Source organism: Myxocyprinus asiaticus, chromosome 3 (genome assembly GCF_019703515.2).
Source record: "Myxocyprinus asiaticus isolate MX2 ecotype Aquarium Trade chromosome 3, UBuf_Myxa_2, whole genome shotgun sequence".
NCBI classification, from domain to species: Eukaryota; Metazoa; Chordata; class Actinopteri; order Cypriniformes; family Catostomidae; genus Myxocyprinus; species Myxocyprinus asiaticus.
The window spans coordinates 46,354,268-46,496,421 of NC_059346.1; the positions used below are offsets into that span (position 1 = coordinate 46,354,268).

A 142,154-nucleotide genomic window follows, 5' to 3' on the forward strand; every position below is an offset into this window, starting at 1 on the left:
AGACAAGACGATGAGGATGTGAAGAACCCAAGTGCAGTTTATTTACATAAGTGAAATCCAAAAACCGTAAATCCAAACGTGAACTCTTGGCTTGGGCTTGGGCTTGGGCTTGGGCTTGGGCTTGGGCTTGGGCTTGGGCTTGGGCTTGTCTATAACACGCCGTACACCAACAATGTTACATTAACAACACCTGACAAGACACAGTGGCAAACATGAGGGCTTAAATACACAGATATGGGTAACAAGTAAACAAGACAACCAATCACAAGACTGAACTAATAATAAGACAATGAACCAATGAAAACAAGACACATGAACATGGAGGGGAACAGGAAATCACATGACATGAAACCACATGAACTTTAAAATAAAAGACATGAAAACAAGAACAAAACACATAAACGTGATATATATATATATATATATATATATATATATATATATATATATATATATATATATATATATACGGTATATAAGTTTTTTTGAAACACATAAACGTGATATATATATATATATATATATTGTAAATTTATGTGTTTCAAAAAAACGTATATACCGTATATATATATATATATATATATATATATATATATATATATATATATATATATATTTACATTTTTTTGGAAACACATATACATTTACATTGAGGCTGTTCATCACAATATGTTGTCCAAAATTGACTATAGATCCTAAGAAACTGTTTCAACAGAAATAGACAGTTCCTGCTGTCTTCTTCCATGTGTCTTATTGATCAACTGCACCGAAAAATACAAATAAGTCTGCTCACAGGGCTGTTAACATTAGCATACATTTCGATCTATGCAAGAATAATTTCTTCTGTTTATTCCATTTCAGTAGCTTGAACTGAAGCTTAAGAAGCTGTAGTTTATATCATGAACAAGAAATGTAAATACAATTAATAATGAAGTGCTTGACTATTCACATAATTGGAATAAGATGACGTTTGAAAATTGCTTATGATGCACAAAACATTTAGGAAAAAAAGCATTAGTTTGACAGACAAGTAAGTTTATTATAGGGTACAATGGGGCTAAAGGCACACCTTAAGTAAAATTAGCTTTTTTTCTGGTTGCAATGTATCAAGTTTGAAAAAATACATTTGTTTTATTGAAAATTGATGGAGCAACATAATTTGTGTGAAAATAAATAATAAGAAAGATTTTTTTTTCTTTTTTTTGGTAAAAGGTGGCGAAGGAACTTTTTACTCCACTCTTGGGGTTAAAGGCCCCTAGGGGGATTACAGGGATATTGTGTAATAGGGACAATAGTTATAGGGCAAAATTTGTCAACTGATGAAAAATACTTTTGAGACAGCAATATGCTTTTTGAGTAACAAATTAAGATAATGCTTATTCAAAATAGCCACTTCAGAAAAGGATTAACCACTTCCTGTTAATTTCAATCACATTTTGCATTTCATAACATCTTGAGTAGTCTATAAAAAAATTAATCTCCACTACGATTGAATCAGTCAATATGAGCCCACTTTGAACATTCTGCGTTAATTGTAAGAGTGTCAGATCCAGCACTCCAGGCCAAGCTAGAGTCATATTCTCACTCAAGTGCATGTCCACCTTGATCCTGATGAAACATGCATCTGCATGTTTTTGTTTATTTATTTATTTATTTTTTTAAAGCAACACTGCAGGTTTAACATCTTAGACAGCAAAATTGGTTAGTGACTATCTGGACAATCTATGCCAAAGCAAAACCTGTTTTATCTTCATTTTACACTGAAAACGATTTTTTGGTGACGTAAATTTAGCAGGAAAGATTAAGAACTTTCTACACTTAATAAGTTATTTTAAGCGTGAACTTGAAAATATGAAGTAAATACTACATTTGTTTTTAATTAAAACATGTACAAACTAATGCTTTAGCTTAAAGTAAATATTATTTATGATTATTTGTTATTTTTACAATGTGTCATCATGTATCAGTCCTAAAGCAGAAAACCTTGTCATATTTATCTGCTGATTTGAGTAAATTTCAGTGGTATATAAAATAAGTAAATTTTACTTAACTTTTTCAAAGCTGCTGTTCCCAGCATGCACCGGGCTTAAATTTAAATGTAATTTAAGTTACATTTACTCTCCAACTTCAATCAATATTATGTCAAGAAATAATATTTCACTTCATTGTGTACCGTTAAAATTTACTTCGAAAAAATTAAGCAAATCTTACTCATCATTTTTCCAGTGTAGGTCAGAAAGTGATCATCAGGAAAATTATCAGCGGCATAACATATTTAGCAGAAATGTAAAACAACAACAACAACAACAAAACATTCACACAGCATTTTTGTTCATGTGTTTGTAGACTGTTACAAATGCAAACTATGAGGCTATGTGGTCTGTTTTTTTAGATGATGAAGTCTGCTATATAACTAATCTAAAATAATAAAATAAAATAGAATAAAGGGCAAAAATTTGCAGTAGATATTTTGTGTAATTAGAGAGTCTCAAATAACACAAAATATCTACTACAAATTTTAAAATACAAAATATTCAAATTGAGACATTTAAAACCAGTTAAGCATTCAACCTTTTAGGTTTTAACTACTACAATTTGTACTAAAAAAATATAAAATCAAAAAAATATATTAATACATGTTTAAAAACGATTTGCACACACACACACACACACACACACACACACACACACACACACACACACACACACACACACAAAACCTCTTCTTGTATACTCTTTAATGTGCTGGCAATGCCACAATAGTCTACTGTGAAAAAATGTCTGTCCTTAGATGATGGTCTTTAGATCGCTTGTGATTGACAGCTGAAATTTACACTCTGGCTGTCCCCAATCCGGAGCATTTCAAGTCATTCAAAAAATTATATGGACTTTTCTCTGTTCTCTTATTGTATGGCAATGGCACATGGCAATCATCAGGTCTTACAGTTAAGAGTTTGAGGGAATCGATCATTCTGGACCTGGTTTGATACAAGTGTGGCACAGCCTCCTTTCTCTGGACCTGTATGAACTGGGAGCGTTTGTTGACACAGGACTCCAAATCTCAGCAACTCATCATCACGCACAGAATGGTAAGTTGGAACAAATATACTTACAGTGTTCATTTATTTAATGTTAAGTCACATATCTGACCATGATCATTTTAGACGTTTGTACCCGAATAATTACATCAAACATCTTTAAAACAGGATAAGACTTTTAACGTTCACACCTTTTGAACAGGTAAATAAGATTCAACCTCATTGCGAAATTCGTTGTAACGTATTTTTATTTATTTATTTATTTATTTATTTATTTATTTATTTATTTATTTATCCAAAGTCAGTCTCGAACGCGCATTGTTGGAGTTTGAGGGATAATGGGCCTGTTGTGACATCAAGGTGTTCATCGGCATCATCTGCTCTATTCATGTGCGCGCGCTGCACGCGGGAAATTCTGGACCGACACCTGCTGAGGGTGCGTATATGGACCACTTAATGATGGCGAATTAGATAGCCTAATAGCGATAATAATATATATTGCATATCCATTTAATATTGTTATAATACAAATAAAACAAACAATAGTGTTGTTGAGTTGAAAGTGCGACGTTATTTCTATCATGTTTTTCCTCGCAGGTGAATGGCTTAACTTGGCATTTAAAATGTTTGCAGTGCTCTGTGTGTGCAGTGTCTTTGGATCAACACAACAGCTGCTTTATCAGAAATAAGGACATTTTCTGTAAAACAGATTATAACAGGTATTTTTTTTTTTTTTTTTTTTTTACATTTATCAAGTTTCCTCTATTCATAATTATGAATTTCAAGGTGAGATAACAGCCAGTGTGTGCTTTCTGCATCTATCACACATAGATTGGCTTAATGGGACTATACATTTGACCATTTATGGAAGGCCTAATTAGAAAACGTTTTAAAAAATGTGAACATATGATATGGTTAAATTTAACGGAGTGTCTTTTTACACTAAGTGCAAATAGCCCATCTTGTTGGCAGAGGCTGTTTACACTAACTCAGCCATGACAGATTTATTTAGGGTCAACTGCTGATCAAATGAAGGCATAATGAGGGCATATTTGAATTTTATCGGGATGGGGCAGAGACATTAAACTGGTTAAGGGGTTAGTCCTTTAGTGGATTAAGAGATTGGATAACTAAGTGACTGTTTGCGCTCCGTTAGTCTGGTGGAAACACAGGATTTTATGAGAAACTGCACCCCCATGTTCAGCTGTAGTAGCTCTGAGTGTAAGGACTGTATTTACATTTACATTTATGCATTTGGCAGACGCTTTTATCCAAAGCGACTTACAGTGTACTTATTACAGGGACAATCCCCCTGAAGCAACCTGGAGTTAAGTGCCTTGCTCAAGGACACAATGGTGGGGGCTGTGGGAATTGAACCAGCAACCTTCCGATTACCAGTTATGTGCTTTAGCCCACTATGCCACCACCACTCCATGTATGTGTTTGTGTTGTCACGCTGGAGATTCTGGTTCGAATCTCACCCCTTGATGGTCTTTTCCTCATGTCTTTACCTTTAATATTTCCTATAATACTACTTATAGTAATAGATAAAAGAGATTCATCGCAGTGATTTGGTTACAGTGAAGGTCGGGGAGTTGAGAGAAGGATTGGATCTGTATTAAATTAACCATGGTTTTACTGTAGTAATATTGTAGTAACCATGTGTTTAGGTGGAAACTATATAGTTCTGATGTACTAACCATGGTGTTACTACAGTAACATGTTGTTAATAGTAGTTAATAGTAACCATGTTTAATTTTGTGTTCACTATGATTTTACTAGAAAAATACCATGGTGATCCTATGGTTACTGTAGAAAAACCATGGTTAATTTTTGTAAGGTATGGTTAGGGTTAGGGGTTGGTGTAGGGTGTCTGTGAGACAGTGCAGTGATGCCCCTATACTCTATGTTAGTATACAAATGGGTGTACAAGTATCTGCTACTATTTGCATTTAGTGCAAAGAAGATGCTTTTTGTTGCTTTTTACACTTATTGAAAATACCATCTGGCATAAATTAAATAGGCATTTATGTATAGACTAACTTCACTAAAAAAAATGTTTTTGTGGTGAAGTAAATATAGCAGAAAAGATTAAGTACTTTCTACATTCAGTAAGTTAAAGAGTGAACTTGAAAATATTAAGTAAATTCTGCATTTGTACTCAATTCATGTACATATAGTCAGTATTATTTATATTTGTTATATTTTCACTGTAAATACTAATAGTAATTTCAAATTGTAAAAAAAATAGTTTACTCAAGTGTAAGTTTTTACTATTCTTACTGGTTTTAATTAAGTTACCTTTACTCTCTTAACCCTAAAGTTGTCATTTATAAAAACATTTCAGTGGTTCTAATTAAACAGTACTTGAAACATCACATTTTGTAATCATAACTCAAATATTTACATTCTTTAAACTTTGGCTTCAAGTACTACTAACTCAAAATGATTAAGTACAACATTTCAGCAGTGTGGAATGCACATAAGCCCTTGCGTTTGAATACATTATGAATGTCTGGTCAAAACAAGGGAACTTATGTGAAAAAGAATAATTCTTATTTGAAAATGTATTTAGTTTTAATTCTTATGACTGTTGTTGTTGTTGTTGTTTTGTTGTAGCTGGTTGGTAGTTGAGATTTTTGTGAAGTCACTATGAGGGTGATTAGTGTTACCTCTGGTGAACTTGGAGCCTGTTAAGTTTAAGCCATTCGTCTTCACTCAACTGAACTTTACAAAAGTGCAGATATATGCACTGTAAAAAAAATCCTGTTGTTTTTACAAAAATAATTTGGCAGCTGTGGTTGCCAGAATAATTATGTATAAAATACAGTAAAAATGTAAACAACTTTACAGAACAACCTGTACATTTTACAGTTTAAAACTGTTGTAATTTACATGACCACGATGGCAATGTAAAAAAAAAAAAAAAAAAAAAAACATTGTTAAATTTACAGTAAAAAAAACAAAAAAGTCATAAACTTGATATTAACCTACTGAAACTGTAAAAATCTACTTTTTACTTTATAAGGTATTTGTTGTAACTACAGAAGGGCACATGATGACATGAAGTTCACCAATAGTGGCTCTTTCAGGAGCAATGACCAATAAACATGTTGAGACAGTGCTCAGCTGCACTCACACAAACACAAACACCATCAGGGAAACACATGTGAAATTAAAATAATGTAATACACATTAACTAAACTACATCAGATATAACACAGTACACCCCGATGTACGTAACTGATATTAAAAATAAGAAGAAACATAACTATTACCATAAAATATAATGAAATGTAATGGGTCACGCAGGGAATTGTGGAAACGCCCGATTACTGCTTTATACTGTAATTTTAACAATAATTTGCTGTAAAAAGTAAATGTACTCTCTTGCTAAACATGTAATTTCTTTTTTTACCATTAATTATACAGGAAAATCATACTTTTTCAATCAAAAAAAAATTAATTTTTACAACATTTTATTGTAAAAACTACTTTATTGTCTTTTAAAATATATTTAAAAAAATGTACTGCATATTTTACAGTTAATACTCGTTAATCAATTAACGTTTTATTTCTATAGCATTTTTACAGTCTTTTACTGTTAAAATTACAGACATTTTTTACAGTGTGTGCACTAAGAAGTGCTGAGTATAATATGGATAACCCGGTCATAAATTCCCCCTTACTGTTAAATGTGGTAACTCTAAATATTTAAATATAAACAACGATACTTTAATCACAGATGAGTTAAGTTTGCTTGTAACTAGTTAATGTTACTTAAAAAAAAATAGTTCAGTGTACTTGAGCCAAATAAATACATTTACTTAGAAAAAAGTATGAAATATCTAAGATCAGCTCATTCAATTTTACAGTGTACAATGCGTCATCATGTATCAAGCCTAAAGTAGTAAACCTTGTAGTATGTATTCACTATAATTTGAGTAAATTTCACAGATAAATAAAATAAGTACATTTTACTTAACTTTTCAAAGCTTGTATTCCCAGCATGCACCAGGCTTCAATAATTAATGAGCTTGCATGGTTTCACTGTTTTCAAGTTTATTTAAACTTTTTATTGTTGATTTTGTTGTCGCATTTGGAAACTTCTTGTTTTGTGAAATCTGAAGTTCATTTTTACCTCAAAATTACCCATTCATGCTAAAAAAAAATATCTGTTGATTGTTACCATCATCGTATTTTTTGCACCAAGTGTTGAGGTCTATGTGTGTGGCATTGGTTTTGATACTTACATCAGTAATGCAAGGTGATGCTCTCTAATGGATAACATAACAAACACTAAGCATTAATTGTAGTGGAATGTTTCTGTATGTAAGGAAGTGAAAACGTGAAAAGTTTGCGTAGAATGTTCACTTAAATTTTGCTCAGCCTATTTAACTACATCACATCAGATTTGTAAAAGTTACTGTATTAACTGAAATGTTTAAGTTAATTTTACTCAATTTATTTAATATTATGTCATGAAGTTAGAAAGATTTTACCTAATTTTATACCATTAAAAGTTACTGTGTGCAAAAACCTGCAAAATGAAAAGTAAATCTTACTAGTAATTTTTTTGTCTATGTAGTCCATGGTTGTTGGTGATTTTTATTTAGACTGCTTTTTGGAATTCAGCAGTGATTTAATGATGATATGCATTTTTCTGAATAAGCTAATCGATATACAGTATAAGCTACTATTTATAAAAGTTAGAAAAACTATGATATTAAGTTACAGATCATTCACATCAGGAGTTTCACTGATATATGCCTCTGATAACTGTATGTTCTGGAAAATTATACCAGCAAGAAAATAAATCATTTTCTTTTCAGTGCCTTTGGCATAAAATGTGCTCGTTGTGGCCATCAAGTCAGTGCAAATGACTGGGTTCGGAGGGCAGGGAACAACATATACCATCTTGCCTGCTTTGCTTGCTTCTCTTGTCAAAGACAGCTGTCCACAGGGGAAGAGTTTGGCTTGGTGGAGAACCAAGTTCTCTGCCGCATTCACTATGACACAATGCTGGTAAACCTACAGCACATGTCAGGCACGTATATGTTGTTATGTTATTGCACTTACCTGTAACAGCTTTTATTTATTTAAAGATACCAACTGAAAAGAAAATTAAAAATATATTTGACATATTAACTTGTAACCATGATTACTTATGAATGCACTGGACACCGTTTGTGCCATTATAGAGGATGGAATACATTTGGAGGGAGCTTTACCCACCGAGTGCCTCCCAAAGACATCAAAAAGACCTCGTACCTCATTCACTTCAGAGCAGTTACAGGTACATTAATGGTCAAATTTGGCAAAAATAAATAAATAAATAAATAAATAAAACAAAAATAAAACAAATACACTTTTTTTTTTAAAATACTGTAGAATTGGCAACAAATCTTTGCACATGATGCATCAGGCTCACACATGTATTTAATTTACATAGATAATGCAAACCCAATTTAGCCAAGACAAGAACCCTGATGCAAAGACACTGCAGAGGCTGGCAAACGTGACTGGGCTAAGCAGAAGAGTTATACAGGTACAGAACAGCAAACTGATGCTTTATATTTTGTCTCTGATTTATTATTTATTTTGTGTTATTTAGACTTTTACAATGACTCTACACTGACTCATTCGATGTTACTAAATTTTCATATTCTTTCTGGTATGTTAATTAAGAGAAAGCTAAAGAATTTCATTTTAACCAGTATTGCATTCTTGTGTAGGTTTGGTTCCAAAACTGCAGAGCCAGACAGAAGAAGAACACATTTCATGACAACATTCCCACACAGGGCAGATACCAGACCTCTGGAATGCCCTTGCAGTCATGTTTTGCACTCAGGTAGACCTGAGACTCAGTTTATGTCCTTATGCAATTATTTTATTAGGGTATGATGCTGTCCACAAATGTGTTCACAGTGTCCTCTATTTCAACATTCATACTGTGTTTCTTTACAGTGAGATCTATATTTTGTCTTAAAGTAATTAAAGTGGGCAGTGTTTTATTTATCTGTTGGGAGTCGGGACATACTTCCTTACCGTACATCTATACAGAAACGGAAATAAAACTATGATTAATTCTTCTTTAATAATTCAAAAGGAGAATTTCTGTTCAGTTTAGTAGCTGTAGCAGGTGTATATTTTCAACTGTCAAAGTTAGGTGTAATGTTACCTGTCTCCTGAAGAAATGGGTGTCTATTTAAGAATTCTAAATAAATATGTAATAACATCTTCAATAGTCACTTTAGTAAATCCTTGAACTGATGCCAGTCTGGTTTGCCTCTTTATTTCCTACGAAGCTAATAAAAAATGAGAAAAGCAGAATAAACTATGAAATGTTTTTAAACTCATACTTTGTTGGGGTTAAACTCTGCCAATGGTCAAAGTTTATAGGTCTATTCTTTTCCTACTTATCTTGGATATTTCTTAGGTTATAATCACACAGAAAAATAATAATAATAATAATAATAATAATAAACCAGAAAGTTAGCTTGACCTCTGTTCCCTCTCTGACAATTTACTCCATCCTGAAATAAAAGTAGTCTAGTGATTTTTGTTTTGTTGCAGTCTAGCAATAAAAGTGAATTATCCTGTCACAGTTCATTTAATGATCCAATACATTAAAGTCCTCAGTCACTGTCCTTTATTTATCATGGTCATTGGTATGAAATAATTGTGGCAAAGTTTGAAGGTCTCCAATTTTGTCTGTATTTTTAATGGCAACCACAATTTATCAAATGTCCAATCAAATAATGACCATTATACTATTCATCCAGTGAGCAATTTAATGGTGACCATAACCAGGACTAAATACAGCATGATGCATTGATCCACTGCTCTGTCCATTCATGTCACCATTTCTTGAAATATTCTCAAAGTGTTCTATTGATTTGGACACACTTAAACTTGCTGCAACAATGTAGCTTTCCAATGAGTCACAATGGCAAAAACAGACCTTAAATGGCTTGTCCATCCCAGTCATTTCTGGATAATTTCTCTCCTGCTCCTATACTGTTTGGTCAATACAGGCCAAGTGATAAATTCTCAAAGCCTGTCTTCCACTCACCAAATCTCTCAGCTGAGGCTCACATAATCAAGTGTGCCTTGATGTCATGACCAGCTCTCATTTTAGAGCTGCAAGGACTTGCACTCTTCACATCATAAAAATACAGACTTTCTTCAACTACTTTTCTCTTCCTCCTAGCCCTAGTTTAAATTAATCAAGTTATGTTGCCTGCATGACTTGCAGATATCTGCACACATACCACGGGGCTTGAGGCCAAAGTACAGTGTATTCTCAGCGGACACTAACACAATTTTGTTACATAGTATATGGGTGTTTCTTCAACTTCGGGCAATTTCATGTCCCAGGGTAATTGTTATTAAATAAAACAGATTTCAACTCCTTTTTGTTATGAAGCTCACATTACAGCGGACTTAGAAACTTTTTACAATGCATTTATTTATTTTTGGTACTATTCAAATGAATAGATTTATAGATTTTACTGTTATAGCCATTATAAAAATACAAATTATTACATGTTAAAACTATGATAATCTAATCAAAGAAGACTGAAATAAACATAAACCATTTTAACATATATTGTGTGGAAATTATTTATATACATTTTTCAAAAGTTTACACCACACCAAAAAAATTTGCCCCTAAGTAAGTTTTCATTGAAAAGTTAGTGTAGCCTACTTGTTAAACAAGTCGATAAAAGTGTTAGTGAAGACCATGCTTCAGATGAAATATGAAACAAGTGATTTTTGAAGAAAACAAAGAAAAATCAAGGTAAATATCACTTGTGAGCAGAGCATTTTTTTATCTTACGTCATTTCCAATCAAGCTGTAATTTTTCCTATGCAAAAGAATATTAATTTATTGTGTGTATTTAGGATACATAAAATGTTAGCCATAAAATTAGCCAAGCAAGACAAAGGAGTTTACCGTTTTGCCAAAAAAACAAACAAACAAACAAACAAACAAACAAAAAATTTTTTATTTCCATTACAGTCAGTTTCACCACAGAATTTTTGAACATAGTACAGAATTTGAGACGTGTTACAAATTACACTGTAGTGGGCATTTTTATGACTTTTTTTTTAATAAAAAAACTTAAATCTTATCAGATTATTAGACAGATAATAAAAAACTAGTGAGAGTACAAATTATTTTAACAAGACTACTTTGTTGAGGTCCATAGTGCTAAAATTGCCCAAAAAAGAAGAAACACTCATAAATTTGGATATAGTTTGTCAGCTTATAGTCACCCTTACTTGTTCTCCAGGGTTAAATCATTTTCAGTTTCAGCTTGGATACACTGTAGCTGATTTATGTATGCTTATGGTCAGGCCAGCATTTTAATTGTATGGTGAGGAAGATCAGCAATGCAATTTCAGTTGCACCCACATGATGGTGCTGACTCTATATGTGTGTTGGGGTCTATAATTACTGTTGGATAATCTATAAATCTAAGTCTATATGACATATATTGATATGCATACAGTATATGCCATGCAATATACAGTACCAATATTTATAATGTTGTTACTTTTTTATTTCTCAGTTGATTACAATTTCTGCTTCCGTATGTTAATGTTAAGTGTAATGTCCATAGAGTATCTTCTGGGAATAAGTAAAAAAAAAAAGGATAAAACTATATACTCTCCATGTTGCACAAGTGAGACATCCCTTACAAAAAAGCACCATTATACAGTGATTTATACAATGGTGATGCCATGGTACTTTGATATACACCATGGTACAGAATGATTACCATATTCATCCAAAAGATTTAGATGAGTCCATGCAAAGTATTTATCCAAGTACTTCAATGACTTCCACTGCTTTAACATGGTACATGTCCAAAAAAAGTAAAAAAATAAAAAAAACACACACACACACACACACACAACAGGTTTGTTTCATGGATCCTTGCCCAGAAGCCATGGTACTTTGTGGTACTTTTTTGTTAGTTATACTGTGAACAACAAGCATCATGAAAGGTTTATTATCTCTGTGTTTAATAAGTGAGTAATCTTAATTGTGGACTCCACCCCCCCCCCCCCCCCCCTTTCCAAATAATAATAATACCATGAACATTAGATACAGATTTCAGAATCACACAAACAATGAGAGCCAGGATCAACCACAGTGTAAGGTAACTAGGTGATTAGGACAACCTCCTCCCCAAACAGGACAATTTCACAGGGGTTTTGCCTTTCTTGCTCTCTCTCGCTCTCTCTCTCTCTCTCTCTCTCTCTCTCTCTCTCTCAATCTCTGTCTCCTCATTGTTTGAGCTTCTTCAAGGCTAGAGAGTTATTTGGATGATGGTCTCCAGGTGAAGCACTCTCACGTTACAGATCATTATACCCTCACTGAATGGTGCCAGTGGACTTTTCCCCACCTCTAATGCAAATCAGGTTACTCACAATTCAGAAGAAAATGGGGTTATGGTTATTACAGTACACCCTGTTTAATGATGGATGTGTCATTTACACTGTAAATGGTAATTATCAATATTTTGGCTTAAAGTCCTTTGAAAGGACAAAAGGAGACATTAAGCAAAATGTCAGTCTCAGTTATTATTCATTTTTAGTGCATCTTTTTTCATATGACAGTGAAGGGTAATTGAGGCTAACACTGGGCTTAATATCTCCTTTTGAATTCCATGAAAGAAAAAAAAATCCTACAAGACTGGATCAATGTGAGGGTAACTAAATGATGACTGAATATAAATGTTTTGGTGAACTATCCCAATAAAGTTTCTGAAATATATAAGTGTAGCATATTGAGGAATCCATAAAATGTTCAACTTTTTTGTATTTTGTGTTTAAGAAAAAAAGTGCAATGTAATATGTGGATTGTGCCTTGGGAAAAATGCATTGTGTTTTATCGGTTTCAGTCAGGAAATTCCCTTTCACCAGAGGAGTGATGTGATTGGATGGTCATAGATTTCCATGGCCAACAGCTCTTCAGGAACTGTCCCAGCATTAATACTCTACCACACCTGAACAACTACATATACAAGCTACCAGTTCTTCACAGGACAAAATAATACACAGGCTCTACACTAAATTCAGAAACAATCTGTGTAAGTACTCTATTTCAAATGCACAATTTCTCTATTCTTCTTGATTTGAAAACAAATTACCAGTTTTTGTTAAATAATTATGGTTCATTTTGTCATGAAAATGCAATATTTTGATAATCATGTCAAGCTAAAACTTACAACAATACCAAGTTTATGGTTACTCTTTCTAAATCTAATTATTCAAGGCTTTATAATATTACAGGTTGTTAAATAGTTGTCTAGGCATATGCAAAATAATCACAGATATCCCATAATTGATACTTGGTAATGTATTGAGTTTATATTATCAGATTATTCTGGGTTTAAGTCATATAACTGCACAGACTTCACATTGCAGGGAATTATTTAGGTCTTTGCTTCTTGTCTGTGTAACTACTCTGCACTTTAAGTAACAAATTATGAACCTCTGTTAATATTTCTTCACCATCATTGCACATACAGAACCTCTCTGGTTCCGCGAGCACCATGACCTCCAGCTTCTCTACACATAGTTTCTCTCTGGGGCGGCAACCTTCTTTCTCCAGCATGTCCTTGCGTGATGGTGGGGTTCGGGGACTCTCTAAAGGCCTAGTGTCCCGCTCCTCAGCCAATAATTTGTCCCTATCTCGTTCCATCTCTTTGGGAAATGGCCTTAACATCCTTAGCAACCTATCACTGAATGGTTTGGGTGTTAGTGAGAAAGAGACCATGCAAGGTCTAAATGACCGATTGGCCAGCTACCTGGAAAAGGTGCGTTCTCTGGAGAAGTCCAACACTGACCTGGAGCTCAGGATTAAGCAGTTGATGATTGAGCGTGCACCCAAGGGTCATGACATCGATGGACTGATGGCTCAAGCACATGCAATTGGACAAGAGGTTTGTGATTTTTATCTGTATGTCAGGTGATCTAGTGCAATTAAGAATTTGTTTTCATTTCATTACATTAGAGCATTTAGCTTTAGTACACTTTTGACATCACAGTTCTGCTCACTAGGTGAGGAAAAAAACATTGGAGAATGCTCGTATAATGCTGGAGATTGACAATGCCAAGCTTGCAGCAGATGACTTTAGGATCAAGTGAGTTTTGCTCTTTTTGTTCCTTATTATAATCCTTTGGAAAGATCCATCATGAAATTCATTGTCATTTCAACTAATGTATAAGTACTGGTATATATAGATATATATATATTTTTTATAAACAGATGGGAGGCAGAGGCTACTCTTTGCCATTCGATTGAGAGAGATTGCCATGCTTTGAGAAGGGCTAAATCTGATCATGATCAGATCATTGCAACCCTCCGAGGAGACCTGGATAGTCTGAAAGAGGAGCTCTATTTCCTGAGAAAGAATCATGATGAGGTTAAATACATAACTGACACACACACACACACATACATATATATAAACTTATATTTATTTTACAGGAGATAGCATTCATTTGTCCCCTGTGATAGTAGGAAAAATCAAGTCTGATCTTAGAAATTATAGTCAACTAAGAAAATACAAATTATTAAATTTTCAGCAGAATTATCCTCATTCTTTCACCATCCACATTTTTTAAATACTTAGTACACAGTTTTCTAAATGTCTTTTTCAATTCCTGGGTGGTCGAAGAGGATACACTCTCCTTATCTCCCACAGTAGTCATTCTAACAGATGGAAAGCCTCTGTGTGCTTTAAAGAGGAACACCCATTTCAAACTACTTTCTTTAGATAGATATGTACTGTAGGATATGCGGTGTGTAAGAGCACACACTTATTACACACACTGACCTATAGTCTTGGTGAAGAAGTGTTTGGACTGACAGGTGTGTTTCTACAAAATGTTAAATTTAACCATAAACAAATTAATGACTTTACAATGAGCATCTGCAGAGCAGAACATTTGAAATTGACAGTAGTCAAGGGAGAGTAAGTAGACAAAAAAAGGTATGATATTCTATAGGAAAGTATGTTTTCCTGAAGAACAGAGCTGTAAGCCTTGATTTTCAATTTAATCAATGTGCTGTAACACAATATTTATGTGCTGCATACAGTAACTCCAAAAAAGTATTTGGACACTTAATTCCGGGTGCAATTCAAGTTAAGCTCAATCAATAGCAATTGTGGCCTAATATTGATTACCACAAAAATGTATTTTGACCTGCCCCTCCTCTAAAAAAAAAAGCAAAAATCTAAGTTACAGTGAGGCACAATGGAAGTCAATGGGGCCAATTTTTGAATGTTAAAATACTATATAAATAGAAGAACCACAAGATGTATATAATACATGTTAACATGATTTGATTGTGATAAAATCGCTTACTAAACTTTTCTGTGTGAAGTTATATGCAATTTTACAACTTCGGTGCCATGACGATGTAATGTCAACAACCCCTAAAATTACTGTAACAATTATGATTTAAACAACTTTATAGCCAAAAATAGTTTTAACAGAAGAATTAATGAAAGTGCTTTTATAAAAATATAAGTTTCACATTTCTGCCATTTAAACCCTCTAAAATTTGGCCACATTCATTTCCATTGTAAGTGCCTCACTGTAACTTTGATATTTGCTTTTTTTTTTTTTTTTTTAAGAAAAAGTACGGACGAGTCAAAATAAATTTTTGTGGTAATCAACATCATGCCACAAATGCTGTCGATTGAGCTTAACTTGTGTTGAACCCGGAATATTCCTTTAAGCTACACTTAAAACTGAATGTCACTGCATTAGACATCAAAAATATCTTCATTTTAAATTACTGTGATGGACAACACCCTTTGGTTTATTGGCTAGGACACCATGTGTGAACTTGAGGGGAACTGACTTCATACATCCACAAACAATGACCTTGACAAAAGTTGGTTAAAAGTAATTGCAAACATGGCAAATAATGTGAAGTTAGTTCTAAAAAGGGTCTATGATGGAACTTGGTCTAACATTTTGCATCTAATTAAATTCATACATTTCAAGTGTGGCTTAAGAATCTAAATACTTGGGGCCACTGTATTAAATCACTGATTCCCTCATCTCTGTCTCCATGAAGGAGATGAGCGCTCTAAAGAGCCGTCAAGCCAATGAGCAAGTGAATGTGGAGGTGGATGCAGCCCAGGGCCCAGACCTGGGAGTCATCATGGCTGAGCTAAGGACCCAGTATGAGGCAATTGCACGTAAGAACAAAGAGGATGCTGAGATGTGGTACCTGAAGAAGGTCAGTATAAAATCCAACATAGAATCCACAACCAGCACACCTGAATAATCTATTTTTAGATTCTTGATTTCACTGCAAACACAGGTGTGTTTGAATGAACATGTATTCTCTAACACAGTAAGCATGTCTGTGTGTGTGTGTGTATGTGACAGCTGGAGACCGTGCAGTCAGAGGTGAAGGAGAGTAATGAGGCTTTGCGTTGCACTCAGAGTGAGCTCAATGAAAGACGACGCTTCCTGCAGGCTTTAGAGGTGGAACTGGACAGTTTGCGCAAACAGGTGACATAAATGGCAGTTTATCCTCACTGCTAAATGAGCACTGCTAAATTGATGAAACGTTCTTTATCAGCAATACCTGGTATACTGTCCTATAATCTTTCACAACATCTCACAATTAAACCTGTGAACTATGCATAGTAACAGGAACATTGCTTACAGCATGGATTAAATGTCATGGTTATCAGCAGAGGCAGGGCCCAAACACAGAGTGAAAAAACAAAAGGTTTTATTAATCTAAAAATAAACACAGGCAAAACCTCAAACTACCCTGAAGGGGAAAAAACTATGCTCAGGGTGGTAAACACAAGGATGGGCTGGGCCGAATAAAGAGGGAAAACACAGGACCGACAGATGGGAACAAGACCGAAGAGCAAGACAAACTCACTAGACCACAGGACAAGATGAACTGGCACTGGACAGCACACACGAGGAGACTAAAATAGGGAGAGAAATCAAACAGGTTAATAGCAGGGCAGGTGAGGCAAATGAACTAATAATGGGCACACAAGGAGGTGTGGTATGACAGAGGACTGAGAGACACGAGGCAAAACAGAAACAAAACAAAACCACGTGCTCTCACAAGAAACAAACACCCGTATGGCACGAGCGCACATCGCCAAGACAATAAGGCAATATGTGCCCATGCCAACCGAATGCCATGCATACATGCCATGCCTGAGCGTACATTGTGAGGCAAACACCACGCGATGCACGCAACAGGATACGACACCTGTGCGACAGTTCGGCCACAAATAAACCCAACAGTTCAGACCGAAATGACCAAACCTCAGCACAACGTGAAGACAGATCGAGGCCCGGGCATGCAGTGCAAAGTGAGCGCAACGTAAAGTGCATACGCAGTCGCAAGAGACAGACACAAATGACTGATGCGAGTGCATGCCGCTAAGATGATATTAGCACAATGCACTCACACCAATAAAAGACAAGACAATGGAGCATGAGTGTCCAGACCCCGAAACAGAACCAGACAGTGAAGTCAGGATCCAGCCACCATGCCCCAATCATGAAACACAAGACCAACCGAAGAGCGCACGGCAGGGAAACCACAACCCGAAGCCGTGCGCTCACACAGGGACAAAAAAGGAAACACAATGTAGAAATAAAACAATGATGTCAGGATACTGTCCTACAAAAACCCAGACTGACAGAGTAACAGGGTCGTGACATTAAAGTCAGAATGACTAAAATAGAAGTGTATTGTTGAATGCAGTTAATTTGTACACAAGCAATACTTTAAATAACGAGGATGATTTAAGACACAACTTCTCAATGTTTGTACCTTTATATGACTTCTGCATGTTTTACATCCATCATCTAATGTAGCCCTCAGTCAATGCTCCAAAAAAATAAAATAAAAAATAAATACAATTATTTAAGTCGCTTTTTTGGTGGATACGAGTCTGGTAGATCGAATTCCTATTTTTGAGATCGAATTCCTATTTTTGAGTTTGTGTGCAGCCCACTGATATGTATATATATATATATATATATATATATATATATATATATATATATATATATATATATATATATACTGTATATAACTGGATCGCTGATGTAACGTTAAACTGCCAGCAGGAGGTGAAGCCACCGGAAGTGTTCGAGCGGCCATCTTAGTATGCCCAAACTGCCATAGACCGTCAATGACTGACAGGAGAAAACACCCCCATTTCACCGTCTCTGACCTGCAGATAAGACATTTGCATTTTGTTCTCTAGTGACAATCATGTTTACTGTTTAATTTGCTTGTTATGGATAACATTCGTTACGAGGGAGAAGATATATGCAGATCGTGATGACAGAGCATTCAGCTGCCCCGGTGTTCAGTCTATCAGTGCAGCACAACAATCAACAAAGGAAGCGGGAAAACTGTCCACAAGTTGTAATGTACGTAGAAAAAGCTTGTTTATAGTGACAACACGTCCTTACCCCCGAATGGGACTTTAAAAAAGTCAGACCGGGATTTCTAAATCGCCTTAAATGCCCGGGATTTGCTTGTTTTCATCCTGAAGTGCTCGCTGTTGTTATACATGGATACATGTCACAAGTACATGTTCGTTTGCCGTTTAAATCTAGCGTATCAGTTTAATTTTAACCAACTTTGCTTTGCATGTCTCCCTCAGGCGTTGCGTGTGTCATACTTTTATTCAAGTGACCATGAGTAAAAGGCACTTTTTGTTAAAAACATAAAACAAGTAACTCTGAACAAACACTTCGATGATCACAATAAATAAGTCTGAAAATGTTTGTTTGTATCTTACCTCAGTTTCTGTGAACTTGTTTACATTCAGCTGATCTGTTCACTGATAAAGTTAGTTAGAGGTGGATACTGTTTGATACAGATATACATAACTCGCTCTGGCTTTCAAGAAACAGGAAAAATTCCCGACTTTAAATAAATAGATAATTACATGTGTATGACTTTTGTGTTGTAGGGATGTACATGCAGATTTCAGATATAAAATTGGTGATTGAATGACTAATGTTTACTCGCTGAAATTAGATGATTTCCTATTAAGTCAATAGGGACATTAGAATGTTTGGGCATAGCAATATGGCAGCGCATTGGCTTCACTGATATGACATAATGAGCAATGCAGTTCTATATACTATATATCAGTGGTGCAGCCCCAGTTTCACATTCAGTCCACGATACCTGGCCAAGCACCACACGGCTACCATCTGTAACCATAGAAACAGCTGCACTAACCAGCCAGGAACAAGCACAAGAGTTTCACATTTAGGCTTACACCGAAAAACTCTTTTATATTATATATTTATATATTAGATATATAATATTTCTGCCACATGTGATTAAACCATACACAGTTTTTAACCATGGATTCTAATGGTTAAATTAACCATGACATTTTTAATCATGGTTAATAGTGAAACCTTATAATCATGACATCTATAATAGTGACCAAAGGTGGGTAGAGTAGCCAAACACTTTACTCAAGTAAAAGTACAATTACCTTTAAAAAATTATTATTACTCAAGTAGAAGTAAAAGTGCTAACATAAATTATTCCTTGAGTAAGGGTAAGAAAGTATCAAATTAAGAGTACTCAAGTAGTGAGTAACTCATTACTTTCACAAATGACATAATAGATGTTTACTCCCCTATATTCCATCACATAATACACATTTAACATGTAATACAAAATTATTATTATTATTATTAATGGAAATTCTGTCCAAACCCGTATGACTTTCTTTCTTCCATGCAACACAATATGGAGATTTTAGACAGAATGTTTGCCTGAGTCACTATTTACTTTCAGTGAATACGTTTTTTTCCTCCATACTTTGAAAGTGAATGGTGGCCGAGACTGTCAGTCTCTATCGGTCTGTCTAACATATTTTGTGTTCCACAGAATACAGAAGAATGATATATTGCTGCACTGATTTAATAATGTACACTTAAAAATGTATGTCTCAAGAGCCCATATTTACAGAATCACCCTGAAAATGACCATCACCATGTCACAGAAAAGCCCGTGTTATCATTAGAGCCACAACTTACCTCAGAGTGCTGCCTTAAGTTGAAGCTTCAATTTTAATCTTGAAATATCTTGGTGTTAAATGAAGGCATTGCATGACGAAACTATTATTTTTTTCACTGTGTAGAGCAAAGGAAGTGTTTCACTTTGTTTGAAGAGCATATTGCTGCAGCAGTGGACTCGGCTTGAGCGTCAGTCTGTGACAGCGCATGCAGCTGTGTGAACTTCCGCTGTAAAAGTCCCATTCAATAATCTCTCAAAAAATTACAGATTAATTAAAATTAAACACAGTAATATAATGACAGGAAAGCTGCCCATTGTAACGAAGAAAAAGTAAAAAAAATTCATTCGGAATTTACTTGAGTGAGAGTAAAAAGTATGAAGGTATTTTTGGAGCAAATCAACTGAGCGCCTGTGACAGTGGAATTTGTAGTTGTAGAGATTAGCCACACATGTGTATCAGTAAATTTGAAGTCACAGAGAAAAATGTTTTAAGAGTTGCAAACTTGTAGATTTTTTTCTCTCTCCCACAAACACAACACAACAGTTACACCTTCTCAAATTCTTCATTGCAGGTGCACAAATCCTATTCTATGAATCACAAATTAAGAAACTCATACGCTCTTAAAACATCTTTCTCTGTGACTTCAAATTTACTGATACACATGTGTGGCTAATCTCTACAACTACAAATCCCACTCTCACAGGTGCTCAGTTGATTTGCTCCAAAAAATATCTTCATAAAAAAGTACCCATTTTAAAAAAAATATTCAAAACAATTACTCAAGTAAATGTAAGGAGTAAATGTAGCATGTTACTACCCACCTCTGATAGTGACATACTTTAAAGCTTAAAAAAGGCATACAGTAAGTTTTGGTAAGAAACAAGCCGATGTCATTTTTCAGTAAAACTCTTGACGTCTGCTGCACGTTCATGAGCACTGTAAGAGCTCGTTCACAGTGGCAAAACTTGAATTGTTGATAGGGCAAAAAGCAATACAAGGTCTCACATGAACACGCTTGCCACTTTGAAATAGCTTCTCTCATAGCACTCATGAACACACAACACATTTTCATTTTTGGGTGACCTCTTCCTTTAAAGGCCACTGAGTATCCCAGTGAGCTGTTCGAGTCATCGTACTCTTCCAAAGTTTTTCTTTTGCGTTTTTTGCATTGCTTGGCGACGCAATGGTTTGGCTTCATTTGGAACTATTTTTATTAGAGGAGCAAACACAGACAAAATAACTGGCCAAAATGTTACATTTAAGCTCTCATATATTGCTTATACAGTATATTACATTTGCAAGCATGTATTCATTAGTTTGTTGACAAAATGGTCAGAGAACATGTCAAGGCTATCTCTTCAGTACAGGAAACCACAGTCCCCTTCATCTGCTGCTCTTTCTGAAGTAAACAAACACAATATTTCAACATGTTTATACCTGTATAATAAATCACTCTGTAATGGATGTGAAGCCACAAGTGATGACAGTCTAAAAACACATCAGAAGACATATACTTCCCATGGGCTGGACAGGTGATAAGGGCTTTTCAGCAGGCTTATTTGTTCACACATACCATTTTTAGAAAGCATTATACATGGAAATTTGATCTTGTTGGCACTCATGTCTAATGATCACAACCTAAAGCAATTAATTAATCATTTTGTGTTTGCACATTTTCTATCTCATTACTGACTGAACATTATGGCTTACCTCAGGTTGGTGTTCTTGAGGGGAACCTTGGAGAGACTAATCAAAAGTACACTATTGAGATCGAACGACTTCAGGGTACACTCACACAGTTGGAGGATGAACTCTCACATCTGCGTCTGGATATGCAAAGAATTAAAACTGATTATGAGCAGTTACTTCGCATCAAACAGAATCTGGAGCTGGAGATCGCCACATACAAAAGGCTGCTGGATGGAGAGGAAGTGTAAGAAGATTCATGTTTTTTTTTTGTTTTTTTTATAAAGCTGTAAAATGCTGTCTTCTAGTGACACATTACAGGCAATGCTGAGGGATGCTTGTTTCTTACATAAGTAATCATTTGTGTAATTTGTTTTATTTCTGTTTTTTAGGATAAAAGAAATACCTCCTCCTAAAAGTAAGTCCGTTCTTAAATGGACAGTTGTAATACTGTACTATAATACACAAGTTAATATAATATCAATGCTAAGATAACAGTACATTTTATTAAAGGGGTCATATTATGAGAAATTTTATTTTTCTTGACCTTTAGATATAAAAAATGTGTTCAATGAACTATGACCATCATTGTGTATTTTTTTATTTAAACCCTTCGCCACAATCCCAAATAATCACTTATCAAAACTAGCAGTAAAAACAGCTTGTAATGTTATAAGTGGACCACATGGGGAATAAAAAGATAAATAATGTATGATACGATCCCTTTAAGTTTAGTTGTACCGTAATTGTCTACGACTCTGCCACTGTGACTCTGCATGAAAGGTTAACAATACAGAGATGATTAGACAACATGAATTTCCTATTAAATAAAAGACTTTAAAAGTACTGTTTTTCTTGCCCTTGAAGAAGAGCCTGAAGTGAGAACCAGGAAGATTGTCAAGGTGGTCACCCAGACCATGGTAAATGGAAAGGTGGTGGATGAATCAAGTGAGGTGGAACAGATAGAAGAACGAAAAAAGTGAGTCTGGCTCACAAGTGACACTGATCCAAATCCATGTTCATCTACTTTGTAATCAGTGGTCAATTCATCATTGTTTGCCAGTAACTGAATAAACATTCCCATTATTAAAAAGTAAGTGATGTGTCAGTTGTCTTGATTTTTTTTACTATCAATTATTTTCCTTCAGGAAGTAAATGCAACATAAAAATGTAAAAAGGCTTTAGAAAATGAACATACTCTTTAATAAATGTCTTTATTCTTATACATTTCTTACTTTTACATTCACTATAGAACGTGTACATTCGTATGATATTCTTTTTTCACTTTTCTAGGTCTGATTCTATAAGGCGGGTCGCAATAGAGCAGGTCATTTAAGAACAGAACAAAGTCAGACAATGAAACAATATACATGCGAAACTAGCTGATATCCTGAATGAGGTACTAGTGGTAGAGACGGGTAGAAAAATGATATGTATAGCTGTGGATGGGGATTTAAACCTGTCTGGTCACAGTGGCTGTGCACAGTCCTGTGTGAGAAACTGAGCCAAAAGACGAAAACAAAAAAGTCTCAGAACAAGCTAACGAAAAAGCCCTGACACCAAAAATCTGTGGTTTCAAATATCATGCTTTTGTGAGGGTTTCTGAGTTAAGAAAATGTTAAGGCCATAAACATTGCTATTTGTTTCTTCTTCAGTAAATGCTACTGTGCCAAGTTTTATTTTCCATTTATGTATCTTAATGGACACAGGCCAGTTTCATATAACCATGACCTGAAAACTAGATTATTATTTTTTTGTTTTTGTTTTTGATGTTCAGTGATAACCAAAATACTGAATGAAGTGTCTATATTCATAATTTGAATTTGCAGTCTTAAAACAACATATATCTTGACTATTTGGGATAAACATTCATAGCTCATATGATGAAAAATGTAACAACTCTCAAAAACAAAAATATGGGGCAGATTCAGATTCTGATCTTTTATGGATATAGAGAGCACGTATGACAAACAAAGTTGTGTGAAATGTTCAGAGCCACAAGCTCAGCTCCTCTAACACCCTATGTGGTAAATCCCGTATGAATAAACATTGTACAGATGAAGAGTAAACATGATAATCTATCTAATACAAATTTTAGACTGATCAGCCAGTGTATAAGTGCATTCAGTGATTCTAAATGTATCGTTTGGTCTCTGTTGCCCCTGAGGGACTTATGAAACATTAGATCATTTTTGCTCTCTGAACCTGTAAAGTAGGTCTGCCTTACCATTGTTCGTGAACCATTGACGCTGTGATTGTAACAAATGCCATTACAAGGTACTACCTATTTGGGCTATATTAATGACAACAAAATTGTCACTGGTTAAAACTGCATCCAAAAATGTAAAATCTGTGCCTAATCAAGTGCCTTCGGCAAATAAAATGGGTTTCTTTTTGTACAGCTGCTATGTACTATGTTCCAATATTGTGATATGTGATGCTTCTATAAAGGGTATAGTTCACCCAAAAAAATTATTCTATAATCATTTACTCTCCCTCATGCCATCTCAAACTGGTATGCCATTTTTTTTTCCTGCTGCAGACCACAAGCAAAGATATTTTGAAGGATGTGTGATAAGTTTTTGTCCCTATAATGTAAATCAAAGGCCTCCAAAACTTTCAAGCTCCAAAAAGGCCATAAAGGCAGCATAAACATAATATGAGTATATAGTAATTTAATCAATGTCTTCTAAAGAGATTCGATCGCTTTCAGTGAGAAAAAGACAAAAAATTAAGCCCTTATTAACTAAAAATCTTGACATCTGGCCTCATTGGAACATAGTGCATGCTACAAAACTGTGTAATACTAGACTATAATGATTTAAATATTGATCTGTTTCTCACCCAAAGTGATTGTATAACTTCAGACACATTAAACAACTTGAGCCGTATAGATGACTTTTATGCTGCCTTTATGTCCATTTTGAAGCTTGAAAGTTTTGGACTCCTTTGACTTGCATTATATGGACAAAAACACATTATATATCCTTTAAAATATCTTTGCATATGAGTTTGAGATAGCATAAAAGTGAGTAAATGATGAGAGAATTAGCATATTTGGGTGAACTAAACCTTTAAGATTAAATCGCTCTCAAAATACTCAGTTTCACTTTCCACATACCCATTTTTCCTCCACAGGTGTCTAAATTCCTATTAATGATCATTTTAAGCACTGTTGTACTGTAAAATCTTATTAATTCCTTAAGAGCAAGTCATTACAATGCTATTACTGATTAATAAAACTGTGCGGAAGGATTAGGTGTAAATAGAACAGTTCCTCGCTCTCTCTTTATAACACTGCCACCTTAAGGTAAAGGCTCCAAACAACGACTAAAGAAGAGTAAATTCAACTTTCTTCTTTTTCTGTTTTAGCATGCAAGCACGCACGCACACACACAAGCTAATATTATCTTAGATATTATGCATATTAATAATATCTCATGATGACTCTCACGAAACCTTAAAATAAATAAATAAAAAAAATCTATTTTGCATTAATAAAATGAAGCACTTAGGACCATTAATGTTTTGCATTGTGTCATTGTTTTCAAGACACATTTTCCCCCCCAATTCTCAACAGTAAAGCGTCCAGACTTTATTTTTAGCTACTATTTCAGCTGTTGTTTTCGATGTTGATTCTTTTACCTTCACATGGTCATTTTTTAATGTATCACATAAAAAATACTGTTGTGCACGTTTAATTTAAATCAGTGAAAATTAAAGTCAGTACTGGGAAGTACTGCTATGATGCAGGCTTATAAATACTTTATAGTTTCAAAAATATTTTTTCTCGCATTGCAGTAATGACAATTAGTGAGGCGCTTTTGTCATGAAAATTATCTCACAATTTTTTTTTTTTTTTTTTTATGAATGGTACTTATATACTAATATATATAAGCCCTTTTTTTATCCCTCCGCCCCGTCGAGGTATGTGCAGCCACCTTGGTATTATGGAATTCGCAACATATATAAAACTACATCGAGTCACCTGTAATTGTGTACTGCCTCTTTAAATTTCGCCAACCAATCAGGAAGCTCTTCTGACTCTAGTACATCCTTTTCCGTCTCAAGCCACATTTTAAAAACACAGGCGTTTCATCTCCAGGAGGACAACGTATTTCAAAACGCCCAGACAGAGAAAAAACACTTGTCACAGGTATTTATATTATATATATATATATATATATATATATATATATATATATACCTCGGTCTTGCGATTGTTTCTTCGCAGTAAGTTTTCCGCCATTCATCCACTGTTTATAGTGTTTCCAGGCCTTTACTAACATCATCCTGACAACTCAATATCAGATAATATAAGCCAGCATCTTACTATTCATATTCAAATAACAAAACATTTACGTGTCTGATAGGTCGTTACGATAAATACGTGTGTTTAAAAACGCAAGAACTTAACGAGACACCGTAGGTTAGCGATTTGATGGAATAACCCTTCAGTTATAAGTGTGAAAATGTGTTATTTCTATTAAATTGTGCATTCCGCTTATTTGCAGTGTACAATGGCTCAGGACGGGGTGATCCTACAATTCAACTTTCCAACGTTTGGGGACTCCATGCTCCAAAAGATGGATGCTCTTCGTAGAGACCGACGCTTCTGCGATGTAATCGTCCGCATCAATGACTTAGAAGTGCCTGGACACAAAGTGGTATTTGCTGCTGGCTCCCCATTCCTTAGAGACCAGTTTTTCCTTCAGGACTCGCACGAAGTACAAATATCTACACAGCAGGACGCAGATGTTGGACAGAGACTTCTTCTCTCCTGCTACACTGGGACACTTGAGTTTCCTGAGCTGGAATTAGTACACTATTTAACTGTTGCTAGCTTCCTACAGATGGGACATATTGTAGAGCAGTGCACTGAAGCTCTAAATAAATTCATAAAACCTCATGAGGTCAAAGATGAGCGTGGATCATCTCGGCAGCTGTCGGATTTTAACGCACAGCATGCCCCACCTGTTGTGGAGACACTGTGTGATGAAGATGATGAGGTGGACAATGATGGGGAAGATGACTTGGAGGAGGATGATGATGATGATGATGTGATCATAGAGCCAAAATCTCCGCCAATGTTCAGAAACTGTCAGAACAGGAGCAGAGAAGACAGTCCCATTAGCATTGTTAAGGTGGAGTCAATAGATAACCGAATGCAAGGCATCACTGATAACTTCCAGACTCGCTCGACTCGTTCTCCAACACTCCGCTCACCAGAGCCGCAACACTCCCTGATAAACTCCACAGTGGAAACCCGCTCCACTGAGATTTCGGTTAACCCTGCGGCTGAATATTCTCTCCCCCCACCAGGGCCCAGTGGGTCTGGGAAGGGTAACCTTTGGGGATGCTCCAGGAATGTCGACAAAGGCATGCAGTGGTACCACCAGTGCCCAAAATGTGCCCGTGTGTTCCGTCAACTGGAAAACTACGCCAATCACTTGAAGATGCACAAGTTGTTTATGTGCCTCTTGTGTGGAAAGACGTTTACTCAGAAAGGAAACCTGCACCGGCACATGCGTGTGCATGCTGGCATCAAGCCCTTCCAATGTAAAATATGTGGAAAGACTTTCACTCAGAAGTGCTCACTGCTGGACCATTTGAACCTTCACAGTGGGGACAAACCACACCGTTGTAATTACTGTGACATGGTGTTTGCACATAAACCAGTTCTCCGCAAACACCTGAAGCAGATCCATGGCAAGAACAGTTTTGACAATGCTAACGAAGGGAGTTTGCTGGAAGGGCTATAAATTAATAGACAAATCTAAAACTATTATATTAATATACACAAGACACACGTTCGTCTTGGAGATACAGGCAATTCTGTGAATACATATTACTAGTAGGGTGGCACAATTATGACAAAAATCATAATTATGAATTATTTCCCTTGATATTGTAATTGCGATTAATTTTGATTAATACAATTTACATTAAAATACGTGGATCAACCGCATGCCATATTTTTTTGTGTAGGCTACAGTTCCAAAACAAGCCGAGAACTGTTTCTGAATTGCTTTTTAGCTGTTTTATCAGTAGGATGAAAAACTAATTGATTTTTAACAAATTTCAATTATACACAGAAAGCGAACAACAGACTTGTTTGTGACTGGTTAAAATGCTCTACTTCTTCAAAAACACACATTAAATAGAAAATTCAAAAAAACACATTAAATAGATGCAACATGAGTAGACCTACATAGAGTGCTTATATTGAAACTTCTCATGATTAACAGTTAATTGTGGCAGCTGTAATTGTAATCTCGATTAATTATTCGATTAATCATGCAGCCCTAATTACTAATAAGAGTATTCAAAATTGAACAAAATCACTTGTGTGCTAATTGTTCAGTATGTGTGGATTCAAAGTCAGGTTTATTGTCATTTTTTCACATTTCAGTCAAAGGGAGAAAAACAGTATGTAGTATTGAATGCTGTTGTGGCATTATTTCACCGGGTCATATCTTTTGTAAAGATTACAATGTACTGTTACAGTATATCTAACAGACCATATTTTGTTTTTGACCAAGTCAACAGTGTAATTCTAGCTATTTGAATGAGTGCTGATTATTACTTACTCATTTGGAAACACAAGCTATATTTGGACACTATGTGTAACTCTTTGTCTATACTGAATGTTTTCATACTTTCATCAGTGTAAACATGCGATAACTTCAAGAAGTTTTGTGACTTATTAATAAATAAAGTCAGATACTGAATGAAATGTGCATTCCTGTGGGTGTTGGAAACTAAATGATTATATTGCTATATGGATGAAAAAAGGAGGACAGCAAGCCAGTATTCATAGTATAATGCAGATTAAAGCATTCAAATGTCAAGATTGGGTGCAATGGTGTTTATTTCTTTGAGGCAGTCTATCTCAAGTGGTCCAAAAATGGTTGCTTGACCATTTTTAATTTTCCTATTTTTTTTTTTTTTTTTTGAGTGATTATGTCTATGTATTGGTATTGCAAAACCACCAGTTTTTTATTTTATTTTAATTGGTTTAACCCCGGGGGCCATCTTTGTGTCATGGGACATGACAAATTTCTGTTATTCAGCTGTTTACGGAAACCTCAATATCTCGGCTCAGGATGGAGCTAGCTCCTTGGAACAAAAACTGATCTCTAGAGTACATTACAAGATACATGTATAAACATTTTGCACATTCTTGTTTCTTAGACTTAGAACATAAGTCCTATTGTAATGTTCAAGATTGCTCAAAGTTCCACTTTTAGGGTCAATTTATAATGGGAAGTGTTCGAGTCTCAGTCTAAATTTTTTTAGGGGGTACCTAGGTAAGTATAGCGTGCATGCAGAACATTTCAGGTTTGAGATTTATTTATTTTATAGGGGCGAGAAAGTGCAATTTTATAAAATTCCCCTCACTTCAGGTTTAATATCTCTGGTGAGGGACCAGATAGGAACCTGAAATTTTCACAGAAATAAGTCCTCTATAGTAGCATTCTGCTGTAATGCATTGATTTGAGATTCCACTGGTTACAGAGCTAGGGCTAGTCGAAATCTGGGGAAAAGTCTACTTTATTCATGCATTTTGAGAAATGAACAGATGTAATATAAGCCTAACAAATAATAAAACAGTACTTTACAGTAATTATGTTTATGACTGACATACAATAGCTAATGCTTGTCAATTAGGTATAAAATGTTACTACTTTTGATATTGGCAACAGTGAAGCATGATCTATCACAGGGTTCTTCAAAAAGTTCACAAACAAAAGTGTTTAGTTTTAAGTAACCTTAATGAACTGCATGTGGAGTTTAAAAATCTGCACCCAGTTAAAAATAAGGAGATCAAAATTTTGTGTGCTGGCAGGAGCATCTGGAACCCACACTGTTTGTGTCTACACACAACATAAGAACATCAAGCTGATGGTTGAGTCAGCAAAGCTAAAAGTGGACTACAAGCACCTGCTGGAACTTGTAGTCTGTGACATAAACAGTTATGACTGCGTGCTCAACAAGTGTGACCAGTGTCCAGGTATAGAGGCCTTACTGCAGATGCTTTAAGAGTCAGACAAAGATGACACACTTCCTGATAACATCACCTTTAAGCAGTGTGTTATGACTGACAGAGAAGATATGATCACTGTCATTCTCCCTAGGGATGAATTCTCTGTTTCTCTGGCTGAGAAACTCAATGAGTTAAAGACACACCACTGGTTGAGGACATCAGCGTGGAAAACTGTGATGTTTTTGTAAAATTCTTCCACCCACCTGGACCAAGAACATCATTCAAAATGTCTACTGAGGACAAAGTGTGGATTCCCATGAACAATGTTCTCAGAAAACTGACACCTGCCGAATTGACTACTGTCACCGGACGCTCCCACAACATTTCAGAAAGACTGAGTGAGGAAATCTCACAGCTTCTAATAAAACATGTACATGTAAACATGTAAAATACTGTTCATTTTTGTTATGCTTATATTACATCTGTTCATTTCTCAAAATGCATGAATAAAGTAGGCTTTTCCCCAGATTTCGACTAGCCCTAACTCTGTAACCAGTGGAATCTCAAACTCAACAGAATGCTACTATAGAGGACTTATTTCTGTGAAAATTTCAGATTCCAATTTGGTCCCCCACCAGAGATATTCAAGCCAAAAGTGAGGGGAATTTTACAAAATTGCACTTTCTCGCCCCCATAAAATATAAATAAGAGAAGTCTCAAACCTGAAATGTTCTGCATGCATCCTATACTTACCTAGGTACCCCCCCAATAAAAATACGACTGAGACTCGAACACCTCCCATTATAAATTGACCCTAAAAGTGGAACTTTGAGCAATCTTGAGCATTACAATAGGACTTATGTTCTAAGTCTAAGAAACAAGAATGTGCAAAATGTTTATATATGTACATGTACCTTGTAATGTACTCTAGAGATCAGACCATCCTGAGCCAAGATATTAAGGTTTCCGTAAACCACTTTATAATCAAAATTTGTCGTGTGCCATGACACAAAGATGGCCATTGTGGTTAAATCAAGTAAAATAAAAAAAACTGGTGGTTTTGCAATACCAATACATAGAGGTAATCACTCAAAAACAAATAGGAAAATTAAAAATGGTCAAGCAACAAACTTTACAATTATTGGACCACTTGACTGGACTGACCCCTTTACTATTTATGACAACTGGGGCACGGTGGCAGAGCACTACCGTGGACACATAGCATGTCGACCTCCGTCCACTGGAAGGTTGACACCTGTTACAAAGGTTGCAGCATCAGATGCCAAGAAGGCAATAGCATGAGCTACTTCCTCAACTTCACCCGGTCTGCCGAGAGCATGAGTCACTTTGCACTTCTCAAGGAACTGAAGCAATGCAGAGAACACACAAAATGTTATTTTTGTGGTATGTCTTCTACTTTTAAACATGCATCATGGTGTAATAAAGAGTTAGACAAAAAATTATATATTCATTCAGTACCTGAGTATACTGGTCATCATCCAGTCCTGCACGCTTGTGAACTTCTGTAATAATTACCCCTGGACTGTAAAGACAAGTCATTTTAGGTAATTTCATGTCACATTAATAAGTAGCTGTAGGCTATGTAAAACAACATAACAAAAAGAAACTTACCATACCGAGTTGACACGTACTTGCTTTGACGCTAACTCTAAAATCAAAATGATGAGGAGAAGAAATGAATATCATCACATTTCTCAAGGCCAAGGGTCAGAATTTGTTCTTTCCATTAATTACAACTAGTAAAATAAAATCTAGATTCTTGAGATGTCACCTCACCAAGAGCAACACAGCATGTGAACTGGTCGATTGCGGATTTGGACATACAATAGGCAAGTACACCAGGAAACTATAACAGATAGAAAAATCATGTGTATGCAGATTAACCAAAGCCAACAACACAGAAACATTAAACATCTTGGTGACTCATGACGCCTGTCAAGAAAATGTCTTGCTCTGAGTTTACTCAGAAATCAAAAGAGATCATTACAGTAACTAATTATTTTTGCATAAAAGAAAATGAAATTTATTTAAATGACAATTAAGATTTGATACATCATGACAGTTACACACATTTTACCCCCAATTATTATTACCGCAATGCGAAAAAGATGGTCATTTCGATATTTCCATTTCCGCAACGTGAAAAAAGTATACATCATAGTAGTACTCCTTTGGTACTGCCTTTCATATTTGCAGATTTTAATTTTAAAAAGAATTGTACGACAGCAACTTTTTTTGTGTTATGTTAATGAAAATCATCATTGAAAATAATGGCAATATTAGATGTAAAACTGCTTTACGGTAATGAGAATTGGGAAGGGGGGGGTAAATGTCCCGTAGAGTCCTGAAAATAATGTAACAGTGCAAAAATCAAAAACAAATGTATGCTTTATTTTCTGTTAGCAAAACATAGTTTCATATTTTTGTATCGATATGGGGTTAAAAACTATCAGGACATTTTCTTGACAGGTTTCGTGAGAATCACTCGTCTATATTGGTCACTCTATATACAGTTTAGATGGTTCATGGCTCATTTGGTCCTCATGTAGAAACTGATGAAACTCACTGATCGTTGCCCGTTCACACTGGACACATTCACAATTGATCCTTTAGTTTTGATGAGATGTGGCACACATAGGTGAGTCAGATGATATACTGATCTGAAAAAATCAAATAAAAAATGTTGTCCTTAAAGATGAAGTATAAAACTTTTTCTGTTTAAAAATACTTTCTACTATCCAAACTTAATATGCAGAGACAGCTTTAAGTAAACAATTCTTAGGTAAATTTTCTTGAAATCTGTAAGCACTGTGTAACTGTAGCTATAAAAAATGTTTTTCTTTTTTTTTTTTTGAGCGACCTAAATCAACCAATGGCGTGAGTTGGGGGCGGGACTATCTTTTGTTTGACCAACAGCAGTACGGGGCGTATTCAAAAATGCTGTTTTTTTTTTTTTTTACCATTTGTTTGGTTGCGCAGAAACTACATCAGCTTTAAAGAGTGAAAGTAAGACCTAAACCTTTAAATAATTATCTACTGAACACAGGCCAAATAACACCCGAATAATTAAGCAGCTACCTGACATTAACTGCCATGACCTTATCATACTGGGCCATATCAGTTGTCTCTATGCTGCCCATAGCGAGGATTCCTGCACTGTTGATGAGGACATCCAGCTTTCCAAAGTGAGCAATGGTCTCTTCAACTGTCCTCTTCACCGTGTGCTCGTCTGTCAAGTCTCCTGGCACTAGTAAAGGCTAAAGAAATTGAAGAGGAGCCACAAGGAGGATACAGATGAGCGTTTTTTTCAGTAAGGAAAAGACTGTTTTGACATTTTGAACACTTTTTATATTTGCTTTACTTTAACTGCCCCACATTCTTCACACTCTTTTGCAACTTTGGTGAGATTCTCCACATCGCGTCCATTCAGTGCCAGCCGGGCACCCAGTTTAGCGAACAGAATCGCTGTGCCAGCTCCTATTCCCGAACTCGCGCCTGTGATCAGTGTGACTTTGTCCTTCAAAGAGCCGACCTAAAACGCCAAATCATCAGTTTGTTGTACCATTCAAAAGCAAACAGTGTATCAGGGTAAAGTGGCTGATTTACGGTTCCCCTGTGTACTTTTGAAGTATTTGTAACAACCTACTTTGAAAGCATCTGCAGTTGCCATTGCGAATCCGATGATATTCAATCAATGCTCCTCGTGTTTTCCTAACGGCGGCACATTTCCTCACGCTCACATGTGTAAGTCACGTCACTGCGTGCGCTTGGAAATGCAGTGTAAGTTGTGAGTCCAACCCACTGACTATATCGAAGAACACGATAATCAAATCAATTGCATTGTTCAAAGTTTTTCATGAATGAGTGTAAATATCTGCATCTTTATCCTGGAACAATACTGTATTTGGGAAAATATTTTGATTATACTTTTGTTTACCTGTATTTCCGGGACATTTGCATCAAAGAATTTCAAAATTGAAGTCCTCATTTATAGTCCTTTAAAATAGTAGTTCATACAAACTGTAGTTAAAGGCAGGTGACACTGAAACCACTTAATATTTAGAGAAAATATTTATTTTTCAAAGAACAAAATATTTTTTTGTAAAATATGTTTGGGCAATAAAAATAAAATAAAACCTTGTTTAAGAATATGTATGTGAGTGAGTGTGGGGGTCCTTTCTGCCATCAGGACAAACGGTTCTGAGCACGGTCAATAACGGCCCCAGTAGCATTTCCACTTGAGCAAGGTTCGGTACGATTACAAACTGTTCGCAACCCAAATTTTTCAGAATGGTTAGTGAACCATACGCAGAAAACTGTGCAAGATGGCTACTCACCATAAGGGAGTAAACTGTAAGCATGCCAAAGAGCCTAAAATCGGTACGGAATGTCACACAAGAACAGTCTGATGGTGGAAAAGCCGCTGTGGGTCCTCAAAACTGAGATTTGTGTGTAAAAATGTATGAAGTACCATGAAATGGCAAAATAACATCACAAAAATATATATGTACAGTAGAAGGCATTATGCGTCATTAATGTTACACAACAAAATCAGTTAGCCAGCAAATGGATTGGCATGGATGGTTGCGTCCTTAATATGGACATCATTTAAAGGACGAAATGTCTTTTCATTGACAGGGAGTTTCTCTAGTTCATCCAGAGTCTCTAGTCCATCTATAATCCTGTAACAGAGAAAGAGCTGGTAATTAATTGTATTTCATTTCAACATAACACAAAACAATTATAACAGTATTATTCAATTCATGACCAACTTTTAGGGTTATTCTTTTAAATTATCAATTACATAAAAAGCAAAACGACAAATAATGCACAAATTGGTCAAATATGACAAAATTCTTCAAGACCATTGATGGAAAGACTATGGATTGAAAGAAATCATACTGGACAGTTGGCATTAAGCACAGATCATAACTTACTTTCCAAAAACAGTGTACTTCATGTCCAGGTGAGGCTGTTTTGCATATGTGAAGAAGAACTGTGAAGCATTTGTGTTTGGTCCATTATTTGCCATGGAAACTACTCCCCGCACATTGTGCTACAGAAGACAAACATTAAAACGGTTGAATGGGAAGATTCAAGACAGTTGAAATGTTTTGCAGATAAAGTCATACTTGTACAGAAATGAGGATTTTGGGAATATTCTGCTTTTTGCACATGGTTAATAAGATGTTTTCAATTCCAGTATAGATTGCTTTGATTTTAACACACGTCATCAAACAGAGGCAGAAGCTATAGCTCAAATCAGTCTGTTTTTGAAGACAGTCAGTTCAAGTTATAAGTAACTTTCAAATTTGACCTTCAAGTAGTCTTATATTTGGAAGTCATTTAGCCCATTAGTAAAACTGTTAGTGAAAAAAAGCCTCAAGTTCATAAACCTTGTAAAAAAAACTGTTTAACTATAGCCTATACATCAATTAGGAATGTGCATGAGAAATCAAACCAACGGACAAGGACCTGCTTTTATGTTGGAAAGAAACTGTGAAGCGGTATGAGAAACTCGGAAGCTTATCAGTATGTGTATGTGCGTTAAATCTCTTAACACAGGCAGAGCGCATTTTATAAAAGCTAACTTTCACCACTTGTTTTTCTGAATAATAACGTGAAATTATAGAAGTTTTATTTTATATATGTGCATTACTATGATGACATCAGCATTGGTTTCTAAGTTTCTAAGCTCCAAGTGAGTGCAGATGTCTTTTACTTTTAAATCTTTTTATTATTATTATTATTAATGCTTATTGTTCATTTCATTTTTTTCCCAAAAGAAAAGCATAGTTTGTTGAAGTTACCTTATTTTGAAACCTTTCTTGGTAACGTTTGTGAATAAAAACAAAATATAAATTTCACACGTGTCTCATACTTGTTATTTTTACTTACATTTTAATTTATGAGAAGTCAATTACTAATTTTTTGTGGGTTAGAGTACTTGACTACAAAGTTACCTGAAAATGCCCATCCCTAACATCAATACATACTTTAAGATGTTCACTGAATTCATCTTCAAAATGTTTTCCCCAAATACTGGTCCCTCCTTTGCCTGTGCCTGGGGAAAACAACAGCATTTTTTTTGACCATGGAGAAAAAAAAGAAAAAGTTGTATGACTTTGAGTAGGAACAGCTAAAGTTCACTAACCTGTTGGGTCTCCAGCCTGAACCATAAATCCCTTTATGTTTCGATGAAAAATACATCCATTGTAAAACCCACTAGCACACAATGCAATAAAATTCTGGGGGGAAAACAAATCATAATGAATGTACGATTATATTGTATCGCTTATTTAAAAGACGACAACAACAGGTTGAAAACATGAGTATATTATGTATAGTTTAAAGAGTATAAACATAGAATAAATGATTTGCATGCAAACATTTGTAATACACGTCTTACTTCACAGCTTTTCGGGGTCTTCTCACAAAACAATTCTATTTTTAAATCACCAAGATCTGTATGCAGCGTGACAGCCTAAAAGAAAATAACAATTTCATAGTTTTGCAGACTATCCAAAAGACACCACAGAATTTCAAATGGCTATGTTGTGAGTGAGCGGTCTCTTCCATACGATATACAAGCTGTTCAATCGTTAAATGCTCACATTTCTTTAAGCTAAAACTGGAAGATAAATCACACATTGTTCAGCATTCACAGAGAAGCGAAAATAAATTCTTACCATGTTCTGGCGTGAACAGTTTAGGCAACAATTACATGCGTTCTAACCGCGTGTGTTTCACAGTCAAATGTCCGAAGAATATTGGACTCAAAGCATTGGTTCCCTTTGTCTCACCGTGGTCAATTCTTCTTCTCCTTCTCTTCGTTTTTTGGCGGATCGCACCCGTGCTAAATTATTACACAGTGCCACTTTTTTAAAAGTTTTTCCCGTAATATAAAAACAGCACTGTGCAACATTTTTAGGCAGGTGTGAAAAATAATGTACAGTGCAAATGTTTTACAAAATAATGCCATTATTTTTTTAAATGATCAAATAACGTCAAACAAGGTGCAATAAACAAACAAAAAAACTATGCCCACCCTATTCCTTTACAACAGCATTAATTCTCCTACAGTATCACACACACACACACACACACACACACACACAGCCTATATCAGGCACGTGCCGTGGGCTTTGAGACTGGGCAAGCATCATAGATTTTTATTACACATTATTAAACGCTGTGCCCAAAACACATTATAAGGGTGAGTGTAATGTCGCGGAAATGTTATTGACGTAAATTGTTGCCTTAGAACCCACCAGTCAATGGAAACAATTATATCACTGTGGCAAACTTCATGACCAATTTGTTTTAAATTCAGGACAGTAATATTGTTCATATCACACAAATTAAAGATTGTCATATATTAAGCCGAGCATATTTTTGTCCTTTAAATCATACAATGAACCATAGTGCCAGAAGAGCTTGTTTTGTCAAACAACAAAAATAAAAGATCGCCAGTTAATACAGTAGTTTCAACATCATTGGCCTCACATGTTAGTCTTCCCACAGTTTACAACCATTGGAAAGGACAGCAGCAATTAACTAATCTGACCACAAAAGACAACAATCTTAGCTTGAATGCACAAGACTTTTTTTTTCAAACAGACACTGCGCCCTAATGTTAGAACTGTAAAACTGACATAACACAAGAAGGACAAGATTGCCAGATCACCACTTCATAGCCTCAGATTAACCAGAAACAATGACCTAGTATCTATAGTCAGGGTTGGGGAGTAACGGAATACATGTAACGGGATTACATATTTAAAATACAAAATATAAGTAACTGTATTCCACTACAGTTACAATTTAAATCGTTGGTAATTAGAATACAGTTACATTCAAAAAGTATTTTGATTACTGAAGAGATTACTTTGCATTTTATTGTCATTTGTTTCATTTCATATTTAGTCCTTTCAGATGGAAAACATGTATACATATAAATGATGCGATCCAAAGTGTATTTGAACAGCGGTGAAACACTTTCTTATGATGTGTTACATTCATACGAGCAGACAGAGAAGTAAGTTTGAAGTAAGTTTGGAGCAGAAGAAATAGAAATAAACTTTGTGTAAATTGTCAGCTTTACACTAAGCTAAAATGCTATTTCTAGACATTTTACATGCACATGTTACCGGACACGATCATATTTTTTTTATCAAGAAAATTCACGTTGGATCATAATTTTTTTTTTTCTAGTAAGACCTTTGATATTAGGGCAAAAATCATATTCTTGATAATAATATTTGTATTGTTTTCCTGTAAAAATATCTAAAAATCCTTAAAACAAGATCAGTTTGATTGATCTTGTTTTAGAAACAACACTGCATAAGATATTTAGGTTTTTCAGAGAATGTATTTTTAACGTGTATTTTGTCTTACTGTACTGGCAGAGTTTTTATAGTCGAAACAAATGAAAAAATCTACCAGTGCTGAAGAAGTAATCCAAAGTATTTAGAATATGTTACTGACCTTGAGTAATCTAACGAAATACATTACAAATTACATTTGACAGCATGTATTCTGTAATCTGTAGTGGAATACATTTCAAAAGTAAACCTCCCAACATTGTCTATGACCTAGTATCAGTAACACAGATTTTTAGATGGGCTGGTTTGATTATTTCTGTAACTCCTGATCTCCTGGGACTTTCACACACAACAGTCTCTAGAGTTTACTCAGAATGGTGCCAAAAACAAAAAACATCCAGTGAGTGGCAGTTCTGCGGATGGAAACACCTTGTTGATGAGAGAGGTCAATGGAGAATGGCCAGACTGGTTCGAACTGACAAAGTCTACGGTAACTCAGATAACCGCTCTGTACAATTGTGGTGAGAAGATTATCATATCAGAATGCCATTCTGAGATGCGGGTCGGTGCTGTTTTGGCAGCATGAGGGGGACCTACACAATATTGGGCAGGTGGTTTTAATGTTGTGGCTGATCGGTGTGTGTGTACATAAACTCAGCAAAAAAAAAAAGAAACATCCTCTCACTTTCAGCTGCTTTTATTTTCAGCAAACTGACCATCACCCCTGGTGAGACAAAACCGTGACACGTCAGTGAAGAGTACTTTTTGCCAGTCCTGTCTGGTCCAGCGAAGGTGGGTTTGTGCTCATAGGTGACGTTGTTGCCGGTGATGTCTGGTAAGGAACTGCCATACAACAGGCCTACAAGCCCTCAGTCCAGCCTGTCTCAGCCTATTGTGGACAGTCTGAGCACTGATGGAGGGATTGTGTGTTCCAGGTGTGATATTCAGATGTACCGATCCTGTGCAGGTGTTGTTACATGTGGTCTGCCACTGCGAGGACGATCAGCTGTCCTTCCTGTCTCCCTGTAGCGCTGTCTTAGGCATCTCACAGTACAGACATTGCAATTTATTGCCCTGGCCACATCTGCAGTCCTCATGCCTCCATGCAGCATGCATAAGGCACGTTCACGCAGATGAGCAGGGACCCTGGGCATCTTTCTTTTGGTGTTTTTCAGAGTCAGTAGAAAGGTCTCTTTAGTGTCCTAAGTTTTTATAACTGTGACCTTAATTGCCTACTGTCTGTAAGCTGTTAGTGTTTTAACGACCGTTCCACAGGTGCATGTTCATTAATTGTTTATGGTTCATTGAACAAGCATGGAAAACATTGTTTAAACACTTTACAATAAAGATCTGTAAAGTTATTTGGATTTTTTACTAAATTATCTTTAAAATATAGTGTCCTGAAAAAGGGACGTTTCTTTTTATAACGTAAAACGTATAACGAGTTTATATATATTCTAGTTATTTGTTTCCTTTCCATGCATCTCTATATATGTATATTTACTGTATGCAAAAATTCCTTTGTAGCCTATTTATTCAATTGTGATTATTACTCTACTGGATGTCCATTTATTATAATTTTTTTTTATAATAATATATATCAAAATAATTTTCACAATAATAATAGGCTACAAGATGAAAAACTTCCTTAAAAAATCTTAACTCAAATAAAAATGTTCACCCAAAAGAAGCCAGAGTGTGAAGAATAATTCCTAACAAATCAGGCACATCAAGACAATAATTTTTTATTTTCTCTATTCTCTAAACAAGAATGCCTCTGGCTATCCTAAAAAATTAAAATCGAAAAACCCTGAAATGTTCTTTAAATACTTTCAAGTAGCTTGTTACTGCATGCTACACATGTACTGCAGCATTTATAACAGCCGATAAGGCTGAAAAAAAAAAAAAAAAGAAATCAATTCATTATTTAGTATTTAAAGGTATTCTTCATAAAAAGAATCAGAACAAATACTAAAAATACTTGTAGTGAATTTTATTAACACACTGGAGAAAACAGTGTTTATTCACTCTGTATGGCTTGATACAGTTGGTGGCATTTAATTCATATTTTACATAATACACTTATAAAAAAAAAAAAAAAAAGTGGATTTACAGAATACATATAATCCATCATCATCAACCATAAATATAACAAATGGTTAGATGGTAACACCAGAAGAATAAACATGGCAACATTTGTTTTAAGCACAATTTAAAAAAACAAATACCTTGACATTAAAAATGTTTGACTGAGCTGCAAGTGTACAAAGTTGAATGGCACTTACCTGAGTATTAATACGATCTGATATTGTATTAGCTTTAGCTTTCAATGTGTATATACTGAAAAATGTAATAAATCCTAAAATATTTAATACTTGAGGTAATAAACAATATGCAATACGTTCAATAACCTTTCAAAAGTAACACGTTTGTCAAATTGAATATGGCTATTATAATGGCAAGACAAAACAGCAAGGTTAATCTTACTAGATGCATACTGGCATACAGTATTAACCTGTATTCACAACTGAAAAAGAGTTACAATTCAGTCAATTTCTAACATACAAAACTGCATTGCACATACACAATGTTTCACGAAATACTGATTGTCTTCTTAACAGTGTGTTGTCATGCAATGTCTTGAGAATAACATGACATAAGAATAAGCTGGAAGAAGGTTTAGTGCAAAGTTGAGGGTACAATCCAAGTTTTTCCATGTTAAAGTTTACATGCCGGGCAACAGAATACAAATGGATAATCTACCATTACAACAAATGATAGAACTATTTGTTAGAAAATTCTTACTTGATAATTCAAGGCATTTCAAAGTGTGCAGTCTGGTGAAAATAAGGTGCTGTATTTGTAAAGTGTAACATAATCAAGGAGACTTGTTTACCTTCTTGAAAGGCAAACTTCTTGAAAAAAAAAAAAAAGCAAACAAAACATTTGTAATAGTAATATGCTTAATACAAATAAATCCATGTAGATGTCTGTAGCACACTATTTCAATGTTATCTTTCATTTTTGCATCAAGTAATAAATACTGCAAACATGCAAGCCCCATCAAAAACCATTCACGCAACCAAACATACTGTATTCAGTTAACACACATTACTGAACTTTCAATACAGGGATTAACAAGTCCTTTTTTTAAATAGAACAGTAGACAATAACAAACTCACAAAGATTAAGAGAAAGGGCCACTGAATACTGAATTATGTATTTCCCTAAACCTTTGACATTTAAGGAATAATACGATTCATGCAGCAGAGGTTACTTGCATTTTACATAGTAAGTGTGAGAAAAAGGCTGTACAGCATTTTAATGTGCAAGATAACTCGTAGTGCATGTATGAAAAACAGTAAGTAGTTACCAAGCATTCTCTGTGTTTTTAAAATATATTAACCCCAACAGATTAAGGTGGAGCAATTTGAACATCACCACCCAATCATTTCAAAGGAAGCTTAATAGATGTTACAGCAGAAAACAGTCAACTCTGATGGGGTTGAATGGGGAGTACTGATACATAGATTAACAAAAGGCAATCAATGAACGCATTTACATGCACGTTCTTACACCGATTATGCTTAATAAGCCGATGTGTGTGGTCTTGTAAATGCATTAAACGGCTTTCCTTTAACGGTGTAAGATCATAAATGGTGTAAGAATAAACCGATCGACACAGGTAGATTTTTGCCCATTACACCAATTTCACATTGCATGTAAACACCTTAACCGGCGTATTTACTGGCTTATCCAATGTGCGCACACGTTTTCAAGGTTTGACGTCAAAAGCAGAGAATAAAACGCTGATTTTTTGCTTTGTCAGATATTTTTTAAAAAGCTGCTTTTTTGGGAGTAATAAGTGCACTGGTATGTAAACGCGCTCAAACAGCATTTCAGACAACACTTACACAGACAAATTAAAAAATCCATTCAAAATGTTTAGGATAAAATGCAATATACATAAAATTGTGTTGTGTATTTTAATTAAGGCCAACATGAACAGCACCTTATTCAAGATGTTATATTTAGTCTGCTCACTCATCCTCAATGTACATTGCTGTGGAAAAGTATTTGCCCCCTTCCTGATTTCCTCTATTTTGGTGTATATTTCATACTAAATTGTTTTAAATCTTCAAACGAGATATAAAACAAAGGCAACCTGAGTAAACACAAAATACAGTTTTCAAATATATATTTATTCTATTGAAGCAAAAAAAGTTATCCAACACCTACAGGTATATCATCATGTGAAAAACTAACTGCCCCCTTAAACTTAAGCTGGTTGTGCCACCTTTAGCAGCGACAACTGCAACCAAACGCTTCTGATAACTGGAGATCAGTCTTTCACAGCGCTGTGGTGGAATTTTGGCCCACTCTTCTTTTCAGAACTGCATTAATTCAGCCACATTGGAGGGTTTGAGCATGAACTGCCTGTTTAAGGTCCTGACACAGCATCTCATTTGGGTTCAATTCAGGACTTTGACTAGTCCACTCCAAAACTTTAATTTTGCTTCTTTTGTGCCATTCAGAGATGGACTTACTCCTATGCTTTGGATCATTGTCTTGCTGCACAATCCAGCTGCGCTTGAGCTTCAACTCATGGACTGATGACCAGACATTCTCCTTTAGGATTTTCTGGTAGAGAGCAGAATTAAGGTTTCCCTCAATTATTGCAAGTCGCCCAGGCCATGAAGCAGCAAAATATTCCCACACCATCACAAAACCACCACCATGCTTGACCATAGGTATGATGTTCTTTTTGTGGAATTCTGTGTTTGATTTGAAGGTTTGAGGATCATCAAGGTGTGTTTTGGTAAAATTCAAAAGAGCCTTAATGTTCTTCAGGTTTTTGCCTCACCACACTTCCATGGATGGCATTTTTGGCCTATGTCTTTCTGATAGTGGAGTCATGAACAGTGACCTTTATTGATGTGAGATAGGCCTGCAGTTCCTGGGATGTTGTCCTTGGCTTTTTTGTGACTTCCTGGATGAGTCGTTGCTGTGCTCTTGGAGGAATTTTGGAAGGTCGGCCACTTTTGGTAAGGTTCACTACTGTGCCAAGTTTTCTCCATTTGGAGATAATGGCTCTCACTGTGGTTCTGAGGAGTCCCAGAGACTTTGAAATAGCTTTGTAACCCTTCCCAGACTGATGTATTTCAATTACCTTTTTCTTCATCATTTCTGGAGATTCTTTCAACCTTGGCATAGTGTGCTTCTGGGTGAGACCTTTTAGACAACTTCATGCTGCTGAAAAAGTTCTATTTAGGTGTTGATTTGATTGAACAGGGCTGGCAGTAATCATGCCTGGATGTGTCTAGTCCAGCTGAACCCCATTATGAATGCAGTTTCATAGGTTTGAGGAGTAATTAAGGGGGCAAATTCTTTTTCAAACAGGCCCAGTTGGTATTGGATAACTTTTTTGATTCAATAAATAACATTATAATTTAAAAATATGTATTTTGTGTTTACTCAGATTGCTTTTGTTTTATGTTAGATTTTGTTTGAATTTATGAAACAATTTAGTATGAGATATAGACAAAAACAGAAGAAATCAGGATGTGGAAAATACTTTTGCACTGTATAACAGCAGAAATGTCATTGCTGTCTGGGTTACAGAATATTCCTTCTGTATCACTAAAACATTACATGGCATAAATGACCAATACTTACTTAAAGTAATTTTTTCCTTTGTCTTCCAGGAAACATCCTCAACCCTGAAAAATGTGACAAATGTAATACTTCTGTATTGCTTTGTTAAAATTCCCCTCCACACAGCATTTTATAAAATCTTCACACAGGGCAGTGCTTTAAGATTTATGCATCTTGATCTCAAGCAGCCTCTTTTTCATTCCTCCAAAGCTGCTCTTTAACCTCTGATGGTAAAGTGTTGAAAATATTGTCCTCCACAATTATACCACTTCTCTTCAGCAATCTGCACTCCCCAAGTTCTACAGGCAGGCCCTCAAGCCTGTTGCCCCTCAGCTCAAGCTGAGTCAGACTGGTGAGCTCCCCAAACCGAGAGGGCAGGGACTGCAGGCAGTTGTTTCCTAAGTTCAGTGTACGCAATTTCTTACACTGAAACAACTCCGGGGGAAGAGCCTCAATCTATGGTCAAAATGAAAGTAGAAAAGAGGGTAGAGATCAGAAAATGCACAGATGAGTAAAAGTGCAATTGTTTTTAATAATAAACCTACACCATCACATTAACCCATGGATCGTCCTCTTTCCACTACTTGAATAAAGGAATTTACAAAAATCTACTACTTGCATTTCAGTATAAGAACACTATGGGGGAAATTCACTAAGAATAGATTGCGCCCAGTAAAAGTGGTTTATTTGCACGTGCTGTCTGTGCTGGTTTTGCGCTTGATTCACAAAATTATGCAGACCAGGCAACAGTGCAAATACGCCCACAAAATCTGTGCCGAATTCAATTTGCATGCCGGAATTCTGATTTTGTGGGCCAGTTCTCGCCACTATATAGCAGTGGATGCAGCAAACCACCACGATCTGGCTCATTATGCCACAACTGTACTGCATTACTCCTCTTCTGTTATCCAGACACCTGAATCATCTCTTTAACACCCCGAAAGTGCACTTGACTACACCACGCATCTGGATATGTGACATGTTATAACACTCTTAGCCATCATTTGATCATAATTAGATGTATTACTGCCGCCATAATCGATTTTAAAATGTACACAAACGTCTTTTTTAAAATAAATGTTTACCACCTGCTTTCCTCAGGCAGTATACATGTGCCGTTCATTGCGTCGGGCCAATAGCGCAGAGTTTTGTGAATAAATCGCAATCAATAATAAACCTAATTTACATAGAAAGGAGGCATGTTTGCCGGAAAGGAATGGCAATTCCTTAATTTAAATACTCAAGACTCAGCGCTGTTTACTTAAACTGGATTGCGGGTAGTTGGTGAATAAGGCTGAAATATCATGCGTATAAATGGCGCAACATTTTTGTGAATTTCCCCGCTCAACTTTTTGTTCATCCCCAAACTTACCCTATTGGCAGTTACAGCAAGGTATTGAAGGTTCTGTAATCGTCCTATTTCAGATGGGATGTCAGTTAGATTGTTATGGCTTAGATCAAGAAACCTAAGCTTCCGACAGAAGAAGAGCTGATTTGGCATCTTCTCAATTTTGTTGCGGTTCAAATAGAGGCGCTCCAGATTGGTCAATTTACCTATTTGTATAGGTACATAAGCAATCTGATTATACCACAGTTTCAGACAAACAAGTCGATGAAGATGCTGAAAACTAATGATCTCCTCTATGGTTTTGAGGTTATTGTCCTTAAGATCAATCTCCTGTAAGTTGTGCAGGCTGAAGATGGAATGTGGTATGCGTTCCAAATCACAGCGGACGAGTTCCAACTCTGTCAGGTTCACCATCTTCTTCAAGCTGTTGAGCACCATCAACTTGGTGCCTTCATTGTTGATGGACAACTTTTGAAGGTGCATTCCAACATCGGTAACCACCTGTGGCAGCTTTGTAAGGTTACTTTTTAGTCTCAAAACCTTTAGTCTCTTCAGCTCTCGTAAACCATCAATGACAATGTAGCGATTGTTTTCAGAACTAAGGTTCCCAGTCAGATGCAACTCGCTTAGGTTCTTCAAGCTGTAGATCCACAGAGGGATCTCCTTTATGTCAGTGAATTTGATGTGCAGTGATTTCAAGTTCTCTCTCAAAAACGCCAGGGCTGGAGCTTCGATTTTGGCTGGTGTGTGGTAGAGCCACATCTCTCTGAGGTTGGTTAGTTGGGCAATGATTGGTGGTATAGTGACATCAGGGATGAGCTCAAGTTTCAGAACCTCCAGCTCTACCACATCAAAAACTGTGTCTGGAATTCCACTGAGCATAAATAGGTGCAGCTCTAACTTCTCTTGCGAGTTTTTGGTGATCCTCTGCCGAAGCTTGTCCAAAGTCCACTCGTTATTAAGGTTCATCTGGCGAAGTTTGTTCTCACTCACCTCTGAGAGGAAAACTGCAAATCGTTTGGAATAAAGGGGGTCATACTGGTCAATCATATGCAGCATGAAGGCAAAGTCATTTTTCACATCTGGGATGTCACTATAGCTACTCTCTTCCCTGATAGACTCAAAAGAATACTTCTTGAGCGAACGTCGTAGCATCCAGCTAAGGGTGTACATGCAGATCATCCCATACACAACTACTAGACTGATGTAGAAGCATGCTAAGATTTTAAAGAGAGTTGCCAAGGGATGGGCACAATTGTACATCTGATAACCTGTGAGATTCTCAATTTCCACACTGCAGTCAACACTGAATTGAATATTGTGGACATAGTAACCTGTATAGCAGATTATAAGGATAAACTTAACTACTTTGATGATAGTCTGTCGGATGTAGAGTCTGTACACTATGTCCCCCTCTTCGACATGAATTCGAAACTTCTTCACCTTTTCAAACAATGCCTTTGCCTGTTCACCTTCTTTTTTGTCCAGGACACCAGTTTCAGAGTGGTCCACAATTCCTTGTTCAAAACGAGACCTGGTTGTTGACAGCATAGAAACACTTGCCTCAACGTCCTCGCTGACATATGAAGCCTTCTTATCAAAGGAGCCATTCATTTTCACCAGAGCTTTGGGGTCACTTTCCTCCACAACTGTTTCAGACAGAGCTCGTGTGGTCCATGGCGAATCAAAACATTTCAAAAGAATAGACACAAAATGTTCCAATTTAGAGCTTGTCCAAGGGAATTTGAACCAGAAGTTGCTGCAAGCCAGGAAGATGAGCGTATGCAGCAGCACCAAATATGGGAAATACTTAGCAAACCAGTGAAGCTTGTTTTCATAGCATACAGCATCGATATAGTTGTACTGGTGACGATCAAGGTCATACTGGATTCCTTGAGGTTCGAGAGTCAAGGGCACAGAAAAAGTTGAATTGAAATACTTTCTACATGTCTTGTTAACCACCCATTTGCAGGGTAGGCAGATCATCTTGTCCTGTGTGACCTGAAGCGTGCCGCCAAATACGGCAATCATCAGCATGATGACTGATAAATAGTCTGTGAAGACGTCCCACCATGGCTTTAGAATGCGATATGCAGGTTGTGTATCCACAAAATAGCGCAGCTCAGTTATGGGGATCATGATTTATCTATAAGGAAATAACAACATTTTTGCATGCATCTATATTTGAATCATTATTCAAATCATTTGATCTTATCTATATTTACTAATTTAATGCATGAAGAAAAAGTAGAGTCCTTAAAAGGATGGTTCACCCAAAAATGAAAATTCTGTCATCATTTACCCCTTATCATGGTGTTTCAAACCCATGACTTTCTTTCTTCTATGGAACACAAAAGATGATGTTTGGCAGAATGTTTAGTCTCAGTCACCATTCACTTAGCAATAAAAGTGAATTGTGACTAAGGCTAACATACTGCCTAAAATCTTTTGTGTTCCACAGTGTAAATCATGACAGACTTTTCATTTTTGGGTGAACTATCTCTTTAGCACTGTCCCATTCTCATAAACTAACTATATTATATTATATCTCCCAACATAAACAAATGAAAACTGTTTTACCAAAGTCGAGGACAGCTGTCTTCTCTGGCAGCGGCTGCTACAAAAGAAGACTCCGCCAAAACAACACTTTGGCTTTCTTGTCATCTATTATTAGTGATTTCCGATTATAACACTGAAGAATTGTCTCCTCTGGCTATGGAGAGTCCGTGACCCCAGGGTTCGGATCCTGTTTGTCTTGGGCAGGGCCGTGTCTGAAGCGTTGTCTCCTCAGTTGGATCTTACCTAACAGTCCACATGTCCAGTCAGGAACTGGCACTCATCACAGTACATGTTTTTATCAGGATGGGACACAGATTTCCTGCCGTGATAAAACAGCATACAATGCAATGTCCAATACTTGCACTTTGTATTTTCTGAGAGCCTTTTTCAAAGCACTTTCAACTGCCGTCTTTGATTTTCTCTGAAGGAAAAAGGAACAGGTTGAATACTAATTTCTTCCCCTTTTATTGGAAACATTGTGATTACATGAAATAACAGATATACAATTATATATGACACAAAACTTAATGGTTTGCTGATATGTCTTAATAACAGAGGGTTGAAAGACAAATTAAAATGGGGAGATGATAAAGATGTTGACCGACCACTACGAGACTAGACAACTGGATTAAACCAGTTCAATTCTGAATCCTCTCAGCTAGATATGCCGAGTCCACCACCGACAAGCACTGACACCAGTTACCAACCAATATCGCTTATGTTTGTTTGGAAAACAATAAGTAGCAAATTAATAAATACAAAGGTGCATTGCCGACTGTTTATGTTGATCGGATTACAATCAGACTCGCAGCTCAGTACATGAATCAAATGCTGCAGGTCTTGTTTTTAGTTTGCTGGATGTCGTTGTATAACGGGACACTGTGTCTTTGTTATTATTCGTCAAGGATAAACAGTTAGACATTTGACAGTAGCATGTACTCACCCAGCTGCGCGTTGCACCTCCTTTTCCATGTGTTGATCGACGGCCACAGAGCTTTAATAGCGAGAAAGGAAAGTAGCCAAACCAAGACAATCAGCGCAAAAAACAATCTCTGCAGTGATCAAATGTAATTTTCATATTCAATTCACTACACTAGAGGGCAGTGCTAATGAGTTTTGGCTTGTGCTTCTTGTCTCATTAGCGCCACTAACTGGACTGAATCGCGCTCAATTATTGTAACAGGCCTTGCATTTATCTCGTGTTGTATCACAATGAGCTCTAAAATACCGTATTCCTCTACGTTTTGACCATACATTAAGTGATGTGGTGTCAAATGTAACCATCTTTATTTCTTGTGATTTATATTTCAGTCATTATTGTTTTTTCCCCACGATAAATGATTAATCTGGCAAAATGTACTTGTATGAGGGGCAAATATCACATTCATAAGCTAAGGTTCCTTAAATTCAAACTATTTTAAAATGTGTGCAGTTTATTTATTTTTTATTTTTTATCTTCACTTTTAATTGAGAAAATTATCTCCATTAAAAAAGTTATGAACTTCCCATATTAACATATTGGTTTTGTAAAAATTTTTGTATTTATTTATTTATTTTTGTCATAATATGCCTTGATATTTAAATAATGTTTTATTGTCCTTTGTAGTCTTGTTGGAAGTAATTAAATAAATACATAATTAAGACATATATTTAATTACATTCACCAAATCCATGGTTTTATTTGATGAAGAAAACAAACGACAGTTTGGGAAACGTAACAATAAGATTCCATTTGTTAACATTAGTTAATGCATTAGGTGTTATGAACTAGCAATGAACGAAATATGTTTTTAACAGCATCTATTCATTTCTGTTGATGTTAGTTCATAAAAATACAATTGTTCATTATTTGTTCATGTATTCATTAACTAATCTTAACATATACAACTTTTGATTTTAAAAATGTATATGTTGAAATTAACATTAACCAAGATTAATTAATGCTGTAAAAGTATTGTTAATTTTTAGTTCATGTTAACTAATGTTTATAACTAATGTAAACAAATGGAACCTTATTGTAAAGTGTTAACGAAAAAGTTATGTTAGGAGCAGTACATTTGCATTGGGTCACTAACTGACAAGGATTCAGTGAAGCTGCATACAGACAGACAGACAGACAGACAGACAGGAGGACGTGTGTTTGTATGGGACAGAGAGGGTGAAAGAGTGTGAGAGACCATTATATGAATTTTGTTGGTTTGGTTTGTAATCGGGCCACATATTTAGTGATTTGATTGCTGATTATACTTGTTGAATTTGTTTACAAACTTTGTTAACTAATTTACAGGTAGCTTTTAAATGGTAGCTAAATGGTAGATGTTTTTCATAATGACATTTGCCCAAGGGCAACTAATCAACAACAGACTACACAGTTATGATAGTAAATCTAAGTGAGCCTGTTTTGCTGAATCAATGATGTTGCCTATAAGAAACTGACTTTTCCTCTGTGGCATTTTGATTGCATAACAAACAGTATTTGGAACAAGTAAAAGCACATGTGGAAATTATAATGCCGTTTTAGTGTCACAGCGTTGTACACATGATAAATGAATGTACATGTTATAGCTTAACCTAAACATCATTCGTGGGTATTGTAAACCCAACTTGCAGCTTAAATTCACTTTAAAAATGAAAAATAAAAGCAACTTTTGTGTCAAGGACATGAGAACCAAATTTAAAACAAAATTTATGTCAGATCTCAAACTCCCAGGCCATCCTTTCATGCTAGGAATGTTTTTAATGTTTATGTTACTTTCCATTTACTATATTTATTGTGTACACCATTCCTTCTTTGCTTATACTTGATATGCTATGTCTATACCATGGCAAAACCTGTCACATACAGCTGTGCCTGTGTGTTCTTTATGAACTTTTTTCTTTTCCTCTTGGTAGAAACTGTCCTTTACTCTGATCTAGGGCCAGGATCTTCTCCCAAACCATAACTCCACACATTACAAGTGAAATCACAAAACTGTTCTCAGATCAACAATAAGGATTGATTCATACCTACACCTCCATCAAGGGACAGTGCCAGGCGAAGACAGCCTTCCATGTGTCACCGTTTACATTTCCCACAGTGGAAGGCTTAAACAAGGGCCACTTCATCCAAAAAGGCTGCAGGTTATGTCAACAAATTCCTAGAATTTGCTTGGCTCAAATTTGTTTAATGTAAGATATGTGTAGCACAAGCCTACAGACTAATCATTTGTTTTTCTTTATCATCCTAGTGTTTTGTTTATCAACCATTAAAAGGATAGTTCACCCAAAAATTAACATTCTCTCATCATTTACTCACCCTCATGCCATCCCAGATGTGTATGACATTCTTTCTACTGCTGAACACAAACGAAGATTTTTAGAAGAATATCTAAGTTCTGTCAGTCCATACAATGAACTTTGAAGCTCAAAAAATAGCATAAAAGTAAACCACACAAATCCAGTCATTTATCCGTGTCTTTAAAAGCGATATGATAGGTGTGGGTGAGAAGTAGATCAATATTTAAGTCCTTCTGGGATGGAATGAGGGTGAGTAAATGAACAAAATTTTGGGTGAACTATTCATTTAATGAAATGAAACCTTCACAGTGAGGAAAGACTAAATATAGACTACAATTCTATGAGGATGTGTTGCTGTTATGAGATTTCTGAATCAATAACAGAATAACACATAATATTTCCATTGTAGACATTATTATTTACTATACAAATGGTGCATTGCCTTTACCAGGACTAGTGATAAAATCACACACACACACACACACACACACACACACACACACACACACATTACTTAGCTGTCATTCTGTATATACTGTATAATTATAAATATTCTAATTCAGATAATTCAAATACATTACATAATATGGTGGCAACAGACAAATTTAGACAAAACAATAAGTGTCTTTAAAAGGGAAAATATAGTTTTTTATTTCCATTTTAAATATAACCCTATTATTTACCTACTTTTCTCTGCTCTATTTTTAAATGTTGGTCTATGTACCTGTCCGTTAGAGGGGTGCTTTTAAAGTGTCTTTGGTTGTGTCTCGTTTTACTTGTTTTCAGCGGCTCTAGTCATAAGCGCTGTGTTTTTAGGACGTTGTGTCAAATTAAACGTAGTTTTAAAGGTGCACTCAGTAATTTTTTCCTCATTAAAAAAGTTTAACTCCTAAAGACATGAATTGTAATTTTGCAATATATGTAGAAAATCATGAGCACTCACATTAAAACGAAGACTCCAGTCATATCAGTAACCTTATAAAATCTGTTTTATTCTACATGGAGAGGGTCCGCACATGGGGGCTGCCATGTTACAATCACATGACCAGCCAAATACTACTCGCTTAATCTCAGTAACCGTACAGTTATTTGACACTTTCACTCATCGATTAAAGTAATCATGTCTGACTGTGAATAGTACATTTCTACAATGGCATCTGAAAACTACTGATTTTAAATGATGCTGCAACCAAGCTGCTCAGTGTCAGTGTAAGTCCAAGATGACACAAAGACAAAAGTTACTGAGTGCACCTTTAAACTTAAAAAAAAAAAAAAAAACCTGTATCAAGATCCCTGCATTTTGCTGAGCTCAGTCAAAGTCAAGGCAAGTCAGTCCACTCACAGGGAGCTATTTTTTTTATGGACACAAGCGGCATATTTACTTTAATAGGGAAAGATGGTCCAAAATGGTTGGTCAAGATTACGATCAAAGTACATATTTCAAATAAGCAGTAAAATCTGACAAAAATGGTCTCAAATCCTGCTTTAGCTCAGATCATGCTAAAAACATTTTTATTTTATTTTAATATTTTTCAGGCTGGTCCAGGTAATGCAGACAGGCAATGTCTGTATCTAAAAGGTGATTGGATATTTTTACCAAAAGGCAGGACTTCCTTTTCTACATCCGCCATATTGGGTGTTCCAATTTTTCCCATTCATTTTAATGCAACTGCTTTGTCTCAGGCTAAATAGTCTCTGGCTCGGTCCAGCTGTCATTAAGCACAAGAACACATCATTTGTGGAAGGCCGTGCTGCCTGCTGGTTGGTTTGACGAGGTGCGTTGCCTGTACAGCTGGAGCACTGACTGCCCCCTACTGCATCAAGGCGGTACATCAAGCTTGAATTGCTCTGATAGTAGGAAAAATCGGTATCCCGTAATTTACGTACAGAACCGGGGCATGAAAAAATTCGGTATTTTTTTTTAATATGTTATTTCTCAGATAATTAAATCACACTAAATTAACGTTTGACATTCAAGTTACTGGTTAGTTTTGATCTGACATCTGCGAGATTGAAGATTTTCAGCAGTGGCGGATTTAGGCATGGGAGACATGGGCAGTTGCCCAGGGTGGCATTTTGGGGGCGTGTTGAAGCGGGTTTCACCCAGGGCACCATACAAGCTAGAACCGCTAATGCTTTTCATTGACCTCAGTGGTTTCCCACACCAGGTGGCCTTTTCATTCTGGTGAATTCCTTTCAGCTATTTAACATCAGAGGTGAGCTGGAATAGTTAAAAAGCAGTTTTATGTAGTTAGGATTTTTACAAATAATTTTCTAGCCTATAAAACCATTCTGGGAATTCAAACAGATTTTTGTATCTGTCTTTTTCATCCATTTCAGCTCCCAAGCCGTTTCTCTCAGTGTTAAACCCCCCTTTCTGTGATACTGTGATTGTCATTTATGCAAAACACCTCTCTCTATTCCCAAGGCAGTCTCATAATAAAGCTTGACTCTGAATGGACTCCTTATTCCCAAGAACGAAAGAAACAAGAAAGTTGAAAAAGGGGCAACAGACTCGTGAAAAATGTGGTTTAGGCAATGATGTAAACTGAATTGAGCTTCAAACATTGAGGAAGTAGGCTCATGGCTGCTAAGTGGAGAAGAGGGAATAATGTGAGCTTTTAGTTCACCAGACTAAGTGAGCCATTCATAGGAATGCCGTCCACCACTTGTATTTGTTCACAGAACAATAACCATTCATGCATTTAGAGCAGATATACTGAGATGTTTTCTCATAGAAAATGACTACACAGCACAGTCTGAGCAGGACCATTACTTGGGCTATATCACAGCCTCAAAAAACAGCATTGAGTTTGACAATGAATACACAGTTCCATATAGAGTGGAGCTAGCACATGGTTTGGGCACTGTGTTAAGTCATTTTTACTAATAAAAATACAATTTGGTCACATACTGTTGCCCCAAAAAGTAAAGTTTGGACACTTAAGCCACTTTTAAAAACATTTGAAATAGGCCTACCTTGCAATAGATAACAAATGCACATTTGTGCATCTGCAAACAAATTATGCTGGGCCTTTTCTCAGAGCTAACTTCGTTTTCCTAGCCACTTCTGCAATAACATTAAACCAATGAGTCCCAAGATAATTTTTTATGGATGTATGAAGTCAGTTTTGCTCAAGTTCACACAGGTGTCCTAGCAGAGCAACAGGTGTAATTCATCACAGTTATGAACAATGTACAAGTTTGACAAACTATGAGCTATTCTGACTTGTCCAGATGTATTTTGACTCAATTTTGAACAGGATATAACTTGATTTGGAATTTAAAAACCAATAAACTTTTATTTTTAAATGTTGTGCTTGGAAAGTATACTTATGCTAGCTTTCTTTAAAATGAATGTGACTTGTCTGATTTCTCGTTTGTGCAAATAAATCCTATTCGATTCCTCCTTTATTACCATTTTCAAAGTTATTTTCCAACAATTCCAGAAATCTCTTCAGTTTCAAAAAGCAATTTGAATGATAAATAAAACAGTAAGAAGTTGTCTGCTGTCCATCTTGGTAGTTTCTTCAGTACGTTGGCCAGTGCATATATAAACTGTGTTGTGAGGAAAGGCTGAGGCATGCTGTGATTGAATGGAGAAGGGGGCTGCATTCCTGGGCCGGGGCTTATTCGACTCAGTTGAGTGGGTGTGTGCAACAGGCTGTGCGAGTGTGTATGTTGTGTGTGTGTGTGTGTGAATATAAGAGAGTGCAGTGCAACAACCAACCTCACAGCTAATTAGTTCAACCCCTGACAAAAGGTGGGCCAGCCACTGAAGAGAACCCCTGGGGCAGGCATAACAGGGCTGCATAGACTGCTCTGGAGGCTTGAGTGGAGAAGGGTAATAGGGGATCTCTTCATGTTCACCCTTTCTGGAACTTAACTGATGTTTGACAAGTTTTTCACTTCTCTAGAGCATGTAAGAGCTGGAGACAGAGTAGGAGAATTGTTTCAGGAAGTGTGGGACTAGGAATTGGAGATAATGTCTGGACCACCAGACTCAGACGATGACAGAACCTTCAAAGACTGTGAGTAAGACATATCAAAAGTATTTAATAAAGTGTGTCTCTTTTGGTCTTTCAACTAGTTCTGAATTTCATAAAGAAAATATTAAGCAATACAGCATCCCATACAGCCATACTAAGCCAAAACGCAGTAACTAAACTGAAGAAAAAAAAAAAACAAAAGAAAAGAAGAAAAAGGGTAACCTAAAAATGTGCTTCATGTGATAACACTAAATTAACTGGTAAATGTGTAACGTAACATCCCTGAATCAACCTGAATACATTAAGTTACACCAACAAAACTAATTTAAGGATTATATCAAGTAGTAATATCTCTTTAATGTAACATTTAAAGGTCAACACTGAGAAAGAACAATGTTTCTAAGTTTATTAATTATCCAGCCAAATGTGGATTTTAAATGGTCTCATTCTGTTTTCTCTGGATCTAAGTAGTTGAGCCAAACCTGTCTGTCTCACAAAACATAGTCGATGAGACCTGATTCCAGTCATAACTCAATTTTGACTAAATGTATTATTGTGTTTTGCCTTTGCATGGCAGCATATAGTATGGACTATGAAGGGGGAACTTATTGTAAGACAATATATACTTATATCCAGCGTAGTCTAAAATCCATATATGCCATTCTATGTTATTTATTATTATTATTATTATTATTTAGAAATAAATAATGTGTCTAGCCTAATTGTTGAGACCAAAGCTCACTCAGAGACACAACTTTTATTTCTGTTGCACTATGGCTCATGTAAGGCAGCTCATTTGCAAACAGTGTCAAATTAAATGGTCACATAAGTCTGTGTTCAACCACACAGCCATAGACTGGGTGGTGCTCACAGCAGTAAACTCTTTCAAACAAACAAAAAGTTGGAAATGTTCATGCTGTTAAAACAAGTCTGTGTTCCCACATGTATGGTCATTTTACAAAAATATATCTTTGGCTCACCTTCTCAATATTATTGCTGACCCCTTTGAGAGGGGGTGCGTTTTATATGTCATACCTGAGCTGATTAAAGCAAGATTGCACAAACAGTGCCGTTACTGTGGGTGTGAAACACTGAAATCAGACCACAGCTTGCTGATGTTTGACACTGGTCCTCCTCACAGCAGAAGGGACAGAGCCTGTGAGCACCTGTTTGTTTTGCCAGGAAAACGATTCCATGTGCTGATGCTGGAATGTTATCATAGTGTTTTTACTGTGGATGTTGCTGTAAATGGAAATCAAACTGAGGTGGACCCAAACAATAGTGACATCAGCTATGTGAAACCCCTGTGGGAGAGTGTGATGATTTAATGAGGAAAGTACATTTACAATAAACAAACAACAAAAGCAATATGTATATACTGTGTGTGTGTCTACATATATATAGCTTTTATTATTCATTTATTGTATGTATACAAATAGTATTTTCAATATATATATACAGTGCTGTGAAAAAGTATTTGATTTCTGATCTGATTTCTTCTTTTTTTTGTGTATATCTCATACTTCAAAACTTCAAACAAAATCTAACATAAAACAAAGGCAATCTGAGTAAACACAAAATACAGTTTTTAAATTATGTTATTTACTGAAGCAAAAAAATTATCCAGTACCAACTGGGCCTGCTTGAAAAAAGTATTTGCCCCCATTAGTTACTAAATCCCCAAATCTATGAAACTGCATTTATAATGGGGTTCAGCTGGACTAGACACACCCAGGCCTGATTACTGCCAGCTCTTTTCATTCAAACCAACACCTAAATAGAAATTTTTCAGCAGCATGAAGTTGGCTAAAAGGTCTCACCCAGTAGCACACTATGCCAAGGTCAAAGGAAGTTCCAGAAATGATGAGGAAAAAAGTGACTGAAATACATCACTCTGGGAAGGGTTACAAAGCTTTCAAAGGCTCTGGGACTCACCCCAGTGAGAGCCATTATCTCCACATGGAGAAAACTTGGCACAGTAGTGAACCTTCTCAGAAGTGGCCGACCTTCCAAAATTCCTCCAAGAGCACAGCGATGACTCATCCAGGAAGTCACAAAAAGCAGGGGTGTAAAAAGTACTCAGAAATTATACTAAGTAAAAGTATGGCTACTGTGTGAAAATTGTACTCAATTAAAAGTCCAAGTATCTAGCCAAAAACATACTTGAGTAAAAGTACAATAGTATTCACATAAAATTGTACTTAAGTATTAAAAAAGTAAAAAGTAACTTTTTTCCTTGCTAGAATGAAAACAAGAGAGGAGATTGTGTTAGAGAGGATGTTGTTAAATTTGATTGGTTTAAGTCACCTTTTTACTGCCTCTGATGAGACGACAGATCATATTTCTCCCCCAGTGGCATTTGCAGCCTGGTCAAAGAATCATGTTACAATAACTACATTTTTGCTAAATTATTTTATGTGGCCTGTTGTACATAACACGGCAATTTCCTAGTGTAATGAACACTAGAGGTGCTAAAACAACATTTTTTATCCCCTTTCACTCAAATCACAAGTAAAATAGCAGATAATCAGTTCATAAACAATTGTTTTTCACTCTGTTTCTCACACAATGCTATCTTATGACATATAACACTTTTACTATAGCACGACTAATTTTAACATTTGTATTACATTACCAACTACATTTACAAGCTTGTTTAAGTGTGTTCAAGTTGTTCGGTAGGTCAACCGATAGAGTGTTGAATATGCAATACAAAGGACCAGGTTACGAATTAGGACCAGCACGCGAGTCGACACAAGAGCCGAAAGTGTCATAGAAACACCACAAATGACGTGGTTGCTTTAGAAATTATTTTTCATCTCACATTTGCTTTTTATGACACTATCGGTTAGGTTTAGGTTTAAGGTTTAGAGAAGGGAGGTAGGTCTTGTTGATTTAAATCTCAATAGAATATTAACCTTAAAAACCTCATCTGTTCGGGGAATATTTCACTCACTTTTAGCACCACACAGTGGACATTTTACTTCGGAATTGCCCTGAGACGTGTAATGAACCACATAACTCTGCCCCTTGAGACATAAAGAAAGATTACAATTTTTTGAAATAAGCTATTAAGACCAAGTACAAGTATTCCGTTTAAACTGCACTCGAGAAAAGTACAAATCCAAAAAAATAATACTTGAGTATAATACTTAAGTATTTTTACTCAATTACTTTACACACCTGCAAAAAAGCCAAGGACAACATCCCAGGAACTGCAGGCCTCTCTCGCATCAATAAAGGTCACTGTTCATGACTCCACTATCAGAAAGACACTGGTAAAAAATGCCATTCATGGAAGAGTGGTGAGGCGAAAACCACTGCTAACCCAGAAGAACATTAAGGCTCATCTGAATTTTGCCAAAACACACTCTGATGATCCTCAAACCTTTTGGGAGAATGTTCTGTGGACTGATGAGTCAAAAGTGGAACTGTTTGTAAGACAGGGGTCCCGTTACATCTGGTGTAAATCAAACACTGAATTCCAGAAATTCTAAATGTAATGCTGATCACACATCCAGCAAATCTTCTTGAATGTAAACCCATCCAAGAATATATATATATATAAAATCAAAATCAAAAATCAAACTGATTCTGGACTCTATTCAATAAACTTTAATGTTTGTGCATCTTATTAGACTTATTTTATAAATAACTTACATTGTATAAGTTTGACTTGTAATGTATTGTATGTTACAAGTTTATGTTATGGCTGTTTATAAGAATTTATTGCTTTTGTAACTTTTCTTAAAGTCGCAAAGTCCATTTATAATATGATCACGTCATAAAGCCTTTTGACTGTTTATACTATTGTGCTTTTGCATTACAGCACTTATACGATTAACTGTATTAACTTCTGCTGTGTTAAAACTGGATGTTGCTTGTGTTATAACGCATTTTACTCTAAAGTATAACTATAAACAGGGAAAGACTTATAATGTATTATAACCAGGGTTGGGAGGGTTACTTCTGAAATGTATTCCACTACAGATTACAGAATACATGCTGTAAAATGTAATTTGTAACGTATTTCGTTAGATTATTCAAGGTCAGTAACGTATTCTAAATACTTTGGATTACTTCTTCAGCACTGGTAGATTTTCTTGTTTTGACTATAAAAACTCTGCTAGTACAGTAAGACAAAATACACATGTTAAAAATACATTCTCTGAAAAACCTAAATATCTTATGCAGTGTTGTTTCTAAAACAAGATCAATCTAATTGATCTTGTTTTAAGGATTTTTAGATATTTTTACAGGAAAACAATACAAAAATTATTATCAAGAATAAGATTGTTTGCCCTAATATCAAAGGTCTTACTAGAAAAAAAGAAATTATGATCCAAGATGAATTTTCTTGATGAAAAATATGATCGTGTCCGGTAACGTGCATGTAAAATGTCTAGAAATAGCATTTTAGCTTAGTGTAAAGCTGACCATTTACACAAGGTTTATTTCTATTTCTTCTGCTTAAAACTTACTTCAAACTTACTTCTCTGTCTGCTCGTATGAATGTAAAACATCATAAGAAAGTGTTTCACCGCTATTCAAATGCACTTTTGATCGCATCATTTATATGTATAAATGTTTTCCATCTGAAAGGACTAAATATGAAATGAAACAAATGACAATAAAATGCAAAGTAATCTCTTCAGTAATCAAAATACTTTTTGAATGTAACTGTATTCTAATTACCAACGATTTAAATTGTAACTGTAGTGGAATACAGTTACTTATATTTTGTATTTTAAATACGTAATCCCATTACATGTATTCCGTTACTCCCCGACTCTGACTATAACCATAGTTATAATTATTTATGAGAAGTTATAACTTATTATAAGATGTATTATGAGACATTGTGAATGCAGTATATGCATTTATAATGCCTTTACAATGCATTATATATATGGGCTTCATAGAAAGTGTTACCGAGATTTTTAACTGCTGTGTTTATTGAAATTGTGCCCATTCATCAAACCAAACCCAGTTCAAAGAGTGTCACCATCAAACTCTCCAAATTAAAGTCACCTTTAACAATCAATTGCTCTCAGTCAATCTGTCAGTTAGTCTTAATCATTGCTGCTGGCAAATCAAAGTGTAATATATTAATAGTGTTAAGAGATAAGGGTTAATGTGGGTCTTGTTTCTCTTTTAAGCATTAGAAACCCCACAGTCTCAGTCAAAGAGTACTCTTATCTATCATATTTCAGAAGAGGCAGGAATGTATGGCAACATGAGGTCTAAGTTGGAACTACAGTTGTGCGCATCCGCACCTTTACTATAAATTCTCCTCCATGCCCAGAAGATGGCAATATTAAAGAAGAATGCAAATCGCCAAAAACAAAACAAGAATGTGAAAGTAAAGTGTAGATTGATAGTAAAAAAGGACTTAAATATTGATCTGTTTCTCACCCACACTGATCATATCGCTTCTGAAGATATAGATTTAACTACTGGAGTCTTATGGATTACTTTTATGCTGCCTTTATGTGCTTTTTGGAACTTCAAAATTGTAATACCCATTCACTTGCATTGTATGGACCTACAGATCTGAGATATTCTTCTAAAAATCGTTGTTTGTGTTCTGCAGAAGAAGAAAGTCATACACATCTGGGATGGCATGAGGGAAAGTAAATTATGAAACATTTTCATTTTTGGGGGAACTATCCCTTTAACTCTAGCAGTATAGAAACAAAAACAGCATTCTTTCACTTATTTCTTTGCAAATATCTTTCTAGCCAGAAATCAGAAAGTATGTGATGTCAACAGCACAATGTGGGCAAAATGTTTTGGGAAAAAAGACACTGATCTCCTGGATGTTTATGGTGCAAATTTTCTAAATTCTTACTTTCTTCTGCTGCTAGTGAATGTTGTGGGGATGCTTCACAAGTTCTGGGAGCAGAAATATGTGAAAAGCACAATGATGGAGACAGAGAATCTGGTAGTCTATGAGTCCATTCCCTCACCCAGCCCTCCGTACATATGCTACATCACCTTACCAGGTGGAAGCTGCTTTGGAAATGTTAAGGTAAGTGAAGTGGATTTCATTATGAAGTTTTAAATTGTATTTTTATTTTGCATTTCCTGCAACAGATATATTCATGTGATAATTATGTGATTTATTTTAAAGTTCAACTTTTATCACTTTATTCTGAAACAATCCAGGCTTTATTCAACCAGTAAAACAGTAAAATGGACTAAGGTCTAGTGTCTTTTTTTTAAAGAGTATCTCATCAGAACTGTTTAGTCTTGCCATAAAAGAAGAGGCTCTTGTGTGAAATTGAGGAGGACCACCAGGTGGTTCTTATTTGCTAAATTACTCCTGCTAACCACACATCAGTATGTGGCTGGCTTTTCCTTTCAGTTAAAATGGAATGTTCTATTATATGGAATGAAACATGAAAAAGAAAGAAAGAAAGAAAGAAAGAAAATAATTACTTTATTTTTTCATTTGTCATTGTGATGCACATGACATGAACGGGAACAGAGCTTGTCATTCTGTAAAGTTTTTTTTTGGTCTTGTTAAAAAAAAAAAATAAATAAAAAATTGCGAATCATGGGTATTAATTATAATCTTAATAACCAGAGAAGAACATGACCACAATACCGACAGAGCAAATCCTTTAAAACTTGATTTTAAGTGTTACAGTATAATACATGAAAGAACACCTATGCAAATACCCATGTAAAACATTTTTGAATGTTGTTGCTTAATATCTCCAGGGCGGCCCGTGGGTTTGTGGGGCCCTCGGCGAAATTTGAAAATGGGCCCCCCGTGTGAAAATTGTCATAACTTTAAAACATCCATAGAACCACTGCAAACATGATGGGCAGATTTAAATAGGAAGCACTAAAAAAGAAGCACTATACTGTATAGCTCGGTAGATGACAAATAACGTGTCCAATAGCTTTTTTTCCCAGCATGAAGATGTTAGGTTAACATGTACATGCATAAAGGAGTATGTGTATTTTAGGCGCTTTGACAAGTCACCATTTTATTGCCTTATTTTGATCACCTTTCAACTTTTTTTCTAGAAGTACAAATAAACTAGGATCTCAATTAATATAAGGTCATGGAAACTGCAAGTATGATAATTACTGGGTAACATTTTACAATAAGGTTTGCATTAGGTATCATTAACAATGTATAATACAATTTTCCAGCATTTATTAATCTTGGCTAATATCAATTTATAAAAATACAATTGTTTATTGTTTGATCATGTTAGTTCATATTGTTTTAACTAATGTTTACTTATATCATTTTTAATGTTAAAAATGGACTAGTATATATAGAAATCAACATTAACCAAGATTATTAAGTATTGTTCATTGTTAGTTCTTGTTAACTAATGTAGTTAACTAATGTTAACAAATACAACCTTAAGTGTTACCCATTAAAGTTACATTAAATGAGAAAATGCTGTTTAAAATAGTTTTAGATTTAATTGTATAGGACGCTGCTGAAAATGCTTGAAAAGTTTATTCAGAGCAACAAAATCAATGAAAACGAAAAATTGGCCAGAATATGTGCAAAAGTTAATAAAAGTTAAAACATCAGGGAAAATAAGGTAACTACAGCAATGTATAATGTATAATTATTTATAAATAAAATTACATATTTTAAATTGAACCTATTAACACAACACCCCGAAATATACAGTATATTTGTAAACAAATGTAAAGAAAAAGCACATACTGTACCTCTTAGCGGATATGATGGTTTGGTTATTTTCCAGATCAGTTGCTCATATTTTCACTCTATGTGAGTTTTTTTGCATCTTTATATCGGCAGGGTCTGAAGCTGCACTCTAGTTCCCAGCAATGATTTGAGTTATGGATAAATTATGCAGATTAGTGTGTACTGCTTAGCTTTACTTCTTGCCAATTTTAGATACACTGCTGTTAATTTATTTGTTGTCACTTTCAGTTATTTGTCTTTTTGTGATTAATCAAAGCTCATTTTATACCTAACATTATGTTTTTAGTTTTCACCGTCATTGTGATTTGTATGTTAAATGATCAGGTTCACGTGCGTTACACATTTCCAGAGTTTCAGCGCTCTGGAAAATGTTGGACTGCGGAAAGTATCAAATTAAAAGACATTAATTAATTAATTAAATTCTATGGCTTATTCATATGCTTTGCACGTGTTCGAGGAGCCCCGTCAGATTTGTCGGGTACCTAGGCGGCCCCTGTCTTGCCTGTAGGACGTGCCGGCCCTGAGTATCTCTGATATTTAGCAGAATATTTTTCTAATTTTAGGATGTAGTTACCATAGTTTTGTTTGGAGATGACTGTTATTTGAGGGAAATTCAGGGCTGGCTGTTTCCCTTTGGAAGACTGAAGCACACTAGGGAATTACCATTGAAGTGATGCCACTGTTTGAATAGACTTTAGTCTTTGATCAACAATTTGGGCACAGGAGGCATAAGCTCACTTATAATGATTAATCATCAGTGTTACTCAGCACCATAGAGAGAAATTCTTCAGTTTTCTTTTAAATTAAATATATATTATATTCATAAATCAATAAATCAATGTATTCATCTTCATTCCAGCATTGCTTGTAAATGTAATACTTGCATTGCATAGAAAGGGTTTTCTGCAATATTTCAAATCCAGAAACTAATTTCAGCACTTCTGCAACTAATTTAAACCTCAAATCACTCTCTAAAAATGTTTGGTGTGCACATACATAATCTACTACAACATCATCCTGTGGTTAGTGTGCATTCTGTGGTTTTAAGTTTAAGACATGATTCTGAGGACTTTAACTTAAAGCCAGTCAGAGTGTTTATGTTATCAAGTAAAATTCCTAATGATTGTCCAGTCAGCACAGATCATCATATTTCATCATTATTTCATCAACATTTTATGATAATTAGAAATTGATACACTCTCCCTGTCTCTCACACACAGTATTGCTACAGTAAAGCAGAGGCCAGACGTGATGCAGCTCGAATCGCTTTGATGAACTCCACGTTTAATGAGTTGCCCTGTCGCCATATCACTCCTGAGTTCATAGCATGCAGCGTTAAAGAGGCCGTCAGCACCACCAGTGTGAGTCTCATTACTACTCAGCTGCTTATCAACAAATCATTTAATGATTTAATGGTGCACATTATATTTGTTCTCATTAAATCATTAAAAGAAATGAATACAACTACTTTCATTGAATAGTTGAAAAATGCCAACCCCAGTTTGAAAACTCCCACAGATTAGGAAACGCCCATTATTATTCCGCAGATACCTATACTTCCCACGGAGACCTATACTTCTTATTGGACACTTTTGCTTATGGAATAAACTAATCATGACTGAATTCAAATATTGCATTTCTGCAATGGCATCAATTAAGGAAAACGTCTCTGTTACGTATGTAACCTTGGTTCCCTGAGATAAAAGGAACGAGACGCATATGGGAGTGTCCTTCCACACAATCTAGTTGAAACCTCTCTACAGTAACGGCAATATTCTAATATTGGCTATGGTGTTTGAGCCCCACCCTTTTAGGCGCGAAGCTGTCCGCTATAAAAGCAGGCGTGCAAACTCCATTCCTCAGAATTTTCTGACTTAGGGACAAAGAGCATCACTCGCACCTCAAAGAACTCTGAGTCTTGTAGTGTGGCCAGCATTTGCAATGTCATGTTCCCTTAGTCTCAGGGAACCGAGGTTACGTACGTAACTGAGGCGTTCCCTTATGATTCAATACACTTGACATTGCGTTCGGCTAACGCATATGGGGAACAGAATCCCATCACGGCGCACTACACAACATAACCTTCCAGAGAGGAAACATGACACCGCAGTCCCGCGGGACGGCGACCGACATGAGTATGCCACAAGTGAGTGACTGTCATGTTGGGCCAGGAGGGGAGCACTCAGAATGGATATATGAACAGTGGTCATATAGTATGAATTAACCCCTTCACGAACCCAGTTGGGAAAGAAGTTCATTTATAATGAAAGTGCTTGTGACTTTATGGTAAATTACAACAGCCTGAATGCAGGCAGTTGTGTAAAATGATGGGGATCCTGTACTTAAAGGGAGAGGCATAAGTATATGTTTGGCAAACGAAATAGCAATCACTCTAAACAGAGAGGACTTGTGAAGAGGAGACGTTACGTCTAGGTTGTAAAATCTTGCGAATGTGTTTTGAGAAGACCATCCTGCTGCAAAACATATGTCTTTTAAAGACACACTGTTTGTCCATGCCCATGAGGAGGACATGCCTCTAGTTGAGTGTGCTTTAACACCAATTGGGCAAATCTTACTCTGTGACTCTTAAGCCAGGGCAGTCGCATCAATGATCTAGTAAGAAAGTCTTTGCTTGGAGACGGACATTCCTTTCATGCGTCCTCCATAGCACACAAAGAGCTGATCAGACAGTCTGAACTGGTGGGTGCGGTCAACGTATGCGTGTAGCGCCCGCACAGTACATAACAAATTCAAGGATTGTTCCTCATCCGAATTAAATGGAGGAGGGAAGAAGGCTTAAAGGTGAACCACCTGTGCTCTGAAGGGTGTGGTTAGAACCTTAGGCACATAGCCTTTTCTGGGTTTGACAATGGCTTTTGAAAGACCGGGGCCAAACTCCAGACATAAATTGACAATTGAACCCTTTTTACTGAGGCCAGAGCTAGCAGTAGTGTGGTCTTTATAGAGAGCATGCGCAAATCAACAGAGTCCAAAGGCTCGAAGGGGGGGGGGACCCTGCGAGCGCTTTTAGGACCAAAGTTAGGTCCCAAGTCGGGACTGTAGCTGGCCAAGGTGGATTTAATCGTCTTACTCCTCTAAGGAACTTTATGATTAAATCATGTTTGCCTATAGTGGCACCAGCTTCAGGTGTGTGATACGCAGATATAGTCACCACCTAAACTTTGAGTGTTGACGGAGTGAGTCCTGCATCTAATCGCTCTTTAAGAAATATGAGAATTTCATGTACGGGGCATTCATTGTGTCTTTGCCATGAGAAAGACACCAAACAGTGAACACATTCCTGTAAAATGGTGTTCATGACTAAACATGTCAGTTCTATTGTGTTTAGTGGGCTCCGTTCAGGGGCCACACATGCAGGTTCCACAGCTTGGGCTAGGGATGCCAGATTATGCCTTGCACCTGAGAGAGGAAATCCCTCCTCAGCTGTATTTCCCATGGCGAGCTGTACAACATCTCTATCATTTCCGGAAACCATGGCTGATTGGGTCATTTCGGCACAACCAATAGAATCATTTCCTTGTCCTCTCGGACTTTGAATATGACTGAGTGAATGAGGCATACTGGGTGAAATGCATATTTGCGTTTCGTTGGCCATTTGTGGGCCATTGCTTCCGCTCTCAGCGGGGCTTGGGACTTTGAGTACCTGAGGAGACAGTGGGCATTATCCACTGAGGAAAATAGATAGATTTCTGCTTTGCCAAATATATCCCAAATCCTCGGGACAGTCTGAGGATGAAGTCTCCATTCGCCCAGTATCACCCCTTGGCATGACAATAGGTCCGCACCATAATTCAGACTGCCTGAGACATATGTCGCTCTCAGGGAAAGCAGATGACGCTCGCTCCACAGGAGGTGACGCGTTAGTCTTATCAATGAATCTATAAATCTAATTCCGCCTTGGTGGTTTATATATGGATGCCACCACCATAAACCCCAGTACTTTTTGAAACAGCCTTAGTGGAAGTGTTCTCCCCAGTTTGAACTGAGACAGACACTGTAGAATGGTCTGAATGCGCTTGCTCGTAAGGTGTGCGTGCCCACTCACGGAGTCATGGCGGACTCCCAAAAAGGATATTTGTTGGCTGGGGGAAAATGTGTTCTTCGCCCAGTTGACATTGAAGCCCAAGCTATTTAGATGCTGAAGCAGTAAGTTTCTCTGCTGGCATAACAGAGCCTCTGATTGGGCCAGTCGAGGTTGTTCAAAATGCACACGCTGCTCAGTTTCAGAGGGGCAAGAACCGCATCGAGCCAGAGACAGCCCGAAGGGGATTAATGCTCAGCAAATTTATCCACAGAGCCACTGAAGAGGCCGGCTGGAGGCAATGGAGTATCCAACAGAGCAGCTTTTTCCTTGTCACGCATTTCCGTGAGGTTCAGCCAGATGTGACGATCCAGAATTGCCAGGTTGCTCATTGACTTGCCAATGGCCTGTGCAGTGACTTTCGTGGCATGCAGCACTAAGTCCGTAGCGGCACGGAGCTCTTTGAATGTCTCTGGATCATAGCCTTGCTCATTAATTTCCTTGAGGAGCTTGGCTTGAAAGACCTGGAGCACCACCATTGTGTAGTGTGCTGTACCAGCTTGGCCCACTCCTGAGAATGTTCTTCATGCCAGTGCGGATGTCAAGAATGAATGAGGTGTGATTTCCACGCCCTGCTACTCGCCAGGCAGAGGTGTGCCGCTACCGCCTCCTCTACAGGGGTTAGTTGGGCATACCCTTTTTCTCCCCCATGATCCACATTAGAGAGGATGGAATTGCTGCGCGGGAGAGCTGAATAGGGCACGCGTCAGGATTTTGACAGTTTGTTATGTACTTCAGGGAAAAATGGGGCAGATCTGCGGGACGCAGTCGCTTGACGGTGTCCGGACTGCAGGATCCATTCTTCAAGGCAAGATTGTGTAGGTTCCTCTGGAGGAGACCACACGAGATCGAGCTCTTCGACCGCCCTTGAAAGGACGTGAAGCATCTCCTTGTCAGTGGCGCATTCAAGTTCCTCGTCCTTGCTGGGTCAAGAGTCAGAACGAGGGCGATTCGTGAGCAAAGCGTCTTGAGACTCATGTTCTTGCAGTGAGGGCAGTGCATTTCCATGAGAGCTGACTCTGCATGGGCACGGACCAGACAATGAATGCAGCTCTCATGTTGATCTGACGGTTGGATGTGCCTCTCGCACAAGGAACACTTACGGAATGACATCTTTAAAAAGATGCGAACACGTAAGCGACTCTTTTATATATATATATATATATATATATATATATATATATATATATATATATATATATATATATATACAGTACTGTGCAAAAGTTTTAGGCACTTAAGATGTTTCACAAAAACATTTGTCTTAAGATGGTTATTTATATCTTCATCTTTAGTGTGTCAATAGGAAAAATACATTTTAGACTCTCAAACATTACTTTTGCAAATAGAAAAGATTAGAATAGAAGAACAGGGCACTCTGTAAGAGATGGCATTGCCCCCACAGAGCTCCCCACTGAACATCGAGTCAGTCTGGGATTACATGAAGAGACAGAAGCAATTGTGACAGCCTAAATAGTTAGAAGCACTGTGGTGAATTCTCCAAGAAGCTTGGTACATCCTATCTGCCAACAACCAAGAAAAACTGTGTCCAGGTGTACCTAGGAGAATTGGGGCTGTTTTAAAGGCAAAGGTGGCCACACCAAATATTGATTTAGCTTTTTATGTTTACTGAACTTTGTATGATGTTAACTGATAAATGAAAACTATTTATGGCTTTATTTTTGAAGACATCCTCACTATGCATCATTTTTCACAAGTGCCTATAACTTTTGCACAGCTCTGTATATATATATATATATATATATATATATATATATATATATATATATATATATATATATATACACACACACACACAATATCACAACATAACAATTGCTTATAAGGATACACAACTCCTGCTGAAGCGCTGCAGGGAATCAGGATGCTCAAGCGGGCCGTTCACCGGCGAAGCATCAAGCGGCGAGGTGGAGTGATGTTCGCAGGAGCAATGCAGGGGAGCATAGAGTCTTCTCATTGCCGTGAAGATCCCGCCCGCTGACTCGTGTAGTCTACGGTGAAGCAATAGAGGGCTTCTAGATGAGAGATGAATCGCTGTCTTGAAGGAAGAAGTTTCTGAGGAACGGTGTTTGTGCACCTGCTTTTATAGCAGACAGCTTCATGCCTAAAAGGGCTGGGCTCAAACACCATAGCCAATATTAGAATATTGCCATTATTGTAGAGAGGTTTCATCTAGGTTGTGTGGAAGGAAACTCCTATATGCGTTAGCAGAACGCAATGTCAAGTGTACTGAGTCATAAGGGAACTGTTGCTTTTGCATGCTGCATCAATGCTGCTAGTATAAGGTGACCAGATTTCTGAAATGAAAAACGGGGACATTTCTGATTTAGTGGTAAATATGCTATTGAAATTTCACGTGTTACTTATCTATGATTTTAAAAAGAGGGGGACAATTCAGATGGCAAACTGGCAGAGGAATTTTAAAAGAAATGAGCTCACTTGACTACCATTTCCCTCAGCATTACAACTTAAATCAAATGAAACACTTACACTATGGACAATATCAGGGCCTGAAATTCATTTCTGAAGGGGTGATTGCCCTTAGATGCCTCATATTGTTGGGGATTTTTCCCACTTTGTAGTTATGACACAAAGATATTCAATATTGTATAATAATAATAATAATAATAATAATAATAATAATATTTATTATTATTATTATTACACTATTTCACCTAACAGTTTCTATCAGTTATTTCATATGGTATCTCATATGGACCTGTTTTTCTTAATTATACCTTTTATTTTGATAAACTCTTATGCATTATGATGCTTCTTTTCGGTCACATGTTTCCCAGCAAAGCGCAATGTAATCTATGCTGTAATGTGCTGACTTACAGTTGAAGTCAGAAGTTTACATACACTTAGGTTGAAGTCATTAAAACTCATTTTTTTAACCACTCCACAGAATTCATATTAGCAAACTGTAGTTTTGGCAAGTCGTTTAGGACATCTACTTTGTGCATGACACGTGTAATTTTTCCAACAATTGTTTACAGACAGATTGTTTCACTTTTAATTGACTATATCACAGTTCCAGTGGGTCAGAAGTTAACATACACTAAGTTAACTTTGCCTTTAAGCAGCTTGGAAATTTCCAGAAAATGATGTCAAGCCTTTAGACAATTAGTCAATTAGCTTCTGATAGGAGGTAAACTGAATTGGAGGTGTACTTGTGTATGTATTTTAAGGCCTACCTTCAAACTCAGTGCGTCTTTGCTTGACATCATGGGAAAATCAAAAGAAATCAGTCAAGACCTCAGAAACAAAATTGTGGACCTCGACAAGTCTGGTTCATCGTTGGGAGCAATTTCCAAATGCCTGAAGCTACCATGTTCATCTGTACAAAAAATAGTATGCAAGTATAAACACCATGGGACCACACAGCCATCATACCGCTCAGGAAGGAGATGCATTCTGTCTCCTAGAGATGAATGTAGTTTGATGCGAAAAGTGCAAATCAATCCCAGAACAACAGCAAAGGACCTTGTGAAGATGCTGGAGGAAACAGTTAGACAAGAGTCTAAATCCACAGTAAAACGAGTCCTATATCGACATAAGGGCCACTGCTCCAAAACCACCATAATAAAAACCAGACTACAGTTTGCAAGTGCACATGGGGGCAAAGATATTACTTTTTTGGAGAAATGTCCTCTGGTCTGATGAAACAAAAATGTAACTGTTTGGCCATAATGATAATCATTATGTTTGGCTTGGCTTGCAAGCCAAAGAACACCATCCCAACCGTGAAGCATGGGGGTGGCAGCATAATGTTGTGGGGGTGCTTTGCTGCAGGAGGGACTGGTACACTTCACAAAATAGATGGCATCATGAGGATGGAAAATGTTGTGGATATATTGAAGCAACATCTCAAGACATCAGCCAGGAAGTTAAAGCTTGGTTGCAAATGGGTCTTCCAAATGGACAATGACCCCAAGCATACCTCCAAAGTTGTGGCAAAATGGCTTAAGGACAACAAAGTCAAGGCATTGGAGTGGCCATCATAAAGCCCTGACCTCAATCCGATAGAAAATTTGTGGGCAGAGCTGAAAAAGCATGTGCGAGCAAGGAGGCCTACAAACCTAACTCAGTTACACCAGTTTTGTCTGGAGGAATGGGACAAAATTCCAGCAACTTATTGTGAGAAGCTTGTGGAAGGATATCCAAAATGTTTGACCCAAGTTAAACAATTTAAAGGTAATGCTACCAAATACTAACAAATTGTATGTAAACTTCTGACCCACTGGGAATGTGATGAAAGAAATAAAAGCTGAAATAAATAATTCTCTCTACTATTATTCTGAAATTTTACATTCTTAAAATAAAGGAGTGATCCTAACTGACCTAAGACAGGGAATGTTTTCTATGATTAAATGTCAGGAATTGTGAAAAACTGAGTTTAAATGTATTTGGCTAAGGTGTATGTAAACTTCTTTGAAGATACTTTATAATACATTCATTTAGACCCCAATTTCAGCTGGTATTAGGATGTGATTCCGATGATCCGATGACAAGTATTCAGCACTATATACAGGTGTAAATGGGGTGCAAAACCTTTTGTGATTGAATCATAAAAAAACACATACGGAGGTAGTCAAAAACGCATTTGAAATGCTGTAAACATAGTCCGGGATGCAGCGAAGTGCCACTCCTTATCTGTCAATCAACCGCTGCGCTAAATTTTTCAGATGGTTTAAGAAACAGACGTACAAGACCAACATGTAATGTGCGATTAGTCAATAAACAGAGACATGTTGAGATGTGAGTCAAAAAGTGGGTAATTTTATTTTGAATCATTGAACAAAACAAATACCAGCTATAAACAAGGTCTTAGTGAGTATTGTATTATGTTTTGCTCAAGATTTTGGCTAGAACTTATTACGATGTCCTTACAGAGCTCAGGGATAATGTGTAGTTCGTGGCTGTACATACATCCTGAGGCCACTTCTTTAAATCATCCTATCAAAAACCTCTATTAAAGATGGAACGGCTATCTGTATATTGTCCTTATTAAGCTCTGTCAGACTGTGCTCACACATCTAGAAGTATGAATGAATGATCAATACCACCAGAACAATTAATGAAAGTACGATGCAACTACAACTGTGTTTACTTCTTAGTGGAAGTACCGCCCACGTTTCGCACAAAGCATCACAGGGTGTAGGAATAAGGTGGATAACATAGCTATTATGTGCCTCACCTCGAAGCTGTTGACGATGATGATGATTCTTTTCAATAGACCTTTTCACAGACTGTGATGATGCGTTTCTGCCTTATTTATCAGCATAAATAAAAAAACAAAATGTAATATTGAGTATAAATTTATAACATTATATTTTGTGTTATATTACCCTGGAATTAGTTTTAAAAATGAATTACCACAGCTGCGAAAGGGTTTTTATTACATCTGCTGTCAGAGTGACAGTAAATTTGGCATCTTGTCCCATTTTACTGTCTTAATCCACCTCTCTCTATTTTTTAACTCTTTTGGAAAGTCATTCAAATGTAATAGTGGATTTTTTCTTTTGGTCTTGGAGCAAATGGGTAAGTGAAAATAATATTTGCTGTGATCTCCCATTCACCACTGTCGAAGCTTACCCTGCAAACGTTTACTTCCGCGTTCCAAAACCCGGAGCACTTGCTTCTTGTCGTAAACACGTAATCAGAAAAGAAAGACAAATGATTTAAAGCTGCTATAGCGAGCATCCCCCTCTGTTGGTCAGAATAAACAGCACACGATTAACCTTGTTGCCGGTAGGCTTCAATAGGGGCTTTCTTGCCATGTATTTTGACTTAGCGGACTGTTTTGAAAGTGCAGTAAAAACGGGGACATTTCTGGGGACAGCTCCAGATGGGGACAGACCTTCAAAAACCGGGACTGTCCCCAGAAAACAGGGACGTCTGGTCACCCTACATAGTAAAAATAACTACAAGTCCAAGATGACTGCCATGTTAGCCAATGAAACAAAAACAAATCACTGAGTGTACTTTTAAAAAGACCAATGTTGATTAGGATGTGTTTGTCTGGTCAGTACATTATTAGCAGTAACAAGAAATCTCAAACTGAACAGGGTATGTGGAAATACCAAAGGCCACCCACTGTACTGTAGTTATGCACCCATGCCCATGCACTGGCTCCATCCTACTTGCTTTACAGTAAATCACTCATACATAAAGAGCCAAGAGGCAATTCCAACGATAAAACTGCAAAAACTGCATAAAAAAGTAATGCCACCCTCCCTCGCCACAAACACTGAATGTAGTTGCCAAGATTTTAACATTCTGTGGGAGTGTGTATATGTGGGTGTGCATGTGTGGTCTCCTTCACTCTCATGTAATTTATCCTCTGCAGTCTTGGCTTTTTTCTCCTCCAACAATAAAGACAAGTCGCTCTGAATGAATGACAAAGCAAAGGGTTGTCTAATGAAACCCAGACCTCCCTCTGTATTTGTGTCTGCCCAGCCTGAGTGATGACACATTTGTAAGTCATTGTGTCCCACTGTTCACAGGGCAACATTGCAGATGCCTCTGACCCCAGTACCAGTATAGGAGCCTACTGCCTCATGCTGGAGATGAACACTGGGAGAACCATGTTGGAATTTCAGGTTAGGAAAAATACAGCAAAGCCTTTATGTTTAGACCAGTATTCATTTCCATACTGGTCCAAGTTTTATGCTGGTTTGGTGCTGGTCTAGCTGGTGGACTGATTATTTTTTACTCAACGTTACTCAAGCAGTTAGTAAGGTATCTACACCACCATTCTGTGAAACATGTAAAAACATGGCAAGTAGCAGCTTGTCAGATTGTGGTTGGGAGCATTTCTCTTACTATTACCAAATTGTGAGTATGGATGCACTCCAAATAGAGGCATGAGTCCTTAAAAGGAACTGATCATTTACACACTCTATTCACAAACAAGCTCTGTTCACACACTGTCTGCACAAATCTTCAGTATGACATCAGTCTGACGTGAAAAAAGAAATGCTAAAGCAATACGACATCTGTTTAGACAGTACAGTGTGTTGGATATGATCAGAACAGCAAGGTTAAAAAATTACCATGGTGTGATGATGTCTCAATGAATTCATAGACATCAACACAAATTGTAGGCCTTTTAGTTATGCTGAATATTGAATGACTTGAATGTGACCATACAAACTCTTCTCCCTGTCTCTTTTTCTCAAGGAAATAATGACAGTTTTTCAGCTTTTGCACTGGAATGGCACCCTGAAGGCTTTTCGGGAGATGAGATGTAGCCGTCAGGTAAGAATAACTAGATTTTTGGTGTTTTTCTGAAACCCAAAAGCCAGCACCACAATGCTAGAGGGTCGTGGGTTGTCAGGGCATTGCTATGATGTTGCTTGACTCGAGTGTTCTAGGTGGTTGCTCACATAGCCAAGTCAAAAGAAACAACTCCTAAGCGGTGTGTCTCAAACAGATACCTAGCTCCTTTTGTCGTGAATCAGGATATTGTAAACACGATTTTGGGCACTGGCAAGGATGTTCTTCCTCTGAACATTGGGACACTTGTGACTCAATCACCTGTGACATGATTACGAGCTCACACATTAAAAACAGCTGGTAATAATCAACAACATCACTGTATAAATGACACTAACGTACATTTTCGAGATATGCAAACATACAGTGTTATTAATGGCATAATGGCATAAATAAAAATATAAATGAAAGTATTTCTAAACTTCTTCTAACAACTCTAATATTTAAAAGATTGTTTCCCTTTCATGGCCATTATGGATGAAATTCATTACAAACAACATCTCTTTTAAAGATAAAATAAAGCTTTGAACTCATAGTTTTACACTTGTGCTCATCTTTTAACAACTTGAAAGACTTCAGAAGACATGACAACGGTTCGGTGAGGGAACATAGTGAGCAACGATGCTCCCTGGTTTTTAAGTAGCATTCAAATTTGTATTTATTTTTTTGTGTATATACTGTATAAATACTGTATATATATATATATATATATATATATATGTATTCACTGAGCACTTTATTAGGAACACTATGGCCCTAATAAAGTGCCCGACATGGTCTACTGCTGTTGTAGCCCATCCACTTCAAGGCTTGACGTGCATTTTGAGATACTATTCTGCTCACTACAATTGTACAGAGGGAAAAAAGTCATTTTTGATTAAAAATCTAGATAGGCCCCATTTCCAGCAGCCATCACTCCAACACTTTATCCTTGAGTAATCATGCTAAATTGCTAATTTGGTACTAGAAAATCACTTGCCAACATATCAAACGCTGCTGAAAGCTATTTGTTTCGTTAAATGAAGCTTAACATTGTCTTTGTGTTTGTTTTTGAGTTAACACAGTATGCAATAGACTGGCATGTCTTAAGGTCAATATTAGGTCAAAAATGGCAAAAAAGAAACAGCTTTCTCTAGAAACTTGTCCGTCAATCATTGTTTTGAGGAATGAAGGCTATACAATGTTTGAAATTGCCAAAAAACTGAAGATTTCATACAAAGGTGTACACTACAGTCTACAGAAGAATTGCAAAGAAAATGCTACTTTTGAAACAGAAAAACAAAGAGAAAAGGTTAGAGTGGTCAAAGAAACACAGACATTGGACAACAGATAATTGAAAAAGAGTGTTATGGATCTTAACCCCATTGAGCTTTTGTGGGATCAGCTAGACTGTAAGGTGTGTGAGAAGTGCCTGACAAGACAGCTAAATCTATGGCAAGTGCTACAGGAAGCGTGAGGTGAAATGTCACCTGAGTATCTGGACAAATATATATACATATATATATATATATATATATATATATATATATATATATATATATATATATATATATATATATATAATTTTATTAGAATTGTATTTTTTTTATTTTTACAAATATCATGCATTTTTGAATCAAGAAGTTTTCTTATGGTTGCTCCATTTGACCTGATCAAAATTAGCTTTTTCCAAAAAAAAAAAAAAAAAAAAATGTAAACAAAAATTAAAAGAGGGTCTAGGGGTCTGCTGTTTTTTTTCTTAGTCTTTTTATTTATTTATTTATTTATTTTTTTAATGACAACAAAATGGCTTCCTGCATGTTGGTTACACCACCTGACTTTGATTTGGCAGACAAATGTTTTTCAAATACTAATACAAATATATATATCTATCATTTTTTATTAGTTCTTATTTTTTTCAATTAAATAATAGACACATTTTTCCGAACTACTTATGCAAATATTTCATTTTTGAAGAATTTCATCTTTTAATGAGACTATTTATTTTCATAACTTCCAGACCAAAAAATAAATAAAATAAAATTTGCTTCATGTGACACCCAAATGACCCATAACTTTTAAAATTTTTAATCAACATTTCTATTTGCTTATTCATATTTCTTACTTATTGGTTTATTTATTTATTTGCAGGAAGTGATCGATTACTATTCACAACAGCATCTGGACGAGCACACACGCAGCCACATGGCTTTGGACTGGTTACAGAAGGAGCATCAATCCCCTGGTCTGCTTTCCCAAGAGCTGCAGCTGGCCGTGAAGGAGCTGGGGGAAGCCCGGCGGGCTGGCAGGGAACTCCGCTTCTACAAGGAGAAGAAAGAAATCCTGCGCTTAGCTCTCAATCACGCTAATTCCGAGGATTTGGAGGAATACCACAGTGAGGAGGCATCCTGGAAAGAAGACACTGGGTTTGAGTATTACACTCAGGGGTGTCACTGTCTGGAGGGGAGTATGGTGGATTCTTCAGGGCACTGTTACTTTCACTCTCAGGACAGTGTGAGTGATGGAGAGTCTGTAGAATGAGCTGTGTAAGACAGGACGTCTTGTTTGCTGTGGACAAAATATACATACTGTAGTAAAGTTTGTTTTTCATAGGATATCACTTTTTCTTCGTGTTTCATAATGTGAGATTAGGATAGGTTGTTGATTTGTTGTCTTGGTTACATTTGTATCCATAATGAAGTGCTTTAGAAACCCTGCTTAAAAAAAAAGCTGGTTGGTTGGCCTTAGCTGGTTGCCCAGTCTGAGCAGCATTTCCCAAAAGCATCATAAGCCTAGATTGTAGAAACCATTGGCGCCAATATTCTCTACGACCAACTTAAGCTTGTGATGCTTTTGGGAAACTCAGCCCTGGTCTGTTGGCTGGTTTTAGAGGTGTTTGGTCACATTTTAGCTGGTCAGGAAGGCCAGCTGAAACACCAGATGAGGGTGACCTTCTTAAACAAGCTAAGAGCAGTCAACCAGCTTAGGCTGGTTTTAGATTTTGCTGTTGCTGTTTCTTTTCTTTTTCTTCAACAGAGAAAGAAAATACTACCATTGTACCATGCTTATATCATATTTTTGGACATACCATGGTTTTGATTGTACTATTGCATTCTTTGAAGTACCTTTGAGTACCATCTAAATACCATGGTACATATAGTATTATTCAGCACAATTATATATATTAAAACACCATGGTATTGCCATCAGAGACCATCCCTGTTCATGGTACCACCTCTGAACCTTTTTGTATGGAACATCTCAAATCCACTTTTTTCCCCACAAAATTTAACCTAATGTTTAGCATTTATTTCCTAGCTACATATGTGTACATTCTAATAAGAGTGAAAATTTTTAACACACAAAAAGGGAAGAGAAGATTTGCTAAAAGAAATAATTTAGTAAAATAATGAGGTTTCATTAGCCACATGCTGGTGTTAGTAGTTTTATCAGAACAGGTGTGATTAACCTGCGTTGTATTTATTTTGTTGTTTTACCAGTTTGCCACAAGAGGGAGGTGTTTATGTACTTTTGAAATGAACTTTCAGTTCTAGTTGAACAGGACAAAGGGCTATTCATTCCGTCTTTGAGTGTAACTGTGAATAGCTCTTATTATTATTATTATTATTATTATTATTCCAAACAAATGCACGCATCAAATCAGCTCCTTTTGAAAATATACTAATTAAAACCAGGGCTCTGTGGAAGTCATTGTGAATAAATGTTATGTCTGTTTGGTAATGTATTGAGTAAATTGGTATACATGGATTCTGACTAATGTCTATAAAAATATATATAAAACTTTTTTAATCATCGTCATATCTGAATATGAGAGATTTTAATGCTGTTACTATATTTTAATAGCCTATAATCAGCAAATGGTTTATTTTGTCCCCCATTTTTTCCCTTCAGTTGCATTTGTTGGCTATAGCTATTTATCTCAACAAGGGTCGTTAGTGTGAATTTCCACCTTTTTTCTCTCTCTTTGTAAGCAAATGTACAAAACTAGGCCATAATAAATCTTGTTTTTCGCAACTTTTTTTTTTCATCACAGTGGTTGCTAGGAGACTATTGAACCTAAACCAAGAATTCTTGAGCTCCAGCAATGATGGTGTCCTCATAAAGTGCTCTTATTGGGAACTGATAATGTTATATAAGATGCTAATTTGCCCCATTTCTAATCTCTGTCTACTTGTGCTGGGCTGTAAGTTTGTTTACCTCCCCCCCACCACACCACATCCTTTGTGGCTCAGAAAAAAATAGAGGAGGATAGGTGTTGTTTCAGTTTTAGCATCAGAAAGGTGAAACACTGATCTCTAGTTTAAAATGATCTATTCTTATCTTCAGATCCTACACAATCTCAGTTTTTAAAGGCCTCATTATTATTCACCCTGAATCACTTTTCATTATGCATGATTTTGCATAAATTATCTAATTACACAACAAGATAGCTTCTCTGTGATTCACTGCTTTCACACTTCCACCCATGCCAATTTGCAGCTTTTTTAGCTCATTGAGATATGATATATCTAGTCGAACTACAGATGGGAAAAAAGAGTGGGATAATGACATCTCTGTTTGATTAAGAGAGAACATGGAACTCTTGGGAGCCAGAGTAATTTTCCAGATTCAGTGATTGTTGTGGACCTGACGGGCTGAAGACATATAGCTGCCTTTCTTTAATTTACTATAAAAAAAAATAAACAAAAATAAAATGCTCCCTTTCAAATTGAAAAGTGTGACATCCCATCCTTTCTTTAACTTCTTAGGACAATGAGATGTAAATTACACAATTTCAGTCTTTTGGCTAATAGGAAATGACAATGTGACAGAGCATTAGAGTTAATTCATACAATGGCTCTTTGGAGCTGACCAAAGGGGGCAGAAATAATATTTCCTATATCAGTATTGAATTAATAACCAGATGGGTGGAAGGACACACAAATCAAACCTTTATGAAGGCATATAGTGTTTCTCTGGTCCACCTTTATTAACTTTATGAGAACATAAATTGAAATATAGCTCATTTACATTGCATGTTGAAAATATTACTGGCTTTGCATTCTTGAATGTTTTTAATATGATTCACAGGCTTCATTCCTTCATTTCTCTTTGTTATGTCCTTCACATGAGAAGCTACTATGATGATTGAAAATCAAAGACAACAAGTGAGAGGTATTCGAGACACTGCTATTTGTCTCCTCTCAGCTGCAAGCACACCTTTCCATTTTCACACAAATCCCCCAACAATTGCAATCTCTATCTGACACTGCAAGCCTCTCAAATTTGACGTTGGTGTAAGTGCTGTTTCTGCAAAACCTGCAGTGATGTCTGAAATCTCAGGAGAGCTCTGGTTCAGTCATATGCTATAGAAAGACACACTGACCTGTTCTTTACATTCATAATTTTGCATCTTGTTAACCTTGTATGAAAGCTCCTGTCAGGGTGTCTGTGCTGCAGCATGCTGAGTGAAGCGGGGCTCAGCATGAACGCCATGTGGCCCTTGCTTGCACTGACGTCTCTCTCACTCTCCTGTTTTTCAGCCAGTGAAGGACATCTCACACTTCCGTCACCTTTTTCCTATATTTTTTTCCCCCAGTCTCCTCATTAAACTAACAGCATTGCAATTAATTTGATATGTTTGATTTCATATTAGAAAATATTGTTAAAGGAATAGTTTACAAATATATATATATATCTTATTTACTCACCCTCAGGTCGTTTCCAAAACTTATGGTGCAATTTTTTTCTGTGGAACACAAAAGGAGAATTTTTGAAGTATTTTCAAGTAGCCCTTTTACATATAATGACAGTTCATAGTGACCACTGCTATCAAGCTACAAAAAACACAGAAAAACACAATTAAAGCAACTGAGTGAATATTTGCACTAGGTGTAAATAGCACCTGCCACACAGCGCCGCTATTTGTACTACAATAGTTTTGTGGAAACACAGAAATTAAAGACAAACTGCGCCCTTAGTGTCTCTGCAGTGGCGTGATGTAACTGCGATCCTACCTTTTGAGCCACATTTTCCCATCCTGTTTCCTGTCTCCACTCTTAATATTTACTTTAATACTACATATAACAATAGGGTACAATGGGGCTAAAGGACCAGAGGGGTAAAAGGCTCCTTTAATTTTATTTTCTCTTAAACACTGAATAGCAACAAACACTACCACAGTATTTTCCTAAACACCTGTTTATCACTATACACTGCAAAAAAATTCCTATCAATGAGATCTTTGCATGACATGTGGTGTCTAAAGTTTGATTTGGAGGTAAATTTATCTAATTTTTTATTATTTTTAAAAATGTTTCAAAGTTATGTAGCTCTGCAGGTTTCAACAAACCACCATTGTTTCAAAAACCTGATGAGGTCATATACATGCAAAAGCAGATACTATCCACTGTTCAGCTAAATTTAGATCTTATGTCTGACGTCTGTGCTTAATTGTGAACCATTTACAATGTAACCTGGTAAGATTAAGCTATAGTTTGAACTTTGACATTTGGGGGGAAATAATCAATGTTATTCAATGAAATATGTTAAAATGTATATAAATACACATAAATAGTAACGGAACAATTTTCTTGTACATTGTAAAGAGTTAGATTTTACAAATAATTTATTTGTGTTTGATATACACTGCCTGGCCTAAATAATGGATATAAATTGGATATAAATAAGCAGATACTTAAGAGTCTATGATTGGATAATTATTGCAGTGATTAATGTTTCAGCTGGCAACAATTCTTTTAACCCTAAATGATGCAGTGTGTAGCTTCTCATCTCTTAAACAACCATGTCAGAAGACGTATCCTGTGGTCATGGAAAAGATGTTACTGTGTTTCAGAAGGGGCAAATTATTGGCCTGCATCAAGCAAAGAAAACAACTCCTTGGTTTTAAGCAAGGAGATTGCTGAAATCACTGGAACTGGGTTAAGAACTGTCCAACACATTATTAAAAACCTGGAAGGATAGTGGTGAACCGTCAGATTCACGGAAGAAATGTGGTCGGAAAAAAAATATTGAATGATCGTGATTGGAGATCACTAAAATGCTTGAAGTCACACCATAAAAAAATCGACAGTAGAACTCACGGCTATGTTTAATAGTGAAAGTAAGAGCATTTCCACACGCAAAATGCGACGAGAACTTACAGGATTGGGACTAAACAGCTGTGTGGCCACAAGAAAGCCACTTGTTAGTGAGACTAATCGGAAAAAACAAATTCAGTTTGCTAGGAAGCATAAAGATTGGAATGTGGAGCAATGGAAAAAGGTCATGTGGTCTGATGAGTCCAGATTTACCCTAAACCAAAGGGATGGGCACGTCAGGGTAAGAAGGGAAGCGCATGAAGCGATGCACCCGTCATGCATAGTGCCTAATGTACAAGCCTCTGGAGGCAGTGTTATGATCTGGGGTTGTTTCAATTGGTCAGGTCAAGGCTCAGCAATGTTATGCGGCAATAAAATGAAGTCAGCTGACTACCTGAATGTACTGAATGACCAGGTTATCCCATCAATGGATTCTTTTCTTCCCTGACAGCATGGACATATTCCAGGATGACAATGCCAAGATTGAACGGGCTCAACTTGTGAAAGAGTGGTTCAGGGTATCAGGAATGTGTATGAAGAGTAGGACTCAAATGCAGAGGGGTAAGTGAACAGTCTTATATTGATGACAAACAGATAATAAACAGATGAGAGAGTCAATTATGGAATGTTACCAGCACAGGCTACAAAGTGGAATGTCCCAGGGAAGGCTGATGATGACTGATGGACACCCGGGTGGAGAAGAGGATGAGATCGGCAGATGATGAGAGAAAAAGAGTAATCCACATGGAGGAATGAATCAAACAATAGGTAAACTCAACAGGTAATAATCCACACAACAGGTAAATCCAACAGGTATATATCCATATGACAGGTAAGTCCAACAGGTAATCCAAACGGGAGTATAAACTGAGTGAGAGAACAAAACAAACAGTAACAACGGACTGACAGGAGGGGGCAAGACTGCAACAAAGAGAATGCTGAACAATCTGACAAACAAGAGACACAAGGAAGAATATATAGGGAGTGTAATAGGAAACAGGTGTGGGTGATTGCCTTGTGAGTGGCATGAATGAGCGTCTCCAAGGAAATGGTAATCACACCAGCCATGAGGCAGAGGAAAACACACAAGGAGAATGAAAATACGCAGACACACAGAAAAAAGCCAGACGGACTCACCAAGGTCCACCATGAAGTTGATGAAATCCGTTGATGAGAGCGCGGTCCAGAACGTTCCGAGCCTGAACCCAGCATCTCTCCTCCGGACCGTAACCCTCCCAGTCTACCAGATATTGAAAACCCCTCCCCCTCCGCCTCACATCAAGGAGACATCTAATGGTGTAAGCCGTAGATTCATCCACCAATCTGGGATGCGGAGGGACAGAGGTGTCTGGATGAAGGGGGGAGCAAAGAACGGGTTTGAACTTGAAACGTGAAACACAGGATGAATCCTTTTAAACTGGGGGGCAATTTGAGTCTAACTGCCACCTGACTAAGCACCTTGGAGATAATAAATGTCCAATGAGTCTGGGTCCCAGTTTACGTGAGAACAGTCTAGGTGGAATATTCTGAGAGGATTACCAGACTTTCTGGCCACAAACATAAACTGGAGGCTTAGAGCAGTGACAGTCTGCCGATGCTTTGTTCCGATTGCCAGTCCGGAGCAGGGCTTCCTTGGCGACCCTCCAGGTTCGACAGCAACTCTTGAGAAAAGTGTGCGTGGGCAGAACAAAAGCATTGGGTTCTTGGGAGGGGAAAAGTGGGGGCTGGTAGCCTTAACAGCACTGGAAGTGTGACAGACCCGTAGATTAGACAGGAAGGGAATTATGTGCATACTTGTCCCAGGTTCATTTGGAACTCCAAGTCAATGGCTCCCATGACGCCACACAGCACAGGACCCTCTCTAAGTCTTGGTTAGCCCTTTCAACCTGCCCATTCATCTGGAGATGAAACAGATGATAAGCTAACAGTAGCCCCCAGCTGTCGACAGAATTCTGTCCAAGACCTTGACACAAATTGAGGACCCCTGTCAGAGACCACGTCCACTGGGAGGCCATAAATGCAGAAAACGTGATCTATGACAACTGCCGTTGTCTCCCTTGCTGTAGGTAATTTGGGGAGGGGAATAAAGTGAGCAGTCTTCGAGAACCAATCCACCACAGTCAAGATGACGGTATTACCATTGGATGGGGGAAAGCCAGTAACAAAGTCCATGGAAATGTGGGACCCTGGTCTCAAAGGGACTGACAGCAGCTGGAGAAGCCCTGCAGGAGGTCGACTGGAAGACTTATTGCTAGCACAAACAGGACAGGCCGAAACGATCTGATGAATGTCCTGTGCCAGTGACAGCCACCAGAACCACTGCTTAACCAATGCTTGGGTTCAAGCAGCTCCTGGGTGGCAGGCAAGGTTGGAGGAATGTCCCCACTGCAGGACCTGTGTTCGGACTGAGTCAGGAACATACAGAAGGCTTGCTGGGCACTTCGCGGGGATAGTGACGCTGCGCAAAGTTGAGCGGACTCTGGAATCGACCTCCCAAGACACCGCTGCCAGCACCTTATTGGATAGAATGCCATAATCTGGAGAGGTTGAATTGCTCTCAGTTTCAAAGGAGTGAGATAAAGCGCCGGGCTTAAGGTTCTTAGATCCAAGGAGATACAAGATGTTACAATTAAATGGACCAAAGAAAAGGGCCCAACGAGCCTGTCTGACATTTAGACATTTAGCGGTACGTATGTACTCAAGGTTCTTATGGTCAATCCAAACAACAAAAGGTACCCCCGACCCTTCCAACCAGTGGCACCACTCCCCCAACAACAGCCTGACAGCCAGCAATTCCCTGTTCCCAATGTCATAGTTCCATTCCACAGGGGATAAACGATGAGAAAAAAGAGCGCAGGGGTGCGTTCTCTCATCCGACAGAGATTTCTGGGACAAAATTGCCCCTACCCCTACTTCTGATGCATAAACCTCCACCACAAACTGATGAGATGGGTCAGGATTAATGAGAATAGGAGCTGAAACAAAGAAGCTCTTCAGTTTTTGAAACGCAGACTGAACCTGTGGAGAACAACTGAAACGATGAGACTTGGTGGAGGTTAGATTAATCAAAGGAGTGGAAATCTGACTAAAATTATGGATGAACCGCTGGTAAAAACTGGTAAACCCCAGAAACCGTTGGACCACTTCATGAGAATCTGGGGTTGGCCAATCAGCAGCTGCTTTTACCTTGGCGGGATCCATCCGGATACCGTCTGGTGAGAGAACAAACCCCAGGAACAGAACTGACCGTGCATCAAACTCACACTTCTCTGCCCTGACGAACAGATGATTCTCTAACAGTCACTGAAGCACTCTCCTGACATGCTGGACATGATCCTGACTATTCTGGGAGAAGATCAGAATGTCATCAAGATGGCCAAAAACAAACCAGTTAACCATGTCTCTGAGCATGTCATTAACGAGTGCCAGGAAGACCGCTGGGGCATTGGAAAGGCCAAAAGGCATGACGAAGTATTCAGAGTGCCCAGTGGGTGTGTTAAAGGCAGTCTTCCACTCGTCCCCCTCCCTGATCCGGACAAGGTAGTAAGCATTGCAGAGGTCCAACTTCGTAAAGATGGCTGCTCCCTGCAAGAGGAGTGCTGGCAGAGATGGGATCCTTTAATGGGGTATTGGGAATGGCCCACTTATTGACGAGGTTGAGGTCCATGAAGTTGCCCTCAGCTCCAGAGTCTATGAGTGCAAAGATGTTGTGACTGTTGTTGCCACACTGCAGCCTGGCCAGGAGGAGAGTCCGAAGTCCAGGGGTTTTATCCAGAGAAGTAACGCTCATCATTAACCCGTTTCCTAATGGCAAGCAGCCCCTTTTACCAGCCAAGATGCAGCAGTGTTCCCCAGTCACCCGCAGTAGAGACAGAGACCGTTGACCAAACAATGACGTTGCTCCTTGGGCGATAGCCGTACTCTCCCAATCTGCATGGGCTCCTACCCCGACATGGGTTCAGGTGATGCAGCTGGAGTGGAAGTTGGCACAATGGCAGGAGATCGCTCATGAAGAGGGACGAATCTATGGTGACATCGTTGTCCACTCGAACAGCTAGATAAACCGGAGCATCAAAACTGTTGGGAAGGTCAAGGGCGTAGATCTTGTTTTGAACATTCGGAAACCCCATGCAGAAACCAATCTCACTGAGCTTCCTCATTCCAACAACAGGAGGCAGCAAGAGTGCGAAATTCAATGGAATAATCAGAGACGGATCTCTCTCCTTGGCAAAGATCGGAGATTATTCTCAACGGCTCAGTCCCGGTAGCAGATCGGTCAAAGACCTTACAGAGTTCAGTGGAGAATGTCTGGAACGAGGCACAACAGCGATTTTTGTTGTCCCACACAGCAATTCCCCACTCACGAGCTCTACCGACAAGGAGGGCAATGACGCAGGCAACCTTAGATTATCAGATGGGAATGATGATGGCTGAAGAGCAAAAACCAAGGATCACTGAGGCAGGAATGATCAACAAGTATCAGGCTCACCACCATAAGGTGCAGGTAGATTTAACGGGGGCTCAGAGCATCTGGAGATAGATGATTCCACTGGGGGTAGAGCTGCTGCGACTTCAGCTGTGGTGGGACCAGTGTTGGGAGAGAGCTGGAGATGTTGCACCATCGTAGTTAATTTGGATATCTGCCTCGCCATGTCTCTGATAGCTCGGTTTGAGGGGGCTAGCTCTTCCTGCTGGCGACCGAGGAGGGCACCTCGTTGGGTGATGGCAGAAGGAAAACTGGCCCCCTCCACTGAGTCCATGTATGGCCAGATTGTTCTGTCAGGAATGTGTATGAAGAAGAGGACTCAAATGCAGAGGGGTAAGTGAACAGTCTTATATTGATGACAGCAAATAAACAGATGAGAGAGTCAATGATTGAATATAACCAGCACAGGCTGCAGAGTGGAATGTCTGAAGGAAGGCTGATGATGACTGATGGACACCCTGGTGGAGGAGAGGATGAGATCATCAGATGGTGAGAGAAAAAGAGTAATCCACATGGAGGAATTAATCAAACAACAGGTAAATTCAACAGGTAATAATCCACATGACAGGTAAATCCAACAGGTAATAATACATAGGACAGGTTAATCCAACAGGTAAATATCCACACTGTAGGTAAGTCCAACAGGTAATCCAAACGGGAGCATAAACTGGGTGAGAGAACAAAACAAGCAGTAACAACGGACCGACAGGAGGGCGAGGCTGCAACACAGAGAACGCTGAACAATCTGCCGACAAACAAGAGTCACGAGGGGTATATATATAGGGAGTATAACAGAGAACAGGTGTGGCCAATTTCCTCGTGAGTGGCACGAATAAGCGTCTCCAAGGAAACGCTAATCATGCCATCCACAAGGCAGAGGAAAACACACGAGAAGAATGAAAACACGCAGACGCACAGAAAAAAGCCAGACAGACTCACTGAGACCATGACACAGGGAGCATGAGGAATAATTTTCTCACATGAACTGGCCACAACAGAGTCCTGACCTTAACCCCATTGAAAGTCTTTGAGATGTGCTGGAAAAGACTTTATGGAGTGGTTCGACTCTCCTGTCATCAATATAAGATCTCAGCCAAAAATTAATGCAAGTCTGGATGGAACTAAATGTTGTGAGGTTGCATAAGTTTGTCAAAACAATGCCTCGATGAATGTGTGCCGTAATCAAAGCTAAAGCCAGTCCAACAAAATATTAGAGTATGCAAAAAATTTTTGGTTCCAAGGCAGTGTAGCCAGCTAGGTAGCTGTCTGATAACATCGGTTACTGTAACGTTACTTACCTAATGTTGGGCAAATCAGTTGGTCTTACTAACTATTTTTTTTTATTATTAATTTCAAGAACATCTGAATACCTACAGCAGTTGCAAAATGCAACAAAAAATAAAATACATTACAACAGCCAGAGGAAAACAATTCTAAGTGGTTATTTATCAACAATATTTGTTGACATTTGTTGTTGTTGTTGTTGTTAATGCACATTAAGTTGTAACATAAGAATTCAAATAAACCAAACAGAGTAGGAGGAGTGGATTCTTGCCTAAAGATGTATACATATAAATGAAAACCTTTCCAAAAACAATAAACAAATGGACAATACATGTATATTGACTTTTTCTTTTTTTTTTATTACAAAAAAATAATATAAAAAACATTAATACATATGTCAGATACCATTTTCTCTGAGAGATATGCTATTTGCTCAAACACATTTACAAAAAAAAAAAAAAAAATGTTCATCATCTCATCCTTGTCACAAAAAGGAATTTTTTCTTAATTTAATTAATCTACTTAGAAAGCATACTATTACAAGGATAGCATTTGTGTAATATTCTAAAAGAAATCTCTCTAATTTTATTTATCAGTGTATTTATGGGTAAAAGGCCTAACCAAATTCCAGCTGACCTTATAATAGAGTATCCATCCATTGAAAAGTGTATGGTATAATATTTTTTCTATTGAGACAATTATAAACAAAGTGATTATTAAACTTGTCTCATATTGACTAATTCAGTCACAATGGAGATAATTTGCTGATAGTATACTTGAGATGTTATGAAATGCCAAATGTGTTTGAAATTAACAGGAAATTGTGCACCCTTTTCTTATTATTTTGAATAAGCATTATCTTAGTTTGTTACTCAAAGAAGTATCTTGCTGTCCCACAATTATTTGAATTAGCTGACAAAATTATGCACTATAACTATTGCCCCTATATTTACACCAGTGGTTCCCAAACCTGTTCCTGGAAGCCCTCCAACACTGCGCATTTTGTATATCTCCCTTTTCTGACACACCCAGTTCAGGTCTTGGAGTCTCCACTAATGAGCTGATGACCCCTTTAGCCCAGCTGTACACTACATAAAATAAATATAAAGGTTGATTTTCTCGCAGTGATTTGGCTATGGCGAAGGTCGGGGATTTTAGACAAAGGTTTGATCCAGGTAAATTTAACCATGGTTTTACAATAATAATATGGTTGTAACCATGTTTTTTTTGGCAGAAGCCATAGTTTTAATGTAATTAACCATGATGTTACTACAGTCATGTTTCATTTATTGGTTACTCTAATTTTACTACAAAATACCATGGTGATACTATTGTTACTGTAGTTAATTTTTGTAAAAGAAAGTTAGGGTTAGGTTTAGGGGTAGGAGTTGTTGTAGGGTGTCTGTGGGACTTCAGATAAACAGTGCATCTGCAGTGATGCCCCTATGCTGTATGTAAGTATTTAATTCGGGGTGCAAATAGCATCTAACACTATTTGCACTTAGTGCAAAGAAGATGCTTTTTGTTGCTATTTACACTTAGTGCAAATGGCATCTGTCACTATTTACACTGAGGGCTAATAGCTTCTGCCTCAAAGCAATAAAAGTAAGTCTCCTGAAGTCATACAATAGCATAGTGTGAGGAACAGACTGAAATTAAAGTTGTTATTCACTGAAAATCTTACCCTCTTCTGAAGTTCTGAAATCTCATTCTCTATCCTGAATATTCAAACTCACATGGTGTAATAAGACCAATGGTGTTTGGCATCAATGACATCTAAAGGTGCCATGTTTCAATTGAACACAAGCATGAATGAGATTTGTGAGCTTTGGAGGAGGGGAAGATTATCACAGAACAACGAATTTTGGAAAAAAAGAACGACTTGGTTCCTCACATAAAGTTATTTTATGGATTATGGTTCTGGTATTTTTATGGTACTTTTCTAAACTTTTTGGTCTTTGGATCTTTGAAACCATCGTTGTTTGGAAAAGAACTGTTAAGATTCTTCAAAAGGTCTATGGAAAAAATTCCAGCATATGGGTTTGGACAAACATGAGTATGAGTAAGTAATAACAGATTATTCCTTTAAACTGGTGCCTGATCTCATTAAGTGACTGTGGCGACATTTTTGCAAAAGTATTATGTGGTTCCTTACACGTATCGTGGATGTTGAACTCTCCACTGTGTAGTGCTAAAAGCAAGTAAAAATTTCTCCCAAAGAGGTGGGCTTTTTAAGGCAAATGCTTTAACAAGTTTTAAATCAACAAAACCTACCTTCCTACCCTAAAACTTAAACCTAACCTATAGTGTGATTAAAAACAAACAAATGTGAGATGAAAAACAGAATTGCTGAAGCAACCATGTCATTTTGTGGTGCTTCTATGACACTTTTAGCTCACGTGTTGACACACGTGCTCTTCAGCATCGTACCCCTGTCCTTTGCATTGCAAAGTCAGTTGAGCTACCGCACAATTTGTTTGCGATCAAACAAGCTTATGATTTTAGTTGGTTTTGTAATGCAAACATTAAAATGTATCATTAAAATTATCAAATGTAAGCAATATAGTAAAAGTCTACTGATGTCATAAAGTAGCATTGTGCAAAGAACAAGGCAAAAAGTAAGCATTTATGAACTGTTAATCTGTCGTTTTACTCATGATTTGTGTGAAAGGGAATAAAAGTCATTGTTGCTGTAGTGCCTCTAGTAAAATGTAAGAATAGTAATGTGATTCTATGAGACCGGGCTGAAATCTAGCTAACCTTTTCAAACATTCAATAGTTTGTTATACAAATAGGTAAGAACAACAGGGTGGGTGGCTGTTGTCTTCAATCAAACCTGTCTATCTTTATGCTGCTGCCCTGAATGACACAGCCAGAAACTGATGCCAAAGCAAGACAGAAATGTAATGAGGAATGGTTCGAACAAGCACTGCTGTGCATGCTCATTTATGTGTGAGTGTGCGTGCAAGTGTGTGTGTGGACATCTGTGGAGAAATTGTGAGGCAGATGGAACTGTCAGCTTGTCCTCTATGCACAGTTGAGCCCCTGAAACCTCATGCAGACACTCGCTTTATTGCAGTAGTGTGCATAAATGCTGCCTAACATAGTCTTAACGCAGTCCCATCTACCTCGGACAAACTAAGTGAAGAAACGCGGCGTAACAGAAATGCAGCATGAGATTTACTCACTCTGTTCACTGTCTGTCAAGCATGCCAAGACAACCACACAAGAGGTACAAGAATGATATGAATAACCACCAGTTATAGAAAGGAAGTGAAGTACCAGCAAAATATGTATAACAGACCATAAATGCACATAAAACAACAGAAAAATATGTATTGGTTATAGAGGAATATTGCAAATTAAATAAGGAACACACATAATTATGGTTAAAACGAATTTTTCTTTCCAAAAGAAAAACAAGGACAATCAGTCTGATTGTTAGTTTGTACTATTTCCATTCTTCTTTGTCTCTAATGAATTAAAAATGTATATGCCCTGTGACCTCTTCACTTGTCAATTTGCTATGGATAATTGCAATTGACTAAAGTTATGTATATTGCTACAAGGTAATTGAACAAGAGCTAGGAAGTACAAGCTTGGTAAGAATAAAAGAACCAGTAGTAGTCTGAGCCAGTGAATTAGGCAGACTTGCCTGTTTTACATCAGCCATGAAAAATGCACACATGAAGATTCAAATAATAGAAACTAGCATAATTTTTTTTACCTGTATGATATTAAAATACATTCACTTGATCAGTATTACCAATGTATTATTTTCTCAATTACTGGCCTATTTTTGACATCAAATGTCCTATAGGATTAGGCTCTGAACAGTGGAATTAAGGACATATCTATAATGGTTGTATGCACCTCTCTCTCGTCTCTCTCTCTCTCTCTCTCTCTCTCTCTCTCTCGCTCTCAACACACACACACACACACATATACATATACATTATACAGTGTTGGCTAAATTACTTAAAAATAGTAATCCACTACAAATTACTACTTATTTCTCTAAAATTGTAATCCTGTTACTTTACTAATTACTTTGAAAAAGTAATACATTGAAAAAGTAAACAGATTACTATTATTTTACTTTTAAGTTACTTTCTAAAACACTTTTCCACTCAACAAATTCAAAATAATGTCTATAGTTCTTTCTTTTTAATTGTTACACGCAAGTCATACACTCAGCACGTCACATTTCTCCTTCACAATGACTCATTACAGGGCCACAATTCATGTATGTAACATAAGTAATATATTAGAAATAAGAATAACCCTATAATTGTAATGATGAGTCAGCGGAGTTGAGAGCCATATGCAGCTTTTAATAACAATAAATGTAGTAATCTAGACAGGCAGGGGTCAATCACCAGCAACAGTAATATCTAAGGGAATCCAGAGAGGTAGACAATAAACAGGCAAGAGGTCAGGGCAGGCGGCAGACAATCACAGGTTATATCCAGGTAAACAAGGCAGTAAAAGTAAGCAGGCAGCAATGGGTCAAAACGGGGTGAACAGTCCAGGATCATACACAGGTAATGCAATAAACACAGAGAACACTCAGAAATGTCAGCCAGGGCAAAACAAGTCTTCGCAATGAGAGAGAGTGAGTGTGAGTCTTAAATAGCTGAGTGGATTGGAAACAGGTGAACAGGTAATCATTGACAGGTATGGGGATTATGGGAAATGGAGTCCAGAGAGTTAAAGTCAAACCCCAGGTGATGGAGCCCTCTGGTGGTGAGCGTGAGGAACAACAAAGGCGGGATTCATTACAATAATGTACTCAAAAGTAATTAAATTAATTAAAAGTCAGTAACTGTAATTTGATTACAAGAATTAAAAATGTATGGTATTACACTACTTTTTAACTTTTTTTAAGTAATTAGATTACAGTAACTAATTACTTCGTAATTGGATTACACCCAACACTGTATATATATTTATATATATATATATATATATATATATATATATATATATATATATATATATATATATATATATATATATATATATATATATATATATATATACACTCACTGAGCACTTTATTACGAGCAGTACTGTCCTAATAAAGTTCCAGACATGGTCTTCTGCTGTTGTAGCACATCCACCAAGGCTCGACTTGTGCATTCTGAGATACTATTCTGCTCACTACAATTGTACAGAGAGGTTATCTGAGTTACCGTAGCCTTTCTGTCAGTTCGAACCAGTCTGGCCATTCTCCGTTGACCTCTCTCATCAACAAGGCTTTTCCATCTGCAGAACTGTCGCTCACTGGATGTTTTTTGTTTTTGGCATCATTCTGAGTAAACTCTAGAGACTGTTGTGCGTGAAAATCCCAGGAGATCAGCAGTTACAGAAATACTCAAACCAGCCTGTCTGGCACCAACAATCATTATTCTGATAGTTGATGTGAAAGTTATCTGAAGCTCCTTACCCAATTCTGCATGATTTTCTGCATTGCACTGCTGCCACACGATTGGCTGAGATAATCGCATGAATAAGTAGATGTACAGATGTACCTAATAAAGTTCTCAGTGAGTGTATATAGTGTATATATTGTATATGGTGGTTTTGAATCAAATTCATAAAAATAATAACTCTTCAATGTCGGTACTTTACAATGAATTGGAAATACATGATAGCTAAATGGTCTGAATCGGTTTGCGATCTGAATAACTCAGACCACTCATGCACGTACGACTGAATCTTTTGGAGTGGTTTCTCACTCTGAATGTTTTAAAACACAGAACACTGGTTGCAATGGATAATTTATCTGTAGATACAGTATTTATCTACATGTTTATCTACAATCAATGGAAACCAAACCTGCAAATACGCCCTGTTTGCCAGCGATGAAAATGGTTGTTACATGTGAGGAGCTTGTGAATGACTTCTGCAGGTAAAGACATTTTTCAACCAAAATAGTAACATACCAATTAGTAGCCTACACGAAAACATATAAAAGTGGGCTACCATGGCATTACCATTTTTTTGTGACATACAGTATATTATTACTTTGAAGCACCATGTAAAGACAATGGTAAATGAATATGGTAACCATATATAAAGTAGCATGGTAGTACCATCATGTTCATTGTGTTTGAAGAACCATGTACTGTAAATACAGAATGGTACATAAAATGCTAATTGAACATCAAAAGACCATAGTATTACCATCTGATACCATCAGAAATTGGAGTGTAATTGCCCAGGTGTGCTCTCTCGCTCTCTCTCTCTCTCTCTCTCTCTCTCTCTCTCTCTCTCTCCACACACACACACACACACACACACACACACACACACACACACACACACACCAGGAATTTGCTTACGGTATATGAATATCCCTATACTATTCATATTACAGTATAGTATTAATAATATATGTTTGTAGAATTGTTACTTACAGGAATTTACAATGTGCAAAGGAATTTATGTACAAGTAATCTATAAATATGAAAAATAAAATATAAAAACTGATTTTGCATATTAAACACATGGGTTTGTATAGGTAGCATGTATATATATGAATATACCTGTTTTTTAACATGCACATACATTTAATATTGAACCCTTATGTATAATTGCACTGTACTGTACTATGGCTTTGATAAACATCATGTGAATATGTCTTTTTAGATGAGCTGTCTATAACAGTATGCTCCGTGCATACGGAGCAAATGTAGCAAGCTACTGTTGGCGTGTACCTTGTAGTGTAACTAGCTACCTTTCCTAAAGTGAACCTTTCAGCTTAGCTTAAAGATTTTTTTTGCTGTTAAATAGTTGGTAGCTTAGCTAATTTCTTTTGTTTTTTTGTTTTTTTTGAGTAGCTTGCCCAACACTGTCTAAAATATCTAAAACTATTTTAAATTCATTCCTCCCCACTTAAGCAAAACAATCGTTGCTGACATACACTTTCCTTTGTATAGTGTATGTAAACTTTTCCTTACACACAAATATTTTATCTGAAATCTTGACACAACAACCATTAAATATAGGCTTGATCATGCACAATTCACATATTAACATCTCATTTTCTATCTGAATTTCTCTTTTCTTTCACATAAATAATGTTTTCAAACAGCTCACTGATTAGATGCATCTGTTCAGGTAATTTTAGTCTGACATCTCAGTCTGTCGCACAGACGTGATGTGCCACAGTGATGTCCTGAGACATAACCGAATTCTCTGTGAGAGCTCAACCCTAATGCTGAAGGATAAAAAAGGAATTACTCCTGTGGACACTTCAGCTCTCTCATTTTCTCTTTCTATCAGTATGCCTCTCTCTCTCTCTCTCTCTCTCTCTCTCTCTCTCTCTCTCTCTCTCTCTTCACCTCCTTTTCTCCTTTTTCTTTGCTAGACAGCAAGGTTAGAGTGTCTGTCACAGACACTGTTGTGCCAATGACAAAACGCCTCATTTCCAAATTGAATTTTCCAAAAGTGGAAAGCACAAAGTCAGCTGTAGGTCAGAGAGATTAGTGGTGGGATCATGAGAGCTCTAGGTAGGTAATTGAACACGGCTCTCTTTCTGTTAAGACAGTTTGATAAATTTGGATTTTGAAAACAAATGGAACAGAAAATAAGATCTTAATGACAAAAAAGTAATGTATTTATCTCTGGTTTGTCATCCTCTCCATAGACCCAGCAGAGATATCATATTGCATGAAGGGAAATATTCTGCAAAGGTTTTCCTTTAAACTTCTCTCTGTTGTGGAGTATGCATCTAGAAATAGCATTGTAGAATAGCTCTTAAATTGATAGAACATCACAGTTGTATTTCAATCTCCTGAACTATCTTTATCCTGAGAGGAAAAAGCAATATTGATTGGTGAGTGAAGCAAACGGAACGAAAGATCCCTTAGGTAAAGAGTGTTTCTAAGTGCTTAGTGGTTGGATTGCTGTTACTTTCAAAAACAGTGCCAGAAAACAGATTCATAGGAAAAAATAAATAAATTAAATCAAATAATAAAAAAGATGTTGCTAATTCTTAGACTTCTTACTAAGGAGACAATATTCAAAAAGTTACTTTTTAAAGTTTAATAATAGTTGGCATAACATGAATTCAGGAAATATATATGTAGGCTTTTATAAAGAGAGGAAACTGTGGCAATTTGTCACACAGGGAGGTTTTGAGTCAAATGTCCAACTTCACAAATGCTTGTTTTCTTGCAACTTGATCACACGAGAAGTCTGCATATTACTTCAGAATGTTCCAGTACCCTGACATTGGTCCCAATGTGCTGAGTTACTGACAAACGACATCTCCCGTCAGACATTTTTGCTGCGGTTCAATTTCGGTAAGCACAGACCAAGTTTAGCTCAAGTAAAGTCAACCTACTCTAGCAAAATTTTCTCATACCTAGCTCAAAACTTAAAGTCTTAAGTTAGCAGCATTTTAGTAAATTATATGCTCTAAACAAAAAATCCATTATCATAATTTTTTTTTTTTTGCAATATTTCTTGGGTAAACAAATGAACAGTGTTGGGCAGAATGGTCGCATCAAAAAGCTTTTCTCTCTACAAATACTGTAGATTTCTCATTAGGCATAAACAGTTCTCACTTTAGATTAGGACATGCAAAATGCTTAGTTAGCAATTAGTCAATGCTTTATTATGACCTGTATATTAAGTAATAATTGCTTTAATAGTGTTACTAAAACAATAACAAATACATTAATTATGTTTAAATGTAAATCCAATTAATTACATATATAATTTCTTTATTTACTATGAATTCATGCCTTGTTCATGTAAAAAAAAAACATGATCAAACTGCCTATATATTAACTTATTAAACAATAATACATAATTTGCTACAGTGAATATAAACAAATAACAAACTAGTTGTATGTAGCTTATTAATGTAGGAACAATAGTTTATAAATGATTAATTGACCTTAAACTAATGCTTTACAAATACTTTATACTGTGTAGTTATTATAAAGTGTTAACAATATTAGTTTTGCATTCCCATTTTCTCAAACAGCAAAAAAATAAAAAAATAAAATAATAATAATAATATTTTTCCTACATTTCTACGACTTTCCGTAAAAGGAAAAATAAAACCAGAGTGAAAGATGGATTTCGGCAGTCAAAAGAGAGAAAGGTTTCATAATTGTTTTACTGTTTCAATTTTCCAGAAAGCTTATTTATAATGGAAGGTTACTATTATGACAACTTTCCCAATACAAAAAAAAAAAAAAAAAAATAGCTTCATGCAGCAACATCTAAATGATCTGGTTCTACTCAAAACTCAAAGTCAAACATACTATTTAACAGTACTGAATAAACCTTGACTAGAGATCGACCGATTTAGATTTTTAACAACCGATACCAATTATTTTTATGTTTACATGTGCGATAACTGATACGCAGAACCAATATTTAATAATAGTTGTATTTTTTAACCAAATAAAAAAGGTGAAAGTCCTGCCGTATTTACTTCACCTTCACCTATTTTGGTGGAAAGCTATTGCTGTTGTATTTACTTCACATTCACCTGGAGCTTTTATTTTAGCGAAAATGTGTTTGCAATGTTGTTCGTTACAAATATGTTAAACTTCTGTCACCTTCTTCTTTTCTGTGATACCTTGTTCCATTTTTAGATTTGTATAATATCTTGTAACGTTTACAAAAAACAAAAACAAAACAACAACAAAACAAACAAAAAACAACAACAAAAAAAGCTTTTTAGACCCCTTTTTTTCCATACTTTTTACAGTGAGCAGCGCGTCTGCAGCCAATCCAGCAGCAAAATGCATCCAAAAACATCGTACACCAGCACTTAACTTCTTACACAACACAAAAGCAATTTTAGACACATATTCTTTACGCTAATTTTACCTAAAAACCTAATTTTACCTAATTTTACCTTGTCTCTGGTAGACAAAACGATGCATATTATCACTGAGATTTTACACTGTTTTTTAGAGTTGTGATTATGTGGATGATGATTAATGCAGAAAACAAAGTAAATGTTTCAGTATATGTTAATATAATGGCAGGAGTTCTGCACAAGTAGATTTTGTAAAAAGGTCTGACTGTATAAAGTGACCAAAATAACATTAAGTTTACATTAACTTAGTTTACCTGTGAACATTGCAGTTTTCCTTTTGAATACATTAGAGTAATGGCATCACTGGGCACATAGGCACTATTTTTAAATACCCACTAGGCAGTTATCGGTAAATCCGTTGTTGAAAATCCAATGACCGATTAATCAAAAAAGTGTAAATATATATCAGAAAAAAACATTTGTAAATCTGATTGTCAGTCGATTTCTAATCTTGACTCATTAAGTTACACCAACACAACAATTATTTTTCAAGTAGAGGTTTGTTCAAGTAGAAATAGCTCAGGGTATCAATTACAGGTTACTACTTTTTATGGTCTACTGTATATTGCGGCATATTTAAAAAAAAAAAAAACATACATGTGTTACATGACTTTCAAAAACCTATACCAAATACATATTCACTGGAGTAAAACATAAGGACTAATCTTGGTTTCCTAGATACAGTAACTGCACACATCTATGCAGTAATGAACAACATTTCAGAGATATTTAGGTACACAAAAAGATGGTAATGAGAATGGATTAGTACTTTTCGGAACCAAATATTCTTTCACATTGTGATGGAAATTCATTACATAAAGCCACTTTGATGCATGTTGTGTTGCAGGTTAGTATCTCTGTGATTCCTTTGCCCCACGAATGCTTATGCAATACTCTGAAACACAGAGCTCTAACTGTATCAGATCTTTATAGAGAGAGAACAAAGCTTGTAGCTAAATGTTTTGAACATCATAAGTCCAAACAGGAAGCCACATAGTATTTAATCTAATTCAAAAGAGCTATATTTGGATCTAGAACTTGGTAAAGCAGAACAGAAAAATTGTTTGCCTGTTGAGGTATTTTATGTAATTGGTCAGTGTGTAAATTGGGTAATATTGAAAACCACAAAATAGTTTTGGATACATTTTTTAACTAAGCCCAGGTCTTTCAGTGACTGAAATAAAATATTTCTCCTGATCAGACTTTAATCTCATCTTTGTGCTTGAAGTATATATTACAAAATGCATTATATCGTCTTCCATCAAAGTGGTTCTTCTACAAGCTGTACAATTAATTTACAGTTCTTCTTCTCTCTTTGATAGAATGCACAATGTTCCACATGCTTCCCTGTGTTCTAACATCTTTGAAGTCTCTGAATCTCATCCCCTTGTGATGTAAGTTCTTAAATAATTTCTTCCAACCTGATCCTGAAATAGTATCCATCAAAGAAAGCAGTCATCTTGGATTCAGCTGCTAAGTTATGAATGAGTGGGAACCTTATGAAAGCATGTGGGATGAGAACAACCCACATGATGAACATTCTTTATATGCATATTTGCAATATTCATCTGTATTAATTACCTTTGATGACATGTAATGTAAAGAAACATAGATAAATCACAACATTTTAGCAACATATAAAGAATGACAAACAGTGGGGTCCAAATATGAAACCACTAGTAAAATGCTCCTATTTTGCAGTTTTCTAAGGTAATTCAAATATTTTTATTACAAATTATATTCACAAATTCACTGGTTCATATAGTCCTGGAATGCATTAGGGTAAACAGATTTTGTGTTCTATCCATGATGGAGTGGCTCGAGCACGGGACTAGGCTTTAGCTCTGAGATCCACCCTGGACAATTTGACTAGAGCGAAGAAAAGAAAGCCAATTTTTAAAATAATTATTGGTAAAGGCACTGTGAAAAAAAATGGTGAAGATGGGGATGCAGTGGGATGCCAGAAGAATTGTCACCAGAGTGGGGGAAGCAGCTGCTTCTATATCCTTGGGATATGATTGGCTGGCCTAGATGAAAAAGCTCCCCCCAAGCCTATGTGGGCAACTTTATTTCACTTTTTATATAGTCCTGGAATGCATTAGGGTAAACAGATTTGTTGTGCTGCCATGACAGAGGGGCTCGAGCATGGGACTGGGCTTAAGTGCTGATATCCCCCCAAAATGTATAAAATAACTTCAGTGAAGTAAGGGCTATGACAGTGGAAAAGCTTGTAAATACATTTTGCTGTTAATTCCTCCCCCTCAAGAAAAGCATATCTGGGTGATAAGCCACATGAGCATGACGAGAAGCAAAAATTCGAATGAGCAGTTGCCACTTACAGAGGCAGCCACATGCTATGTTCTGACCAGGGGCAGAGAAATGTGGGAGAATTAAACGGATAAGAGGAGATGAGGACTGCTATTGTAATGGCATGGGGGAAGCCATAATATTAAACAGTTAAGAAGCACACCACAGATGCGGTGTCGTGGGAGGCTTAGTCGCACAGCCCAAAAGGCATGCTGTAGTTGCGGCACCTGGAAAGCACATTTGCGCTGCTTAGGCGATGTATTGAGCTGATAAGCGGGCGCAACGCAGTTGAGGTGTTGCGAGGCTCTGACATATTGCCTGAGAAGGCCGCAGTTGTGGCACCAGGGTAGTACATATATGTTGGTGAAGAGAAGAGGACTTGCAGTTGCATAGTCGGGACTCATTACAGCCATGGTGAAGGGTGAAGTCTGATAGAAGCAGAGACAAATGGATTCAGCGGAAGCATGGTAAAATATTTGCTGTGGCAGTATTAGCTGACAGAGGGTTGACGAACCTTCGTAATGTAATCTGAGTAATGTGATAGGAAGACCCCACCTGAATTGCATAGCTGAGCCCATGATGTAGTATATTTAAACATGAAAGCTCATATGGTCCAAATGAGGGAGGCTCATTTACTAAATATTGAAAAGGATGCCCGATGACGGACTCGTCCCCATGGTCACCTGAGAGGTTTGATAATTTCTTTTTTGTGAGACTGGTTCATTCCTATGCAATACTGAAAGGCAAAAGAGTGACTTGAGTAAAGATTTGATTTGATGTGGATAGATTTTGATTTTTAAAATCAGTGAAATGTCATCAGTTATTATTGACCACAATGGTTGTTTGAGGGGAGATTTAATTGAGCTCTTTTGCAACATTTAATAGTTTAATTGTACACTTAACAGCAGCACTGACGCTGTCAACTGTCAACTGCTCACTGTATAACACTAATGTTAATTTATAGAAGAATACCACATTTGCACAAATTAAACATTTTCGTCACTCATCATGGACTGAAATGAAGAACATCTACTCTTGGGCAATTCTGACATACTCATCCCCGTCAGCCACCTCCAGAGAAGTTTGTGTCTAAGTTAACAACACCACTCCATATATTGACTGGCCCACAGAGAAAATCTTGCAATTACAGCCTTAACATCCAAGTTTTGCAACTTTGGATTTAATAAATTGCTCATCTAGCATTCCGAACTTCCTTTGATTACATTGACTTCTCCATCATCTGAATATAAAGGCCACAATTATCGGATCTCAGTTTAACTTCTGCCCCACATCTGAAGAAGAATATCACCTAGAGACCTGCCAACATTCCCAAGACCCGCACTCCTTCCACAGACTCTGTTGCTGCAGGCCTCAAAGCTGCAATCTCAGCTGCCATTCTCCCCAGTTGTACACTTGGAGCCTCATTAGTATCACAAGTGTTTCAAGCAACGCAGCTATGTACGGTATATTCATTTACTAATAGAATTGACTGATTGCGTTGATCTGGCATATAGCCATCAGTTTTCTGTTTACCGTGCTTGTGCTGCTTTACATGGGCATATTTTCACATACTACCTCCCTATAAGCAATTCCTCATTCAGGCCTCCAACTGCCAGCTAGAGTATGGCAACGGGAAGGTTATTGTGGAGACGAGATGCAGTCTCATTTTTAATAGCTGTTAACTGGGCTTGAGTGTATCTGGTTTAATATTTCTTCTGATGCCTTAATTGTAACCCACAGATTTGATTCTAATTTAGATTTAGATGGCATATCCAAACTGCATAATTGGTTTATGCTTGGATTATATGGCATTCTTTTTTTCATAATCAAATTTAGTCGTATCGCTTGAATCACTTAATTTGTCTTAAAAATGTTGCTACTTTATTTGATTTGAACGATTCTCTATTGGCAATATCTTTGCTCTAATTTTCATTGGCTCTGCTAGAATTAGTGAAGAATAAATTACATTTAAGTTCAGTTAGAAAACTCTACACGTGTGGGCTGATAGGTTAAGCAGACACACTTCTCTCTACATAACCAATCAGAAGCTTTTTTCCCTCTCATCAAAATACATAAAACCGGTACTCACCTCATGCAATACACAGACAACCAGCTACAGCAGTACCATTACATATAGCATTCTCATGACTCCCGCCATCATTGATATTGCTCTCTCTTTCACTTTCCACCTCCAAGGATCCATGTCCCACCTCGAGTCTTCAGATCCAGAGGATGATGTTTTTCTTGATTATCTGGGGGCTGACCAGGGCATCTGTTATGAAATACAAGAATCCCTACCCGATGTCACTGAAGAGAATGTCATTCCATCAAGTAAGGCCCAAAAGCGCGTCTCTATCTCAGACTGGCCACTTTCCAAAATCCTGGAGGTTTTGTCCACAATATATATCTGCCAAATGTTTTGCTGTTTGACTTCTTCCTCTCCTCTCAGGATCACCCTACCCCAACTCAGCCCATGTCAGTGCCTACCAGAGCTAAGGCTAAGCGTAAACATCTCAATGCCAATACAATAAAACACAATTTAAATGCGGCTGCAGCTGACAACCCCATCATTGAAGTGATCCTGGCTTTGAAAGACTTCACTGACAAGCTAGAAAGCAGGACTAAAGTGCTAGAGAATGCCCAAGATCAGCATCCCAAACTGCCGAGGAAAGCACAACATCTTTTCCTGAGCCTAGAACCAAGACCTTTTCTCGCCTACCAAGCAAGGTGATTGCTCCCAAGGTTGCAACCTGCAAAGTTGCCTGGCTAGGAAAAGCTGATATTACAGATGGCTTCAAAATCATGCCTCTCCATTCTTCCCAATGTCTTTTCGGGGTCCAGTGGTGGTCAAAACTATATTTCAAAATTCGTCTAAATTTTTCGGTGCCTGAGATCCTGAAACTTTGCCTCCCCCTCGGATACTCTCCTTTTAACGGTTGACGGAAATCCCATGACAATTTTGTGGTTCACCTCAAAGCTGAAGCAACTATGTCTACTCAACGGACTCAGCCCAGAAGCATACAAAAGCCACTTTTTCAGGATCAAAGCAGCAACTACCACAGCACCCAGTGTTCCCTCATCTACCTTAAAAGAAGTGGGTCACTGGACTTCATCAGCTTACAAATATAAGCTTAGGCCCAGTTCCAAAGACATTCTGAATGGCCAAAAGCTAATGAGTTCTTGACTCAATCAATATTCAATGCTCAGGTTGTTGCTGTGGCATGCTGTCGGCCTGCAGCATCATTGGCTAAACACTGGCTCTGGCAGGACTCCTAGCACACTTTGTTATAATAGTTATCTTTATGTTGTACACATAGTTAGCTTAGTCACACCTCACTGCAGCCCACAGGTCTGGCGGTCAGATCTGCTTAGCAGAGGGGTGGAGGGGCGGGGGCGGGGCGGGTGGGGGAGGAATTGTCTCATTGTCTATCTCCAACTATCACTGTTGGGGGGCTTTATCTTGCAGCAGCCTGTCTCTCCTGTCTCAGTAGCATCATGTTTTAGTGCCAACACCAGCAGCATATTGACACGTCAAGACACAGCAGCAGCAGTAGACGCAGGAGCGTGTAAAGCAGATCTAGTCCGCCAAGACCAAACCTACACCACTGTCATTACCATCAATAAAAATCTTTAATCTTTTTCGGAGAGTTGTCCTGACTGAACTATTCTAGAACAGCCTGCATTCATGTGGTTTACAGACTCTCGGTTTAAAGCTATATTTTAGTATAGGGCAATACGAATGCCGTTCATATTATAAATAAGAGCTATTGAGTTCTTTCATTTATAGTTGGCTTGATGCATCATAGTCATTTACTAATGGCAAATTTATGCTTCACACTGTCTGTCTTGATTCATTCCAGTGACCCTAGCTAAATCTGCATTAGGTGTATTACTTACTGCTACACTTATTTGCTCTGCTTTGCTTTGCTTTGTATTTGCAATTGCTATGGTAGGCCCTATGTGCATTTATTATGCCTCGTCACCACCTCATCTGCTCCTGCAGTTTAAATGAAGTAGAGGGAGGCTCTAACAGTAACCATCAACATGGAAAACATAAAATTAAAGTAAAATATACAAAAGAAAAAAAGGAGACGCATGTTATGAAGAGGGGCAGCTCTGAAGATGATACGTCTGGGCTGCTTAAAACACATGGTCATGTCTGCTACAACCTGGAACATAAAGCAACAGGACAGAAGAGTGCACAAGAACAAACAAGGCCAGCTATGTCTATAAAAAACAGCTGAATGATAGAAACTAATGCATATAGGATGAGGAGCTAGGGAGGAGGTGGGTTTAGTGGAAAGTGCATGGCTGAGCTGAAAAGGAATAGCTATGATGAGTATGTATACCATCCTTCAATAGAGAGACAACTGGGGTTGGAGGAAGTAGATCAGCTGGGTGTCAGCCGATAGCTGAGTTGTGCCTGTTGTGCCTGCCTGAACTATCGCAATGCTTGATTTCAGTCAGGTCCACTTTGGGAAAAAAACAATTTACTGAATGTTGGATTACAACAATTACTCTTTGGTGGTATGGTTCCATTATGGGGGATTCAGCTCCTACAGTTTAAATGAAGCAGATGGAGGCTCTAACATGAAAACACTCTATACAGGAACCATCAGCATGAAAACATAACATTACAGTAAAATATCCAAAAGAAGAGAAAGGAGACGCATGGTATGAAGAGGGGACGCTCAGAAGGTGATACAGCTGGGCTGCTTAGAAGACCTGGTCATGTCTGCTGCAACCTGCAACATAAAGCAACAGGACAGAAGAATGCATGAGAATAAACAAGGCCAGCTATGACTATAAAAAACAGCTGGACGATAGAAACTAATGAAGATAGAAGGCGGAGCTGGGGAGGAGGTGGGTTTATTGGCAAGTGCTTGGCTGACCTGAAAAGGAATAGCTATGATAAGCATATATTGACCACCCTTTAGAGAAAAAGAAATACGGAAAAGAAACAGAAATAGAAAATTACAAGAGGGACGTGCCTTGAGATCCGATGAAGTAAATGGACTTCCGGATGAGTAGAGGGCCTTGGACCCTGCTGATACTGGGGAAAGAGTAACAAAGAGCAGGATAGAAAACAGCTGAGGCCACAATGGAGGCAAGCGATTCCAAGTTATTGGTGCTTACCTGCCCACCTTCCAATACCTGTACGTCTCCAGAGTGCGGAAACATGCAGGTAGAATCACTCTGGACCCCACACACCCTGCACACTCCCTTTTTGAACTATTGCCCTCTGGCCAGCATTACAGAGCACTCAGCGCCAGGACAACAAGGCACAAGAACAGTTTTTACCCTCAGGCCATTGACCACATGAACAATTAAACTGCCTTCAGGACTCCCCATAGTGCAATAATGTAAATAAATATATAATGTACATATGTAAATTCACTCATATTTAATTCAATAATTGTACACACACCCCTACCTTGCACATATTTTACAACTTGCACATGTATATATGCCATTCTATGTTATATGTCCTATTTTTTTTAATGTATATTTATACTCTTACCTTATTTTATATTCTGTGTCTCACTGTAAGGTTCTGTGTGCACTTGTGTGTTTCTCCTCTCACCCAAAAAAGAATTCCTTGTGTACATGAGCATACTTGGCAATAAAGCTCATTCTGATTCTGATTCTGATTCTTTCTCGATCTTATTTTTAGTGCTTGAGATAAATGGAAAAGTGGTTAGGATACACATAATTATCTTCGAGAGTAAGATCATGGAAGGGATCAAAAAACCTTATTATTCGTGGCATAACCTAGCTGGTGAAGCTAGTTGACCAGCATGGTCTTTCTGATGAAGCTGATTAAGCTAGTTTAAAAGCCTTGTGGGATCACCCGCATTCCATGCTTGGGGACCAGCACCCAAAACACAACATAAGCTGGTGACCAGCAATGCTGGACTTTTCAACAGGGACCAACATACTCTTAGAAGCAGTTGTTCTTACAGTCTTTTATGGGTTTCTCAGATACAGGGAATTTGTGGGGGCTAAAAAGACCTTATCTCAACTGGTTCACCAAAGAGTGCACATTAGACAGCATGAATGGTAGACGTTTGTCTGAGGGAGTACGACTTTCCTTTTTTAAACCATTATGGAGAAGGTAGATGGAAGGATTTTTTTACAGGATTTGGGATGAGGGATCCAAGCATCTTAGGTGGAACTGAATCCCAGATACCAGTGCCTTAATGGTAGAGGGCTGAACCTTCCGAGATTCAAAATAATGAACTATGAATGTGCAGACTATGGAAGTATCAGCTGGAGAGATTGGTAAAGAGCTTGTAGCTCAGAAATCAGAAAAATATGACCAAGCGAAGTCATATGATTTTAATGTGTATTTTGCTAAACCAGACCTCATATAATGAGATTCTAAATACAAATACTTTTATAGAATGACATTTAGTATAAGACAGTCTGGTTGAAGGTGGGACAAAGTTGCAGCTGGACACAGGAGTCTGAAATCCTGGAAATTGAATCGAGACAGAGAATCAGCAATATTATTATCTTGTCCTGGAATGTGTTTAGCTTTAATTGTGAAATTACCCATTACTGCAGTACAAGTTAGACGCATAACAAAAAGGTTCATAAATGGAACAGAGGAGCAAACTTTATTAATGATATTAACTGTTGTCTCATTGTCGCAGAACACCATGATTTGCTTCTTGGACCACTGATCTGCCCATAAAAGGCATGCTACAATGACTGGATGTAACTCCAGTAAGGCTGCGGATTGAATGGAATGTGGATACACTCAGTAAACCCCAAAGCCTAGAAGAACTTGATGAAATAACAGAAACTATAAATACAGTCATCTCTAGCAATCTTGATAGTGTCGCCCCACTTCGATTAAAGAAAATTAAAGAAAAAAGCCCTGCACCATGGTACAACGATCACACTCATGCTCTCAAGAGAGCAGCTCGGAAAATGGAGTGCAAGTGGAAGAATACAAAATTTGAGGTATTTCGTGGTGCATGGAAGGATAGTGTCTGTAGCAACAGAAAAAAAAAAAAGTTGCCAGGTCAGCATATTTTAGCAAACTCATAGAAAATAACCACAACAATCCTAGGTGTTTATTCAGTAATGTGGCTAAATTGGTTAGGAATAAAGCATTGACTAAACCAGATATTCCGTCACAGCACAATAGTAATGACTTCATGAATTTCTTTACTGATAAAATTGAAATAATCAGAAATAAAATTGGAATTATGCAATCATCTGTCACAGTACCTCAGAAAACAGTGTCTCATAACTTTCCTCACGTGCAACTTCAGTCCTTCGCTGTCATAGGTCATGAAGAGCTAACAAAACTTATCAAAACATCAAAAGCCACAACATGTTTGTTAGATCCAATACCAACCAAGCTTTTAAAAGAAGCATTCCCAGTAATCTCAGAACCTCTTCTTAATATTATTAACTCCTCGCTATCCTTGGGACATGTCCCAAGAAACTTAAAAATGGCAGTTATCAAACCGCTTATTAAGAAGCCACAACTTGATCCTGGAGAACTGGCTAATTATAGACCGATTTTAAATCTCCCTGTAAAAGAGGACGCGAAAAGCAGTTTTCCTTTTTCAGGTGACGCTTTTATTTCCCCTCTTCCTCGACACCACTTTATAGTTACGTTTATACACTCTTTCCACACTAACACACACACTGCTTCTACAAATAACTTCCACTATTCGGCAATGGTCACTCTGGCTCAGCTCTGTCATATCCCGTCCCCCTCTGAGCGTTGTGTCGCTCTCTTTATGCCGCTCTCCCCGTGCTCACTGAAATTAGAGACAGGTGTTAGACATAATTTAGCTCAGGAGTAAGCGCCCTTACCGCTTTCTCTCTCCGGAGAGATGCTTGACCACGCCCCCGCTGCCACACTCCCGTTTATGTCGAAAATACTAGAAAAGGTAGTATCCTCCCAAATATGTTCATTTCTACAGAGAAATTGTATATATGAACAATTTCAGTCAGGATTTAGGCCTCATCACAGTACAGAGACTACACTTATCAAATTTACAAATGACTTGCTCTTATCATCTGATCACGGCTGCAATTCACTTCTAGTGCTTTTAGATCTTAGTGCTGCATTCGACACGATAGATCACAACATTCTCTTGAATAGGCTGGAGAATTATGTTGGTATTTGTGGAGTTGCATTAGCATGGTTTAGGTCCTATTTAGCAGACCGCTACCACTTTGTCTATGTAAATGAGGAATTGTCAAAACAAACAAAAGTAAAGTATGGAGTGCCACAGGGATCAGTTTTAGGGCCTTTGCTTTTCTCCTTGTATATGCTTCCCCTCGGAGATATTATCAGGAATCGTGGAATAAGTTTCCACTGTTATGCCAACGATACCCAACTTTATATTTCTTCAAACCTGATGAGATTTCGCAATTCTCCAAATTAGCAGAGTGTATCAATGAAATAAAAGATTGGATGGCCAGAAATTTCCTTCTACTCAATTCTGACAAAACAGAGGTACTAATTATTGGACCAAAATCCTCTAAAAATTAGCTGTTTCGTCGTCTTCTACAGCAAAGAACTTAGGTGTTATATAAATCAAATTACCAATGTTTGTAGAACAGCATTCTTCCACCTAAGGAATATTGCTAAATTACGACACATGCTCTCTGTTGCTGATGCTGTAAAACTAATTCATGCTTTCATGACTTCAAGATTAGATTATTGTAATGCATTACTGGGAGGATGTCCAGCAAGATCAATAAATACATTTCAATTGGTTCAAAATGCAGCAGCCATAGTGCTGACAAGAACCAAGAAATATGATCATATTAGCCCCATTTTATCATCGTTACATTGGCTACCTGTTAAATTTCATATTAATTTTAAAATTCTGTTAACTACGTACAAAGCTTTGAATGGTCTAGCTCCGCAGTACTTAAGTGACCTTCTACCATGCTATATTTCATCACGTTCATTACGATCGCAAAATTCTGGCCTGTTAATAGTTTCTAGAATATCAAAATCCACAAAAGGAGGTAGATCCTTTTCATATTTGGCTCCTAAACTATGGAATAGTCTCCCTAACACTGTTCGAGATGCAGACACTCTCACTCAGTTTAAGTCTAGACTAAAGACACATATATTTAGCCAGGCATACACCTAATTTATCCTTCAACTCACAATTAGGCTGCTTTAGTTAGGTCTGCTGGAACCAGAAACATTGATCATGATCTATAACTCTGCAATAAATTGAATGGCATCTATGCTATTCACATTAATACAGAATGTATGTGAGACTCGGCAGCCTGCGGGTTGTCATGAGTAAAGAAAGGGGCATAAAAAGTGATGTTTAGCAATAATAATAGTTTGAGAGCACCGCAATGACTCATAGGGCACAACAGATAGAGAAAGGGCTTAGTCTGCACTGATGGAGTGATGAAAATCATCAACATATGCTTATTTGTGGGTAGAATATTGTATTAGCCTCAGAGGCCTGCAGGCCAAAGCAGATAGAGAAACCGGACATGTTCTGTTGTTCTGTTGCATGAAGGATCTGCCAAGGTGACCAGCAGCTAAAAAATAAGCAGGTTTAGATTGCAATGGAGTGATATTCTTCTCATCTGCTTACAATTAAGCATAAGCAGAAAGATGAGGGGCAAAACTTGAAATTATGTTTGCTGAATTAAATTTCTGGATCATCTGTGTAAAAATTATGAGACTTATGTGTACATGTTCAAACATACAGAATCTGATGGATGACCTTTAATTTGGAACTATGTGGTAAATTGTCATTTATCACATGGAAGTGTCTGAAACTCTATTGGTTGAATCTATTTCCTGAAATTAATTTGGCTTTATGCATATGGTTTGGAGCTCAGTAGATTATTCTCTGGATTTAGAGTAATTCATTAAATTATGTAATATTTTCAAAGATCACGTGTTCAAACTTCTATAGAAATAGCATCTGTAAAAAGGAAGAAACCTTGAGAAAATATAAACCAAGCAGGGGAACCAACCTGCACAGAACTGGCATATTGTCAATCCTAGCCAGTATTGATGCCTTTATAAAAGCAATATATTATTGTGGTCAATCAAAATGTAGCTTGACCACTTGTCTAAGTAGTCAACTGTGGAGTAAAGCATGCTGACATATGAGAATGCAAGAAAGCTTATACATGCTTATACATGCTCTGAATGAGTACGTTTAACTCCTTTAAAATGGACTGGGATATTGAAAGAAATGTATGGTAATATTTTCTAAAAATAAAGAACTGGGATTACTCGTTGCATGGTGTCATTATAATGAGAATAAAGACAATTATCTGGAGTTTCATACTTGCCTGTCAGAATCATGTAACTTTGTCAGTCATGTTTTTAGTGGTGACTGGATCCAAACACTCATATTCCATGTTTGTGTTTTCATGTTTGGAGCATGGTTTCTGGGTCCTGACTCAGCCTAGTTCAGTTTCTGTTCTGGGTCGGGATCCAGACACTCATGCTCTGTGTCTTTTTGTGAGCGCATGGCCATGCACTCTTCTGTCAGTCTTGTGTGTTGTGTGAGTGCACATGGCTGTGTTTGGTCCTTCATCACCATGTGCACTCGTGTCTGTTTTAGTCATGTGTGAACGAAAATGGAGAAAGGATAAATTGCAGGTATCCTATGAGATTTTTAAAGATTGTTTATCCAAGTATCAAGAATCAGTGAAATTAGCTATAGCCAACTATTTTTCAAATATCATTACACAAAATTCTCATAACCCTCAGGTGTTATTTAAACCATTAATTATGTTTTAAAACCAATGGACACAGTTGGGCTCCATCCATCAATAGAGACTTGTGAAAAGTTTCTTTACTTTTTTACGGCTAAGATTATTGGAATACGATCTGCAATTATATCTTCTAAGCCGGTCCCAATCTGTATGCCAACTGTAGCTGGGACTTTTGAGGAGTTTGAACCGGTCTCACTGTCCTGCATTGTAGATGTTGTAGGTGCGTTGAAAGCCACTTCTTCTTCAAGAGATGTGATCCCTCCCAAACGGTTTATTGAGTTGATGGGTACTATTGGCCCAAGTATACAATCTATCATAAACTGTAGTCTAATGAATGGTGATGTACTGTTAAGCTTTAAGCATGCGGTTGTTCAGCGCCTGCTTAAAAAGCCAAATTTAGACCCCTTGGATTTAAATAACTTTCGGCCTATTTCGCAGTTGCCGTTCTTATCTAAAATTTTGGAAAGGATAGTTTTTAAGCAGTTAAATCAGTTTTTAATGCAGTATAAAGTACTGGACAAATTTCAATCAGTTTCAATTCAGTTTTAGAGCATGTCACAGCACAGAATCAGCCCTTATTAGGGTTTTAAATTATATTTTTATAGGTCTTGATACTGGAAATAGCATGGGCTTAGTTCTATTAGACCTTAGTGCTGCATTCAACACTACTGATCACACCATTTTGATCGAGCGCATTAGACAATGTGTCTGTATTCAAGAAAAAGCGCTAAAAGATTTTACTTCTTATTTGCAGCATAGGACATTTTCAGTTAAGGTGGGAAATCTATAATCGTCCTCTGCCCAGGTTTTATACGGGTCCCACAAGGTTTGGTCTGAGGACCGCTATTGTTTTCTTTGTACATGATACCACTCGGAGCAATCTTCAGAAAGCACGGCATATCATATCACTTTTATGCAGATGATACGCAAATGTATCTACCGCTTAAGGCAGGTGATAATATGTCAATTCAGTCTCTGATGGAATGTCTAGATGATGTTAAATGCTGGATGAGCAGTAATTTTCTCCAGCTTAATGATAAGAAAAACTGAAATCATAATTTTTGTCGGTAGTGGTTGTGCTGAAACATATAAAGAGTTTCGGGCCCTTATCTTCTTATGTGAGGAACCAAGTGAGAAATCTGGGTTTTATTGTTGATTCTGATCTTAAATTTGATTCAATTCTGTGGTGAAGAATCGCTTTTTTCAGCTTATGAACATTGCCAAACTCAAATTGGTCCTAGCTTTTAAGGACCTTGAGAAAGTTATTCATGCTTTTGTGTCCTCGCGATTGGATTATTGTAATGCACTGTATCTGGGGGTCTGTCAGTCCTCTTTGTCATGACTGCAGTTGGTACAAAATGCTGCAGCAAGGCTGCTAACTAATACCAGAAAGAGAGATCATATTACTCCGATCTTAGCCTCTCTTCACTGGCTGCCCATTAAAGAGAGTAGAATTTAAGTTTTTTGATGTATGTGTTTAAAGCATTACATGTATGGCCCCAGATTATATATCGGAAATTATTAACACTTACTTTTCCGTGAGACCTCTTATATCTAATAAGCAATTGATGCTTTATATTCCACGGAAACGTTTTAAGGATAAGGAAGATCGTGTATTTTCTGTGGCGGCACCGAGATTGTGGAATGCTCTGCCACTGTTGGTTAGATCATCGGACATGATAGAAGTATTTAAGACACGTTTGAAAACATATTTATTTCTGTGGCATATGAGAGTTGATAGAATGTTATTAGCTAGACAGCAGAATATGGCCTTGTCTATGTGTATGGTGTGATTTGATTTTTTGTTGTACTGTGTTTATTATGTGTTTATTGATGCATTGTTTTTTAGTATGTTTGATTATGTTTTTAAATGTACAGCACTTTGGTATGACTTTGTAATCTTTAAAGTGCTTTATAAATCAAACTGTATTGTATTGTATTGTATTGTGTGTTAGCAGATGGCTTTGTGTTTGTCTGCCATTTGCTTCCCTGACTCCACTTCCTCATTACCCTCATCACTCTCCCTCGTTTAGTCCTTGTTATGTTAAGTGTCTTCACCTGTTCCTCATATGCCCTACCTGTATATATTGTGCTCCTTTTCCTCTTGTGTTTGTCGGATCATTTTGTCTCTCATGTTGTTCAGTTGGTCTCCCAGTCCAGTTTGTAATCTTGTCTTTCAGTTTGTTGTTCTTCAAGCGTTTGTTATTGTTTTTTTGCTTTTCAGTTTTATAATTTTTTTCTCCCCTGTGAGAGTTTGTTTTCCCTTTTTTGTATTATTTTATTTAATAAAATCTTTATTTTTTCCTGACACATTCCATGACATAACGATCCGACCAGCATGGACCCAGCAGGAATGAGTTCTTTTTGTTCACCACATGACGCAGATCCAAGCAGGCCAAGAAGCTTCTCAGACTCCAGCAGGAGGAGAAGTCGGTGAGGGGGAATGCGTTAGAGTCTTTGGTGCTGTCCTCAGGTCTGGGGCACAATCAGGCCAGCCTTATGCAATTGTTTAGGGCTGGTCTGATTGAGCCATTAGATCCTGTGTCCCAGAGATGGGTGAATGGGGAAGTCTTGCCACTACGATCAAGCGGCTATGGCCGTTGACGAGCCTGTCCTTTTCCCTGTGACTATTGTGTCTGTCCAGTTCCCTGAGGCTGTTGACGAGCCTGTCCTGTTCCCTGTGGTTGTCGACAAACCTGTCCTGTTCCCTGAAGTTATTGAGTCTGCAGTTTCCTGAGGCTGTTGACAAGCCCGTCTTATTCTTTGTGGCTGTCGACAAGTCTGTCCAGTTTCCCGTAGTCATCAACGAGTCCATCCAGTTACCTGAGGCTGTTAACAAGGCTGTCCAGTTCTCTGTGGCTGTCGACAAGTCTGTCCAGGTTCCTGTGACCATTGACCGACCTGTTCAGTCCCCTGTGATCATTGACAAGCCTGTCCAGTCCCTTGCAACCGTCGACAATCTTTCCAGTCACCAGCAGTCACCATTCAGTCTGCCCAGCCTCCTAAGGCTGCCAAAGACCAGCTTGCTCATTCCACTGCGGACCACCAGGAGGTGGAGGAGACCACTGCTCTTTCCACCCACAAGAGGAGGAAGAGGAGAGGGGTCCCCGTATCAGGGTCTGCTGCCGTGTTCCATAAGGGGTCCGAGCCTGCTTCAGCTGATGCCCTGTCTGATCCCTGTCCAGTGGCCACCCACATCCAGACAGATCCCTGTCCAGCAGTCGACAACGTCCAGTCAGTCCAACTCCCTGTGGATGCCAGCAGTCTGCCCAGTCTGTCCAGTCATCTGGGCCCTTGCCCAGTCTATCCAGCCCTTTGGGGTCCCTGCCCGGTCTGACCTGTCCTATGTCACCACTGACCTCTGCCCAGAAGCTTCCACTGACCCCATCTGCTCAGTGGTCAAGGACTGTCAGGCACTGAACCCTGCTGCTCGGACCTTGCCTTGGGCTCCAGGCTCTTCTCTGGCTCTGCCCTTGCCTCCCGGCACATCCAGGCCTCCGGGTTCTCCTCCAGTTCCATCCTTGCCTTTGTCACCCTGGTCCCCTGGTTTGTCATCTGCCCCTAGGCCTGGTCCTTTACACTTCCCCGGCCTCCCAACCCCACCCCTGACTAAGCCATCCCCCTGGTTCCCCCACCCACCCTCCCTGGTCTGTCATATGCCACTCAGCCTGACCCATTCCATTTTCCCAGCATCCTGCCCCTTACATGGAGCCATCCCCCCGGGTTCCCCCACCCTCCCTTCCTTGATTGGTACCTTTTGTTCCTCCGGTCCTGCTCTGGTCTGTGCTCCCTATCACTCCCCAGTCTTTGCCTCCAGCCCTGCCGTGGTTTGTGTTTTTGTCTGTTATGTTTTGTTTTCTGTTTGATGTTCCCCTTTTTGGGATGCCAGGTGGTGTACCTTTGATGGGGGTAGTGCCAGGATCCTGTCACTTTGTCAGTCATATTTTTAGTGGTGTCAGGATCCTGACACTCATGTTTTGTGTTTTCTTGTTCTTAGTGTGGTGACTGGGACTTGACTCTCGTTTTGGGTCAGGATCCGAACACTCATGTGTCTCTTCTTTTGTGAGTGCATGGCTTTGGGTTCGGTCCTCTTGCCATGTGCTCTTCTGTTAGTCTTGGGTGCTGTGTGAGTGCACATGGCTGTGTTTGATCCTTCATCACCATGTGCACTCGTGTCTGTTTTAGTCTTATGTGTTAGCACATGGCTTTGTGTTTGTCTGCCATGTGCTTCCCTGAGCTACTCCTACCCTCATCACTTTCCCTCGTTTAGTCCTTGTTATGTTAATTGTCTTCACCTGTTCCTCATGTGCCATACCTGTATATATTGTGCTGCATTTTTGCTTGTTCACTTGTTGTTCAGTTGGTGTTCATTTGCTCTGTCTCCCAGTCCGGTTTGTAATCTTATCTTTCAGTTTGTTGTTCTTCATGAGTTTGTTATTGTTTTTTGCTCTTCAGTTTATCAGTTTTTATCCACTGTGAGTTTGTTAAATAAAATCTTAATTTTTTCCTCATTCCTGCAACTGAGTCCTCATTCCTGACTCGTTCCATCACACTTGCCTCATTATTAAATTAAATAAATTGAGTTATGTAAAACATTTAAGCAATGCTGGGAATTTCAGCTTGTGAATTGATTATGCAAGCAACAAAATATATATAACATTTTCAGAGAATGAAAAGAGCTGCAGTTGAAATCATCCGGTGCTAGTTGAAGCATGTGTACTCAGAGCTCTGTGTGAGTGCATCTCTTTGTCCCTTAAATTATGCAGCACCTCGTCCCCTCGTTTTAGAGAACCAAGGTTAAAGGTGAAACCATATAACCACATAATGCCACTAATCAGCATAGTTAGTAGTAGAATATAGGTAGTAAAACATAACTTAGCTCTTGGACTAGAAAGAGCCAAGAATGACACAGTCATGAGACAGGCAGTAAGAATACGACACTAGCTAGTAAGGTAGTGAACACTGAAGAATCATCCCTTATTTGCAGTTATGATCTAGGAAGATAAGAAAGAGGCATCCAAGTTATTAAACCTGGCAAAGATGTTAGGGGAAGCCCAGCCTGCAACCAGACATGTTCTCCAAAGACACACCCTTAGCCCAAGCTCAGGAGGAGGCTATGCTCCTGGTGGAGTGAGCCTAAACACCCATGGGACATTGCACACATTTTTAAATCATAAGCTAGCACAATGGCACTGACAACACAGTGAGAAAGTCTTTGCTTGGATATGACCAAAACCTTTGAATGGCCTCCAAAGCTCAAAAAGAGCTGATACGTCAGCCTGAATTGACTAATATTCAGTTATTTGACTGAATTCCAAAAGGTTAACCAGCTCCAGGAAACAAGGGTGGTTGGACCATGACGCAACCAACCACGTGGTTTTCCTGTCTTCCCGAACTTCGCACAACACTTGGTAACACTTTATCTGGATGGTCCCAAGTAGATATTTAACTGACTATAAGTGACTTATCAACTGGCTCGCTATAGCTAGTAAACAGTGTTTCAATAATGTTTCAACAAACATTCAGTAGACATTCAATAGCCTGTATAACAGCAGCAAAATAACAGCTTATCGACTGACTTGTTATAGCTAGTAAACAGTGTTTCAACAAACATTCAGTAGCCTGTATATAGATCTTTATTAATGACCTTTTAATGAACTGATTTTCAAACATTTCATGTTTGTTGAAACACTGTTTACTAGTCTACTTGGGACCATCCAAATAAAGTGTTACCCAACACTTGAAGTAAATGAATGGGAGGGAACACAACACATACTTGCATTTCACTGGCCATCAGTGAGCTAGGGTATTCAAGCCCAGCGGAGCCTGAGTCATGGAGTACTAAAGGTGTGGTGTCTCCTGGGAGGCAAACAGGTCCACTTCGGCTTCCCTGAGTACCACTCAAATCCTCAGAACTGTCTGAGGGTGAAGTCTCCACACCCCCTGTCTGACACCCTGACATGCGAACGGGACCAGTGACATACGTCACACGTATCGACAGGAGATGCCTCTAGCACCAGAGGAGAAGCTGGCGTGGCAGGTTAAACAATGGGTGCGACCTGACTCCCCCTTAGCGAATAATGGAAATTTCTGGAAATATTTTGGAGCTAGGAAGACTGCAAGCAGTTCCAGGCACTTTCCAGGTCCAGGTGCCAAAGGCTGGATGACCATCACACAGGGCTCCCCACACTGTGTAGGATGCATCCGTCATGACAACTTTGTGTCTAGCCACTTGGTCAAGCACAAACCCTTCCTGATAGAACATCAGCATTTTCCAAATGTTTAGCACAGATTAACAGCTGCACGTCACTACGAGACGCAAGCGATCATGTCGCCATGAATGATGAGGCACTCTCAAGTTGACCCAGCACTGGAGATGTCTCATACGTAACAAGCCCAGTGGAGTAATGGCAGAAGCAACCCCAAGGCCTGCTGGAACTGTTTCAGCAGAAATGCTGTCCACAGCTTGAAACTCATCAAGCACTGGAGAATAGACTGAGTGTGTTCAATGGTCAGACATGCCAACTTGGTCACTGAGTCAAGTTTCATTCCCAAGAAGGAAACTTGCCGACTGGGCACCAACACATTTTTTGTCCAGTTAACTTTGAGGCCCAAATGCTCCAAATATGCAAGGAACAGATCCCTGTGCTCACATGCTTGTTCCTCTGACCAAAAGCAACAAGTCTTCGAGGTATTTTAAAATGTAGACCAGAAAATAACACATGTAGAAGTCGTTTTGAGTGTCCAACAGTAGTACTGTCTCTACTGCATTCTTGGCGAAGAGACACTGTACCTCTGAGCATAACAACAGTGCATCCTGCACTGACATGGTGGAGAAATAAACACTGAAGCAGCTGCCTCGTGAACTGAATAATGTGGCCCTTTGCTACTGTGCTCAGTACCCAACTGTAAAATGCCCGGAAAACAGCTGTACGTATCTGCGTACAAGATGCATCGGCGTCACCGAAGAGGCCTTGTTGTGACACCGGAGTGTCGAGCAACACAACTTTGTCCTTATCATGGATCTTTGTCAAATTAAGCCAGAGATGATGCTCTACTGACACCAGGCTACCCATAGACCTGCCAATGGCTTGATTGGTGATCTTAGTAGCCCGGATGGCCAGATCAGTGGCACGATGCAGCTCTATGAATGAGTCGGGGTCTGGGCCATTCTCATCCATATCCTTAAGCAACAAGCCTGATAGGCCTGCCTGATCACCAGCCTGACCTGCCACTGTGTAGGCTTTGCCTACGAGCGTAGATGTAAGCCAATAAGGCTTGGATAGATGCAATGGCCTTGCTTTCCATCCCAGTTTAGAGGAGGAGTATAAATGGGCTGCTACTGCCTACTTTCCACCAAGGGAAACTCAGTGTAGCCCCATTTGCTCTGCACACATGCACATTGCAAATGTGCATGTGTGCAGAGTAAGGTGAATGCTATGTTTTGACCAGCTGGTCATGTAGCTCAGGAAAAAATGATATTGGATGGTGGGTTGCTCGGGTTTACTCAGAGTGGGACACTCAAAGCTCCAGCGCTTCTTGGAAAAAGAAATCGCTCAGAAAAGGCTCTTTTATGTGCTTTCAATAAAACATACATCACAATCACAATGCAATAGCGTTTCAAACACGGAAGTGATAAAGGATGCGCTGTTTGTCAGAGCATAAGCGGCATCTGCCAATAAATTTGTTTGAGTCTAAAGGGCTTAAGAGATCTTCACAGATACTGACACAGCAACAAATTGACTGAATTGAAAGGTAACTAATACAGCAATTAGTTTGTAAGGTCAAACCTTATAATATCCAATCTTAGCTTCACTAATTCAAAATACCAGTTTGAAAATATAAAGCCACTGGCTGCATACAGAAGTACAGGAAGATTTGTCTTTGCGATCATAACTGAATTGGTTCACCTGCACGAAGGGTTTATCCAGGACTGTGAGGGGAGAGACAGCTGAGAAGGCACAACAGTCTATTATGGGATTCATTTGAAAAGAGATCTGTATAAAGAGTTTTTGCTGCTTGATTAAAGGAGCAGCATAGCGAGGTAATCAAGACTGTGAGAGAAAACACCTGTGTGGGAGGAAAGTTAAAATGAGTGGAGCTGGATACATGTACAGCCATAGGGAGCTGTAGCACAGGTAGACCGCACCGGAGGCTGCTTTGCTGAGGCAGTCTCACATTAGGGTCTGCTTTGGAGAGGAAAGATTATAATGAAGAAAATATAGTGTGAAAAACAACAATTAAGGTGGCAGTCTCCATAGCCACAAAATATTAAAATATAGTGAGCTGCTGTGGCAGCTTCTGTTAAATAACATAATTAAATGAGATGGAAGAGCTTTATCTTATGAGAATAAGTGCTTCGAACAGTGTAGTGTCATCCAAGACAGTCACAGGTAAGTGGGTGGAACCAAATGCCAGAACAATTGTTACCTGGGGTGCCTTTCCCAAAAGCATTGTTAGCCAACTATGGTTGCAAGTTCTATCGTTACCAACACAGTTCAACGATTTGGTGTTTCCCAAACCGTAGTTCCAACGAACGTTCGCAAACACCATTGCAAAGTTATGTGGTTGGAACTATAGCTCTCCAACTGTGGTTAGAAGCATAGTTCCTTATTAGTTTGCTGTGTAGATATCATTTGACTTTGCTGAGGCTTCTATATCTTATATTACATATACATTTTTAATGCTGTCAAGACTTTGACCACGTTTACATGTTACATTCCAGTACGTTATTTGTTTTGTGAATGTTTAATGCATACATGTTTGCCTGACTGTTTTGTTTTCTGCTCTCCTTGGATGAGTAGCGGCACCTGATGTTAATAAACGTGCCTGAGCATCTTTGTCTTCTGATTGGCGCCTGTGGCCATTTGCTCTGATATAAAAGTTGACCAGTTTGGAGTTACAAGAGAGACATTTTCCCCGCAGTCTCTCTTGCTGGGTCCCTTTCTCCTTTCCCAGACGTGGGATAATTTCTCCTTGTGTTTATGTACTGTGTGAGGTATTGTAGTTGTGTGTAATGTTATCGCAAGGGAGTTTTGTTGCACTAATTGTAATTGGGCATTCATTGTTCCCTATCTGTCACTCACTCGACGTTGGTGTCGATGTAGTGACACTAGGGGGGTCACTCTTGGGAGCCCGAGACACCTCTGGTCTTTGATAAAAGGCCAATGAAAATTGGCGAGTGGTATTTGCATGCCACTCCCCCGAACATACGGGTATAAAAGGAGCTGGTATGCAACCACTCATTCAGATTTTCTCTTCGGAGCCGAACGGTCATGCTCACTGAGCTGAATACTACTGTTCATTCACCTCTGCTGGATCTGACGGCGCATTTCAGCGGCTTCTCCCTCCTCTGCACTGGTGCACTGCAGAGAATGCCCCTGGGCGCTTCGGCAGAAAAACTAGAGAGTATATTTTCTGAAAGAGCATTTTTCCCCTCTAAAAGAGTATATATTTCTCTAAAAGAGCGCACACACGGAACGTCTTTTTAAAGACGCGTCTTTTTAAAGATGCTTTTCCGATTGTGTGTTATTCCTGGTTGTGCTCGTTATCTCTTGCCTTCTAACGGTCATGATCACTGTCTTTCGTGTCTGGGCACTGCTCAAGCGGAGACAGTGTTCGTGGATGGTTATGTTCTCATTGCAAGAATATGTCCATGGCAACGTTGCGGTCGCGGCTCGCCTTCGTAAGAAAGCGAGCCACCCCAGAGGCTCCCGCCTCGGTCCTTTTACCCACGGGTTTGAGGCCAGCGCGGATAGCACTGGGGGCGATTTGGGGACCCCAGTGGGACCGCCTCCGCCGGGTATCCCCCCGCGGACCTCCTATTCCCCAGCACGCTCGTCTGCCCCGATCGGGCTTCCGGGTGAGTCCGCCGGCTCGTCTCACGGCGAGTTCGACCTCTTATTCGGAGCCCGCGAAAGTGATGAGCTCTCGAGCGCAGCATCGGAGAGCGGGCTCGTCCAGTCGGAAGCCTCAGCTGGGCTCCTCCCTTCGGGGTCGATCGCCCAGTCACAGGCTGACGTGGAGATGACGACATGCTTTCCCTGGCAGCCTTGAGCGTCGGTTTGAGTGGATTTTACCGCTCTTTCCTGAACCCTCGCGGCTCGGCGATTGGTTCCTTGGCTCGCAGCGCCGCTCAAAGCCACGCCCCGCCCCATTCCTTTCTTCCCGGAAGTGCATGAAGAGCTGACAAGGTCGCGGGAGGCACATTTTACTGCCCGGTCCCGATCTTTTCAGCTTTCCCGCTCTCACTACCCTCGATGGTGGGGCGGCCAAGGGTTATTCGGCAATCCCCCGGTGGATAAAGGCGCTCGCGGTGCACCTATGCCCGCAGAGCGCCGCCACCTGGCGCGGGTGCCCAAAGCACCCGTCCAAGGCCTGTAGGTTTACGTCGTCTCTGACAGCCAAGGCCTATGGTGCCGCTGGACAAGCTGCCTCCGCCCTACATGCCATGGCTCTCCTGCAAGTCCGCCAAGATGCTAAAGGAACTGCACGAGGGTAGTTCCGCCCCGGGATTGATGCAGGAACTGCGCTCAGCGACCAACCTTGTTCTCCGAGCGACGGAGGTCACGGCGCGGTCTCTCGGGCGGACGATGGCCACACTAGTGGTCCAGGAGCGCCACCTTTGGCTCAACCTGGTCGAGATGAGTGAGGCCGACAAGACAGGATTCCTTGCTGCCCCCATTTCCCAGGCGGGCCTATTCGGCGACACCGTCGAGGACTTTGCCCAGCAGTTCTCAATGGTAGAGCAGTAGATGGATGCTAGCCGGCATATCCTGCCCCGGCACGGCTCAAGATCCCGCACCCCATCTACTCATTGCCAAGGGCATCCCCCTGCGGTGACTGCACCGGCTCCGCCGCAGCCCGCCCCTTCGGGCTGGCCCCGGCGTGGAGCCCACTGCAGGAAGCAGACGCCACCCGTCTCGCGGCCGCCCAGAACCCGTAAAAGGCTTCAAAGCGCCCTTGAGACGGGCGACCCAGGGACAACGAAACCCGCTGCTCTGGAGCTGGTAAGCAGATCTTCATCTTTTTGTTACCTTTTGCATTTAATTGCGCTGCATGCCCAAGTGGCTGCAGTACTCAAGAGCTCAGCAAGAGTGGTTTCCTTGTTCCCTGGGTCACGTATCCGATGTGTACGGCTGGCGCCACGACTACCGTCCACTACTACATTTGGCAGCTTGGCACTCCAGCGGCGGTCTCCCACCCTGAGCGCCCAGCTGTGGCACAAATCCGCCCCCGATGTGACAGTCTCCACGGGTCACGAGGACAGGCCTCTTCCTCTCCCATCCCAGGCTGTTCCGGGGGTGGTCACAAGGAGCCAGGTAAGTGCTTCGATGTCCTTAGACTCAGCACGGCCACAACACGAGGCCCCACCTGCCGGTACATCCGATGACGTTGTCCCTTTGGTCCCCCTTGCGTGGAACTTGGACGCATGGCTTGCGCCTTCCAGTCCATCACGAGGGCTGGTCCGGACCGTCCGACTCGGCTGCGCGATTCACATTGCCGGGCATCCGCCCAGGTTCAGCGGTGTCCACTTCACCTTGGTGAAAGACGAAAACGCGGCTACCTTGCGTGGAGATCGCTACCCTCCTACGGAAGGACACGATAGAACCTGTCCCTCCAGCCGAGATGAAGAAAGGGTTTTACAGCCCCTACTTCATTGTACCGAAAAAAGGCGATGGGTTGCGGCCAATCTTGGACCTGCGAGTACTGAACTGGGCTTTACACAGACTCCTGTTCAAGATGCTGACGCAAAGACGCATTCTAGCGAGCGTCCGGCATCAAGATTGGTTCGTGGCGGTAGACACGAAGGATGCGTACTTTCATGTCTCGATCCTTCCTCGACACAGACCCTTCCTGCGGTTCGCATTCCAGGGTCAGGCGTATCAGTACAAGTCCTCCCTTTCAGCCTGTCCCTGTCTCCTTGCGTCTTTACAAAGATCGCAGAGGCTGCCCTTGCCCCGTTAAGGGAGGTGGGCATTCGCATTCTCAACTATCTCGACGACTGGCTAATCTTACCTCACTCTCGAGACGTGTTATACGCACACAGGAACCTGGTGCTCTCACACCTCAGCCGACTAGGGCTTCAGGTCAACTGGGAAAAGAGCAAGCTCCTCCCGGTTCAGAGCATCTCTTTTCTCGGTTTGGAGTTGGACTCAGTCTCCTTGATGGCGCACCTTACGAATGAGCGCACCCAGTCGTTGCTGGCCTGTCTGAAGGCGTTCAAACAGAAAACAGTGGTTCCACTGAAACCTTTTCAGAGGCTCCTGGGGCATATGGCATCCTCGGCGGTGGCCACCCCGCTCGGGTTGATGCATATGAGGCTGCTTCAGCACTGGCTCCAGACTCGAGTCCCGAGACGGCCATGGCGCCACGGGACACACCGCGTGGCCATTACGTCAGTCCGTCACCGTCTTTTCAGCCCTTGGACCAACCTCTCGTTTCTACGAGCAGGTGTTCCCCTAAAACTGGTCTCCAGGCGTGTCGTGGTCATGACAGATGCCTCCAAAATGGGCTGGGGCGCGGTTGGCAATGGGCATGCAGCCGCCGGCCTCTGGACGGGTCCATGGCTGCATTGGCACATCAACTGCCTCGAGTTACTGGCAATTCTGCTCGCCCTGCGGAGGTTCCGGCCGTTGATCCAGGGCAAGCACGTGCTAGTTCAGACAGACAGCACGGCAGCGGTAGCATATGTCAACCGCCAAGGCGGTCTGTGCTCCCGCTGTATGTCACAACTCGCCCGCTGTCTCCTCCAACAGAGTCAGCAGCACCTTAAGTCACTGCAAGCCACTCACATCCTGGGCAACCTCAACACTTCGTTGGACGTGCCATCACAACAGGTTACCCTCAAGGGAGAGTTGAGACTCCACCTTCAGGTGGTCCAGCTGATTTGGAGTCGATTCGACAGGCACAGGCGCACCTGTTCGCCTCCCAAGAATCCTCCCCACTGCCCACTCTGGGCCGTGACCGAGGCGCTGGCACACAGCTGGTCCCCTGGCATTCGCAAATATGCGTTTTCCCCCAGTGAGCCTGCTTGCACAGACCCTGTGCAAGGTCAGGGAGGATGAGGAGAAGGTCATCCTGGTAAGCACCCTACTGGCCCGCCCAGATGTGGTGCTCGGAGCTCACGCTCCTCGCGACAGCTCCCCCCGGGCAAATTCCCCTGAGGAAGGACCTTCTTTCTCAGGGAAGGGGCACCATCCGGCACCCGTGCCCAGACCTCTGGAACCTCCATGTCTGGCCCCTGGACGGGACGCGGAAGACCTAAGCTGTCTCCCACCTTTGATGGTAGACACGTTCACTCAGGCTAGGGCTCCCTCTACGAGGTGCCTGTATGCCTTTAAGTGGCATCTGTTCGCTAAGTGGTGTTCTTCCCGTTGGGAAGACCCCCAGAGATGCGCAGTCAGATCAGTGCTTTCCTTCCTGCAAGAGAGGTTGGAAGGGAGGCTGTCCCCTTCCACCTTGAAGGTGTACGTTGCTGCCATAGCAGCACACCACAACACAGTCGATGGTAAGTCCTTAGGGAAGCATGATCTGATCATCAGCTTCCTAAGAGGCGCCAGGAGGCTGAATCCCTCCAGGCCGCTCCTCGTTCCCTCATCGGACCTCTGTAGTTTTTCAGGGTCTACAGAGAGCCCCCTTTGAGCTTTGCAGTCAGCCGAGCTTAAGGCACTCTCCTTGAAGACTGCCCTCCTGACTGCACTCACTTCCATCAAGAGGGTAGGTGACCTGCAAGCGTTCTCTGTCAGCGAAACGTGCCTGGAGTTCAGTCCAGGCTATTCTCACATGATCCTGAGACCCCGACTGGGCTATGTTCCCAAGGTTCCCACCACTCCTTTTAGGGACCAGGTGGTGAACCTGTAAGTGCTGCCCCAGGAGGAGGTAGACCCAGCGCTGTCGTTGCTGTGTCCGGTGCGTGCTTTACGCATCTATTTGGATCGCACCCAGAACTTTAGAGTCTCTGAGCAGCTCTTTGTCTGCTTTGGTGCACAGCGGAAAGGAAGCGCTGTCTCCAAGCAGAGGATCGCCCACTGGCTCATTGACGCCATAACTATGGCATATCTCGCCCAAAACATGCCGCCCCCGGTAGGGCTATGAGCCCATTCTACCCGTGGTGTAGCGGCTTCTTGGGACCTGGCCAGAGGTGCCTCTCTAACAGACATTTGCAGAGCAGCAGGCTGGGCAACACCCAACACATTTGCAAGGTTCTACAACCTCCGGGTGGAACCGGTTTCGTCCCAGGTAGTGGCACGCAACACAAGCGGATAAGCCCGGGATAGCCGGCCAGGTGTATCGCTTGCACATAGTGCCTTCCACCTCCTTTTGAGCTGAAGACGTGCGCTGTTAATTCCCAGTAGTGTTCACAAAAGTTGTTCCCTGGTTGACTTCCTCCGAGCCCTGTGGCAGTTGAGTTTTCAGAGAGACTCGCTGCCAGCCCAGTACACGTGCTAACTAAGAGCCCGGTTCTGGGGTAGGTGCACCGCATGTGGCGGTTCCCTGTAGGCTAACCCCATGCGATCTATATCTTCCGCTAGTTTGTTTCCCTGCTGGCAAACTGCGTCTTCCTTGGGCAGAGCCCCTCTGCCCCAGTCTCCATGTTTGTAGTAACTCCTCCCCCATTGGGCAGGATCTACCTTGAAGGCTCTCCACATGGTTGGAAAGACCATGTGATGTATTCTTCCACTTAAATATCCCCCCCTCTCTTTGGGCGAGGTGTGGTCTCCGCGGTGTCTTCCCCTTGGGAGGGACACCCCCCGACTAGACCTGGCGGCCCAGTCGGATAATCCCCCTTCTTTTTTAGGGAGTGGAAAAAGAGTAGGGGAAAAGAGGCCACGACTGGGTTAAGCCTGTCTCTATCTTTGGGTAGTCAACTTGTCCTCAAAAAGGGCCGTTCAACACTCATAACTGTGTCGGGGGAGGTTACGTGTCGATCTGGTATGCTGGCTATGAGGCACACAGCAAGTCTTCCCACCACACACCGCCAGTTCACGTAACACCGTTCAGCCTTGTGGCGTTTTGAATAGGGACCCCTAGTGTAACTACATCGACACCAACGAACGAGATGTTGTGTCCCTCCTGCCACAACGCTGAACTACCCGCTGAAGTGGCCGGACCTTATATCGGCTCCTCAGCATAAAACCTGAATGAGTGGTTGCATTCCAGCTCCTTTTATACCCGTATGTCCGGGTAAGTGGCATGCAAATTCCACTTGCCAATTTTCACTGGCCTTTTATCAAAGACCAGAGGTGTCTCGGGCTCCCAAGAGTGACCCCTAGTGTCACTACATCGACACCAACGTCTCGTTCCCTCCATCAGGGAACGGAGGTTACACCAGTAACCACGACGTTTTATAATTTAACATTCACAGAAATTATTACTCCACCCCTTGCATAACGTCATCAAGGACAGCTCTATGATGTTGAACCAGAGTGGTTCTAATGATGGATGTGTGACATAGTTATTACGGTTTCGGGAAACAGTCACGACTAGCTAGTTAATTTCTCCAACGATGCATCATACTGTGGGTTAAGCAGTGAGTTACGGGAAACACACCCCAGATTGGAGGAAGCAGCTTCTTTTTTATGCTTGGGATATGAATTGCAGTCCTAGATGAACAAGCTCCTCTCGAACCTACGTTTGCAACTTCATTTATATTAACACTTCAAGTAAAAGCAATGAAATCTGACTTTTTGTACAAAGGAGTTGATAAGGTTTATGTCACAAATATGCTTCCATTTGATTAGTGACCAAATATTTTTGTCAAAACGTTTGTTTACAACTTTTCAAGCTCAATGGACCCTAGGTTAATTAAATGTATCTCCCTAATGAAATACTCTTTTGACATCCCATCAACTCAGGGGGGAAAAAACTCTAAATGAGCAGAACATGAAAGGGAGAATCAACTAAATTGGTTTAGTGAGGTCAGGTGCAATTGGCGCAGCACTCTCACTGAACTGGAGATGAGACAGTCTGAGCTCTCCCATTGATGAGACAGTGGTACATCAAAGCAGACCCCCCATTACTCTAAGGTTGTGTTGTGTGTAGTCCTCAGGCAGAGTCTTTTAAGTGATGATGGTACAGAAGGATTCCCAGAACAGGTTCCTGTATTTTCCTTGGTGTCTCTGTATATCTTCAAGATTGCTCAGCCCCCCTGAAGACAGAACTGGAGAGGGAATCAAGATGGTAAAAATAGTGCAGAACAGATGCTCTGTTGTCTGAAAAGCCATTATCAGTCAGCAGAGAAGTGCTGCTCTGGTATGCACACCAACACTTACATCGCAGGTGAGGTGAGAGAGAGAGAGAGAGAGAGAGAGAGAGAGAGAGAGAGAGAGAGAGAGAGAGAGAGAGAGAGAGAGAGAGAGAGAGAGAGAGAGAGTGAGTGAGTGCAAGACAAGGCAAAAAAGAAGCAAGCAAATTAATATTGTACTGCTGGTATGAAACATCTGCTACATAATGCATACGACTTGATGTTGTCAGTTTATCAGTTCATCTAAAGATAACCTTTAGCTCATTCCTCTCATAATGTAGGTGATTTTAGCCCTACACATAGGGAATTCAAGACCCTGTTTAGGGGGGATTCAGCCTTCCAGTATTTCCTTTCAGCCCCAGTAAATATTATGAGATTATAGCTGCGTCCCAAATTGCATACTGAAAAATTCAACGAGAAGAAGACAAAAACATCTGAAGTAATGGTGAAAATGGCAACCCCCAAAACTTCTGTGAAGACAACACCCTACGCTGTGTCAATAATAGAGGTCGACTGATATTTGATTTTGCCGATACTGATAGCTAAGCTGGTGGAAAAGGCCAGTAAGAATATATATATATATATATATATATATATATATATATATATATATATATATTAGTCTTTTCTTACTGTTACAGGCACAGACATAGTGGGAACAAGAGTCCAAAATTAATAAAATCCCAGATATTTACAGTAATATTTAAAAACAGAACTTTTTTCTTTTTTTATATAAAATTACTACATATACACATGCATTATTAATCCAGATGCAAGGAAAAATATCGAGGTAAAAGTACATTTCTCAGTTGTTTCCAAGTCTTTACTGAATCAATGTTAGGAATGCATTAATACAGATTTGATACTGCCAGGTTTTGACTGAGAAGCATATCTGTAATTAAAATGAATAATTAAAATAAAATAATTTACATAAGATGATGTTTAGTCCAAACGTGTCTACACAGTGTGAGAGAGATTTAGGCTATTAATTGATTTTAGATGGCCAGACATATTTTAATATTTTTGGGGATACAGTATATCTAATAAAAAGAATACATTAATTAAAAAGACGGAAAGGCTACTGTATACTATGATTGCTATGATTTCTATGTTGAGAATTCCCCCACATGCGAGAAAAAAAACCTGTTTATATTTAAGCTTACTTTGGTTGAGGCAAGTCTCTTATTTTTAGCTTGTTTTTACAGACCTGGGGTGTGTTTTTCAAAACCATCTAAAATTAGTAGGAGTAGTATGCTAGTGGGCTGTTCCAAACAGCGAAAGGGACACTGCCACGTGTATCACTCTCCTGTATTTGAGTCAGGAGTTGGCAAACCTGATATACAATTAATGAATTGAGATTGGAGGTGTATGGTTTAGAGGTACTTTGAATTACAAAAAGCACTCAAACATTTTAAATTTTCTATTCACAAGAAGAATCTGCTGACGTGGACCAAGCCTTGCAAAAGAGATCTCAGATGGCCTACGATCAAGAATTGTTGCTTTGCATAAAGCTGGAAAGGGTTACTAAGTTATCTTGAAGAGCTTAGATATTCATCTGTCCACAGTTAGACAAATTGTCTATAAATGGAGACTACTGTGGCTACATGTTACGTTCCCTTTGTTGTCTGGGGGTATGAGGGGAAGGAGACATAAAAAAAAATGTGTGGGTACATTTCAAAGAGTGAATTGGTTGGTGTGCTGGTGTGAAAAGCATCAACAGAGGCAACTGTACAGTGAACTAAGTTGGTTTTTATTATATACAGTGATTTTAAAGGTGTAATTAAAGTAATAAGTGGTAGCATAGGTATTTACAATATGTACAAACAGTGGTTCATCAGAGGGGGGAGAAGGAACGCGAGCTGCGCCAAAACAAAGAAATTATCAAAACAAAAAACTCTATCTGGTGGTTTAAACACTCTAAACTAACTAAAGAAAACAAAGAGAATTAAAACAAAACGTCTTCAGTGTCAGTGACGCCCTGACTAAACTATACTCTCCAATTAATCACAAAATATACAGTGGGTAGCGCACACTCCTAACCTAGTGTCTCTAAACTTCACAGATTTCTATGTGTTGTAAAATGTAAGTCATGTGACCTGCTTAACTCTCCTCTCCTACCCAGTCTCGTAACAGAAGCAAACCCAGTAAAAGAATAACCAGAGAACATGGAGCATGTAAACAGAAACAACACACAGTTAAACCAGACAGAGTGACAACATTTACCAAAATACCAACAGTGAACAAAACAAAAACACAAGAGCGGTACTATCCAAAACAGCGAACGAATGCAGAAGTTTTTAGCAGAAGTCTGATGTGTATATATATATACATCACCCAACAATTACTAAACTCACGAGAGAGCATCAGCCACTATATTTTCGGTTCTTTTCTTGTGGCGAATCTCCAGGTTGTAGTTTTGAATTACCAGGGACCACCTCATCAGTCTCTGGTTCTGGTTGTACATCCGGAACAGGAAGGTGAGTGGATTGTGATCTGTGTAAACGACTACAGGGAGATTAGTTGATCCAACATAGACTTCGAAATACTGAAATGCTAGAAACAATGCTACGGCTTCTTTTTTAATAGTCAGATAATTAACTTTGTGTTTGTTGAACTTCTTTGAGAAGTAACAGATTGGATGGTCAATACCAGAAGAATCCTCCTGGATTAACATTGCACCAGCACCAACTGCACTAGCATCAACCTCCAGCTTGAATGTCAAGGGAAATTCGGGCCACTCAACACTGCGGCACTACAAAACAAAGCTTTAATATTTACTAAAGCATTCTGACACTCTGGTGACCACACAAAAAATATTGAGGGGCTAAGTAAATCTGTTAGGGGGTGAGCAACAGTAGAAAAGTTTTTACAGTAGCTTCTGTAATACCCAGCCACACCAAGAATTCTACATAGTTCACACCTCGTAGTTTGCACAGGGAACTCAGCAGTAGCAGAGACTTTGGCTTCAATTGGCCAGACTTGTCCTTTGCCAACCTGTTTACCTAGGTATGAGACAGTAGCTTTGCCAATTTCACATTTGGCAATGTTATGAGTCAATGAGGCCTTTTTTTAAGACGTTCAAACACAGTTTTCCATAAGGACACAGTTCAGACCAATCTTATAAATATACAACTAAATCGTCCAAAAAAGCATTACAGCTAGGAACTCCAGCCAACACTAAATTAACCAAATGCTGAAATGATGCTGGTGCATTACATAATCCAAAGGCCATAACCGTATACTGTAAGAAATGATCAGGGGTGACAAAAGCAGATATCTCAGAGGCATGAGGCATCAAAAGAACTTCCCTGTATCCTTTTAGAAGGTCCAGTTTACTCTCAAACTGGGCTGAACCCAAATTATCAATGTAATCCTTCATTCTAGGCAAAGGAAAATAGTCTGGCGCAGTTACAGTATTCACTCTACGATAGTTTGTACAGAAGTGATAGGTTCCATCCTGTTTCAGAATGAGCAGACATGGAGAACTCCATAGGCTACAGCTATGCTTAGCTAACCCATTTTCAAGCATGTAGTTTACTTCATCCTTCATCACAGACCTCTTTGTAGCATTCATTCTATAAGCATGTTGCTTAATAGGAATGGAATCACTGACATTAATGTCATGTTGCAGCACATTATTTTGCATGGGAACAACCAAAAATAGCGGGAAAATCATAAATGAGTGTTATTATCTCTAGTTTCTGTGACTCTGACAGATGTGAGAGAAAACTCGATAAGCCTTTCAACTTCTCAGAATTTGTCAACCTCGCACACTGTTCAGGAGCATTACGCAAAACCACACCATCCTCAACAGCACCATCAATACCAGCAGAAGGCAGTATAACCTCACAAGTGACAGCTACAGAAGAGACTGCGGGCCCTGCAATTCTCTTTGTGCCATGGTCTAACCATGAGTTGTCTCTGGAATGGTAAGCTTTGAGCATGTTGATGTGACATACACGTTTTTGGCATTTCCTGTCAGGTGTATTGAGAACATAATCTGTCTCACTTCTCTTTTCCACTATCTTATATGGACCAAAAAATCTTTCGGATAAAGCTGATCCAGGAGCAGGCAACAACACAAGGACTTTTTCCCCTGGCAAAAATGATCGGGAAGCAGCTCTACCACTGTGCCAGACTATAAACTGCTTCTTCGCACCTTTCTGGGCTATCACTAAGGACTCTTTAGCCAGTACACAAGCTTCATGCAAGCATTCACGAAACTTGCTTACATAATCTAACACATTTGACTTACTGCTTGTACTAATGCCTAACATCTGTTCTTTCAGGACCGTTAACAGACCTCTGATGGAATGACTGAATACAAGTTCGGCAGGACTAAAGCGAAGAGATTCTTGAATGGTTTAACGTACAGCAAATAAAACAAATGGAACTCCCTCGTCCCAGTATTTTTCTGTATCAATACAATATTTTCTTAACATGGACTTCAGTGTCTGATGGAATCTCTCCAGTACTCCTTGGCTTTCGGGATGATAAGCACTGGAAACTCTGTGTGAAATATTGAGAGACCTCAAAACCTGTTTGAACAACTTAGAAAGAAAGTTAGTTCCTTGATCAGTCTGAATGCTTTTGGTTAATCCAAAAATAGAAAAAAATTTGAACAGAGATTTAACAATGACTGTGGCAGGGCGGAAGGCTGGGCCGGGTTGTGATTCCGCACACCCGACCCCGAATTAGGCTGATTAAGCCCGAGAGGGATAAGGCCGACCGGAGACGGCAGTGTGACAGAGAGAGAGTTACGGACAGCTGTCCAACACCCGTGTGTGTGTTTGTCTTTGTGGTTAAGTTTATTATTAAAATATTATTTATATTGTCAAGCCGTTTCTCGCCTCCTCCTTTCCATTGAACTGTGTTACACTGGTACCGAAACATGGGAAGGAGGAGGGATGCGCCGTAGTAGAGTCCTCACCACTACCATCCACCCCAATGGAGCAGCCGCAGCCATCCGCCGGGGGACAGAGGGGAGATGGGGCTCCTAATCGACCACCTGGAGCGGTCAGGGCCACTGCCAGGGGCAGAGGAGTTCCCTACCAGCCGCTGAAATGGGGCGGGGTCTGAGACCGCCGACCGCGAGTGGAGAGGGGCTCCTGGCCGACCGCTGCCAGGGGCGGGGGAGGCCCCTTCCATCCACCAGAACGTGGCGGGGCGTTCCGTCCACCAGGGGCCGGAGGACTGCCTCCGATCCACCCGGGGAGGCGCGGCTGTCGTCAGCTACAGGGTGGAGGTGTGGCCGAGGACCAGGCTATGGTGTATCGGAGAACTGGCGAGTAAATAATTTTTTTTCTCTCTCTCTCCTCTCTCTCTCCTGCTGCCGCTCCATGTTGGCCTTTCCCTCTCTTTTTAAATATTCTTGTCTTTTTTTGGTATTATCACTGTTACAGTGTATGTACAGTGTTTTTTTATTGTTTATTATTGTTTCCCTCCCCTTGTCCCCTCCCTAGATCCAGGAAGATGGGGATGACCTGCCAGCAGACAGATTAGGCTGATCAAGCCCGAGAGGGATAAGGCCGACTGGAGATGGCAGTGTGACAGAGAGAGAGAGTTACGGGGTCGGGTGTGCGGAATCACGACCCGCCCCCGCCCTCCGCCCTGCCACAATGACATTAGCTGTAATCTTACGTAAGGGAATGGCTTCAGGGTAATGAGTAGCTGTACACATAATTGTAAGTAGAAACTGGTTACCTGATTTAATCTTGGGTAATGGACCAACACAATCCACAATGACATGTTCAAATGGTTCACCTAGTGCTGGAATTGGCACTAGAGGAGCTGGAGAAATCACTTGATTTGTTTTTCCCACTGTGGCAAACAGGGTGGGGCCGAGTGGTGTCTGGGCAGAGTGAGGGCAGGAAGATAAGTGGTGAATGGGTTCCACCTGTGTGCCACACCAGTCTCACATTCCAGTGAGGGGCAGCGGGAGTATATAAGCAGAGGAGACAGTGGCAGATGGGGAGAGATAGACACACAGACCTGTGTGTGTTTGTGTTTATGTATTGAACGTAAAAGCTGACAATGTTTGTAACAGTGAAAAGTGTGTGTTTAAATAAATGTCTACATGTTTGTTAATCCTCTGGGGTCTGAGGGTGTTTTGGGCCCTGGAGAAGTTTTGACATGCCTTGACATTTGTGCTTTTTTCAGTTGCTTAAACACATATTAATGGCTAAAGTCTGATAACACTGTATTCAGCATAAACTGGGCTACAATAATATGTGAACAACATGTATGTACATGTTTGTATTGTTGAGAAAATAACGTTTATACGTGGTTTTTGAAAAAACAAAAATTTTAATTCACTGAAATAAGGCCATATATCACATACTAAACATTTGTTCACAAGACTTTTGAGAACTGGATCTTGTAGCCTAGAATTTTTGCTACAGAAATTATGTGAAACCCATCCTCTCATTCATACAAAACAATATAGTCATTTAACTTTTGTAAGACACTTTTAGTGTTAGAAAGACCAAATGCGAGGAGGCATGGATGATCATGAATATTGATGTGATTCACACCTGAGGAGACAAAGACCCCTCCCCTGAGAGAGAATGAATGTGAGGAGACTTAATGATTGAATGTATTGTTTGTAGCTTATTCACAAAATCAAGTTTAAGTTAAAAGAAGTAATCTGACTATACATTTTCTTTACATAAAGACTTTACTTAAAAACTTTAGACCTACACTACCATTTAAAAGTTTTAGATCTGTAAGATTTTTTAATGTTTTTAAAAGAAGTCTCTTCTGCTCACCAAGGTTGCGTTTATTTGATCCAAAATACAGCAAAAACAGTGATATTGTGAAATATTTTTACAATTTAAAATAACTGTTTTCTACTAAATGCAATTTATTCCTGTGATCAAAGCTGAATTTTCAGCATCATTACTGCAATCTTCAGTGTCACATGATCCATCAGAAATCATTCTAATATGCTGATTTTCTAATATGGGCATATTTACAGCACATTTTACACATTTACACCCGAACAGATATTTGCAAGCACAAGCTTCGTTGATGATAATGAGGCAGCATAAACACTAGTTAAAATCTAATCTAAACATTCATATTATTTTTATATCATATTACATATCTTATTTATATCATACAGCATACAATTTAAATACCTGCTTTAGCCGAAACAACATTTAAATGTAACTAACACTTGCCTATTATGACATATTTCAAATTTCAATACACTGAATCCTGGCTGGCAAGTCTGGAAATAGTCCGACTAGTAAAATATGTACATGTTTATATAAAATAGCATGTCAACTAATATGTAAGTAAAACTAAATGACTTACTCATCCGAAATTGAATCCTCGGCTGGATCAAGTCGTTCTTCAAATGTTCATCATCGGATTTCCGCTCTTCTTCTGAGGAAAATGTGAACTCTTCATCACTATCCAGGTGCTTCCTCACATGTGTAGCGTGCCATCTTCCAAACGCACAGAAAAGTGAATGAACTTGATGCTTTTTAAGGCACTGTTGGGGCGTTTACCATTTGCATTGATCGCCTCAGCACATTACCGTATGAATAGTGAGCTCTGCTGGTGGGTGTGATCACATTAGGGATAATTAGCTGAGCCCGGAGAAACTGTACATCACTTTGTTTCATACAGATTACATTGCAGGAGAATATTTGTTTTAAATTTGAATAATTGTATTTAAAAGTAGACATTTTAAGCTTTCTTTAGACATATGTTTCATGTTTGTGTGATAAATATTTGCAGAGTTTCAGTTCATTTTTGTGACATGTTTCAGAAAGATGCTCGCGGAGACAGAGACGGCTGAAAGCGCACCCTGTTTATTTTCTTTATTTTACAAAAGCAAAATTTGTTGTTATTGTGAGTGTACACAAATAAAAGTAGACCCTTTATAGTCTCTAATGATGTCTTACACTTATCTGTATGCCCAAAAATGATGGAGTATTTTAAGTTGTTTCCACTGTTATGAGGAAAAAATCCAGCAGGACGTACCGCCGCATCTGTCGACCCCAGAGGGTTAAGCCGGTCCTAGCTTCCTCCTTGCCCATGCATTCCTTGAATCATTACATTGGTGCCAAAACCCGGGATTTAAGGGAGGAAGAATGCCGCCATGGATGTGTCACCTCTGGAGGACGTTTTCAAGACCCGTGCCAGCTTCCTCCAGACACAACATCAGGCCCTCTTTGAGCTCCACACTGAATAGGAGCAGTGGTTCATTGCGCTCCTCCAGGCCCAAGCGGAGTACCGGCAGATGTTCCGGAGCTTGCTGCACGTAGTGTTGCGGAGGCACTCTTCAGAATTATCTCTCGAGTGGGGATTCCGAAAGAAATCCTCACTGATCAAGGCACTACTTTTATGTACATACGCTATGCGAGCTGTACGAATTATTGGGCATTAAATCGATTTGGACAAGTGTGGACCACCTGCAAATGGACGGCTTGGTCAAACTGTTTAATAAAACCCTGAAAAACATGATTCGAAAGTTCATGCACGAAGATGCTCAGAATTGGGATAAGTGGCTTGAACCCCTGTTATTCACAGTTTGAGAGGTTCTGCAAGCCTCCGTGGGGTTCTCCCCATTTTAATTATTGTATGGGTGTAAACCTCGCGGTGTCTTAGATGTCGTGAGGGAAAACTGGGAGGAGGGATCTTCAAACAGTAAAAAACTAAATTCAATACGTTCTTGACCTGAGAGCAAAACTCCACACATTGGGGCAAATATCACAGGAGAATTTGCTACAGGCTCAAGAACATCAGACCTGTCTGTATAACAGGGGAGCTCGGCTATGGGAATTTACACAGGGAGATAAAGTCCTTGTATTACTACCCACATCAAGCTCTAAATGACTCGCAAAGTGGCAAGGGCCCTTTGAGGTCACACGGCGAGTCGGGGAAGTCAGTTATGAGGTTAAACAAATGGATAGGGGCGGAACATGGCTAATTTACCACCTCCTAAAACTGTGAAGGGAGGTGGTCCCTGTGGCTTTGGCGATGGTGGTACTGGAGAGGGAACTTAAAAGCCAATCGCAGCACCCGGTCACTTGCAGAGACCACCTCTCACCGTCACAAATCACGGACGGGGCCTGGTTGCAAAGAGAAATGTTGGACATGTTCTCACCCCTTCCCAATCGTACGTACCTCATAAAACACCATATCGAAACAACCCCAGGGGTAGTGGTACGCAGTTGTCCATACCGATTTCCCGAGCACACAAAAAAAGTGGTTCGAGAAGAATTAAAGGCCATGCTGGATATGGGGGAAATAGAAGAATCCCACAGTGACTGGGCCAGCCCGGTGGTGCTGGTTCTGAAGTGCGACGGCTCGGTCCGGTCCTGTGTGGATTATAGAAAAGTCAATGCGGTGTCTAAATTTGGCACGTATCCAATGCCTCGTGTTGACGAACTGCTCGATCGGTTGGACACAGCTCTCTTTTATTTGACACTGGATTTAAAGAAGGGTTATGGCAGATCCCCTTAACACAAATGTCCCGTGAGAAAACGTCCTTCTCCACACCGTTTGGTTTACACCAATTTGTGACCCTACTGTTCAGTTTGTTTGAGGCCCTGGCTCCGTTTCAGCACTTTATGGACCGAGTCCTCAGACCGCACTCTGCATATGCCGCTGCCTATCTAGATGACATCATTATATACAGTAATGATTGGCAGCATCTGAGGGCCGTTCTGAAGTCGCTGCGACAGGCAGGACTTACGGCAAACCCCAAGAAGTGCGCAATTGGACAGGTGGAGGTATGGTATCTGGGGTTCCACTTGGGTCATGGGCTGGTGCGCCCCCAAATTGATAAGACCGCAACGGTTGCGGCCTGCCTGAGACCCAAGACCAAAAAGGAGGTGAGACAGTTCCTGTGGCTGGCTGGGTATTATAGGAGGTTTGTGCCTAATTATTTGGATGTCACCAGCCCTTTGACCGATCTCCCTAAAACGGGAGCCCCAGACTTGGTACAGTGGTCAGAGCCATGCCAGCAGGCTTTTATGCAGGTGAAAGCTGAGCTTTGTGGAGGGCCGTTATTACATGCTCCTGATTTTTCTCTCCCTTTTTTTGTACAGACCGACATGTTGGACAGGGGGTTGGGAGCCTTGTTGTCCCAGGTGGTGATGGGGGAGTGGTGTCAAGTGGGTGGTCCTCACCCATCGGTGATACCTCCTGGGATGGGTTTTCATCCTCTTTTTGGACCACACCCTGCTCCAGTGGCTCCATCGCATGAAGAATACCAACACATGGATCACACGTTGGTATCTGGTTCTTCAGCCTTTAAGTTCGAGGTGGTCCACCAACTAGGGCGCAGATGGCTGTTGCGGACTATCCCTCCAGAAATGGGGGGGAGTACTGGGCAGGCCAGATGGCTCCCTGGCCTGAGTCAAGTGATGGGTTTATGTGGTGGTGGGGGCATGGTTGAGCGCCGGCTTGTGAATGGAGAGCGAGATCAGGAGTTGAGAACGGTAAGGATCATCACCTGGCAATGATTGTCTCTAACAGCTGTTTGTCATTGCAGTGAGAGTGGAGACAGGTTTTAAGAGCGAGCCGGACACCAGTGAGGAGAGAGAGTTGCCACACACACACTAAGACTGTGCTACTATTCAAATTACACTGAAAAGCGAGGTGCCGGGAGGTGGAGGAATCGCTGCCATCTGCCAGGGGATGAAGGAGCGGCTCATCAATTTTACTGAAAACACACCATTTATCAAACAGGATTCCCTTTTCGCAGGCAACCTCAACAAATGTTTGCAACTGACATTTCTTGTGATTTCTAAACTTCTGCATGTAGGCTTCAGGGACTAGCTCGTAAGCACAAAGAAATACCAATTTGACTGTTTAATACTTTAAACTATACTCTACTGAAAGAGTAGAATAAATTTCAGAGCTTTTCCTACTAACCTGCATTGTAACAACAGAGACCAGACATCCTTCGGCTAGTGAAGTGATGCTGCTATTCTTTCAAACACACTGAAATAACTGTCCACCTCCGATTCTCTGAAATGAAGCACAAGAGCAGTATGCTTAGTCGCATCAAAAGCAGTGGAGGACAAACCAACCACTGTTGAATCATTATGTACTGAAATGGAGGTTGGCTGCGCAGCTGAAGCAGACGCAACCTTCATCGCCTCTACCTCCAACTGTCACATCTTCACCTCTTTTTCAGCCTCAATTTCGAGCATGCAGACGGTGAGATGCCATTCGTACTCTGCCTGATGTGCTTGTTCTTTATCTTGTGCCTCCATCTGGAGATGAGCTAGGCAAACCTTTAGTTGCCCCTCCCCCTTTGAACTTGGGGTAGCTGGTGAGAACGGCAAAAAGGGCTGTTAGCTTGTCCTGGCTTCGGCCTCCACCTCAGCCACAGCATCCTTACGCTCTTCTTCCGCCTCATAAACCTCATGCACAGCATCATCAGGAGAACTTGTCTCTCCAGTGTCCATTTTAGGCAAGACCAATATTTTCAGCTCAACTAACTGATCTAAGACAATATTTTTAATTTGTCTTTTCAAAGACTGCCTCAAAACAGGAATCTGGAAATGTTCAGTAATCAGAAGCAAATCATCCTTTCTAAATTTATCAAATATCTCTTGAGAAGAACCCTCAAGAAAAGGCTGCACATTAAAATTCATCACTGAGACTGCAAGGAAGCAAAGTATGGTCAAACCACAACACCACATTAACACTACTCCTAATCTAATCACTGCCAATTCGCTCACAATTCACAACTCAGCACAACACCAATCCCAAACACTTTTAAAAGTAAATCTCGGATGAGCCTCCAATTAATAGTACATCCCCTTTGTTGAGGGGACGGAGACATTAAAATAAATTTGTGGGAACATTTCAAAGAGTGAATTGGTTGGTGTGCTTGTTTGAAAAGCATCAACAGAAGCAACTGTACAGTGAACTATGTTAAGCACTGTATATAATAAAGTGCTTTGTTTTGTTTTGTTTTGATCATTTCTTTGTTTTGGTGCAATTCGCGTTCCTTCTCCCCCTCTCTGATGAACCACTGTTTGTACATATTGTATATGTACAAACAGTGGTTCATCAGAGAGGGGGAGAAGGAATGTGAATTGCACCAAAACAAAGAAATGATCAAAACAAAACACTCTGTCTCGTGGTTTAAACCCTCTAAATTAACTAAGGAAAACAAAGAGAATGAAAACAAAAAGTCTTCAGTGTCAGAGACGCCCTGACTAAACTACACTCTCTGTACATAAAACATACAGTGGGTAGTGCACACACCTAACCTAGTGTTGCTAAATATCACAGATTTCTACATGTTGTAAAATGTAAGTTATATGACCTGCTTACCTGTCCTCTCCTCCCCAGTCTCGTAACAGATGCGAACCCAGTAAAAGAATAACCAAAGAACATGGAGCATGTATACAGGAACAACACACGGTTAAACCAGAGTGACAACATTTACCAAAATACCAACAGTAAACAAAACAAAAACACAAGAGCGGTACTATCCAAAACATATTGACACAGTCAAACACACAACGGAACGTAACACTAACCTCTCTAGAAGTGGCTGTCCAGCCAAGGTGTCTCAAAGGGCACGCTGCAGAATGCTCAGTGAGGTCATATGATCCCTAGACTGACAGCTAAAGACATGAAGGAATCATTGGAACTTGTTAACATCTCTGTTCATGAGTCTACTATATGGAAAACATTAAACAGGCATGGTGTCCATTTCAGGACACCACAAAGGAAGCCGCTGCTTTCCAACAAATACATTGCTGCACACCTGAAGTTTGCCAAAGACCACACTGACAATTCACAATGCTACTGGGAAAATGTTTTGTGGACTGATGAAACTAAGATTGTTGTTTGAAAAGAACACTCAGCACTACGTTTGGCGTAAAAAGGGCACTGCATACTAAAATGAAAACATCATCCCAACAATGAAGTATAGTGCAGGGAGCATTATGATTTACATCACAATGTAAAAAGCTTTGAGTGTAGTGTCAGAAAAGCGCTATCTAAATGTAATGTTCATTCATTTATTCATTTGCAGCTGCTTTGCTACATCGGCACCTGGACTGCTTGCCATCATCGATGGAAAAATATATTCCCAAGTTTATCAAGATATTCTACAGGATAATGTGAGTATGGCTGTACACCAACTGAAGCTCAGTAGAAGTTGGGTGATGCAGCAGGACAATGACCCTTAACATTAAAGTAATGGCCACTACAGAATGGGTAAAAAAAAAAAAAAAAAAAAAAGAAAATCCACCTTTTGGAGTGTCTTAGTCAGAGCCCAGACCATAACCCATTAGAGATGCTGTGGAACGACCTCAAGAGAGTCGTTCACACCAAACTTCCTAAGAATATGGCTGAGCTGAAGCAGTTCTGTAAGGAAGAATGGTCCAAAATTCCTTCTGAATGTTGTGCAGGTCTAATCCTCATCTACAGGAAATGCTTGGTTGAGATTATTGCTGCCAAAGGAGGATCGGCCAGTTATTAAATCCAAGGGTTCACTTACTTTTTCCACAGCACTGTGAATGTTTTATGAGATGTGTTTAATAAAGACATGAAAGATTATACATTTTTGTGTGTTGTTAGCTTAAGCACCACCATGTTTGTCTATACTTGAGACTTTGATGAAGATGAGATCACATTTTATGACTAATTAATGCAGAAATACAGCTAATTCCAAAGGGTTTACAAACTGTTTGTTGCCACTGTATATCTTTCATTCTCACAAAGCTTTGACGTTTACATGCACTTAAGAAAATGGCGTTCCTTGGCTTTTCTCTGTCGATGTTTTAAATCAGCTTCTTAATGTCTGTTCCTTGTCTGTCACTCACTCAACGTTGTGTCGATGTAGTGACACTAGGGGTTCGATCTTGAGAGCCCAAATCACCTTTGCTTAAAACAGAAAAGGCCAATGAGAATTGGTGAGTGGAATTTGCATGCCACTCTCCGCCCCGGACATATGGGTATAAAAGGAGATGGCATGCATCACTCATTCAGATTTGTTCTTCTGAGCCGAATGCATGTGTTCGTCCCTGTCACCAACGCTTACGCTGCTGGATTTACGGCGCATATCAGCGGTCACCCTCACACGGTCGAGTTTTGTGCTTCCCCTGGGGGCTTCGGTGGCCGAGTATATTTTCTTCTAAAAGAGCTCGCACAAACAATTGGCATCTTTTTAAAGATGGCCTTTCACCTTTGTACTACTAGATGTGGCCGTTATCTCTCCCCTCCGGATACCCATGAGATCTGTCTCGAGTGCTTGGGGCGCCAGCACGCTGAGGCAGATTTCGTGGAGGGGTCATGTTCTCATTGCAAGAACATGCCCATGAGAACGTTGCGGTCGCGGCTCACCTCCTTCTTCATGAAGCAGGGAGCCACCGTGGTTGCTTCCCAACCCGGTCCATCCTGGGCTGATACTCAGCAAGTGCCACGGACCTCCCATCCCCCAGCACGCTCATTCTACCCGGAGGAGCTATCGAGCAATGCAGGCGGTCCACCTCAGGGCGGATTTAATGTCTCATTAAGGGCTCGTGACGAAGATGAATTATCGGTCGCAGCATCGGAGGGTGGGCTTCTGCTGTTGGAAGCGGACAAATCTCTCTGAGCTCCCGCCCACGGGCGGTAGAGCTCAGGATGAGTCGGACACTGAGATGGCAACTGTGCTTGCCCGGGTGGCTGTGAACATCAGGCTAAAGTGGAACCCTCCACCCTGCCCTAAGCGTTCACGGCTGGTTTCTGGGGTCGGAGCGCAACTCACGGCCGCGCCCCGCCCCGGTGCCTTTCTTCCCGGAAGTGCACGAGGAGCTAACGAAGTCATGAAAGGCACATTTTTACATGCTTCACGGGTTCGTCCATCCTAACTACCCTCGACGGCAGAGCGGCTAAGGGATATGTCGAGCTTCCCCAGGTAGAGCGCACCGTAGCGGTGCATTTATGCCCGCAGGGTGCAGCCACCTGGAGGGACTGACCAAGGCTCCCTTCCAAGGCCAATAAGTTCTCTTCCTCATTGATGATGAAGGCTTACAAGGCTTACAAAGTTAACCTTCTCAGCGTCATGCATCTCCGCAAGGTTGAGCAACAGGTGGTGCTCTTGGACCTGTTAAGTTAGAGGGGCATACGCATACCCAATTATCTCAACGACTGGCTAATCCTAGCTCACTCGCAGGATCTATTGTGCAGAGCAACTCCATACCGCTTTTTGCACTCTCACAGCAGGTCTTACGACTGTAGGGCTTTACTGGTTGTTTAGATCAGTGTTACTATCAGAAATAATTAATAATTATTTCTTTAGTTATTAATTAATATTTAAATTAATTAATTGAATCTAACTCATTAAAACCTCATATGGGGCTCCAGTAAATTTAGTGTGCTACGTTTAGGAGCAAGTTTGGTTATTAGCAATAATTAATAATTATCAAAGATAATTATTAATTATTAAAATCAATAGAACATTGATGAGAATCAGTGTTAGCTTTTTTAAATCCTTTAAATCAACAATTATCAAAGATAATCGTTAATTGTTAACATCGATGAAACATTAATTAAAATTAACACTAGCTTATTGATCATTCAAATTCAATCATCAAAGATAATTATCAATTATCAAAAATCAATAGAATATTAATAAGGATTAACATTGACGGGGCACCACCCTGAAATCAGGGACTAATAACCAAATAGTAAAACAGTCTCAATATTAGATTGTTTTCTTAGGAAAATCGACATCCGAAGAATATCGATTTTCCGGAAAAAAACAATGAATGAAGGTTTGAATCCGAGCACTGACATCCCACCAAAACACTTCTCTTTGTAATATAAACAAAGTTTATTTATGCAGTAATATCAATTAATAATTAATACAATGCAGTCAATAAACTTCCAACTTACAACTACAAACTAAACAGTGATATGATTAGATATGTAAATAAAAATAATTCTATAACACATTAGGTGTGTGTGTGATAGTGTGTATGTGTGTGTGTGTGTGTGTGTGTAAGGAGGGACGCGCACAAAATGGCGGACGTGACTCTCGTGGAGAGTATGTCACGCGAGACTTCCGGCCAGGGAATATGACCGCGAATATGGGCGGCGATGGCGTCTACCAGTTAC

General features: G+C 39.0%; 7 protein-coding genes across 10 annotated transcripts; 4 read left to right on the forward strand and 3 right to left on the reverse strand.

Moving 5' to 3' along the window:
* The first annotated feature begins 3,211 nt into the window (after positions 1–3,211).
* Positions 3,212–9,233, forward strand: lhx6b (LIM homeobox 6b). Its single transcript, XM_051669602.1, has 7 exons — positions 3,212–3,240; positions 3,340–3,474; positions 3,636–3,757; positions 7,871–8,085; positions 8,240–8,334; positions 8,491–8,586; positions 8,774–9,233. The coding sequence occupies exons 2-7, from the start codon at positions 3,427–3,429 to the stop codon at positions 8,891–8,893; spliced, it is 696 nt and encodes a 231-aa protein (XP_051525562.1). The 5' UTR covers positions 3,212–3,240; positions 3,340–3,426; the 3' UTR covers positions 8,894–9,233.
* Positions 9,234–13,060: 3,827 nt separating this feature from the next.
* On the forward strand, positions 13,061–22,880 carry krt1-c5 (keratin, type 1, gene c5). 2 transcript variants are annotated; one of them, XM_051670898.1, is made up of 9 exons: positions 13,061–13,144; positions 13,586–13,999; positions 14,118–14,200; positions 14,326–14,482; positions 16,150–16,314; positions 16,467–16,592; positions 21,835–22,052; positions 22,198–22,223; positions 22,673–22,880. In XM_051670898.1, exons 2-9 carry the CDS (start codon positions 13,610–13,612, stop codon positions 22,786–22,788), a joined length of 1,281 nt encoding a protein of 426 aa, XP_051526858.1. In that variant the 5' UTR covers positions 13,061–13,144; positions 13,586–13,609; the 3' UTR covers positions 22,789–22,880. The 2 variants fall into 2 exon arrangements, with proteins under 2 accessions (XP_051526858.1, XP_051526867.1); XM_051670907.1 differs by having other exon boundaries at positions 22,676–22,880.
* A 2,990-nt stretch (positions 22,881–25,870) lies between these two features.
* zbtb26 (zinc finger and BTB domain containing 26) lies at positions 25,871–28,990 on the forward strand. 2 transcript variants are annotated; one of them, XM_051666330.1, is made up of 2 exons: positions 25,871–25,961; positions 26,320–28,990. In XM_051666330.1, the coding sequence occupies exon 2, from the start codon at positions 26,326–26,328 to the stop codon at positions 27,565–27,567; it is 1,242 nt and encodes a 413-aa protein (XP_051522290.1). In that variant the 5' UTR covers positions 25,871–25,961; positions 26,320–26,325; the 3' UTR covers positions 27,568–28,990. The 2 variants fall into 2 exon arrangements, with proteins under 2 accessions (XP_051522290.1, XP_051522299.1); XM_051666339.1 differs by lacking the exon at positions 25,871–25,961 and adding an exon at positions 25,978–26,038.
* A 1,697-nt stretch (positions 28,991–30,687) lies between these two features.
* zgc:101858 (uncharacterized protein LOC449555 homolog) lies at positions 30,688–33,856 on the reverse strand. 2 transcript variants are annotated; one of them, XM_051676882.1, is made up of 9 exons: positions 33,751–33,856; positions 33,460–33,618; positions 33,175–33,345; positions 32,892–33,070; positions 32,380–32,473; positions 31,590–31,659; positions 31,425–31,461; positions 31,272–31,335; positions 30,688–31,156 (listed from the first exon to the last, which is right to left on the reverse strand). In XM_051676882.1, the coding sequence occupies exons 2-9, from the start codon at positions 33,481–33,483 to the stop codon at positions 30,998–31,000; spliced, it is 798 nt and encodes a 265-aa protein (XP_051532842.1). In that variant the 5' UTR covers positions 33,484–33,618; positions 33,751–33,856; the 3' UTR covers positions 30,688–30,997. The 2 variants fall into 2 exon arrangements, with proteins under 2 accessions (XP_051532842.1, XP_051532832.1); XM_051676872.1 differs by lacking the exon at positions 33,751–33,856 and having other exon boundaries at positions 33,460–33,717.
* Positions 33,857–33,865: 9 nt separating this feature from the next.
* Positions 33,866–36,638, reverse strand: ppil3 (peptidylprolyl isomerase (cyclophilin)-like 3). Its single transcript, XM_051676893.1, has 6 exons — positions 36,503–36,638; positions 36,223–36,297; positions 35,968–36,061; positions 35,810–35,877; positions 34,751–34,869; positions 33,866–34,495 (listed from the first exon to the last, which is right to left on the reverse strand). Exons 1-6 carry the CDS (start codon positions 36,503–36,505, stop codon positions 34,369–34,371), a joined length of 486 nt encoding a protein of 161 aa, XP_051532853.1. The 5' UTR covers positions 36,506–36,638; the 3' UTR covers positions 33,866–34,368.
* Positions 36,639–40,126: 3,488 nt separating this feature from the next.
* Positions 40,127–48,776, reverse strand: lrrc8ab (leucine rich repeat containing 8 VRAC subunit Ab). The gene is made up of 4 exons (XM_051676849.1): positions 48,643–48,776; positions 47,721–48,120; positions 45,165–47,286; positions 40,127–44,248 (listed from the first exon to the last, which is right to left on the reverse strand). Exons 3-4 carry the CDS (start codon positions 47,277–47,279, stop codon positions 43,973–43,975), a joined length of 2,391 nt encoding a protein of 796 aa, XP_051532809.1. The 5' UTR covers positions 47,280–47,286; positions 47,721–48,120; positions 48,643–48,776; the 3' UTR covers positions 40,127–43,972.
* Positions 48,777–54,772: 5,996 nt separating this feature from the next.
* lix1 (limb and CNS expressed 1) lies at positions 54,773–77,743 on the forward strand. Its single transcript, XM_051670937.1, has 6 exons — positions 54,773–55,006; positions 60,832–60,995; positions 63,890–64,030; positions 73,302–73,397; positions 73,978–74,055; positions 76,204–77,743. The coding sequence occupies exons 1-6, from the start codon at positions 54,961–54,963 to the stop codon at positions 76,591–76,593; spliced, it is 915 nt and encodes a 304-aa protein (XP_051526897.1). The 5' UTR covers positions 54,773–54,960; the 3' UTR covers positions 76,594–77,743.
* Positions 77,744–142,154: the final 64,411 nt, after the last annotated feature.

Bases quoted from the DNA above. Each gene is read 5' to 3' on its own strand.
- lhx6b (XM_051669602.1), top strand. From the start codon at position 3,427: ATGTGCGCGCGCTGCACGCGGGAAATTCTGGACCGACACCTGCTGAGG. The intron at 8,335-8,490 runs GTACATTAATGG...TAATTTACATAG, and splicing joins TCACTTCAGAGCAGTTACAG to ATAATGCAAACCCAATTTAG. The intron at 8,587-8,773 runs GTACAGAACAGC...ATTCTTGTGTAG, and splicing joins TAAGCAGAAGAGTTATACAG to GTTTGGTTCCAAAACTGCAG.
- krt1-c5 (XM_051670898.1), top strand. From the start codon at position 13,610: ATGACCTCCAGCTTCTCTACACATAGTTTCTCTCTGGGGCGGCAACCT. The intron at 14,483-16,149 runs GTTAAATACATA...GTCTCCATGAAG, and splicing joins TGAGAAAGAATCATGATGAG to GAGATGAGCGCTCTAAAGAG. The intron at 16,593-21,834 runs GTGACATAAATG...GGCTTACCTCAG, and splicing joins TGGACAGTTTGCGCAAACAG to GTTGGTGTTCTTGAGGGGAA.
- zbtb26 (XM_051666330.1), top strand. From the start codon at position 26,326: ATGGCTCAGGACGGGGTGATCCTACAATTCAACTTTCCAACGTTTGGG.
- zgc:101858 (XM_051676882.1), bottom strand. From the start codon at position 33,483: ATGGCAACTGCAGATGCTTTCAAA. The intron at 31,336-31,424 runs GTAAGTTTCTTT...TTGTCTTTACAG, and splicing joins GTACGTGTCAACTCGGTATG to TCCAGGGGTAATTATTACAG. The intron at 31,157-31,271 runs GTACTGAATGAA...GCATTGCTTCAG, and splicing joins ATGATGACCAGTATACTCAG to TTCCTTGAGAAGTGCAAAGT.
- ppil3 (XM_051676893.1), bottom strand. The intron at 34,870-35,809 runs GTATGTATTGAT...TGTCTTCTGTAG, and splicing joins AATTCAGTGAACATCTTAAA to CACAATGTGCGGGGAGTAGT. The intron at 34,496-34,750 runs GTAAGTTATGAT...TCTCTGTTACAG, and splicing joins AAGTACACTGTTTTTGGAAA to GATTATAGATGGACTAGAGA.
- lrrc8ab (XM_051676849.1), bottom strand. From the start codon at position 47,279: ATGATCCCCATAACTGAGCTGCGCTATTTTGTGGATACACAACCTGCA. The intron at 44,249-45,164 runs GTAAGTTTGGGG...TTTTGACCATAG, and splicing joins TTGCTGTAACTGCCAATAGG to ATTGAGGCTCTTCCCCCGGA.
- lix1 (XM_051670937.1), top strand. From the start codon at position 54,961: ATGTCTGGACCACCAGACTCAGACGATGACAGAACCTTCAAAGACT. The intron at 55,007-60,831 runs GTGAGTAAGACA...TTCTGCTGCTAG, and splicing joins TGACAGAACCTTCAAAGACT to TGAATGTTGTGGGGATGCTT. The intron at 64,031-73,301 runs GTGAGTCTCATT...CACTGTTCACAG, and splicing joins AGGCCGTCAGCACCACCAGT to GGCAACATTGCAGATGCCTC.